The sequence below is a fragment of the Polyodon spathula genome, chromosome 6 (genome assembly GCF_017654505.1).
Source record: "Polyodon spathula isolate WHYD16114869_AA chromosome 6, ASM1765450v1, whole genome shotgun sequence".
In the NCBI taxonomy this organism is placed as follows: Eukaryota; Metazoa; Chordata; class Actinopteri; order Acipenseriformes; family Polyodontidae; genus Polyodon; species Polyodon spathula.
Genome location: NC_054539.1, coordinates 15,343,328 through 15,465,223, shown reverse-complemented (window position 1 = coordinate 15,465,223; position 121,896 = coordinate 15,343,328). Strand labels below are relative to the sequence as shown.

General features: G+C 35.7%; 2 protein-coding genes across 36 annotated transcripts in view; one reads left to right on the top strand and one right to left on the bottom strand.

The window, feature by feature from the left end:
• The first annotated feature begins 430 nt into the window (after nucleotides 1-430).
• Nucleotides 431-96,723, top strand: trdn (triadin). 35 transcript variants are annotated; one of them, XM_041252212.1, is made up of 48 exons: nucleotides 435-854; nucleotides 6,346-6,558; nucleotides 8,275-8,316; nucleotides 13,504-13,557; nucleotides 15,352-15,489; nucleotides 17,015-17,044; nucleotides 17,953-18,108; nucleotides 18,917-18,943; nucleotides 25,917-25,925; nucleotides 26,516-26,584; nucleotides 27,208-27,369; nucleotides 29,955-30,014; nucleotides 34,896-34,973; nucleotides 35,784-35,861; nucleotides 39,059-39,094; nucleotides 39,867-39,935; nucleotides 46,128-46,163; nucleotides 47,131-47,175; nucleotides 48,270-48,311; nucleotides 49,063-49,101; nucleotides 49,260-49,295; nucleotides 49,939-49,968; nucleotides 50,085-50,114; nucleotides 50,605-50,634; nucleotides 52,928-52,954; nucleotides 54,669-54,695; nucleotides 55,221-55,241; nucleotides 56,118-56,165; nucleotides 61,296-61,322; nucleotides 63,164-63,211; nucleotides 63,637-63,684; nucleotides 64,615-64,662; nucleotides 65,085-65,120; nucleotides 65,402-65,449; nucleotides 68,437-68,481; nucleotides 70,254-70,316; nucleotides 70,496-70,543; nucleotides 71,344-71,400; nucleotides 74,644-74,688; nucleotides 76,730-76,792; nucleotides 76,969-77,016; nucleotides 77,879-77,917; nucleotides 81,342-81,386; nucleotides 82,818-82,880; nucleotides 83,059-83,106; nucleotides 86,950-87,000; nucleotides 87,417-87,440; nucleotides 95,002-96,723. In XM_041252212.1, the coding sequence occupies exons 1-48, from the start codon at nucleotides 833-835 to the stop codon at nucleotides 95,124-95,126; spliced, it is 2,673 nt and encodes an 890-aa protein (XP_041108146.1). In that variant the 5' UTR covers nucleotides 435-832; the 3' UTR covers nucleotides 95,127-96,723. The 35 variants fall into 35 exon arrangements, with proteins under 35 accessions (XP_041108170.1, XP_041108177.1, XP_041108168.1 ...); XM_041252214.1 differs by having other exon boundaries at nucleotides 436-854; nucleotides 71,362-71,400; XM_041252228.1 differs by lacking the exon at nucleotides 65,402-65,449 and having other exon boundaries at nucleotides 433-854.
• An 11,713-nt stretch (nucleotides 96,724-108,436) lies between these two features.
• The window catches only part of LOC121316902 (clavesin-2), a 15,237-nt gene continuing 1,777 nt past the window's right edge, over nucleotides 108,437-121,896 (bottom strand). The window contains exons 3-6 of the mRNA XM_041252211.1: nucleotides 120,198-120,372; nucleotides 112,411-112,521; nucleotides 111,163-111,383; nucleotides 108,437-109,123 (exon numbers count right to left, since the gene is read on the bottom strand). Coding sequence (XP_041108145.1) covers nucleotides 109,030-109,123; nucleotides 111,163-111,383; nucleotides 112,411-112,521; nucleotides 120,198-120,372 — 601 coding nt within the window. The 3' untranslated portion in view covers nucleotides 108,437-109,029. The remainder of the gene's footprint in view (nucleotides 109,124-111,162; nucleotides 111,384-112,410; nucleotides 112,522-120,197; nucleotides 120,373-121,896) is intronic.

Below are 121,896 nucleotides of genomic sequence, written 5' to 3'. Positions count from 1 at the left end.
GAAAAGGATTTTTAACATGATTTCCACAGACTCCAGAAGTGAAAAGCCATTGTTAAAAGGCAAGGAGTTAATCAATCCACTGTCTTTCATTTACTGATTCTGAATTATGGTACATGACTCATAACAGTGTAGGAAAAAAAAACTGCATTAATTGCCTGCTAGTACAGAGTATGAGTATTCGTTTATTATTAGGATCCTTTTTGTTTTGTTTTTTTTTTTTTCAAATGAGTGTTCTGTGTAGTCAGCCAGTGCTGTCTGTATTCTGTTAGAGGAGATGGTTGTCAGTCAGAATGAAAACAGAGATAAGCAACTTCAATCCCCTCCACATCAGTGACAGCAGTGGCCTCTGTCTGGTCACACCCCTGGCCAAAAAAGGCAAGGCAGAATGCTCCTGGTATTAAGTGCTCTAAGAATAAACCAGAGCAGTAATGGATAAGGTTACATTGAGGCCCTGGTTTGATGCTTTCTGACCTATACCCCCGCCCCCGAGCCTGTGTACTGGGAGAAGTTTGCAGGCTTTAACTGCATTTTCCACTTCACAAGCTTTCTTTTCCTGCTTTGCTGCCCCACCCGGAGCTTCTTCCACTTTTGTGATGCAATAAGTGAAAGTGGCTAACCTGGTCTGGGACATTGCTATTTTAGAAAGAAGTTGAAACTCAAGACTTGGCAACAAGTGTCAAGGAAAGGCTTTGGGCTTTGCTAAAGGGGAAGGATTCTAGCAGGGGTCACAGAAGCAAAAAGGAATAGAAATCTAAGAAGGAGACAACTTTTACCCCCAGACGATATTTTACAAGCAAGGGAACTCGACTTGAATAAGAGACCTCACAGCACCATGACTGAGATCACTGCTGAAGGTATTGTCTGAATTTTCTATTCAATAATGTCTTACCCTTGTCACAATGATTTGTTTACCTGTCCTGTAGTGTTGGCTTGCATAATACTGAACTTAAACTTTGAAAGAGTGATATTTTGAAAGTTATTAAGCAGGCTTTTTCCTGGGTACATCATGGGAGGATTAGATTACCTATATGTTTCTATAAATACTGTAGATCATATAGCCTGACAAGTGATGTGTTAGACAGCCTGACGGTATAGGTGTGGGATAGATATTTATTTTAAATCAGATAACTTTTCACAGACTTCATAGTGAAATCATTACTGATTCTATATTTACTTATTCTATAGTTCAAATACAATAAATAGTGATTTACAGCTATGGCGAACAGATTTATCACCTAGAATTCTATTTGAGACATTTAAAAAACACAGCTATATGGACATAATTTAGATATTTTATTTAACATCACGTAATCAAAGAAACTACAAAATGATGTTGCAAAAGTCTACCAAAGCCATAATAGTAGTACAGTATTTCATGTTAGATTTCAAAATGTCACATTTTTCTGCCAGTAATTCAATATCTTAATGTAACCCTATTCCGCCAGGTTTTATTTGACTTTATGAAGCAGAATTAGTTCATTCTATAGGGTAATGTAAAACCTTTGGCCATAGCTGTATATGATAGTGTATCTCTGTAATTGTGATCAATTTTTAACTGGCCTCTACTCTGCAAAATGTTCGTTCACAGGTATTATCATACATGCATAGACCTGACTCCTATTTGCACCAGTCTCAGTCTATTGTAGAAATGCAAATACTTTTTATATGCCAACTGTGAACTTCCACTGTAGATGAATAATTAAGGTACTCTAAATACTGTGTGCTCTCTGTTGTCAAGACCAAGTCATGTTACTTAACTTGAACTGAATAGAAATGACTGCAAATGTTGCTTTTTAAACTAAAGTTTAATTTCTGTCACTTAACTATGCTGTATATAAAAGACTTACTAGTAACATGTGTGATGGTTTATCTGTACAAACACAGGTTTGAAGATTTAAAAGATATACTGCTTTGTACAGTTGACTGGATTGAGTGGAACTGGCATATGGTTTGTGCACAGAGGTTCTCTAGTCAGCAGTTGGAAGTGATCTATAATTTGTTGTCTGACAGCAGGGACTGCTGTAAAGTGCTAAAACAGGTGGTTGAAGCTGGCAAGCTTTCTAATGTAAAGGGGTGGACACTCATAATGTGGTGCTATGTCAGACTTCAGCACAAAATCAGTATTAATACTAATTGATACAATTCATCTTTGGCATATACATTTGACAGCTTGGTCAATATTTCCAAGAAATCCTCAGCATGATGGGTACAGTATACTGCTCTTTATTACCAAAAGAAATTAACTCTGATATGTTACCAATGGCAAAATAAACACATCACATTCTAACATTTTTGTAATTGTTGGCTTTGTCTTTAAACTGCCTGATTTTGATTGTGTGTATATATGATCATGGAAGAAAAATGTATACACCACAGGTTTTACATTAACAGTAAAAGGATGTGTGTGGAATGGGCCCATGCAACCCAGCAAAGGAGAGGGAAGCCATGATGACCTCATTCAAAAGACCTCTACAGTGTAGAGTGCATGCAGACACTATGGACAAACAACATTTTAGCCTCAGTACAAGAAAAGGTGTCATTTAGACATAGATTAAAACACTTTTCAGTTGGCTTCTATTTTTTTAAATTTGTGATAATTTCAAGAGCAGTTTATTGGCCGGTCAGATAAGACTGAGTAATATTCATTTTCCTACCATTTAAACAAAGTACCTCATAACTGCAATTTAAATGTTTCAAGGTGCAGGTGTTTTACCTTTTTTTTTTTTTTTTTTTTTTTTTTCCAAAAAGAGATGGTTGTTTGCAGTTGCATTAGAGCAAAGAACAATACAAATGCAGGTCCATCGTAAGTTTAACTTCAAAACTTTAAAGTTAAGATGGCTGGTTTATATTGTAATATTAATTCTATCTCAAACTATTACAGTAAGCGTGCATGTACTGTACCAGGGACAGTCATCCTGAATTTACCTTACAGTAATTTTATGTACTTGTGACAGTATGGTCTGCCCATGTGAGGATTTTGTGTTGTGTTGCATGTGATGTGAATGTTGGTGTATAGGTATTGGTGCACGGGATATAAATGGGTCTGTGTAGCAAGCGTGATTTAAAATATATAGTTGTATTTAGGCACGGGGATTACACTTCACTTCATGTGCATTTTAAAGTATTTAATAGTATGTGAGCACAGGTGTTGCAAAAATTAGTTCAGGTGCTGTTATTCAAGTGAATAATTAATTAGTAATTGAATGCCGGCAACAACAGTATATATAGATGCACATTTTACTCCTTCGGGGTTGTGTTCAGGACGAAAGAACAGGAGAGAGTGAGGAGGTAATAAGAACACGAATAAAAAGACGACGACGAAGCAATTGCTCTGTTGTGCTGGAGGTTTGGTGTTCATCCCTGATGGTTAGTGTCTGTTCGTTTTGTTTGTCTGTGTTTTGTCCAACGCACAGTTTTCTTTTAATAGTGTTTTTGTTGTCTGTTTTAAACTTTTTATTTTGCATTAAACACCGCAGCGTCTCAGTTTCACCTGCCAGTACTGTCTCTTTGTGTACTCCTTTCTGGCCTGACGTCACCGTACAGCCAGCCTGTTCACAATACGCCGTGCATTTTACTGGGGGGTGCATGACTGAGCAGTTGTACTTTCAACTGTGTTTTAATATATTATATTCAGGGAATAGTGGGGCCTGAGCATTGCTCCGGTACTTTTTGATTGTATGGAAGAAATAACTTCTGGATTTCTTATGAAAAAGTTAAGTGCAAAACAATGATATTTAATTAAATGTGAAGGGTTAGCTGTTTAGAACGTACCATTATTGATTTTAGGACATAATATCAATTAAACATAAACTGTACACGTGTTATTCAGACAATCCCAGTATAATTCTTTTGGTTTTACTTTTCTCAAACATAAATAAAGGCTTGACTGTAAAATCTACAATCCCTTTTTTAACATACAGCGGGAGAATTAATGAGAGGGAAAGTGCTTGTCAGCTATGACTACATTGCAGATAAATTGAAGTTTCATTATGCTCTTAAAACACAACCTGAGGATGCTGCCATCAAAATTGCTTTTGTTGTATCCAGTGGCCGACGCAGTAATGCAACCCCCAATAATATTAGTAAGAAATATTATTGATGCTCTTGCAGTGCCGGATTAAACTATTTTGGGTCCCAGTGCACTACCGTGTATAGTCTGACGTGATCAAACTAACCAAAACTCTTTTTAAGCGCTTATTTATCTTACCTTTTGTGCTTTTCATGTGAAAAGTATTTCACTTTCCTTAGAAATACGTCAGTTCTGTAGTTAATTGTGGGATTGTAGTCCTGGGCAAGATGTAATCTCTGATTAAACTCCACAATGAAATACATATCCCAGTTATCATGGCAGTGGTTCTTGAGTTAGGATTAAGGAAAGATCACATATGTGATGAATTGTTTGCATTTGCCAGTTTTGCATCATATTTTCATTGTCTGTTTATGGCATGGGTATGGCAGTACAGCAATAAAAATCCCAGCGCCCTGGATGACAGGATAATTTGCTCCCAATTGGCTCTTAAAACACTCAATGTGGAAGTTAATTGCCATTGATTGTTGCTCAACTTTAAAGTTTGTTTCAAAGCTATTTCCAAAATGGCCGCTCTAGTGCATTGGGGTTTGAGTGCACATCATGGATCGTTATTGCTGTTTTACCTGTTTGACAATGCAGGCAATAATCCTGTCTCTGTCAGTGCTCTAGAGTGGACATTTTGAAATGCTTTGAAAACAGAGTTTAAAGATAAGTGTGAAACATTTTCAGGATGTTAACAATGAAAAGACCAACTTACATGTATGTTATTTTAAACAGTTCTAGCAACAGGTGGGGACGTGTAACGTTATATTTTTTCGGAACCCGCTGCTTGCTCTTTAATACAATATGCAAATGGTTGTTGCCTTGTTGCTAGTTGATGTTAATCCACAACATTTTTTGTAGCATTGAGACATTTACTGTATTTATTTTGGCATTAGGAGCCTGGCTCTGATTTCCATGCATGTCATGGAAAAGTTTAAAGATATTAGTACACTGTAGGTATGTAGTTCTTTGTTGAATAGGATGAACACTGTTATACAAAGTTGTTCGCTTTTTATGAATTCAATTTAAAATTAATATACAATTAATCTGAGACAACTGCATGGAATGTCATGTTGACTAAAACTGGTAGTTCGTAAAACAGTGAGAAGTTATCCATTGTTCGTTCAGCACTTCAGCTGATCCTGCAAGTTGATTCTGGAAAATTTTAGAAAGTGACCATGCACCCATTCTAAGAGTAAGTTTACACAAGCCCTGCTGGCACAGTATATCTGTGATTATCCCAATGAAAGATAGGACAGAGACTAATACTGCAGTGGTAAGACAGAGTTCAACTTTAATTTATGTAACTGTAGCCACACAGGTTGATACTATATTTCGTCAAACGGCACTTGGCAGCACATGGTTGCTCCTCTCCATTATGTAAATCGAAACTTAAGTTAATTACAGGAATGACACCATTAAGACACTGTTAGCAAGGTCCTATTGTAAGTGACTGCAGTAGCAGTTATTGATGTATAGTTCAACCACTAGTCTCTGTAAGTTGCTTTGGATAAGAGTCTGCTAAATGACTGATTTAATTAATTAACATTGAAATGATGTGTCTCTGGAAAGTGATCTGTAATTTCAGTTTAAATTTACAGCTTGCAAACAGCTGAAGCATTTAATTTAGGGCCTTTTGTGATTGTCCTTCAGAAAAAGTGCTGCTTAAAATGTGGAGTTTTCATGTCCTATATTCTTTCAAAATTAAAACAATATATTTCATTATGAATTAGCTGACAATGTATAATTATTTAATGCCTTCTTACAGTAAAACATGGTACACCATGAAATAAATGATAGGAACATGGAATATGAACACGGTTATTATCACCAACTATTTTATAATGCCAGAGTAAAGATCTACTTTGAGACAAAGTAATACAGTATTATGAACCATATGTAGGCTATACTATACATCATTGTGATCACATTGGCTGCTTTAAATTGCTGAATTTTGTAATGCTTTACATAAGCAAACTTTAGCTTGACAGTGCAGTTGATTCATTGGGTCAGATTTTCTAAGTTGGAAGATATTACAGATATCAATGGTACCAATAAAAAGGAAACAGTTTTCTTAGTTTCCTTCTAAATATAAAACCTGTATTTTCAAAAAATGTAAATGCATTAGTGTGACATAGAAAGAGGATAAAATTGTATTCATTGGTTTGCTTATTGCTGCAAAGGACTGTTTCACATCAGTGACATAGTGTTGTAATGTAACATTTCATTGTCACTAAATGCAGTCTGATGTTCTCCTTTTTAACCCTGTGCAGGGCAGGTGTCTGCCACCACCGCATCTGTGATAGACAACAAGAATGGAACCGTCCCTAAACCTTCATCAGATGTGCCAAAGAAATCTGTGGCTGACGACTTAGCTTCCACATTCAGCTCCCCTACAGCATTGTTGCTTGTTGTTGCTTTAATTGTCACCTGGTCAGCTGTTGCCATTGTCATGTTTGATTTAATGGATTACAAGAGTTATGTTGGTAAGTAATACATTTTTATGATGTTTTAAAGCTGATGTTACCTCTTGTTAGCATCATCACAAGTAGGTCACTGTGTTGAAGATCTTTCTGGACTTGTATGTTTTCAAGCACCAAATTGTATGAAAAGAAGTTTTACACACACCACTCCTGGTATCATATTACTTCCTGTGGTCTAAAGGTCCTTTTCCATGTTCTAGCTAACTAGGTGATCATGTCGCAGGAATGAAATGTACAAAGATGTGCAGTCCAAGTTTAACAAAGCTGCAGTGAAACAGTCATGTTTTCATACTAAAATATACCTATAATGCCTTGTTGAATTTTTATTACATCCATCCATTATATCCTTCTTTGAATCAACATATTAAAAACTCTGGGGATGGACTCTTCTTTCCCTCTTGAAATGTACTAGCCATGCATTCTCCTATAAGCAAATGAATATGCTACTTACAACAGTACTATGTTATAATTTACATATTTAAGTGATAAAAGCTATAAGATGGCATTTTTAAAATAACTTGTTACAAACATTTAAGCTGTTTTGTTTTTTTCAGAATGGGGTTTCAAATATGTTGACTTCTGCTTTATGAGTGATTGATATTGATTTAATTTCCTATTTCTTACTTGCAGACCACAGCTTTCATTCATGTTGGTCATTCTTTCAACTGGATACTGCATATACAATCAATCTAATAATTTTCTCCTCCATACATTTTGGCATACCAAATTTGTTATGGCAAAATTGTTGGTCAAACTTAAATGTATACATGCCTATTTTCAATTAAATTTCATGTCAATTCTAACCCCTTTCTACTGTATTGTTGTTGTATTTAATGACTTTAATAGGGAAGCCAACAAATAACCCCTGGGTGGGTAACACCAGTATGTTTATTTTAAAGTTAGTTACAAGCTTGTGAGTCGTCAATGCTGAAGGCATATTCAGCAAACCATCTGGGTATAATGCATTCAGCTGCCTCTTTAATGTTTTGTTTTTTTTTTCTGTGTAAAGAATGTACTGTAATAGGCATCAAAAGGAGTTGCATTCACTTTGATTGTTTATAATTAACTCGAAAGGTTTAACTTGTCATTGGAACAGGATAAATGCCTTAAATCATCAGGTGTGAATTAAGGGCTTTTAATATCTTTAAACTGATATCTGACCAAATTGTTTATAGGAATGTATTGAATAACAGTAAATATTACCATGTTTGTAGTATCATGAGAATTATTTACTGTACATATAAACTTCCTAGTTTTGGTTTTCATTCATATTTTCTTTTTTTTTTCAAAATGTTTTTTGTTAATCTTTTACAGACATGGATTAATGTGGGCAGTCAAATTTTTTAATAAAACCCAATCAGCTTCACATTATCAATACCTGTTAAATTAGGATTGTATAAAATGACATTCCTTTCAATATTATTGACTAAAATATATAAAAATCAAAACATAGTAATGCAGCAAAGAAAATGCCAGATAGTGCAGAAGAATAGTCCATTAAAAATGTAGATAGCTGCTCAAGACGTTAAAGTGAGATGTGGATTAGAGGCTTGCATATCAGAATAATATTATTCATATAGATGTGCAAAATGTATTTGTGCACACTAAATTGCAGAATACAGACATCAATCACTTTTTCAATCTCTTCATGGCTAATAACTTTCCCTCCTTTTTTCACTGCCCGTTCCATGACTCATCCTCTTGTCATCCAATAAAAAGCACCCTATACACAATACTGTGATGACCCCTGTTTACCACCTGGTAAATACATTCTGCCTGCAGTGGAACTGTTTCTTAATGTGTGCCTGCAGACCTAACTGTTGTATTGGTGCATGAAATCAGGTGCAATAATCGCAAAGTGTTTTGATGCGATAGATGTAAGCATATTGGCATGCTGCTTGTTTGAAGTCTTTTTCAAATTGAGTGCATTTACCTAACAAAGTAATGGCTGGATAATATGTAAAAATACGTTAAGTTTAAACATTGGCTTGCAAAACATTATGGTGTTTTGGGGGCAGCTAAGGCACTTATTGAGATCTTGCTTCTTAAGCTCTTAAGATGTTGTAGGTGTCTTGTGTACAGCAGACAGTAGGCCCAAATTAGCAAGGAGTGCAAAGCCAAAGGCCCATTTTCTGAAAGGAATAACATAATACAAAATACACATTGCACAAAATACCTATTGCTAGCCAGAGCTAAATAATTGTTCCGAATAATTGCTTGCCAATTTTATATTGTTAATATGGTTTCATTATGCGTTTGGTCTCTTCTGAAAAATTAAATGATCTCATAACCTTTCATTGCCTATTTAAGCCAGTTGTATTTTAGCTATGCAATTATTTAGTTTATTCCAGAATGAATGCATTACATTCTGGATTCTTGACATTCCCAAACTGTTACACACTGCTAGTGTATGTTTAAAAATGCACTGTGTACTACATGAATTTAATATAACATTTATATTTCAAGACCGCCTCACTTTAACACAGTTGTTAAAGCAGGAGAAATAGACAAAATCAAGTAAATCCTATCGACTTAATTTTCGAAACTTAATAAATAATTATATACCGTTCGGTACATATGAAACATATATATTTAATAAAAAGGAAGCAATTCACCCAAACCTTAATTCTGGAGAAAAGTATAATACAATTTGAAGAAACAAACATGACTACTAATTACAAAATTGAATTCTATAGGCATTCCTACGTCCTTTTAAACCACGCTTTGTTCTTTTCACTCTTGTTAGTATTAGCATCAATGTGGGAGGGCACATGTCCAATGATTGGCGAAAGCAGGCAATAGATGAAGGGAGGAATGCCAACCTTGGTTATTTTTTAGACTGCTTTATTCAGTGTTCCATGCAAGCCAGCTGAAGAAATGGAAGAATATGATTGGCTAATAGACATGCCAATCATAACTAGAGAGGAGACAACAGTGCACCTGCCTCCTCTGAACATGCAGTGGTGACTGAGTGGAGAATTTGGATCGGACAGCTGACTCTGCATTAAAGCTATATATTGTTGCATTTTACATATAAAAAAGAGTGTTTATTTAAAAATGTTCAATTAGCAGTGCCTCTGACCATGCCTTGCTGTTCTTCGTGCCAAATTTCTCTGTACTCTTTTCTGACCTGCCCACCACACTCCAGTATGTATCCTTCTTAACCCCGCCCCCTTTGAGCAACATCACCTTCCAGCTGCCACTGGTTCTCTATTTGAAACCCAACCCATGTGTGCCCCGCACAAGATTGACACCCAAAGTAATCAAATAACATAAAGCAAACCACAGGGATTAACTTATTAATGATTAATTATGGATCCAATGAACTGATGCCTCACAATTCAGCTGGAAACTGAACCAGTGTGACCAATCTCCCCTAGAATTCACCACATGGTTCTTAGAGTCCATACAATACAACTAAAATCAGGTTCCAAAACCATTTTGCTACTAATTACTAAAATTTAAATAATTTAACAATAAAATAAATATTAACACTAAGCATGCATGTCATCTCATCCCAGTGGTTTACCTGTGTTAAAGCACACAAGCCCAAAGTTATAAAGGAGAAAAACCAACCGCAAAAGGCCACATAATGTGTGTGTTCAATACGGCTGCACTCAAGTAAAAATCTATTTTATAAGACTAATTAGGTAAAGTAGGTGATTCCATAATCAACCAATTTAAATACCCCTCACCACAATTAATGGCGGAGAATTACACACCTCTTACAATAAATACCGAGTCTGGGTCAACCCTGCATGTGTAGGCTACATGCTCGGAAGCGAAAAGTGAAATTAACCAATATGGAATTGGAGATCTTGTACAAACAGTATTTGTAACATACGAAGATGTGTTATAAGCTTGAAATACATCACAAGGACAAAGGAATAAAATACGGAATGTGTGGTGGCTTCTTAAACAAATGTACCACTTCAGAGTTTGTAGCAGGTTGCTTATACATTATGACGCATCAACCAGTTACTGTGCTTCGCATGTTAGTTCAACTTCTTATTTCGTATAGAATAAGTCCAGCCATGAAGACTTTTCAAACTTCAGAAACAATACGTTTTATTTACTTACATCCATGGCAGTCAAATGGATGGATAATCCTTCCATTTTTGTACAGCAATATGTTCAGCTTAGCTACGACTTATATCTTCTTAAAGTCTTATGCAGTTACAACTCTCTCTGTATTTCTTTGTATGATTTTAAGGCTGTTTTCTTTCCAACTCTAATTTTACAATACTGCCTGAACCAGTATTGCTAACTAGCAGAATGCCATATTACAAAAAAAAAAAATAATAATCTGTAGGCATTACTAAAATAATAATGCCTACACTCTCAGAAATAAAGGTTCTCGTTTGAACCTGGCTTTGCCACTGTGGGGAGACCTTTTTAGGTGCTTCTAAGAACATTTTTACATGGATTCTATGTTCTCTATTTTTTCTATTTTGTCATATAAGCTATGAAACATGTATTGAAAATTGGAGTTTGCAAAACAATACGGTACCGGTATTATAAACCGTAATTTACAAACTGACTTGATCAGAAGGGTTAAAGAGCTTTTTGCAAAATGTTATTAAATATTTCTTTGTCCTTGAAAACAATGTCTCCTCCTTGCTGCAGACAAGTCTCCCACATCACTTTGCCTTTTATATAGCCTACTCCCTGACTGCAGCAAAATAACGCCTGTTTTTCAGAGTTCTTAAAATAATCAAGCAAATACAAGGCCCGCAATTACCGGCAGCTTTAATAAATTAGACGGAATATTTAATAGACGTCTAGAAATGCTCCAGAATTACATATGCATCAAGGGCTTACATTACATATTACATATGCACATTGCCTGCAAATCATGTCTTAATTGTGTGTTTATGCCATTGCGTGTGTTTTATAAATCTCATCCAAGAATTCTGAACCCTCAGCGCCCGTTTTATGGTCGTAAAACATGCGCAATCCTTTTAGAAATCTGGGGCACAGAAGGCACTTTACATCTCCCTGTTCACCTGTCTGTCTTTCACACTTAATTAAGCATTCAGACATGTTTACAAACTTACCCTGGGGTAACATATAAAACAAAAACAAACAGTATGGATTAAAGGAATCCCTCAAAGGATTTCATATCAAAATGAAAGTGTTGTAATGAGCAGATCATTTATACAATCAAATAAAAGGTAAAGAAAACACACACACCCATATATATATATAGATATCTATATATATATATATATATATATATATATATATATATATATATATATATGTGTGTGTGTGTGTGTGTATATGTTACATTTTGAAATATTCTCAGTGAGACTCTTTTTGTCAACCACTAGTGAAATGCGTGAATGTTAAACAGCATTGAAATAGGCTAGGGTAGTAAATAAAAAACACAGTCATTACATTAGCTGTTAGTCTTATCCCCTTGGATTGAAGCTATTGCAATACAACATGCAATTCAATTGGTATCAAAGGCTGTCACCTGTTGGTATCTATGTTCCAGGTATGTTCATTTATGTGATTATTGCACACTGACTTCCTATAGAAATAAACTAACACTTATCTCTGTTTATTGTCAAAATTGTTGATTTGCATGGTGTGCACAGTAAGTATTATTTTATAAGAAAAGTTTTAAAAGTACATTAGGTAGATATATAAAACACCCCAGCCAATTATTCAAATGATTTCTGAAATTAATGGATGCTTTTGATCTTCAATCCCCCAATAATATTAGACTTCAACTATCAATGTATAAAGCAACTACCAGGTGTTAGTGTGCATATTAGTCATCTAATATCCTAATTTTCCAACTTTCAATGCATTTGATCATTATATTTGTGATACATAAATTTATGTAATACGTATGTGTGTATATGTTTATGGAAAATATATATTTAACCAAAATTAAACAGCTGAATTACGGGAATTACTTTCCAAGTTTAGCACGCAGCTGCTCTTTTTGTCTTCCGATTTGAATGAATGCAAGACAGATCGTAAAATGAAACCTGTTATTCACTCTGTAGCATTGAATGCAAAAAATGTACTCAACACAATATTTACAGTAGACTATACATACAGTATTAACTTGCTTTAATGATTTTTCTTGTGTGACTGATAGTATGTTTTATATTTTAAATTAACGACTGCTTACTGTGATGCAAATGAATCATTAAGAATTGAGTGGCCATTAAAGATAATATATTGCATTTGTGTGTTTTGCTCCTATAACATTTTGATGATATATGGATGTTACAGCAGCTACAAAAGCTGCCAACTTTAAAATGTGTCTTCTTCATTTTTCTAAACACTGTAATTTAATAATAGTCCATTCCATCTTTTTGACAAATGGCTTTACTCAGTAATATAAAATTTTAAAACTACTCAGCGCCGAAATATTGAAGTCTATGTCATAAAGTTTTGATCAAATACATTATTGTAGTTTTTACTCACTGACAAATGGAGTGTGGCAAAGCAGCAAGACAATATTACCTAACTTTTCAGTGAACTTTTGTATAGTCTTAAAGACTTAACCAACCTTATAAGATCTAAAAATACCAGGAATATTCATAAAAAGCATTATTAATAAATGGAAGAATCAATTCATCTAACAAGATGTTTCTTTTGTAATTTGCAGTAGTTTCTTTTTTTAGATTCACAGATCAAATGTGGGTGAAGTTAGGAATAATGTGTGATTACACAGAAAAGAAAAACCTTTACAGAACCCACTGTGCACATAGCACATATATCCTTTCAAATGCCATGCCTTTGAGGAGCTTTTGATAAGCTTGCAGCTTTTTTTGTATTCATTTTAATAAATGATAATTACGACACAAACAGCAAACTAATTTAGCGGGAGGTTTTGTTTTAATTGCGCATGCTATCGAACAAGTGGTCACTCTTCCTCTTCCATTTCCCCAGCCAGTTTCCATAAACATTTTTTTGTCCTAACAGGAGCACATCAGCCTGGTTTCAGCAAAGCACTAAAGGAAGCAGAGAGCCCTAGAGGCAAGGAACAATGTGGTGCATTACATTCTTTGCAGTGGTGGTTACTTTCTAACACTTTATGATATAGACCGTTTTGAAGATGCATAATAAACTAATGAACATATAAATTAAAAGGTAAACATGCAGAATTTGTAATCATGGCTGTACAATTTCTACCCCCACCCCACCCCGTTTTTTTTTTTTTTAACTATAAGTATTGTTTGAAAAGTCAAATTTACGGTATGCATTTTCCTTTACTACAGTGCTTAAAATGATCAAGATCTTGACTATTAAGATGACTTGTCAAATGTGAAAAATCACTTTGTTTTTGTTTATGAAAATATAGAACAATCAGTAGTACATGCTACTGTAAAAGTGTGGAATAATAAACTCATAGGAATGCACTCACCAGTTGTGTTTCTAGGGTTGTTGTACCATGGGGTTACAAACCCAATATCTACACCACCTCCTTTAATAATTTAGCACTTAATATCTAATAGTGAATGTAATGAATATTTACAAAATGCATTCCAAATACTTCAAAGATTGCCCACATTATTATGGGGTTCAGCATTTTACAGCCAGATCCAAAACTCCATTCTTAAAAGTTATGTACAAGTGTGAGTTTAATAGGTCATCTGACATTAACCTGCATCTAGAATTCTTTCTTGTCATATTGAGCTTCAACACAACAGAGAACGTTACAATACTGATTTATGTCAAATCCTACTTAAATACAATTAAGTTACAAAGCACAACTAGTACTTTTTGGTCTGTGCATGTCTTGTTTTGTTAAAGAGAATTGATACTAACAAATAACTGGATTTGTGGGTCATAATGAATGTGTTTTGTTTTGTTTTTTATGAGAGGAATGGGACTATCTGCATTATATATCCTGCATTGTATTTGTACTTGCATATATCTTTTGTTTATGGATCAGTTGTTTTGCTTTTGGCATGTGTCTGTAAAACACTGCAGCCAGAGTGGTTGGGAAGTTCTGTATCACGTCAAGATCACTGAAGCATTTCACACATTCTCACATACTCAACTATTCTCCATAATGCAGTTAACTGTCTTTTCACATTTCTTAGTTGTACCAGTTCCTTAGTACAGGGAGCAGAACATAGTAAGCTGTTTTCAGATAGTTGCCAAGATGAGCTTATGTTGATGTTTCCTGCTACTACACTCAATTACAGTACAGTCAAAACCAGCAACTTTTTCAGACAATACTCAATACACTAGTACAGTAGGCAAGCATACATTGCATATGATATTCTTACACTTCTTCCTGTTACTATTTATGAAGTATTTTAATCACATAAAATAATAGAAGTACATCCCCATCAATACTGAGCATTCCTGTTAAATATATCCAGCATATAATTAAACCTAAACCAATCCTTATGATTTGATTTTAAAACGATAAATTATTACTTGGTAAATACTACTAGTATTGAAATGTTTATATACATATTTTTTAATGTGAGGTGAGGTACAAATAATTAACAGATGTTAATTATTGCAGTTGCATTTGTTTAAAGCCTAATTAAAGTAGAACAAAAATATATAGAAAGTTAACTGACAAATGATTGGTACCTAAATTAAGAAATAAAATAATAAAAAATAATCTCTTGTGCTGACATTACTGTGGCTTCATTACAGTAAGATGCTCCTTATCACGGGATTACATTAACTTTTAAATGGTAACCTAATTGAGTTTTCCTCATTTCTGACTACAGTAGCTCTTGGAAGATGGTATATGTAAACACTATTCTTCACCCTTACTGTACTGCTCTCTTTTAATCCTGTACTCAGGAGGTATAAGTAAGCTCGGCTCTGACCCAATGAAAGTCATAGATGAAGTGGTGGAAGAGTCCACTGACTGGATACACGGTGTCATGTCGTTACTGTCTGACATGATAACGCCTGACGATGATGATGAGGACGACGAAGGTATTCAAAGATCGCACCATTGTTTAATAGCTAACAACTTCACTATCCCCGCCCTTGTGAAAATGCTGTAACACACTCAAACAGGGTTTTAATGCATTCACAGAGATTTGAGTGAAGCTTGGTTACAAATGTAAGCATTCAAAATACAAAAAAGTATGGCAAATCATCACAGTGCACTTTTACATAGACGGTGCACATTAGCGTTGTGGGTTCCTAGCTTATAGATACCTGCACATCAGAATTTGCTGCCTTTATTGCATACTGTGATCATTTTCAGTCCACTCTGATGATATTTTAACCTTGGAGTGGAGTTATTAATATAAACACTATTTTGAGATGGCAGTTATGACAGAATATTAACATTATGTTGAGAAACAGTCTGGAATACTCCAGAATGCCTATTTTTCAGGCATCTTTATTTTGTAGAATGTAATCACTGTCACTGTGCAAATCTCAATGGAACCGTGACACGAAGAAGGCTCCAGAATGCTTAATAACCAAAAGTTTGGATTTTGAGATCAAGATACTGAAATGTACGTGATGTAATTAATCACTTACACGTTTTTTTAATGGGGGGGTGGGAGTCTTAGATTATTGAAATTCAAAACGTTAGAAGAATAGTTATGGTACGCTGACAGAAGTTGTAAAATCGGGGGGGAAAAAGGAAAAAATATATAAAGGTATAATTTATATTTAAACTCACTGGTTTAGAGCCATTTCACATTAAACCCAGCACCCGAATAACAGACATAACAGTACTGATGTAAATGATAATGTGAACAAGTAGTTTTAATGGCTTCATTGTACTATAAAGCAGAATACAAGTTAGGACTGCTAGTTTTTGCTGTTTACCACTAAAATAATTTTACACACATAATGAAGACAATTAAACTGGACTAAATAAATGTTTTTCAAACATTAGAATGTAAACTGGATTCAGAATGAAATCAGGCATCCTATTTATTTTCACTCCTTTAGATAAAATACTGTATCCTTACAATGCACAGTGTAAGTTTTCATTCAAGCTCTTAATACAACCTTAACATCTAAAGATGTATAGACTATTACTGCTCTGCATGAGTGTACTGCCAGTGTAGTTACTAACCTGCTTTTCTAATGCAATCTTTTTATTTGTCTGCACACTCACTGATCAGCTTGAGGGATCCTTTTTGCATGCATGTTTTGGTATGCCACAGTATGGCACATTTTGATGTGCAAAAACAGAAATTCACTAACAAGACATGTTGATTAATTATAAAATTGCCGTTCAGACTGAGGTAAGTTAAACTCCAGTTTTTGAGGGTCACCCTCTACGACTTCCGATCTGCATGCTCTTGGAGATCAGGGCCTGCAGAATTAGGTTCAAGAGGTATTGGAAATGGGAAAGGACTTTCAAGGCACAAGCCCGTTTTTGTCTCCAATTCACGGAATCTATATTATTTATTCTGTTAATTCTTCTACATATTTAATAAATCTGTTTTGCATGGCACTTACTTACACTGACTTGTTGTTCCTTATATTTTAGGTGACACAGAGAAACCACTGAAGAGGAGAGGTGTGTTGTTATTTTTACTGTACCGAAGCAGAAATATAAATCCATTAAATCAAAGTTCAGATGAAGTTCCTAAGCATGGTCAATATTGCTTTTAAAAACTGTTTCTTATGAACCTTAAAACTTAAACAAAAACTTAACTTAAACATGAGGCTAAAAATGCAACTTAAGTATCTCGGTTATCCTTTAAAATCAGGATTAGGCTTGGTTGAAACTGTTTGTGTCATTGCTGAGCTATGCATAGACTGTGCCACAATATTTACTAACCAAGCTGTGCTGATGTCATTGTCCTTTGCGTTACTTGAAATTATACCTCCAGAGGGGAATAATCATTTCAATATTAAACCAGCCCAGATGCCAGCTAAGAGCTGTAAGAAAATCTCCTATACTGTTGATTTGTAGCATTAAAAATCACCTTTAATCACATCAGAAATGCACCAGTGGTTTCCTGTGAACCATTTTCTTTTCTTTTTTTGATTTGGTGCCTGTGTTGGAATGCTCACTGTGGTGCAAGATAGGAGCACTGGATAGCCTTGACATGAATGAGGCCCAGTTTAAGTTTAAAAATGCTGGAAGCATCCTTCATGGTAGCCAGTCTTCTTCATCCTAAGTTATCAGCTTTGTTATGCCATAATGTCTTATTCTCTGCCAACATTCATAGCTATGGAGCAGTATTGCTGCATTCTGTTCCAGGCTCGTGTATTTTAATCGCTGCTGCTCCTGTACAGTAGTTTCTCAATGTAACACAGCACCCTTTGCAGCATCTATATCTGTATTGGGTTTATCACAGTTTTATGCTCAGACATGCATACAAAAAGTTCAATATTTGTGAGGCCAGTATACATATATCTGCATTCTATAAAACACCAGCATTGTCAATGCTAATGATAATTCTAATGATGACTATGAAGGTGAAGATATCATGGCTGGTGACTATGATGGTAATGGTGACAACGATGACAGTCATGAAGACAGCGGTTTTATAACTGGGAAAGAGGAGGGTGAAGGCAATGATGGTGGTGAGGAGGAGGAAGAGGAAGAAGATGGCGATGAGGAGGAGGATGACGGTATTTTATTCATTGATGCATTAAAGATGAAATGAGTAGCAATATACATCCCCAGCCCCCCACCCCCCCAAAAAAACATATCTTCTACAGATATTTAGGGTCCATTTGTGTTAAACACGCTTCTTTAAGGCTTATTACATATTTGTCTAATCACTTGTGTGAATGGCTCTGTGCTGCTTCAATGTGCTGATTTGTTAAAGTATAACCGATACAACAAATATTTAGCTGGAATGATTTTTTTTTAAATGATGAGTGATAGAACAATATCACATTGAATTTGGATTAAACTAACTAATCACTGTAAGTTTTAGGTGTGATGTCCAATATGGTGGACAATAGGTGTTCATAGCATGCCAGAATACAGAATCTTGCCCTGAAACCTATAGCACTGTATATGTTAAATAACTATACATCTAAACTGTTAGAAATAAGGTGTAATTAATTGTAGTCAGGAATTAGTTAGTGGTTGATAAATATTCAGATAACCATTTGATATGGCAGTAAAGGGTATTTTAATGTATATGTCCCACAGTGAACTAATACAAATTTCGATAATGAAACCCCATACTAAGTAGCATATCTTTGACTACTATGGGTGGCTTCCAAATTAATATAATAGCAAACACATTTTGAATTACATCAATATTTGCGTTATACAATGTATAGTTGTATTTGGAACTTAATTCAGGGAATGGAAGCTACAGTAGGTCATTAATAGCCATAGCATATTATGTGCTTCATATATGCCCCAAATACCTGTATCCTATAGTAGGTATGGTAATACATTATTTTTTCTTTCAAATCATAGGTGAAGCTCATCCATCGAAGTGGAAAGGTTGGTCACTTTCTATATTCTATTTAGACAATAGGCTGAGTCATACCAACAGCATTTGTCAACATGTTAGCTAAGCATGTCTAAAATTTGAAACGTTTAAAGAGTTGAGATATTAGAAAAAAACAAAACAATGATGACATGCAGTATCATGTTGTGTGGTAATAACCATAACACAAAAGGTTTAATGCAACACAATACTAACTATGTGTCACTTCTTTGCCTAAAATGCAAGGCTTTGTGATTACAAAAGTAATAGCATCAGAAAGAAAGTATATTATAAAATTCATATTTATCATGCAATTGTAAATTGTTTATATCCATTTACTTAACTTTACATTTCAATCTTAATTACTTTGCTTTGACCATTTTTGCACATTCATTATAGTTTACAATAGAATGATATTTGCATGAAAACACTGATAAATTAAACAAATCTAGTGTAAAACTTGGTTGTGTTTTAAGTTGCAGGGCACACATTACCGTACATTTTAATTACTCAGTAACAAAGCATATTAGATTTACTGTATTGCTAAGGATAGTAGAGTTCATTGCATTGGGGAAAGGAACATGCAGCAGTTATTTGAAGATTGATAACATATTTCAACATTAAAAAGTATTAACTTTTTGCGTATTAAGTTATAAAACCATTAGAAATAAGTGAAGACTATGGAAATCTAGTAGTTTAGCTAGGGTTATTAAAATAAACTTGCTAAATGTGGTATGGGAAGCGCATGTATTTTGTTTATTGATTTTATAAATAGAGAGCAAAGTATTTTATTAGTTATTTGTTTAGCATCGGTGCCCACCATTCTCCTTCCATATTACAGAGACTGACTGGAATGTTTCAGCCCTTCACTGACAGTGCACTGGAAGGAGATCACACTGTAACCTATTTAGAATGATTCTTACTTTACATGGTTTTCATTTTGATGAAACTTCATCAGAGGCCACTCTCAAAGCTATTAATTGTGGCGTGACAAATTAAATTGTGTAATATGTGCAATTCGTTTGTAATATGTGCCCAATAATTTAAAGTCTTAACAAAAACAGTAACATCCACGTTGACTTCACCTACTGTACCAGTACTGTCTTATTCTAACAATCCTTGTTTCCTTATTGTTGTGTTTTTTTTTTTTTTTTTTTTTTTTTTGTGTACCATATGTCGTGTGAATTGTGGTCTGTGTTTCTAAATGAGAGTTTATGGACTGTATGTGTGTAGCATCTATAGTATCTTGTTGACTGGGTGGACCAAATAATGCTCATTTTATTGGTTTGTTTGTCTGGGTAGCAAGGTTATATTTATGTGGATCTCTCAATTTGAAATGTTATCTGGATTTATATGGTGGCTAAAAAAAACAGTTTCATCTTGATTTTGCCTTTAAATATGTTTAGATGCCTACTCAAAGTTGTTTTTAATTATTTTTTTTTTGTGTGTGTGTGTGTTTTTGTTTGTTTCTATTTGATTGACGGCTTAACCATGAGAAACCTACATGAAGACAGTGTATGTCAATGCAGTGTGTGAGGCAATAATTCCTGAGCCCTCTGCATTGATCCTTGGGGCTTGTGTGACACTGCAGGAGACACCTTTAGAAACCCAGTTTAAACCACATGTTCGTGTCAAGTTTGCGTTACTTTTTACTTAAATAAACTACAGTAATAAATTAATATACAAACGTATGTTTTTCCATTAGAAATAAAATTGAATATAAAAATAAACATCACATTCACATTAATACAAATCAATATAGCTTTAAAGGCCTTTGCCCACGGGATCCGTTCCGTCATTTATCATCCATCATCCGAAAAAGTAAATCCGTTGCACACTAGATGCATTGATATCGTACTTCAGAGCACGATGTGCAGTGGAGGCTTTGTAGTAAATGTACCTAGTTTCAGTATTTTAATACAAAATAAATACAACTCTGTTAATTCTTACATAACTGAACACATTTTTTTCTTATGTATTATAAATTTACTGATCAGCAAACGCTGACCATAAACCATTTTATTCTTTAGTGCACTAAGATGGAAGTTAAAACTTTTGCCAATTATTGAATTTCTACTAGATCTACAGTAATGTTGTTACACACTACATAAACAAAAACCTGCATACAGTTGTCATAGCATCAGAAACCATATGACCAATATTTTACTTCAAACACTCGCTTCTTTAATAAAATACATCTAAAAGTTGGGAAGCTAGCAATGAGCTACCAAAAATACTTTACTATAATGACCTTCTACTCTCTGTCTGTTGAGCCTAAAATTCCCTCACTTTCATGTACTGCCCCTCTTTTCTGACTGTTGAGCCCTGGCAACACTTGCCCTGTCATGCTTCTTTCTCTGATATGTGTCTCGCAGATTAAGCCATGGTTTCTTTACTTCCACGACTGGAATTTAAATAAAAATTCTACACTTGTGATAACCAATACTACACAAAATCCATGTGTTTATGTATGCTATCAGTTCATAATTTCATGTTTTATAATAGATATCATTCACACCCAAGTCCACGGCAATTTCTTTCCATATTTTTTCTTTTTTTTTCTAAAGTCTTTGTAATCTTTGTTGGATTTATCATAAAGTAATTTTTGTTTGGCGACACAAACAATTCGTTTTTCCATTTTGTTCAGGGAACTGCAAGAATCAACGTCTTCCCAGTCATTTTTCATTGATCAATGTCATTTTTAAGGCACGTCAAATCGGATCAAATCAAACTTGTTTCGATTCCAAAATTGATGCATCACCGTCGTACGACAATTACAGACTCCAGTGTGCAAACTGCAACAGGGAATGCACATGATCGTTGTTTTCTTAGACACACATTAAAATCGGATGCGTGATCAGATCCAGTGTGCAATGGCCTTAACTCTGAAGCTATTTCAAGTTTGTTTTGAGTAATTACATTAAGTTTGGTTTTCATGAAACCTAGAAATACATTTCCTGAAGATCAAATTTCATTTAAAGAACCAGTACTATTGTCTAACCTTCATAGTGTTGTACATGCATTATCTGAATAAATATTGCTTCACTTTTGCTCTGTTAATTGCAAGAAATGAATCAAATTTGGTCTCTTTATTCTTGTAATTATATGTATCAACAGAACATGTGGTATAAACAAGAGCACTACTACCATGCATTGTATCTCAGTTGAGAGTCTGAGGATTTAGGCTTGAGGAGCATGGGTTATATATACAGTACCAGTCAAAAGTTTGAGTACACTTGCTGGAAACTAGGTTTTTTCATAATTGACAATGTTTTACGTCGTATACGTTTCTGTAAATACTTGAAAATGAAAACACATGTCACAATATACGAAACACAAGGAGTATCAAAGCAATGTTCAAGAAAATTGAAAATTGTCTGCTTTGTTTCCCCTGGGTGACTGGACAGCGCTATGCCAGTAACCAGGTGAAGACCTATGTTCGTTGCTGCATCCCCCTGTTCCCCAGTCGTCGCCCCTGTCATCCCAGTGGGGTCCCTTGTCGCTGTTTCGTGGGGCCATCCTAGAGACACCAGATCAAGGACCAACCCACCCTCAAGCCCGCCTGTTTAAGAGGGCAAAGACTTGGGACTTGAGGGCGGGTGGTCCTTTAAAGGTGGAGGGAAATGGCCGTTACATGGCCGGTGTCTTAAAAAGACATGGGGGAGGATGTGTAACCAGGCAGGGAGGGAGTTAACATCCTCCCTGCCAAAGTGATGATGTGCATATGCACGTTTTGGGTTAATTGTTTAGTTTTATTTATTGTTAGTTATCGCCCACACCTGGGAAATTGTAAATTAGATGCGGGTGGGGGTCATTTAAAGAAGACAGTCGGTTCACTCTGAGCTACTGTGTGAAGAGCCCAACTATCTGTTGTAATAGTCAAAGGCACTGTGTAAAGCCTTTGTGATCTGTACGAAACTGTGTGTTTTGTTGTTTTAGCTGGTAAACAGCCTAGCTGTCCGGTAATAGATTAGTATTATGGTGTTTGTTTAGTTGGTGCTTATTTCTGTTTTTGATTCTTTGTTTATTAAAAATAGCATGTCAGTAGTTTGCAGTATTGTTTGCAGTCATCCCATGTTACTTTAACCATTTGAATTGGTCATCCTATTACTAGAAAGTGTGTATCAGCAGATTAATAAACAGAACACTAAATGGCTACTGACCTTTATTTAACCCTTACATCCCTGTGAATACGTATAACAGGATTTTAAAAGGACTCTTTTTCAATATTATTTTAGAGAACATAAATGTAAATAAATGTATAGGCTTTAGTTTACCAGTACACTTTTATGCAAATCATTCGTTTTAAAAAGATATAATTCCTTTAGCTATGTAATTTGTCAACAGAAGACTTTAGTTGATTAATCGGTCTGATTAATCTGTTAATCGGAACAGCCTTAACATATAATGTGGTCAACAATTAAATGTCAATTTTAAGAAAGCAAGCTTATGATGCAGATTTGGTCACAATTGATACTGATGATGATGATGATGATGATGATGATGATGGCAAAGTTGACAAGATAGAAAGTCATGATGGGCCAAGAAATTAAAAACCAAGCCTTCTGTTTCCGAAGAAGAAATATATGATGATGGCGATCATGATGAAGATGATGTAAATGATCATGAAGATGACAAAGACAATGAAGATGATGATCAAGAAATCAACAAAAGAAGACTCAAAGTTAATGATGAGGACAATGACATTGAAGACAGAGATGATGATGATGATAATGATGAAGACAATGATGAAGACCATAATGATGATGAAGTGGAGGACAATAAAAAAATCAACAAAGGACTTAAATATACTGATGATGATGATGATGATGATGGCGATGACTATGATAAAACTTTTGTAATCAAAAGTAAGAAAGATGCCTAAAAAAACAGGTATTAAAATATGGTTTTAATCCACTGCAGTGTACTGTACATCAGTGCTGAGTACATACTATAGTGTTGCTACATATATGAAATTTGTTTACAGTTTAATGCGCTCAAGAAAATATACATAGCACACATCTAAATAGTTTTTAAACAGTCAAGAAATTTTTTTTTTTTCAAACTTACGAATTGTAAGTACCAGTTACCTTACTAATATACTAGAAAAAGGAACTGTATGGCTGTGTATTTTAGGCATATTTTTTTTTGTATTAAAACCAACAGCTTTACTAAACTATGGAACTCTGTGTGTCGGTGGTGACTGAATATAACGATTTTAGTTACTGACTTCTGAGTGCCTAACATTCACAATGTAAAGTAAAAGTCTCATTACTAAAGCATGGGCTGATGAATATGTTGCTAGTGTGGAAAGCTGCTTATTAAGTTGCACCTCTTTTTAACATGAAATGATATACTAATGATCTCAAGATGCAGCAGATGCACCAGTCCATTCTTATGTAAGAATTGCTCACACAGATGTGACACAAGTTGCACTGAAAATGTTTGCATTTGATGCGCTCTGAAAGGTCATAGAAACCACTTTGGGCTAATCTACTGAAGGCTGTATCTTGGAAATCGCTTCAAATATAATGCTTCTCAAAGCCCTGAACAGACTATTGGAACTATATTTTTTAAGATACAACGATGGGATAGGACTTGGCAATAATTTTGTTGAATTCAGTATCAGTTCTTGTTATCTGTTTTGTGTGGCTGGACTACAGATCAAAATTCACTATGCCACCAACCTGGATTCAAACCAGGCATCAGAAGTGACCGAAGAATCCTAATTAATGACAATCCCTGTGCCACCCCTAAGCTCTGTATATGTACATATACGTTCTATTCCTGACTCATATTTTACAAGATGAATACATAATCTAAAGTTATATTTTACTGTCTGCTTTACATATTTTTAAGAAATGTTTTCTCAACAGAGCAGGTTTTTTCACAATTAATCTGAGCATATATGCATAATGCATATTAAAGACATAGGAAGATGCAGGTACTGTACTAATATGTGACAAGAAACCCCTCAGGATACAGTAAAGTGCTTCTTAATCCAATAATAATGTTTACATTTAGAGTTACACACAGAGTTGCCATGAGGAGAGGATTATCTTTCATTCTGTTGCCAAGGTTGTTTATTGAGCATTTATTTCTTAATATGTAAAACAAAATAACAATCTGTCATAATGATAAAGATAAATCATCATCTTTGAAGTGGTTTTGTCACTTTGGTCTTTCAATTAAATTACATTTGCTATCTCAGCCGGGCAAAAAGATAATGTGATTATTGAAAAATTAAAGCTATTTATCAGCCTGCAAATATTTATATTCATCTGAACAATGGGAATTACATTTAGTTGATATTAAATTGCACATCTAATATCTTAATATATTCAGTAACATTGGACAGCTGATAATTTAGAAATAGACTACATCCCTTTCATTTACTCACTGTAAATTCCTTTCCAGCTTTAAATTAGAAGAAAATGACCTAGTGACATAAATCTACCAGGTTTTCACAAAGGCAAATACATTATTGAATATTCCTTTATTTCAAGGAAGAAACAGTGCCATAAAATGATCATGTTATTCTAGTTAATACAGTGCTATTGGGGAGTTTTAAGTTTCTTAGTTGGCATTATCTTTGTATTCTTGAGCACACTCATAAAAACCTCAATTTCTGTAGCATTTTGCCAGATTGTACAATGTGCCCTCTGCCTGTAGATAGAATTGGTGATACACACTTTGTACTTACTGAAATAATACCTGGAGTTCATTTGCTACTGTTAATTTGTGTGGAATGAGTCATTTCATGGTATTCTTAATTACTATAAATGTATTTTAATTTATATATAAATATGAATATTATGTTTTCTTTGACCTTATTAAGATTAGAAATAATGCTAATATTAGAGGTGTAGTTTTAACAAGATATAGGAAATTAGATTTGTAATATAGTTTTCAAGGTGCTGTTTTAACTTGCAAAGTAATTTTTAATATTAAAGTCTAATAACCTTTTTTTTCTATTCCCATGTATAGCACAACCAGGTAAGAGACTTCTTCAATTATTATGTATTGCGGATTAAACATTATTAAAAGGGGTACTTAGAAATTAGGTGACACTGATACAGACACAGTTTTAATTAGATTTTAAGTATGAGTTATTAATTAAAAAATAATGGTGATCTTTTAATGGTTTTTTAAGTGAAACATGTACCGATTCATCCACGTGGTCAATACTCAAACTTTGTGTTCATTTAAATACATGTTTTTGTAGTGTAGAATTAAACAATATGAATTTTGGTCAGTTGTGAGTGGCAGTTGCTATGTGAGTATCGGCTTCTTGGTTTGGAAATTATTTCGTGGAAAACACGTATTTGGTGTTAGAAAGCATGGAAATATTTTTGAGGCATTGTTTTAACTTATATCTGATTCCTGTGTTGTGGAAATCCTTGGAGTTATACAATCAAGTTACTAATATAACCTAACAATTGCAAGAGAGTTTCAGAGGCTGCTGGGAAATCTCTTATTCAGAGACAAACATAAAGGTTGTGTAAAAAAAAACCCCAAAAAAACACTTAAGTAACCTTGCCTTTTCTGTTCTCAGATTGCTAATTGCAGCCATTTCTATTTTACAGTAATGAAAAAAAACACCAAAGAAACTACTGAAAGAAAATCAAGGGATGAAAAGAAAGCACCACCAAAAGGTATATCGATTTATAAAGTATACCAGATAATACACATACTTATACCACAAAATGTCCTCACAGCTCCTGAAATAATATAAGTAATGTCTTCATTGCACATACTACAACAGTAGTGTAGAGTGTAAACAATTTGCATTTTAAACTGAAAGTTTTTGGCCACAATCAATAAATAAATTAAATAAAACATTGATTCATACTCAACGTGACTCAGTGGAACTTCTTTCAGGGATTACATTTAATTTGCATTCATATATAAAGAATAAACATCAGGTCATGGCTTCATCTTGTGCCTTGAATTGCGTGTATTGTATGTGAAAGTGGAGCCTGAGGTTGGTCGGAGACATGGCTCCTTTCCTAAAGAGGCAAGATGAAAGGCTGAAAGGGGGTGAGGAGAGTGAACAAACTGTGAGTTATTTTTGGTAAAAAAAAAAAAGGGAGGATAGCATTGTGTGGTAGCCATGGTGACTGTATCTTTGGGGAGAGCTGTGAAATAAGTCTAAAGCATCAAACTCCCTCTCCATTACCTTTTTTTTTTTTTTTTTTTGCAATTGTGAGGCCTTTTCTTTATGAGCGTGATTTAAAGCAACTTTAGCTCGTTAACAAAAGCTTGCTTCCATTCCCAGAGGTGAGAAAGGTTAAAGTCACCAAGGCAGAGGAAAAGACAAAGATGGCAGCAAAACCAGAAAAGAAAGTAGAGAAAGCCAAGAAAGAAATAAAGGCAGTGGAAAAAGCAAAGCCCAAAGCCAAGCCGAAGCAGGAGAAACCGTTGAAGACAGAATCAAAAGGTAAAAATAGCAAGAAGGATGCAGAAGACGCTAAGTCCCAGAAAATAGTGGAAAAGAAACTAAGAGACAATGATAAAAGATGGGGGAAAGGGGACAAAGAACGTTTTTAATAAAACGAGTATGGAGAGTCCAAAAAAGAGGAAACAGGGAGCATAAATTAATCTTGAGACTGGGAATTGTGCTCAGATTGATTTATATCATTCAATGAACCTGTTCTTGGTACTCATAGTGCTATAATATCTGTGTACCTCATACATTTAAGGGTATAAAGTTAGTTGTTTGTAAAGTTAGTTGCTGTAAGTGATACAACAGACATACCAGACTTTTATGTACTGTAGGCAACAAAGGGTTAACACTGTTGCTATGGAGAGGCACATCTCTGCCAGATCTATTAAATGTGCTTTTATAGCATGTCACTGTGGAAAGTTTAATTAATGAGAATGATAAGCTTCTAAAACATCAGGATATGTGTTCAAATGCTTTATGTATACCAGGCACAACTCATTAAATTACCGGTAATTCACAATTCTCCATAGGGGCTAACTTAAAAAAAAAAAGACAAAAAAAAACAATCTTGACAACATACAGTAAGAAATAAAAGCTTTGCCTGAACTACAGTGGCTTGCGAAAGTATTGACCCCCCTTGGCATTTTTCCTATTTTGTTGCCTTACAACCTGGAATTAAAATGGATTTTTATTTGGATTTCATGTAATGGACATACACAAAATAGTCCAAATTGGTGACGTGAAATGAAAAAAATAACTTCTTTAAAAAAATTCCTAAAAATAAATAACGGAAAAGTGGTGCGTGCATATGTGTTCACCCCCTTTGCTATGAATCCTCTAAATAAGATCTGGTGCAACCAATTACCTTCAGAAGTCACATAATTAGTTAAATAAAGTCCACCTGTGTGCATTCTAAGTGTCACATGATCTGTCACATGATCTCAGTATATATACACCTGTTCTGAAAGGCCCCAGAGTCTGCAACACCACTAAGCAAGGGGCACCGCCAAGCAAGCGGCACCATGAAGACCAAGGAGCTCTCCAAACAGGTCAGGAACAAAGTTGTAGAGAGGTACAGATCAGGGTTGGGTTATAAAAAAATATCCGAAACTTTGAACATCCCACGGAGCACCATTAAAGCCATTATTAAAAAATGGAAAGAATATGGCACCACAACAAACCTGGCAAGAGAGGGCCACCCACCAAAATTCACGGACCAAGCAAGGAGGGCATTAATCAGAGAGGCAACAAAGAGACCAAAGATAACCCTGAAGGAGCTGCAAAGCTCCACAGCAGAGATTAGAGCATCTGTCCATAGGACCACTTTAAGCCGTACACTCCACAGAGCTGGGCTTTCGGAAGAGTGGCCAGAAAAAAGCCATTGTTTAAAGAAAAAAATAAGCAAACATGTTTGGTGTTCACCAAAAGGCATGTGGGAGACTCCCCAAACATATGGAAGAAGGTACTCTGGTCAGATGAGACTTTTTGGCCATCAAGGAAAACGTTATGTCTGGCGCAAACCCAACACCTCTCTTCACCCCGAGAACACCATCCCCACAGTGAAGCATGGTGGTGGCAGCATCATGCTGTGGGGATTCTTTTCATCGGCGGGGACTGGGAAACTGGTCAGAATTGAAGGAATGATGGATGGTGCTAAATACAGGGAAATTCTTGAGGGAAACCTGTTTCAGTCTTCCAGAGATTTGAGACTGGGACGGAGGTTCACCTTCCAGCAGGACAATGACCCTAAGCATACTGCTAAAGCAACACTCGAGTGGTTTAAGGGGAAACATTTAAATGTCTTGGAATGGCCTAGTCAAAGCCCAGACCTCAATCCAATTGAGAAATTGTGGTATGACTTAGATTGCTGTACACCACCAGAACCCATCCAACTTGAAGGAGCTGGAGCAGTTTTGCCTTGAAGAATGGGCAAAAATCCCAGCAGCTAGTTGTGCCAAGCTTATAGATACATACCCCAAGAGACTTGCAGCTGTAATTGCCGCAAAAGGTGCCTCTACAAAGTATTGACTTTGGGGGGGGGGGGGGGTGAATACTTATGCACGCTCAAGTTTTCTGTTTTTTTTGTCTTATTTCTTGTTTGTTTCACAATAAAAAATATTTTGCATCTTCAAAGTGTTAGACATGTTGTGTAAATCAAATGATACAAACCCCCAAAAAATCTATTTTAATTCCAGGTTGTAAGGCAACAAAATAGGAAAAATGCCAAGGGGGTCAATACTTTCGCAAGCCACTGTACATATTACATAAAAATGTAAGTGAACAAATTCCTACCACAATCAAAGTTGGAACTAATAAATTGCATTTTTTTTTTTTTGTGTGTTCATGTAAAAAAAAAAAAAATTAGATTCTATGTTTCTACACTTTGTGGCAACAACCATTTATTGTGCCTAGCACTTCCTTAGTACTGCAACTGGAACTACAACATGGATGACATCTGCATTACCACAGGAGTGAAATATATGCTGTGTCTGTGCACTCGTTCTCAGTTACAGTGAGGAAGGAGGTTTTGATCTCCCATTCATTTTCTTCATTGCTCTTTTTCCCTTCTACTCTGCTAGATCAGTTTGAGTTCTGTCGCTATGTGGTTGGCATGTATACACATGAGGATGTTTCTTCAGGTACTTTGAAAAGTCTTGTATTTCTGTCTAATAGTAGTTGTTTGAAGTTTTTCTCCTCATACTTAACAATGCTACAAGCTGATATAAACTTCGGAATATACTAGCTTAGAAATCGGATGGATTTGAATACATTTTTATTGCAGTTGCATGAACATACAGTAGCTGGATTCTTCAAGATGCAGTATCCTTTTACAAGACCATAAGTCTTCAAAAGTACAACATAAGTAAGAATACACAATGAACCGTTCAGTTTCTTTTATCTGCTGATTTAATAAAACCACAAGTCAAACACTACTGTCTTCTCTTGGATATTGTGATTTGATCACATCCAAGCCCAGCTAGAAACTTCAGTGATAAATATAATAAGCTCAGACCATTTATGATGTTTGACTGCTTTTAGAATAAAACATGATTATTCAGTGTGCACTAGATGAAATGTGTGTGCAACGGGGATAGTGCATCTTAAACAACTTACTTATTGTAAAACAGATTGTTTTTTATTTGGAAAATACACAATTAACAATTCATATTAGTAATATTAAACATTAATACTGTAGGTGTTGGCTTTTGGGTGAATGATTTATGTGAATAATACCTAAACAAATCTGAACAAATGGCGAAGCACTGAAGATGTAGTTTCTTACCTGGTTTTAGAAATTCCTTTTTGGATCTTGTTGCATAACACATTATTGCTGCTTTTTCCTGCAGTGTATTGTATTTGGGTGCATCTGCGATGAAACTTTTCATAATTGTTGCCATGGTTTCAAACTTACCAATTCCATTCACTCTGCAGCTCCCTCTATAAATAGTTTACAGCCCTGTGTTTTTTGCTTTTGTGACATAGGAATTACATTTCATTTTGTTCCATCCCTCCTCCTCCTAGCTTTTAAAGTCATAGCAGCTTTATATATTGTGGTTCTTTAGAAGTAACTGGGTTCATTCCTTATAGCACTACACTGTGTACCTAAATATCATTAAAACATTGGGCTGAGTTACGTTTAACAACATGCCTTAACTCGCTAAGCTTCTCAACCGAGTACCTTTCCTGTTAACAGAAGGTCATCAAATTATGAGATTGGGTAGTATCTTGCTGAGCTCAAACTTACTGTATATCTCCCCTGTAACTCCAGTACTTGGGGCCATTTACAGTCCAGCTTTTTGTTTTAACCTGGACTTAAATATTAAATTCAAACCTGTCTCTGGTACTTATTCAACATAACAAATATGTTAAGGTTGAAGCAGAAATGTGTACAGTTTACAGACAGTTTACCGGGTACTGGAGTGCAGAACCACTAGCTCCTTAAAGTACAGTCCAATTACTGACCCTGTTTCACTTAAATTTAGGATTGCAGATTGAAAACAGAAAAGTTAACAGCAGGGTTTGTGTAAGTGAATAAGAAAGAAAGAAAGATACTTTTCTAATTCAGTAATTCAGTGTTATGTTTTCATTACTACAAAGTGCACTTTAGAGATTTATTAAATAACACGGGTAAACATGATTATACATGCGATTGTTTACTTTATTTTGTGCTTCGTATCTCAGGTTATTAACACATTAGGCTGGTTATTGTTTGCCTATTTCTTTTTCTGTTTGGTTTGTTTCTGAATAGCTACACCTACCTTTTTATATTTGTTATGCTCCACACAAGTCCTTCTTTGGAACTTTGAGCTTAATACCTGGTTACCAATTGGGATGACATTCAGATTTGTTTTTAGAATAAAAGCTGGGCATCTTGGTAATACTTTTTAATGTCCTCCTCTTCTTCATTTAAATTATTTTCTGACTATGTTTTGTTGTTGATAACAAAATAATTTAAAGGAAGAGAGATGCTGTTGAAGATAATGAGTTATAATTTGGAAAGCTCAGTAGGAACACTTACACATAATTACAATATATTTACAATTACAATAAACCATAACTAATAACAATGAGCAAGTTGGTTCTACTGAAATCCAACATTTTCAAGGAAATTGAGAGCCTATTTAAAAAGCTTAACTCTAAGTATTTAGAGGCTGTTTTTAAAAGTCTATTTTGAATAATTCAATAAATTAAATTCATGAAATCCCTCTGGAGTGTTTATAAAGGAGTCAACAACAGCATGGGACTTTTTAATAGTATATAAAACCCTATGTAATTCATCAAAAGGTTCAAATATAATTGAATATGCTGAAAAGCATAATATATCATGATTAATGCCCTTAAAATAAAATTGAAACTCCCTGCCGATAAATCAGTTACATCTGATGCTACTAAAAAAGAAGTAAATGCAAATTGAACTGACGAAAATCCAGAAACCTAGAATGACTTGTGCCTAAATGTTCAGCTAATCTTGTAAATGTTGCTATGTACTCTTATAATCTTCTGCTATTTATATGTGTCCTGATTTGTTTTGTAATGTGGTCTGTTATCTGAAAACACTGTAGTTGCTTATTGCTTGACTTGTTATCAGCCAATAAAATTTTGACGTGAACATGATTTGATGCAGTTTGATTTTTACGCCCCCCACCCCGACTCTTTTTATTAACTTTATTGGTGTTAAATGTGCTTAACCGCATGACTGTGCTGTTCAAATCATGTTCATGCTGCATGCTGTATTGTTCCCAGATCCACATGTGAGTTCCGTATTGTTTTTGAATTGAGTTATTAACACTTGCAGCCATAATAAGTAGAGGTTGCACCTAAAAAGCTGAACAAATTGTGCATTTGCTGTGAAAAGTAAATACCTTTTTTTTTTTCAATTCTAACAAGGATGAGAACCCATTGGGATTTGCACCTCATTTGCAAGAGGGTCCCTGGACAGTTGCTCTAGTGTATTATTCCTGCAGCATAGTTGGAAATTAACTAGTTCCCTGAAGTTTTTGTTTTGTTTTTTTCATTTTTGTTTTTGTTTTTTTGTTTTTTGATTAGCATGTGCTGTATATTCAATGAAAGGCATTGACAAAGATTTCCTATCTAAACAATTGTCTAATACAGGGGGTTTCCAAAATTGTCACTTCCATTCCTGGTCTTTGTTCCAACTCTGTTTTAAATGGCTTAATTGAATTAAACCTCCATCCAGACTGTGAAGTAGTTAATTATGTCATTTTAACTGTTAAACCTGGAATGGAATTGCCCTTCAGGACCATGATTGGACACCCATGGTCCAAAACCACATTCTATTCTTGATGCTACTGTATATCTTTTTGGATAGTTTACATTTATGGATAATATACATACTGTATATAGAAGCCTTGTCTTCATTTCTGCAGTAGCTCTGTGAGACATACCTTAAATATTCAGCGTTTTGTAAAATTAGCATTCATAATATGATCTTAAAACATCATCCTCTTAAAACAAGACATGCTGTTTTAACGCTTACCAGTGCCAGAGACCAAGCACTATTGGTAAAATGAATTGTTTAAAATCCTATTGAGACATGTTGTGTTTCATTAATGCTTTCCTCATTTTCCTGACTCAAAACCAGTTTTGATTCCATCTGATTCTGCAGAGGACCATTTTGGCTTTCTCAAGGGTATACTTCATTTACAATATATATATATATATATATATATAATATATATATATATATATATATATATATATATATATATAACCTTGGGATAGTTTTCATAGTTATCTACTCCAATCATCATTAGCGTGTTGTGTTTTTTTTTTTTTGTTGTTTTTTTTTTTTTTTTCACAGATAGTAAAAACATGCAGAACAAACTTACCAAACCAGAAATAAACAACTTGAATTTAATGCATGGCTTGTGGGTAGACTAAAATTGTAAATTTAGCTTTTTTCCTTTCAGACAAAAATTGCATTCATGACGATTTGGAGGAAATAGCTTTGAGAACCTACAGTAGCCCTTTTGTGACAGAACCTAACAATTTACTCTCAAAACTGAAATAAATAACCACACCAATTATCAATTACATTAGAACTGTTCCAAATCGTAACTTAGCTAAGCAAAAATCAAACGATTACTCTCTGGTCTTTGTGAGTTTCTGCCTAGCAACACATTGCAGGCACTGCACAGGTCTATGAACCTGGATATAAGTCTATGACCCGCTATGTGTCACTGATCTGGGGAATAGATAAAACCGGATGACTTTCATTGCCATCAAGGCAGTCAAGTGGTTAACGTCTAAGTCAGTCCATAGTTTCGCACGCAAATTTGGTACCAAATGAATTAGTGATTTTTGTTAATGCATGTTTTGGGGAAATCCGGTTCTATGAGTTTGGTGCTTCTACGGATGGTTTGGAATGACAGCAATTCTATGATAGCATAAACTCTTACTATTAATAAGGGATTTCTGACCTCTCTATGAGCCCTGTGTTATTTAAAGAAGCTATGCAGGAGATATGCTGCAGTGTCAGAAGAATCTGTTCTTTAAATAGCTGCATGCATTGCTGGTTGGAACCAGCGACACTGATAAGGTTTTACACAGTCGGATGAGGGAGTGGAGGAGTTCTCTCAGATTTCCGGGATCATCATCATTTAACCCTTTTCGGGGCAAGTAATTTCAGATTGAAATGGTTTTATAACATGTAAGTATTGACTTTGCATTGTTAAAAATTAGACCTACACATCCAACAGTATTTATATACCAAAACTCCATTCATGAAGCACCAATTGAAACTTGATGTCACATTCATGGATTCTATTGTATTTAAATCTTCTTGCCTATATTATTATTAGCATTGAGATCAATCAATTGACATCATTAATTTCTGAAATAACAAATTCACATGCTGTATGCTATCAATTTAAACATTAGCTTTTCAACATCATGCTTTACAGGACAGGACATTGTTATACATATAGTACAGCAAAGCTCTGTTCCATTTCATATTTGGTCTGAGAATTCTGTATTTTAACCACATGCTCTGAATGCAGGGGTAAAAGCAGCATTAACTCCAGCCCTGCCTAAAGGAAGCTCCACAACAAAGAACCCAGCAGCACCTGCTGTGAAAGGCAAGCTGCTTACACTTTTCCCCCTACATTACTAAACGCAACATTATCAACACTTTAACAAAAATATAGAATGTGTCTGAACCAGTTTGAACAACACCCCGCTTCACAGCATGGGTGTCTAGACAAAATACACAGCAGTGGGGTCTATTCAGTTGAGCTACAATAAATGGTGTGGAATCTAAATACTACTTCTGTTTAAATCATTACAATATTTAGCAGTGTGTTTGAGTTGATTTAGTGTAATTTTGTCTTTAAAAGTAAGTACAATTCCTGGCTTGTTCTTTTAAGAAAAACAACACCATGTAACACAATTTTTGTTCCACGGTAGTAAGTGTTATTTCATACTTGCTTATGCATCAAAAGTATAGAAAATGGATACTGTATAAAAAACAGTATAATTGCAAATCTCGAAAAACTAGTCTAAATCTTTTGTAGTCATCTTTGTATTACTTTAGTATAAATACATGTTCATTTGGATTCATATGTTGTTTTTTTCTGACTTTATGTTAACGAAAAGACACGCATTTGCCCATTTTCCCACTGGAAATAGTGATATTTTGAAATATCACTGTCCTGGTCACAAAAGCAAAATTTGTGGGGAATAATAGCCATTTTCTATACTTTTGAGGCATAAGCAATTAGGAAATAACACTTACTACCCAGGAACCAAAAAAAAAATGTTTTTGTTACACAGTGAATTCATTCAGTGGCAGTATTAGGATCAACTGTTTAGATCTATTGAACATACCCCAAATCATTTCACATATACAGTATTACTTCTTGGCATTTAACCACATTCTCTGAATGCAGGGCTAAAGGAAGCAGTAACTGCAGCTCTGCCTAAAGAGAACCCCTCTACAAAGAAGCTTGCAGCACCTGCTGACAAAGGCAAGCTGTTTCTGATTGTTACTGACATCACTAAACACAATATTATTAACAGAACTACAGTTTAGGAATACCAGTCTGCTCTCCCTAATGATCAGAACCAGCCAGAGTGGTTAAAGCTAAGACTTCTCTGGTTCAATAGTTTCCAGGAGAGGGAATTCAATTAGGTCCTCGTTGATATACAGGGCTTTGCATTTAACTGTGATATCTGACTTTCCAAACACTTCCAAACACTCTATAATGCCCTAAGCTGTGATCATCACATCGTAGAACCCAACTTGTTTTTCACAATTCAAGTTAGTTTTGTGATTGAAAGAAGCATGCTGGCAACTTTTTAAGATTCTGAATGGGTCACAACATGAAATTCTCTGCTGAGATTATGTACCTATTGTATATTTCAGCGGTGACATTTTGACTGAGTTAAATATTTACTTTGACTAAACCCAGCTGGATTTGTGATTTTTCTGCCTTTATTTTCATTTTTTTACATTGTCTAAATAACTAATGTATGACTCATTCTGTGTTTTTACAATTTTTAGGTACAATTTACAAAAACTGGCAAAAGGATAATCAAACTGTGCTAGTACTATATCTCCCCAACCTGTACTTATCCAGCAGGGTATCAAAATCAGTACTTTTAGGGCACTGCATACTGTATATTGAATTGCTTTCTTGAGCACTGCATATGCTTTGATTGTTCTTATTTTTATTGATCTCGCAGTCATTAAACACCTTAAGTCATTATAAACCACCTTAAGTCATTAAACACACTTGACCTTTGTGAATTCAAAGCTCACCTTTTAATAACATTCATTTGAGGCCGTGCGTGTACCGGACTTGGAGGCACAGGTGATTCTAGTACCCATCGTGACATATACACAGCATATAAATAACCACAAATATCCAGGCTTTAGTTTGAGACAGAAATGTTCATTCAACTCTGCTGAGTTTCGGTGAGCTTGCGTTGGGACCTTTGCGATTATTTCAAGTGCATAGTGTACTAGAGCAGTGCTTCCTTATATAGTACAGGGTTGGTAAGCAGCAATATTTTTAGAATCAGTGACTAATGCAATTCAACCTCAGTTGCCAAGTTTCCCAACTATTCAGTGTGTGGTTATCTGGAAGGGTGTGAGAAGTTAATGCAGACTGTGAATGGGTCCTGTCCCATGAATAGGGTGCAGTGGACTGTTTTATCCCTTGTTATATGTGCGATGGCCTCTATTCAGATTTAAAACAAAAAACAAAAAAAAACTGTCATATATAACTCACAGTATAACTCCAACACAAAGAATACAATCCATTGCCACAACGATTCAAACAGCAAAGAGTTTTTTTTAACTTAATGTGCTATGCATGTATTCTCTGTGAAATTAATTATCCAGGCTTTTATATATATATATATATATATATATATATATATATATATATATATATATATATATATATATATATATATATAGTGCCTTGCAAAAGTATTCAGACCCCTGACCAATTCTCTCATATTACTGAATTACAAATGGTACATTGAAATTTCGTTGTTTGATATTTTAGTTTTAAACACTGAAACTCAGAATCAATTATTGTAAGGTGACGTTGGTTTTATGTTGGGAAATATTTTTAAGAAAAATAAAAAACTGAAATATCTTGCTTGCATAAGTATTCACCCCCTGTGCTGTGAAAGCTCCCAGTTTGCACCGATGAAAGAAATTGCCCTAACGAGGACACAATTACCTTATCATTGGCCTCCACTTGTGAACCATTAAAGTTGTTGTCACATTTTCTGGATAAAAACTCCACTGTTGAAGGATCATTGGTAAGGCTGTGAATCTGAAGGAAAATTAAGACCAAAGAGCATTCTACAGAAGTTAGATAAAGTAATACAAATGCATAGATTAGTGAAAGGGTTCATAATAATATCCAAGTGTTTGGATATCCCAGTGAGCACAGTTGGATCAATAATCAGGAAGTGGAAGCTGTATCACACATATATGTACAAAACAAAGACAATGGCATCTATTCAGGTAATCTAAAGGGTGACCGAGCAAAATACTGCTGTGGTTTATATCATTAAAAGAAGTGACTTTGTGAAAAAGAATACTTATAACGATGTGTGTGAGTCTCTGGTGTACATTTTATCTTTGTGTCAGGTTTGGTCCTGTTTGATTATTTGAACAGTGGGAGTATTTAAATATCAATGAATGGACCATACTTTTTTTTTTTTTTTTTAGGGTATGATAAAGACATTGATAAATATCTGTTAGCTACATATCTTAAGAGTTTAGTGTTTTACAGTTATGGATGAACTTCAGTACCTACAGCATCACAAGATCCATCACAGGAAGAAACAGGTTCTTACAACCTATACATACAATTTTCTCTTCTACTGTACCTCCAATGGGTACAATGCTACTATCGTCAAGCAGTCGTCAACCAATCCTCAAGCATTACGGTTTTCTCCATACAATACTTAATGAAAGCTACATTTACTGTAACTACAGTGTATATATTTTTTTTAAAATGCTTTTTTTAACAGTACCAAATTGATCTTTTTAGCAGGATAGAACAAACCTTCATTCAGAGAGTACTAATGCTGAAAAGTTCCCTTTCTAATATCAATGATTCTAACATCATTTTAAGCAACTTTTTTTTTTTTTTTTTAAAGCATGTCACAAAGGTGAAGTAATTTCCTCTGTAGCACGTTAAGTCCTTTTCATTTACATATATGTTGATTATGGTTAAAACTAATGTTTTCTTTTCTTCATTTTAACCTTCTCTTCATTGTTTCCTTAACTGTATTCTAAAAACAGCCCATCATAGTATGCTGCTTTTGTCTTTACCCTTTACAGTTCTAGAAGACACTAAATTACATTACCTTTTTTTCAGTACTGAATGGTGTAAACCAGGTTCATGCAGGTTATGCTGCAATAGTACCAATGCTAATCAACATTTTAGCAAGGGGTTCAATGAGCTACTTGGCCCTACTGGCACTACAGTGTTATTGTAGGCCTTATATACAGTATTGGCTACACTGCTGGAATTGCCACTTATTTCACTAGAACAGATACCATTAGACTAGTAAGTGATAATGAGCCCTGTTCCAACATAATGAACCAGACCCCATTAGTGAATATTATTAGCATCTACTGTGCATCTCTGTGCTGTTTTCATCTACTGTATCTTCTGTGTTTGTTGTCTTTCAGAGGAAAAGCCTGTTGTCAAGCCCATGCAAGTCAAAAGTATGTGATTTATGCAGAACAGACTGTAGGATTATAATTGCTCTCTGTAATCAAAGAATCTCGAGTAACAGACTCGAGTTTTAATTAAAATAGCAATGGTGTAGGTGGGTGCAGTTTATTTTGTCTTAATGTACTTTAATGATTGGCAGTTTGAAGTATTTTACACTTCCAATATAATTTTTTAGATATTAAATAGATTTAATATCATGTCCAGAAAGCTGTTTTTAAAAAGAATATAGTTAAAAAAAAAAAAAAAAACAGTTCAGATGTTGAAAAGAAGTTAACCAAAGTTATAAAATGTTCTTAGTCCTATTAGCGCGAGTGTTCCTGTTTCAAGTAATACAATTCTGTTGGTTCGTTAAGTTTCTTTTTAACTAGGGATAGGCAGATTTTTCAAGCACAACATTTTTGCTTTTTGGTTTCTAATCTGGATATAGAGCACAGGAAGTTAATATGTAGCCAAAAGATAATAATAATAATAATAATAATAATAATAATAATAATAATAATAATAATAATATAAGGAAAATCAAGTTTTATATTATTTTAGTTTTTTTGTTGTTGTTTTCTTTGTTTTCTTTTTGCATTCTGTGTAGGGTAAAATTTAAAAAAAAAACACACATTATTGTTATGTTTTTTTTTTACCAAAAGAAAAATACCCACTAATTTAAAATTCAATTTTAAAACAAAAAATTCAATACTCAAAACAAAACAAAAAAGTTTCATGAATGTCAAAATTTCATTAATCAATGATCATCATCTTTTCCATTAGAAGAAGAACCTAAAAAGAAGCCAACACAAGAACCTAAAAAGAAGCTGACCCCAGAAACTGAAAAATCAGGTAAGGAATCCATTGTTTTTTTGATTAGTTACATATGAAATTCTATTACGGTTGTGATTAAGTTTGCTACCTCTGAGATACAAAAAAAAAAAAAAAAAAAAAATGGGATATTGGAACAGAAACGGTTTTGATAAAAGTTTACATTCTCCTTAGAAATTATATATATATGTCATACTAATAATATTACTACTATGGTACTGTCAACAACCATTTAATATTTTTGGTTTATTGCAACAGTATTTAATCTTATTTTATATAATGTATGCTCAATTTACAGTACTGGCATTACAGTGTTGCTATAGTAATCTACATGGATGTGGAAGCATACAGTTAAAAACCAGGATCAGATTAAAATCCAGGTCTTTTAGAGTTTAAGGAAGACTGTGACAAAGTGGCTGAGTGGAAACAGGTGCAGGAATGATGCAGTGCGGTAATTAAACAGACAGACCCTTGTAATCCGGTTTGGAAAGTGGAATCCTTATTTTAATCCCAGGTCTGGTGACCTAAACAATAATTCCCCGGCAATACACAACAATTTGTGCTACACAGGGTAAACAATAACGGGATTGCAGTCCCAACTAATAAACACAGTATCTGACCCACAATAATACATACAGGGTCACCAGTCCTGGGTGCGTGCAGTAGTGTTCGTGGTGGGTGATACAGGTTAATTAGTGACAATTGGTGAAGTGCTGTTCTGGCTTAGTGCTGGCCCTTGGTGACAGCTCTGGAACTATGTTAGGTGTCTAGTAACGTACAAGACAAGACAAAACAAACATGGTACTTTTTACTACTCAACGTTGTCTCTCACAGTCCTTCTCAGTTTATAAACACAAACCAGTGCGAAGGAACAGATTGCGATTCTCCGTCCCTGTTTATGCTGTCACAGTATGATCCCTTGGTAAACGAGTGCAACCTCCTCTCCAATTTGCGGCTGCCACTTCGTTTCCCTTCCGGGTCAATGCGTTATTGTAGCAGAGTCTTGTCCCCTTCCCAGCTGGCCGACTTCCCTTGAACTCTGGGAAAGAACTGTTAGGCCAGCCCGTCCAGAGAACTCTGTTCTCACTGCTTAGCGCCCTCACAGGTCGGGAGAGGGATTTACCACCAAGAATCAATGTTGAAATCCCACTATACCCTTCTGTTACAATCCAGGGTAAACAGGGACAGGTGGCATCCCTACTTGTGCTATACAGTCAGAATCACAGTTAACTGTTTGCAGTTTTGTAGTTTACATTTCCTACCAAGTCTAAAATCATAGACCTGCTTAACAGTACAAATTAAGTACCATCCTATTGTTTTATAACTTTTTGGAAATGCCACTCATCAATTGACCAAATGAAGGAAACACAATTTACCACACAATTTACCACCCAATGCAGCGAATTGTTAAGAACATTATAGTGTACCCAGATCATGATCTGGATACACTGCATTGTGTATTAAAGAGATTCTCTTTCTCCTGGTGAACGCTTTCAAGTAAAAGTAAGATATTCCCAAGGTGATTTAAGACCCATGATAAGTGAATATATTTATACACATTACTGGTACAAATTATGGCAACAACACATGATTTACAGCAAGACTAGGTGTGGGGATTGTTTTGACCATTTTTCCTCATTCAGATGCTTTACTTATTAAATATATTGGTATCCCCAAATAGATAATCGCCTCCTCTTTAAAAAGGCACTAAATAGTTTAATGAGCAAGACATTGCCCCAAAATGTTCTCCCTTTTCTAGTTAAGCAGTACAACTGGGGAAGGGGAGTTGCCAGATAAGTTCACTCAGACTACTTGTTCACTAAATACCTTGGTATCCCTGATAGATCATTGTTTCCTCTTTGAAAATATGTTTAGGATTTTAATGAGCAATTCCTCTCAAGTTCAGTGGTACCCTAAACATGTTTAATTTACTAGCAACGCTGAATGACTGGGTGGAGCATTTGTTAATTTTCTGAGTTTTTAGCATATTTTTAAAGAGGAAATGATCTATTCAGAGAGATCAAGGTATTTAGGAAGGGGTTTGAGGGAGGAAAATGGGCAATACAATCCCAACCCTTAGTCTTTCTGTTAATCGTTTGTTGCTGCCATAATTTGAGCCTATACTGTATAATAACTATCTTTAAAATGTTTACAAATATAGCAATACAAGATACAGGAAGGGCATAGTAATGGGGTTCTTGTTAACAGTGAAGGGTGTTCTGTTGTACTCTAAACATCTTGATATTCATTCTTCTGTAATAAATAATAATACTAAAAATAAGAGGACAAGTCATGCAGAACAGACACTCTGTATATTAAATGCATTTGTGATTGTGAACAGGCCAGATAGTTTTCATTTATATTATCATAGCTTTCCTACAAGCCGTCCATCAAACTGACAGTGTTCCTGGAATAAATTATTTCATGAAACTGCAAAACCAATTTCTGTAGGAATATTACACTTTTATCATCTGGTTCTTTGGTAATAGTATTATCTCTGAATATAATTCTGTTCAGTCTTGACTCTGATGCACAGGAAATACTTAATTACAACCATCTTGGTACAACAACAAAAATGTCTGGCTCTAAAGGTCACAATATAAATACTTAATTAACAAAAAATAATTTATTTAAATGGGTGCTGAGCAGCACTCATGTATAACACAACATGTTTGATGAGTCGCATATAGAACCTGCAGTTTACTCAACAAAAGGAATGTAAGATTTCAACCTTTATGTATGGTTTTAAACTTCATGTCAAACATATTTTGCATACACTTTAAAATACAGGAGCATTACCTACATGTACGTTACAGTGGGCATGATTTTCAAAAGGTCATAAATGTTAAATCCAAAGATAATCAACACATCGGTACGTAGCATTGATTTTGGCATTTTCAAGTGGCCATTATGCCTATTCCATTATTAAATAATCTTGCTAATGTGATTTTCGATATTATATTGACTTACAAAATAATGTTAGTATCTTAACGAGCAGTGCTTCTTGTGACTGTGTTTCTTTTGTTTGCGTGGGAATTTAAAAGGAAACCTGTATTAATTGTCATAATTTATCACGAGTTAATTTGCACTTGGAAAAGGAGGGTTTTAATTAACAAAACTAGTAAATAACCCACCTTGAAACAGATATGTAACAGACCACAGCTGTGATGCCAATGATACAGATACAGAGATACCTAGATAATTCAATATTTGTAGTTTTGAAAATATTTAAGCCTTTTCTATACTTGTGGCTATATAGGAGATTTATTCACTTGTTTTGATCATTTGTAACCTTACGGAAAGTTGAATGTATTGATAAAATGAAAATGTTATTTGCACCTAGTGTATTATTACAGAAATTATCAATCAACTGTAGCTGTATCTGAACTCTGAATACGTGCATTATATTACAACTGGCCTGTACTGTAGATTTTATTTGAATTATACAAATAAAAGCCTAATAGTAAATATTGAAATCTTGGTATGGAAAACGGCATAATAGATATTACAGTAAAGTTTCCTTACAGGCAGCAGATCATTGACCTGGATTTTGCCTAAATGTATTTGTAATGTCAGACTCCCCCCCACAGTTTATGTACAATGTACACTTTCACCTTCACACGTCAGTTTGCATATAAAATGTTCTTATAATACTATAAGTGTTCGGTGGCTACTTCTAATCATGTTGTGTTTATTTATTTATCGTGGAGGAGTAGTCTACCACCAGAGGAAATGCATTCAACATGATCAGAGGAATTCACCAAACAATTATAAACAAATTGTGTATTGGGTTAGGGAGTTCTATCGTAATTTTAAAAGCTTAATAAATATATAATAAAGTGTTACATACATGGTATACATGTATAATAACTAACAACTACAAACACCAATGGCACTTCAAACATATTTATATCCTACAATCATACATACTAAAATACATACAAAAGTAAATCTCAACATAAGAAAATAAATTCCAACCAAGCCTACATAGGATGGCTTATCCCCCAATGCCCCCCCCCCCCCCCCCCCCCCCCCCCCCCCCCCCCCCCCCCCCATACCAAAAAGGTTTTTTTTTGCTTCTTCTTAACCAAAAAAGATTGCAAAATGCACAATCAAAAAAAAAACGAAGATTGCAAATTGGTTTTTTTTAACGTAGTTACGTTTGCACAATTAATGTAGTGGGGTTTAAGTTTTTTGGTTTTTTTAAATCTGTGCCATCCAATTTTTACCCACCCACCAGATAATGGTAAATCCGCATTGTATATGTGACATGTTCTAAATAGATGTACATTCTGGATGACAAAATGCACAATTTTAAATTAAGTTGCAAATTATACATAAAATAGATATTCCCATTATTTTTTATTTCCATTTGGCTGCTGCTCGCTGGTGGGAAAGCCGTCTCCCTGTATGTGAATTATGCTTCCATTCATTTTTCTCGATTTCCTTAACATGCATTTTGATTAACAAGTTCCCCGTATCTAGTTGTTGAGACAGGAATTGATGTACGTGATCTCCGACAATTAAACTTTAACAATAAATGCTTTCATTAACAACCTCATCGACTCAATTTCAAAGCATTAACAGATTGATTTTATTATCAAATTTAGTTTGAAAATCACTTGCTACTAAAGTTGTCGTTACTATACTTCAAGTTTGATACAATAACACTGGTGTTTGAACCCCCCTCCCCACCCACCTCCTAGTGTCTGTAACTACCGCACAGTATTATCATGTGTGGAGATCTATTAATTGAACTTTAAACACATTTCATTGTGTCAGTGCAGTGTAGTTTCAAAAGCTCCAAGCAAACTTTTTTTTTATTGTATTTTGTAATTAGAAATGTTGTTGCATTGTAACTACACAACAGTACATTTTTACTAATTACACTTTATATAGATTTTAAAAAATGCAGCTGAGTATAAGCTTATTTAAGACACATTGTTCTCTTTGATTCATTGACTGTAGATTCAGGCTGGGCCATTAAAGGCCATGGTAAAATGCTAAAATCAGATGAGATTAGTTTTTGCATTTTATGTTTAATTCCCAAGCGAGGTTTGTTTTGTTAAAAATTTTAACAGTGCGATGTTAGCGCTGCACAACTTTTAGTATATTGTTTGAGTCTGCAGGTGATAGACTAAAAGGACTGAATCTACAAAATAGCTGCACAAGTACTTTTAGGCATGGGGATTGTTGAAAAATATTCAAAATAGTTTTTTTTTATCCCTATAGTGAAAAAAAAAATACAATTTTCTAATTCTCTGACTCGAATTAAAAGAATGCATGGAATTAAAATGGAAGACATTGTGGAATGTGGTAATCTTTGATTTCACTTACTACCTGATGGAGGGTTGTAGTTTATTTAAACATTAAATCTGGACTTGGGGAATCAGTGGATAAGAAATTATAATAATAGGTTTAGAGTGTCCCCCTAGGAGCCATTCAACCTTCTAACCTATGCGAGTCTCCACTCATTCAACAAACACTCCAATGCCATATGCATATTTAAAGGGATTTAGCTGTTGACAGATAAATGCATCTTTACATACACCAATGTTGCATCAAATTGTTTGAAATATACATTACAGATCAATCTAAATGTTACTTGTTATTGTTAGTCCAGCAAGTAACCAGCTATGTTGCACAACATATACTGTTCCTGTCCTTCTTAGGTTAGGAAGCAATCACTTATTACCACATTGTTTCTTTTCATATATCTTGTTTTGCTTCTTGTCAATGTTTCTCACTTTCTCTTACAACTTTAATGGCACTATACCACTATTGTTCCCAGGAGCATAGATTAGATCAGCTGATTTCTTTTTTTCTCCCCTCTTTCGCCTTCCGTGTTGCAGCTCATTTCCATCAGAATAGAGGAAAATGTTTCATAATAGTGTTTGAATACGCTTTCTAGTCATACTCAGCAGTGCAGATTGTGTTGAAAAGAAAAAGATTGAGACTGAATCATGTTGCCTTAATAATGTATAAGATGGTCTTTGACAATCTGTCTGGGCTGGAAAGTAAAATACAGGAACATTATGACTACCAGTATACAAATGTTCTAAATACTGTACAATTGTGACTAAGAGTAAACAGTAATTGACTAAGAGTAATGTATTTATGTACAGGAATATCATGTATTTATGTACAGGAATATCACATTTTGTTGTTCCAAGGCCGCCTTGTTAAATCATTTTTAAACCTTTTTCTCAACAGCAAAAGATAAACCAAAAGTTAGAACTGCCACAACAAGTAAATAATACATGTAATTTTAATCTGTGTCCCTGTAGTTGATGGAGTATGCTGTGTTTTATTAATAGAGGCTGGCTTGTGTCAGTAGTGATGTGAATGGGTTTAAATACTGAAGATCAAGGGTTGGTTGTTTGTATGACACATGGAGTTGTACAAAAATATCTGTCATAACACTGTAAGTAGAGTGTATGGATGCCATGTCCCTAACAAGTTGCCATTTTTTCAGCTTACCATGCTTTTCCCATTGTTATGCTATGAATATACTAGTTGTCAATGCTTTACCTTACCTATCTGTAAAGTCACATACCAAACCATTTTCACCATCTCAGAACATTGTTATACATGGTCTATAAGAGCTATGGTCTTGCCCATTGTAACTGAAACAGATATGCAACAGGGAAGTGCATTTTTATATAACATAATATAGGGCATATTAGAGATACTACTTTCATAACAAATGAATCAGACATATAAACCTAATTCGCAAACAATATAATAGGCAGCATCTTCAAAGTGAAAACCATTCATTTCTGGCTATAAAGTTGAGATGTTGTGTTAATTATAAAATGTATAGATGTAGTGACCATGTGTATAAACATAATTCCACATTTTGGGTAAGATCTGATCTGAATCAGATCCAAACTGTATTGAAAAATGTGACTATATATATATATATATATATATATATATATATATATATATATATATATATATATATATATGATCTATTTAGTTTCATCAGAAGTGTAAAATGTGTTAATAAAAACACTGTATAGTTTGAGCAACTACCAACACTAATATATCATATAGTGCAGTAATTAATCTGCTATGCAATTGAGCTGGAAAAACATGGCTTTCTTAATTTGGCATCAATGCATTGTGCACAATAACCAAAGTTAACATGCTGGGTGCTGGCTGCTGTAAATGCAATTACAAGAGGGTTTTTAACTTTCATTTTATTTTTCAGAACCCAAAGCTCAGAAAGTCCCTCCTCCCTCAGCAACAGAACCAGGTATGAATTATAGCCACAGCACTGTAGCACATCATAGAAGGTTCAGCATGCTTTATTTTAAATATTTTTTGTAAAAGATCAACCAAATGTCAAAGTTGTTAGCACAGATATATTTTGAACTTCAATCACAAGAGTCAGTGAAGGTCAGAATTGATCCTAAAATGAATAAGCTTGGACAGAATAGAATCAGAGGTTTTAGAAGACAGCTGAACCAATATTTGCAGAAACAGTGTGGAAATGTCACATGTCTGGATAATACCCTACAATACATGGTCCAGGCATTTCAGGAACACCAGGCTTTACTCCAATTGCACAAAAACATCCATTTAAGTTTCAGGAAGAGGCACCCCTTGACTGTCGTTTGAGTGATGTATATCTGTAATTGTTTCACACCAAACATCTGTCATTGTGAAAAAAAAAAGACCAAAACACTACATGGATATTTATAGGTTACAGTCACTCAAAAAGGACCGTGATTACTTCCCCAATGGTCTAATTATGTAGCTGACACCTAAAATAGAATTGTTATTGACTTTTCAGTTATAAAGTGTATACAACATAAATACACTGGTATTTCTGGAAGGAGGCTATAGTTATTTTTCAGCCACAGAGATGAACACAGATGGCATGATCTAGGCTTGAATAGAAAATACCATTGGGCCAGGATATTGCAGCATTTAAAGAACCGTGACATTATTTTTAAAAAATCAATGTATTTCAGCAGTTAAGTCAATTTCTGCCATGATGCGTGAAGATAACATAATAAAATTAACTTCTAAATACTTTGGCTACTATCGCCAAAAGATGAATCATGTAAATGTGGAAATCAGACTCACTGTTAAATCCAAGAGACTAACCTTCAAATGAAAAGGCAAGCCATGAATCCTTGTCCAGTGTAATCACCCTACACTGTTAGCTCATTGAATCAGCAGCCATATGTCTGCAATTACTGTACCTATTATATGCAGAAGGAGCCAACAATAAGGGCTAGATATCGTACCACATTTGCAAACTATTTTGGCTAATCTACCTAATATGGGTGTTTTAATTTGTTTATCCTTAGTAAAATGTCTTTGTTACATATTTATATCTAGAAAAAAGAAAACAGCTTTCTAGTAGACCAAAGGAAACAAAAGGTAACAGAACTCACCTAAGCTGGTGCTGCATGCACGGCTATTCAGATAGCATGCATGTTACAGTAGGTTGACTTGGCTAGTGTGGTTGTTTTGAATGTTGTCGTTAACAATATTTTGCAAAGTAGATGGCTATATATGCATGTAAATGCATTTGGTCTATATGAGTAGCCTAGAGCTTAATGTAATGGTTTAATGTAAAATGACTGAATAGGGTTTCTTATTTCCCAAGCGAATGCAACCACTGGAAAAATGCACTGGATAATAGTATGATAAATGATAATATAAACACACCCTTTTTAGTTATTTGCTTGCCCAAAGAGCAAGTTGACAGCAAGGTATTTACAGTTACCTGGAAATGCATGTCATTCTTCTTCTTTTTTTTTTTGGTGTAGCAAAAATGATATTTTCTATGAATGTATTAAAAAAACATTTTGTATAACAACTGAAAGGTACACACACCTATAAAAAAAAAATCATGAATCATGAATACAGAAGCCCAACAATGTGATCTGCGATGCTACTTAGAAGATCTGCTAACAAAACCTGTCCGTCACATTATACTTCACACCGAGATTCCTATAGGTCAATTTGCCTTGCTATTTGTAATACTTAGTAATAAGATATAATGCATAATAAAGCATTTTAAAATGAAATATTAGTATAAAAGGTAAGTCGCTTTTCTTAAACTCAGATGTAATTCGATTTGCCGATATTTACTGATTCACATTTTCTAAATATTATTTTCCTTTAGTTGAAAAGAAACCTACCACAAAGCCAAAGGAAACTAAAAGTAAGTATCTTTTTTTTCTTCCCTCTTGTCAATCTCATAGAGCCACAAGCAGGAGAGGCATAGATTAACTGGACAGGGGGATAATACCAGCTATACTGTACATCCAAGAAACGGTATTAGATAAGACTGGAGCTTTTACCAAATTTATATTTTTGTAGAAACCGAGGAGGTTCTCGTTCCAAAAGTTGCTCAAGGTAATCTTCAAATTGATTGCTTTTGTATTGAAGTAATTTGTTTGGGTTTTTTTTTTTTTTTTTTTTTTTAACAAATAATTTGAAATGTGCACTACATTTTTTTTTCCAATTTAATGTACAAGAACACCACCTATTGATCACAGGAGTGCATTATTTTCATCTCTCGCATTCACAACTATTGCAGAGAAAGAAAAAAGACTCCCATTGCATAGCAGTTTGATCTATTCCAAGCTCATCAGTTTTTTTTTCCTGTCCAATATGCCTAACAAAGCTCAGGTGTCACTAAGCCTAATGTAAAACCTGGACCTACTCAATATGTTATGCAGTGCCTTGTTTAACTATTTAATACCAAAAGAAAACAACTTTAGTCACTAGCTAACATATACTGGAATCATTAACATTTAAGCATGATTCACGTCCTGCTACCCTTCTAATATGCACATCCAGATTGAAATTACACCCATAAGTAGTTGCACTGCTGCTCGACAGTATTTTCAGATTATCTGGGGGTTTGTTTGACTGTGCTTCCTGTGTTTTGGCTGAGAGCATTGCCATAGAATATGTGACTAATTACCCCCCCCCCCCCCCCCCCCCCCCCCCCCCAAAAGAAAATCTGATTAATGAAAATGTTTCTCCATTGTAGCTAAAGTGGAAAAGCTAGAAAAGAAAGAAGGTACAGATTTTCATGATTAACATGTTTACTAACAACAGCTTTTTATTTCTAAAACATGTTTTGTATTGTTGCTCCAAAATAACCAACCGTTTTATTTTTTTTTTTTTTTATTACAGCTAAAGCTGAAAAGGTGGTGAAGAAAGAAGGTACAGATGGTAGCAAAGCCTATACACTAGATAATAAGTATTTATATGGTTATAATTAAGCAATGCATTAACAATTAGATGTCTGGACCTATCCGAATGGTCTTCAACAGGTTGTTAATGAAAGGGGATCATTGTTGGCTGTGCTTCTAACGTGCTCATTTTGTGAAACACTGAGGTGGGTTTAGCAATGACCACGAGCACTGCTGTAATTAATTTTCCCCCTCTGAAACTATGATTGTGTATCAAAGTTTCTCATTACTAACCCTCAGCCACAGTTTCAGAGGGGGCATTTTAACACTGCAGTTTATCAATAGTAGAGAATGATAGAGAACCCACATAATGGAATATTACACATGATATAAAAAATGTCTGATACAGTATAGAGTATCCTTTTAAGTGTCCCACAATTACACAAACAGTGTAATGTGAAGTATTTGTACCAGTATTGCAATTAAACATGTTTGCTGTATTTCTGTTTATTTTATTACAGGTAAACCACAAAATGTTGTAAAGAAAGAAGGTACAGTATATACTATATGTGACTAATTACAAATGTACACCAATTACAATGTATGGTTACACTTAATAATAAGTGTCATTGAATCAAATATAAATATGTATGGACTAACATACCCCCTACTAAATTCAGATGAAGTACAGTAAGCATCAATTCAGGATATATTTAATAGATAATCATATTGGTAATATTTTTAAAAAGTGCTAAGTAAGAATTCATGTCTAGTTCATTTAAATTTAACAGTAAACCGTATGGTTGTTCACAAGCAATTACACTTGTTGTTCACAAGCAAAAAACACATTGTTATCCAATTTATTAACATATCACACAAATAAATCAATGCACATATATCCAGTTCTATGTTTTGCTGTAAACCTGAAACACAGATCAATGACAAAACAATTTCAGCTGCAGACATGCTATTTATTGTGACTGCTGTAGCTGGTACAGGACTATAACTGGGGCAGTTTAAATGATTCTGTATAATTCTCTTGTGATTTACCAACTACTGTATATAATGTGTTTGGGAAATCATGGTGCATGTTGGCAAGCTGAACATGTGAGTCACAAGTGAGCCTTATGTATCAGTATAGACAGTAACGGAGACTCCACACAGTCAACATCTGCCAGGAGAAATGATCTTCTGTGCCTGTGATGCTCATCCATTTAGAATACCCTCTCGTCCGAAGCAGAAGCCACTCACTAAGGTGGCAGTAGTAATTGCATTGCTAGCAGTACCATAGGTGAGTTTAGAACCCCAGAATAAACCAAACTCAGCAATCTAGCGATAATGTGCCAGTCCTGATTAATTAACCCCAAAATAGGAGTTCTCGGTCACACTACAGTTTACGGTTCCATTTATGAAACATATATAAATGTGTTATTGATAAATATTAACAAAGAATAAGAGTTTATTTGAATAGTGTTTTAATGCTGCATTAGTTTTCATCTTTAAGGTGTGTAATACATTATTAGTTATGTGTTATTACAACACTGTACTGCTATTTCATATAACTGCTGACTATTGTTTATAACATGTTCATAGCACATTGCTAAACTAAACTCTGTAGGCACCACCAACAAACGCTTCCCAACATGCCTTGACACTTTTATGTGACAAATTCATTAAGATGCAGAGCATCATGACCTAATAGAAGGTCCTCAAGGTCAAGATCTCAATTTAGTAGCGCTGCTGTTGCTGCGTATCTTAGTAAATGTAAGTCATTGTACTTATAAATCTAAGGAATTATTTGTGCCTCAGGGTTAAGTACTTGTCAGTTGTATGACATGTCACAGCACACAATTCATGGATATCCCCTTTACTGATATTGCCATCTTAAACCTCTGTGCAACCCTCTCATGCATTAAAGTGATGTTATAATTTAACACTGACACAATAATACATGTTTAGCCCTATATCACAGCTTCACAGCACAGCGCACACAGAATGGCAGTATTATCCAATTGTGTTCTTTCAGATGAAACAGGACACTTACCAGGGTTTACCTGCTGTTTAAATGTGTGCATCCTTTTGCAGTCTACCATGCCTTTTCCAAGCTTAAGCAAAGCTTCAATTTTGATTTACTGCTGTATGCAGCAAAACTGTCTATTCACTTCACTGTTTATTTATATCAAAATTATGTCCTTTATAAACAGACAAAGCCCAGTCATTATCTGATTAACAAATCATTTGCTTTAGCTCTTTACTCCACACATTTGTTTGCAGTTTTATCAACAAGGCTGCCACCTGCTGGCTGCAGATTTTTGTTTTAGTTTTTCGGTTTTAGAAGAATCTCATTAAAGGATTTGAATTCACTACAACTTCTATATTTAGAAAGATGCTCGAGAACAAGATAATGCTGGGCTTAATCAAGAACTCATGGTGCCCATATTGTCAGTGTTTTAAATATTGTGTTACTTTCCAAATACTGTATTTAGTCATATTAACCTATAACACACCTTTCACTGGCACAGGTGTCAAACATGAGACCTTATGGGATCCTGGTACTAACCAAGCGCACAATAACAGCAAAATCAGTATATTACTGTTTGGGCAATGCTCAGTATGCTTACACTATGACCTTCCATTCAATTGAGAAGGACAATTTGGAGTAAAGCGCTTTGAAGATGTTGCCATATCCGGATGCATCATTCCTGAATAATTTTACATGTATTTATTTGTTTAACTGGCACTTAACTATATGTGTTCAATAAGTCTGTAGCAAAGAGTATAACCTTTTTGTAATTCGAACCTGTCATAAATTTGCATTGATTTATCGTATTGGTTTTATTGCAGTTAAACCCCAGAAGGAGAAAGCTCCTGGTAAGTTAAAATCAGTTTCTGATTGTGTTAATTACACAAAGGAGCATTTCATAATTGGACTTTTTTTATACTTAACATGTATTATATATTTGCTGCTGGCTGAATGATTTTCCATGTTACATTAATCACAATTCAAAAGAATCAACCATGTCTGCTTACCTCCATCGATAAATGGATTACTATTACTTGATCAATGTAGGTCATAACCTATACATATTCTTTAATACAGTTTTTAAATGATGTAGTTCAGTATGGAACACTTTGGGGCCATTTTGAGGAAACATTAAAAAACTAAAGTTTTATTTTGGGGTTGGACTGCATTGTCCCCTTCACGTTATGACTTTCAAGGGAGTTTGAGCTGTCCACTGGAGGATTTCCATCAGTGCTGAACAATGCAGACAGAGTGAGAGTCTGAAGCTGCTAGCAAATCAGAAGCAACTGGCATTCCCTTTAAAAACATAGCCCTAGCAATTGCCTTCGCTGCGATTTTGGTGAACGAAAAGCTGCTCCTTACTGCAATAGTGTCACTTGAAAACGCAGTATTTAGAAATACCGTATATAATACCGTCAATATGGCACTGCCCTCAAATTAAAGATGCCCTCGTATTGACGCCACAGTCATATATCAGCATTATAATAGAGGCCGCCCTCAAATAAACAGCGCTATCAATAAAGAAGCATTAAGGGATTTTTTCTTCCCCTTACTAAAAAAAACACACACACGGTAAACAACTAAACGCGAAACACTTACTATGTACACGCCCTCGAAGAGACGGGAGGCTCAATCTGGCACGTAAATTACAAACTAATGTACACACACATAGTAAGCACTTTTATTTTATGGTAGTACAGTTGTGAAAGAAAATCCAGGATAAACTACTTACAGAACAGCAGTCCTTCTGAAGTTCTTATAGGTTGTTTTGTTGTTTTGTTTTTAGTTCGATTGTATTTCCCGTACTCAATCCCTTACAAATAAAAATAATGTGCTTCCTATCTATGAGAAGATTTTTTTTTTTCTGTTTCTCTTGCAGAGAAATTACAAACAAGCAAGTTACAGTGAGAAAAAAAAATAACCAAGTAGGATATATTGTAGTTTTTACAAAAATCTAATTGATATTCTGACGTGACTTTTAGTGCAGAAAAAGAACTCTGTCACACTCTTGGATTTAGCTGCCACACCAGCATTGTCCCGCCCCTTAACAACCAATACACACTCCTGATTCGCTGGTACAGTACTCCCTTGACCTTCCAATTCCCACCTAATTGGCTCTCGGTAACTGTCACCGATAAATGTACTGTAGTCAAAGTAGGTTAGCCACACACGCTGCTACATAGAGATAGACTACCATATTATAGAAAATAAGCAACCGCTCTACTTCTAATGTCATAAATCATGTAATAAAATATTGCAGTGTTTGAAAATCGTAGTATTATTAATAAAGGCCGCCCTCTAAGCGCTGCAGTGATTTTGTTTGAAAATCGTAGTATTGTTAATAAAGGCTACCCTCTTTTAAGCGTCGCAGTGATTTTGATCAATTTAAAATAAACGTCGCTGTACCAAATTGAATTAATAGGGTATTTATGTTCATTAACAAACATTAAATATTGTTTTTATTCTGGCCTTTACAATATAGTGCCTAATGCAGACAGAGAGGGACTTAAGATTTACAGGGCAAAGGCAGTTTGCTCCCATTTGTGCTGAAATATATTGCAGCCCATGTAGAAAAGGAAAAGTCAAAAGGTACAGTATTAAAAACCTTTTAATTTGTTATACGGAAAGAATACCTATTCCTATTCTTAAATCACAATGAAATAATCATTAATGTATCTTCCAAACATATAGTTATAATATTAACTACATACATAAATACACTCTCAACATGATTAGTAGCCCCTGAACCCTTATAAACACACTCTGCAGGTAAGTCATAAACATATTGTACGTAAGTCAACAGCCAAAAAGCTGATAGTAACATATGTAATCTGTTTTTACAGAGTGGGTTGTGCTTTAAATGTAAAATGTTTTGTCATTGGCATTCTGAGTGCGAGATCTACACTCAGCAAAATTACAGGTGTAGTTGCAGCTACTAATACATTCAAATGGAGACTTGACTTATAATTAACAATAAATTAGCAACTTGTAAATCAGTTGCACCTTTTGACAATGCAATGTAAACTGTTCTTATGTAAAACCTAAATAACGGCATTTAATACTGTCATGCATGTAAATTGTACTGATTTACTTTTATATTACTTTATTCTACAGATGAAGGAAAAAAAACAGCAAGTATGTTATGTGGTGAAAAAATACCTTTGCTATTTTTTCTGCAAGATAGAATTAGAAATTCTTAGCTCTTTGTGAGCCAAAACTGTTTTGCTATCCTGAGCTTTTATGGGGGACGGAAAATAAGAAATCAGTTCAGTTAACTACTTTACCCCTGATTTACTTCTGTTAAGTGCTGAAGGTAAAAACATTTAATTATCTTGCCTGTGAGTCAGGCTAAAATGCACCATGCATGTAAATAAACGTGACCTTTGCCTTCAATACTGTCCAATAAAACAGCCCCGGTTTAAGCTTTATTGAGACTGTTATCATGTACATACTTCTATCATATTGATTTGTTGTTTTTTTTGTTTTTTTTTTTAAAGCGAGATTATCAGCCTCTATTAAGCAACACTAGAATGGAAATAGAAATACATTCAAGCTATTTTTATACTGGAAAAAAAATGCAAATTACATTCCAAACTCATCGCTGGACCTCTTGCCTTAATGTGTGTTGTTTCGAGTGGGGCTGTTCTGAAACTTAACCTGCTGTTTGTTATCTGGGATTATCTACATCCCACGACACCCACTGTAAAATAGGGTGCTCTCCTAATGGTCACGATATAGATGTTCTCCTTCTACAGTGTTCCTATAGTGTAGTGTTCCTCAATACAGGTTTTAATATGTAATTAACTAGATGCCTACACTTCACTGGTTATGAACAATTAATGGATTTAGTAAACATGTTGGGCTTGGGTTGTACCTTATAACCTCCAAATGCAGTGTGTTCTGTGTTTTTGTTATAATACAACATATGTATGTATGTATGTATGTATGTATGTATGTATGTATGTATGTATGTGCTTCATAAATATTTAAATTACAACATGTATTTTACAGAACCTGAAGTGGCAGAAGAAAAAGCTAGTCCACCACCTGCAAAGAAAGGTAACATTTTTACAAAACTGGGTTTGACATTGAAGGTTCTCAGTGATGATTGTAACTAGTATTTGGCATACAGACAGTGATGTTATAGCAGCATAGCAGGTGGTCTAGTTTAAGCGGTTCGTGCATTTGTTAAGTAGATACATTTTATCATTCAGTCACCTGTCTCAATGCTCTGTTTGTGAATTTCTTTTCCGAGTCAGTATTTGAAAGGATGGGTTACATATCGTTTGGACGTACTTCAAGGGTAATATGTGTAAGGAAATAAGAATTCAGTAAAGCAGAGGATCATGGTGAAAAGCAAACAGATCTGGAACGCTGCTGCAGGCCCAGGGCCCCGATGTCAGAGGGGGTCCCACACACATACAGAAATTAAATTGCAAATGTAGTAAATGTACTCTTTCTGTACTAGCTATTATACTCAAGCAGCCTTTAGGGCTAGAAACGTTTCATTTTTACTAAACTGCATGGTGCAGTCTCCCCTTTTTTTTCCCCTATTCTTGCCTGCGTCCTGTTTCCTTAGTCCCACCTCTTCTCACTCCCTATTGGCTTCCGTCCTCCCCAGGTTTTCGTAAAGCCAAAAGCTATACGATACCTGCATCAAGTGACATCACATTCCAATATCTCAATTTCCGGCGAATGAGCGATTTATTTGAAATCTTGTTGTTTACATCTTTTCCTTTGCTGTATTGAATGGTTTTAAAATAGTTTTTTGTACTTGTTTGTTTAAGTTCTGAGACAAAAAGGATGAGATATAGATCAGGCACAACTACAATTAAAGCATTTAAATATCAACTACGAGAAGGAAACTGTAATGATCACTGCTGTGTCCCCTTATGATCAGCTTCATCATGGTATAATTTCTCGCGCAATAAGAAATGAGAAATTTGGCTGAAAAATATTCGAAGAGATAAATAAAGATAAAGGAGAGGATCCCTGATGCTGATTTCACCAGGGCATACTTTCAGTTCAGCAGTGGAGGAGATATTTCAACGCTCCCACTGAGAACATGAGGCACAAAGGCAGGTGGCTGCAATGCTCCCTTCACGCGCCCCGGCTTGGGGTAGGTTGTGCCGCTGGCAGTAGCAGGTGACACGTATGGTCCCAGTCCCCAGTGCTCCTGTGGGTTACCTGAGGCAAGGCCTACAGTGCACTATGACGGCAGGCAACCGAGCCTCCAAGCAGGGATGTGGGCATGCAGGACACGGAGCCCCAACGCAGCAGTGTTCCAAGCCTGCCGTAGGCCGCCTCAGCCTCAGCAGGGTCCCTGAAGGCTTGCAGCCTCAGGCCTTTTCCACTTCTTTCCACACCAGCTGCAATACTGGCGTACTTGCACCTCAGACATCTGGGTGCTTGCCAACGGGCAAACTGGTTACGCTCTACAGTTCCGCATGGAACCTCCTCCTTTTCGAGGGGCTACTTCATGAAGTAGCCACCTTGCTCAGAAAGCAGGCTATCCGTCTCGTAGACTCAATCTCTACTTGAGATACTTCCTACTGCCCAAGAAGGATGGCTGCTTCTGCCCCATCTTAGACCTGAGGCATCTCAATGGTTTTCTAAAGGAGAAGAGGTTCAAAATGCTGACCCACTGTCACATTCTCCAGTCGATCAGGCTGGGCCACTGGTTTACTACAGTGGACTTAAGGGACGCATACTTTCACGTTCTCGTTTGTCCAGCGCACATGAAATACCTCCGCTTTGCCTTCCAGGGAATCATTTACGTATTCAGTGCTGCCATTTGGCCTCTCCCTAGCCTCCCCACATCTTTTCAAAGTGAGTGGATGCCATCCTGGCACCCCTGCGGCTGCAAGGGACCAGGGTGTTGAACTACCTAGATGACTGGTTGATCTGTTCTCAGTCACAGGAGAGAGCAGTGGCCCATACAGCAATAGCGACAGATCATCTGGCGAGGCTGGGACTCACCCTCAACGATGCAAGGAACATACTGATACTGGTGAAGTGGTAACATTCATGTGTCTCCGGCTGGACTCCCTTGTAACCTGCGCTTACCTGTCACACGACAGAGTAGCAGCTATAGAGGCTTGTCTCTCCTTGTTTCATCAGGGATCGAGAGTGTGTTTCCAGAGGCTACTAGGTCTGATGGCTGCAGCTACATCAACCATGGAGCTCAGCCTACTCCGTATGCGTACACTGCAAGCGGCTACATCAGAAAATCGACAGATACTGTCGGCTGATGGTATCTCGTGCGTGTTCCGTAGCTCTGCGTTGGTGCATCTCCGCAAAGGTGTGCATCTAAGAGTAATGCTAAATCATCAGGTGGTGACAACAGATGTGTACATGTGTTAGTCCGGACAGACAACATGTCGGTAGTGGCATATGTCAACAACTAGGGTGGACTGAGGTCCCCTGGGTTGCATCTGGCTATTGATTTGGGCCCAGCAGAATCTGCTATCCCTCCGGGCAGTCCATCTCCCCAGAGTAGTGAATTGGGCAGCGGACCTCTCCAGGGAAGGTCCATGTCAGCGCATTTGGGAAAGGTTCTGGTAAACGCAGGTCGATCTCTTGACGGCACACTGCCCCCCATGGTACTCCCTCTACCACTCAGGCGGTCCACTCAGTGTAGACGCCCTAGCCCACAAGTTGCCCATAACGCTGCTTTATCTGTTACCACCGTTATTGCTGCTCCCAGTCTTCCTAAAGAAGGTCTGGTTCGAGAAAATGATGGTTCTCCTGGTGGCCCCTTGGTGGCCCAGGAGAATCTGGTTTGCAACCTTGTGCCAGCTCCTTCAAGGTCAGCCCTGCAAGATCCCGCTCCGCCTGGATCTCCTTAGTCAAGCGAAAGGCACTCTTTGGTACCCGGAGCCAGACAGGTTCCAGTTATGGGTTTGGCCCTTGAACGGGACCACTGGACAGCCCTAAGGCTTTCTGACACGGTTGTGGGCACCTTGTAGAATGCCAAGGCAGCCTCCATTAGGTCATTATACATCTATAAGTTGAGGTACTTCCAAAATGGGTGTCTGACCCTCGGTTATGACCCCATATCTTGCCCTAAGCCTGTTATCTTGCAGTTTCTGCAAGAGTTGCTAGATGCGGGTAAGACACCTTCTACATTGAAGGTGTACCTGGCAGCTATATCTACATGCAATGCTCCAGTGGACTGTTTCACCTGGTTTTTGGTGACCCGGTTTCTAAAGGGTGCCCGATGTTTACGCCCTCCCAGAAGGTATATTCTCCCAGAGTGGAGTCTTGACGTCATGTTGGAGGATCTCACAAAGGCTCCGTTTGAGCCCATATATATACTCCATAGAGTTGAAGTACCTGTCCATGAAGACAGCCTTCCTTTTAGCCATAACCTCAGCAAAGTGAGCTGCAGGCACTGTCATAGCTCCTGCATGTGTAATTGGGACAATTGGGAACAAGGTGTCTCTGCAGACAAACCCTGTATTCCTCCCCAAGGTGATATCTGCATTCTACATGAACCAGTCTGTGGAACTGGAGTCTTTCCATCCACCTCCCTTTGCTACAGAGGAGGATAGGTGTTTGAATTCTCTCTGCCTAGAGAGATGTTATGTAGACTAGACCAGATCTTTTTGTCTGTCATGGTACATGGACCCTGGGACACGCCCTCTCCAAGCAGCAACTGTCGTATTTGACTGCATATAATAATGCCAGCTTACCCCCACCTAGATGGGGTGCTGCACATTCTACCAGAGGGGTGGCCACTTCTTGGGCCCTCTTTAGAGGAGGCTCACTGTCCGAGATTTGAAATGTGGCTAGCTGGACTACGATGCATACATTTACCAGGTTCTACCGTATTAATGTTGTAGATCCCTCAGTACCTTCATTGGGCACAAGGGTCCTTAATGTCAGTGGTGGGAGTGTGCAACCTCATCGGTTGTGTGTGGTTGAGGTATCCCTCATTAGCTGTCCGCTCATCTCCCTCACAACGGCTTTGGTATACTTTCCCAAAAGTATTGCTGGTGGTCGTCTTTAAATTGAAAGGGAACATTAGGTTACGGATGTAACCCTGGTTCCCTGAAAGACAAGACGACCACCGACCAGCGAGGTCGCTTCGGTCACTTACGAGGCTTCGAGGCAAAAAGAGACAGATCGTTCTGCACAGTGACTATTTGATCCCTCAGGAGGTGGGACTGGGATGTCACTCCGGAGATGGGCCTATCAGCAGCTTTGATATAAAATGCTCAGAAATACCTACCAAAGGCAGGAAATATCCCAAAAGTATCGTCGGTGGTCGTCTTCTCTTTCAGGGAACCAGGATTACAACGTTTTTATTGATAGTGTGCGTGTATATTGTAACAAAAATCATGATTTTAGTAGAGAAGAACTTTACCAAAACTACTTGAAATTTAAAACAAAAAAATAACACTTTTTTTCATGGTTGTGCTAATGATGTTGAACTAACTCGGTTGCCTTACTTTGCAATGTAGCCGTTCACACTTTAAATCAATTGACAGTGCTGAAAACATTTAAACATGCATGCAGTTCAACTCTACTACACGATTTTGTCAATCTGCTGCTGTATTTTTCAATTCCTGTCGGTCTTTGACCTAAATCAAGCGAAGTACAGTATCTCAGCATAGCTGAGAAAGAAGTGTTTGAGGTAATTCCACTGTTTGAAGACAACTGCGTGAATATTGTGCTTACTATGACGTTGTCAGTTGATTGAAAGCAAACAACGTTTACAAGTTTTGGAAAAACATGGAAACAAGATTCCCAACTCTTGCTGTTATTATTGTCAGGTGCTTGACAGTACCAGTATATAGTGTTGATGCAGAAAGATCATTTTCTGCATGCAAAAATGTATTTTGGGATGATCTGTGCTCCATAAGGCAGAACCAACAGATGCACACAAAGAGACATTATTTTTGAACTTCAAATATTTTTTTTTTTTGTTTGTTTGTTTATAGTTGTGTATGCTGTGAAGCTTACTAATGTAAAGGATTAAAACTTGAACCTGATGTTGTGAAAATCATAATAAATTTAAAAAATGTATTTCGTTTAATTTCCATTTTTTAATACTTATATAGACGGGTTGGTGTTTGGCGCCGGCCCTATGCAGTTGTTTTTTGTACAATATTTGGTTTATTCACTGCATACTTCAAGTAAAATGAAATTGTAATAACACACTATTTGTATTACTTTATTCTACAGCTGAAAAGGAAAAAACCAAAACAGCAAGTATGATGTGTGAAAAGGTTTTTTTTATTTTTTTTCCCCGTTTAGATTAAGATAGTAGTAGCTGTTGCTGTTTGAGACAAAATAGCTATGCTTGGATATCCCCTTTCTGCATACATTTTGGGTTAAATTATGTTAAATATGAGAAGGTGTCAAAGTCCAATATATGATCTTGAAAATTACTTGAAATCAAAGCATTATTCTTTTGTTTAGATCTGTTACATGCTGCAGATACATGACAGTACTTTTCTTCTAAATCCTAATGTATACTTAATGGGCTTGTAATCAGCAGATGCCCGGTTCAAATCCCAGCTCAGCCACTCACTCACTGTGTGACCCTGAGCAAGTCACTTAACCTCCTTGTGCTCCGTCTTTCGGGTGAGGCGTTGTTGTAAGTGACTCTGCAGCTGATACATAGTTCACACACTCTAGTCTCGTATCTTATAAAACAATTTGTGATGGTGGTCCACTATGATAAGGCGCAATATATATATATATATATATATATATATATATATATATATATATATATATATATATATATATATATATATATATATATACACACAAAAACAAGCATATCAAAACTCTTTCAATGTGCCTCCGTTGGAGTATAAACATAATAGCATACTCACTTACTCTGGGTCACAGTGATTGGTTCCTCTCGGTTTATGATGACATTGTACCCCTAAGCCGAACTCTGAGATTAGTATCAAACTGTGCAAATGTTACATTTTACATATTTAACAAAAAAGTTGTTTTCTTCAGAAAGTGAGCTTCCAAATTAACCACCCCCAATAAAAACTTGAAGCAATTAAGGGCAATACTGCTGTGCTGGGCCGTTGTGTTCAGTTTGTTGCTTGGAGTGATGTTGTGAAATAAGCCTGCCATTTTATTACCTGGGATATTCAGTACTGGTTCTCTTCTCTTTCATATCAGTTGTCATTCAGTCCATTGTAGATCAGACTCAAAACAGGTCTCAGTTATTGAAAACCTTTCCATCATGGCTCACAATGCACCTGGGACATGCAATAAGAATGGTCTTACCACCATGGGTTATTGCTTACTTATAAAACAAAATGTTTGGATGCTGCATGCTGATTGGCTGCTGAGGGGTTTTAAACTGTGCTTAAATATAGCTTAATGCTAGCGGGATAACACACCCCAGGGCTTGTATGTTAAGTAAGGGATAGCACACGACAAGGCGTGGGTTGTGTTGGGTTAACATACAGCGAAGCTGAGTGCCTTCCTCCACAAGCTCTCAAGTGTATTATCCCCCTTATAAAACAGGCATAATAATACATACAAAAACCAAACTTAAACCAAACTTATATATAAAACAAATTATTTTATTGTATTTTCTTCCGCTTTGGAGAAAAAATAGTCCATCAGACTATTAAACTAGAGGTTTTCAACATTTCCAACAATAAATACAATAATAGAATACTATTTTATCCCAGCCAGGATCAAAATAATTAATTGTAACTGCCCAACTACTTGCCTCAAATGCCTGAAGATAGTTAAAACGAGACTACACACAGCCGAGAACGGGCTATACTCAGGCTCTCCGTTGCGAGTTTAATTCATTGTGTATTGATAATTTGTTAATCAAACTGTAATTGGACAAAAACAAGTTCCGCCATGCATTAAGCTATATTTACTAATGGTTTAAAACCCCTCAGCAGCCAATCAGTGTTCAGCATCCGAACATTCCATTTGATAATGCAACACAACCCATGCCCTGTCATGTGTTATCCCTGGGCTTTTTACTATTAGTATTGTGATACATGTTTAGACCACATTGATATCATCTTTATAGTAAAATCACAATATGTATTTTACAGAGCCTGAAGTTGCAAAGCAAAAAGTCAGTCCAGTACCAACAAAGAAAGGTAAGATTTTCAGAATCCACCATAATAAACCATTCAAAACAATCACTGTCCAGATTAAAGAGAATATATTACATTAATTTCTATCACTTGATGCCTTGCAGTCAATAGAAAATGAATGGCTGTTTTTTCTTTTGGGGTTTTCAGTCTGAAAACATTGATAAATGCTTAAATATTATGTGTGTCACGCTTGGTCACAGCACAAGGGTGGCAACATTATTTTTAGATAGTAAAAAAACTTTTTTTTCTGATGCTGGATAATGTTACCTACAGTATAGCAGGGTAAGTACTTTGTATTAATTAACCTTTGTAGACCGTTCTGAAAACCTTTAACTGATTAAGTTGATATGATCATTATTGGAGTATTGAAAAACATTGTGTTTTCAGCTAGTACTGTCAATATATATTATGATCTCATTGTTTTGCAGCACCACAGACAACAAAGGAAGTAAAGTCTTCAAAAGCTGCAGAACCAGGTATGACCAATATATAAAATAGTACATTCCAGAATTGCAGTTTAGAGGACATAACACATACACTGCAAGTTTAAGAGTTCCAGGAAGCAGAAAGCGAAAAATGCTATTTGCAAAAAAAGTTCATTCATACAAGTTCAGTTGACTGATGTTTATATGTGTGTGTGTGTGTGTGTGTGTGTGTGTGTGTGTATATGTAATATATATATATATATATATATATATATATATATATATATATATATATATATATAGGCATGGTTGTAAATTCTAAATGTGACATGAAAATAAAAATAATGTTTACTTAAACTGACCCTTTGAAACAAATTAAAAGGACAAAAAAAAACCAAAACTGGATGAATTATGCATTGGGGTGGAAAAGCTTCTTTAAAAGGAGAAACAGCATTGAACAGAAGAGTATGCTTTCATCACAGTTACATCACTTAATAGACGATTTCAAATCTATCTGCTTTTTTTTTTTAGTCCTAATTCAGGAAAATGGCCATGGGTGAGCACTATATAACTCAAAGAGTTTTCAGGGTCGGCCTTTTCAAAATGGACATACAATGTTGATCTAAATAACCCTATGGACACACCAAAGCATTAAAAGGTTTTTTTTTAAAAAAAAAAAAAGCTTTCCTGTGCTTATATGTGTGTACTGTTTGTGTGTTTTGTTTTCTACCATACCTCTCTGTGATTCACTGCACTTGCCTATTCAGTCCAACGCTTTCACTATGCTTACTATACTTTGTTATGTTTTTACCCTATTAAACTTCAATTGGCAACTATATTTAAATACCATACTGATGCTTTACAGATTACGCAAACATCTTCGTCATGTAGTTGATATGAGCATTATTGCAGCATTGACAAATATTGTGTTTTCAGTTTTTACTGGCAATATATAATGACACTGCAAGATGTGTTTTTCAGCATCACAGACAAAGAAGGAAGTAAAGTCTTTAAAAGCTGCAGAACCAGGTATGACTAATAGATAAAATAGTGCATTCCAGAATTGCAGTTTAGAGGACATAACACAAACATTTAAGAGTTACATGAAGCAGAAAGTGGAAAGCATAACATACTATCTAATGATAAAACACTGAATTAATTAATTATATATTCATTTAGGGATCACGTTATCTTTTTTTGTTTCTGTTATCCTGAGACCTGTAGAAATGGATACAATCTTAAATCCTGATCATGCACGTTATTTAGGAATATCCCCATAATCCTCAAAACATGCAGTTATCAGGTTTGCATGTTTTGCGGTTGATTGTACACATGGAAATCATGCCTTTAAACAAAGCCTTTATTTATTAATTTGTTACATTATTATTATACTTGTTTTTTGGGTTTTTTTGGTGTGACAGAATTATATGATCATATTTTTTATTATACAGCCAAAGCATTGAAAACCGAAGAGCACAAAGAATCAAGTAAGTCAGGTTGTTTATTCAATGAATCAATCAAAACACAGTCATTGAGTAGGACTCAGTATCTCACACTCAAATGTTATTGGCATGGTTGTAATACATGTGTATACTGTGTGTGTGCTTTCTGCCATACCACTGATTTACTGCGCTTGCCTATGCAGTACCACACTTTCACTATACTTACTACACTTTGCTATGTTTTTACCATCTTAAACTTCAAGCTGCTTTAGTGCTGTTTATTACGTTTATTAAGCTGTGAACGTACGCAACATTCGTTTTTACAGAACCTGAAAAGGAGAAAGCAAAACCTGCAGCTGTTCCTCAGGGAAAAGGTAAAAACTGATCTAATAATGCTTTTACCTCATACAGGCATAGATGAATAGACACTCAGAGCAAGAACACAGCCTGATAGTTGAGGTCAGAGATGGAGAGAGAATTCACAAATGACACAAAGTAAAGTAGACATTTGAAGATAAAAGTCGGATAAAATATACCGATATATATATATATATATATATATATATATATATGTGTGTGTGTGTGTGTGTGTATGTGTGTGTGTGTGTATATGTATATATATATATATATATATATATATATATATATAAATGGGTTGTAGGGAGATATGCAAATAAAGCATTACAAGAGCCAATCAAATCGCGTGAAAGTTGCCTAACGGCTTCTACAGTCACAGTGTTTTAAAAGTCAAAATACAGTAGTTGCAGACATGTTTTGCCCTTTTTGGGGCTCATCAGTACAGCGCAACTGTAGTTTGACTTCAGAAAGGCTCAGGAGAGAAAGTAAAAACAAGTAGATTTAGAGTTAAAGTGAATGAAAGCAATAAATTTAAAAAACAAATGGGTTGTAGGGAGATATGCAAAGAAAGCATTATAAGAGCCTGTGGAAGGGGTGTGGGTAATTCACTGATTAGGAGACAGACAGGTGTACTTGAAAACACCACACAGGTAATAATAATGATAAATAATGAAAATAGAAGGCGAAAAGAACAAGGGAAAATAAAACAGTAACAAAACTACAAATAAAAGGTGCTGCACTCGGCAGCGTTATCCCGGTCGCCGCTACCTGCACGACCCGGATCACCGTCCTACTCTATCGGCTATCTCGCCTGCTCTTTCATAATACGCCGGGGTCTGCCCAAGGGTTCCCCGCTCTCTCTCTCTCTGTGGTTCTTTATTTTTCTCCCGGCTGATTCCCGGTCCCGAATCAAAGCGTCCGCACCCTTAGCGCGTCTAAGTGGGCAGACCTGAGGAAACAACAGAGCGTTATTTTATAGGACCGACAATCACCCAAGACCCGCCTCTCGGCCATTCAGAGAGGGGGAAAGTCCACACTCACACTTTCCCACCTCCCCGTGTCACTGCCATGACTCACAGGCGGTTGTTGGGCGACTGCCGCCCTCTTCCTGCAGCCCGTGAACACGCCAGCAGAGTCAGCACAGATCTCTCCCTGTTACAGAGCCATTACAACAGTTTCATTGTATATATAAATATATATACAATGAAACTCTGATACAACGTACTGCTATGGGACCGTAAAAATTGTATGTTATAATCGAGGTATGTAATAACCAGATACATGTATATACCTGCCAAATTAGCACAAAAATCAAAACTTAGTACAGTACTAATTGACTAATGTACATATACAATGTTTGTCATATAAAGGTTTATTACAGAAAAGTAAGTCAAGTTGGATGGGGATCTTTGGTGGACAGCAATCTTCAAGTCTTGTCACAGATTCTCAATCGGATTCAAGTCCGGGTTTTGACTGGGCCACTCAAGGACATTCACTTTCTTGGTTTTAAGCCACTTCAGTGTCGCTTTGTCTGTGTGCTTGGCGTGATTGTCCTGCTGAAAGGTGAATCTCCATCCCAGTCTTAGGTATTTTGCAGACTGAAGCAAGTTTTCCTCAAGGATTTGTCTGTATTTAGCTCCATCCATTTTGCCCTCTACCCTGACAAGCTTTCACTCCCTGCCAGTGAAAAGCATCCCTATAGCATGATGCTGCCACCACCATGCATCACAGTAGGGATGGTGTTACCTGGGTGATGTGCTGTGTTGGGTTTGCAGCAGACATAACACTTTGCATTTAGGCCAAATAGTTCAATTTTTGTTTAATCGGACCACAGAATCTTTTGTCACATCTTTTTGGAGTCTTCCACATTCCTTTTTGCAAATTCCAAGCAGGATTTTACATGGGCTTTTTTCAGAAATTACATCTTTCTTGCCACTCTTCCATACAGGCCAGATTTGTGGAGTACCTCAGCTATTGTTGACACATGGACAGTTTCTCTCATCTCAGCCATGGAACGTTGAGTTGTCATTGGCCTCTTGGTGGCTTCACTGACCAATGCCCTTCTTACCTGGCTGCTCAGTTTGGGAGGACGGCCTGTTCTAAGCAGATTCTGGGTGGTGCCGTATACCTTCCATTTCTTAATGATCGGCTTGACTGTGCTCCAAGGGATATTCAGTGCCTTTGAAATCTTTTTATACCCCTCCCCTGATCTGTGCCTTTCCATAACTTTCTCCCTGAGTTGTTTTGAAAGCTCCTTGGTCTTCATGGTAGTATCTTTGGTTTGAATGCACTACCCAACTGTAGGGACCTTACAGAGACAGCTGTATTTAATGAACATGTGAATCACTTTTATTGCACACAGATGGACTCCATTTAACTTATTGTGTGCATTCTGAAGGCAATTGGTTGCACCTGAGTTTATTTAGGAGTGTCATAGCAAAGGGGGTGAATACTTATCTAATGAAGACTTTTCAGGTTTTTATTTTTAATTGATTTGTTTGTTTTTTTTACCCACCTCCCCCCACCCCCATTTTTTCACACATTGAAAGTGTTGAGTGGGTTGTGTAAATCAAAGGGAAAAAAATCCTATTGGTGAATACTTCCTATAAGCACTGCATATATATATATATATATATATATATATATATATATATATATATATATATATATATATATATGAAAGAAAAGGTTTTTAAAAAATGTACACAAAAAGTTTAAAAGATTAAAAAATCTGAAGTACTTGTAACTAAATTACAATTCATGAACAACAACAAGTTTACTGCACTGTGTTTACTTTTCTTTTAAAACAGCTGAAGAAGGGCTTTTGCCCGAAACGTCCTGAAAATAAAATATTTTTGAATCTTTTAAACTTTTTGTGTACATTTTTTAAAAACCTTTTCTTTCATATGCCTTCGATTTTTCAATTAAAAATATTCCATACCAAAATGCATAATGTCATCCCTTTGAATAATATCTGTTTTTTTTTTTTCATTTGTATTTGCAGAAGAAAAGGTGAAGGAAGTGAAACCTCTTTCTCGTGCTGCTGAAGGTATGGGCATCCTTTACTAATCTATTCAGGATCTCAGATACCCTTATAGGGGTGACTACATGATGTGTCTAGAGAGGCTAGATGGAGCTTTTGTTCTATATAGTATTGCATATATTTGAATCCATCTGAAAGATTATTCTATATTTATGTTCATTTATTAAAAATAATATCTAGATTGGGCATGTCTAATTTAACATACTTACTTTTGTTTTGGGCTGTGCCTGTTTTTAAAGCTAATGCTACAGTAGCTGCTAATTCTTAGGCTGGCTCTTCTTTCTTTAGATCCTTATTGAAATGTTATAATTTCAAATTGCAACGTAATGCTTGCATTCGTAATCCATGTTTCATACTGTTATCAAAAGCTTTGCTTTCTTTATCCAGTTAAGGTAAAGAGGAGCTCATTTTGACTGTCATAATACATACATGACATTTCTCTGATGTCTGTAGCCACCTGTTTACATTTCATTCGGGTAGGCTAATGAGCTTGCTGCAGAAAACAAAAGGAAGCTGACAGTGGGAGGGAAATCATTTTTATGTGATACAGTACAGTGTTGGAAATAGAAATGCCAGGTACTAAAAAAGCAATTAGTTATATAAATGAATATGTAGAAGCTGGGTAAGTTAAATAAGTCCAGTAAAACTGTAATTATGTACATTTTAATAACACTTTGGGGAAGTGTACTAAAGCTTAGCGACTGTCGCAATAGTCGCAAACCAGTTGCAAACTAATCAGAAGTCTTATGTACTAAAGAAGCGCAATGCTGTTTGCGACTTTTTAGCGAATGCTTTGCGGCAGCAGTTTTTGTAGATTAATCTGTAATTATGGGCGTCCCTACATAAATTCGCACAAAGTGGGCAGAGTTAGTGCAAACAAGGGTTCTCAAATATTATAATGAGATGTATGAAAGCAATTACGACACTTTTAATTGCATCTATTTTCTAGGAATTTTTGAAAGCATGTTTTAAACAGTTGCAATTGTTGCTGGCATTTCCCAGTCATCTTTTTCTCATGTGTTGCCAGTTGTGCTCGATGCATTTGAGACAAACAGCTAAGTACCTATTTTAACCCTAAAAGCAGGGTGCACTTACATGCCTTGAAAAAAACAATTCTGTGACATTTCTGGTTTCCCCAGCAATAGACTGTACACATGTGCCACTAATCCCTCCAGCTCATGTTGTTATCAACTCCCGCTATTTATTTGAACAATATCGCATAACTCTCGCAATAGAGATCTTGCTAAAAAGATGCAAGGTCAGCCAGGGTGTCCTCGGCTCAGCATGCACCAGCAACCCCTGTGGTCTGGCCGGGCGCCTGAGGGCTTGCCTGTAAGCTGCCCAGAGCTGCGTTGTCCTTCGATGCTGTAGCTCTGAGATGGCTGCATGGTGAGTCTGCAGTGTGAAAAAAAAGTGGTCGGCTGAAGGCACACACTTTGTAGGCCAACGTGTGTTTGTCTTCGCCATTCCTGAGTCAGCGCGGGGGTATTAGAAGTGAGCTGAGACTAAAAATAATTGGATATACCAAATTGGGAGAAAAAAAAAAAAAAAAAAAAAAAAAAGGATTTGGGAAAAAGTACTGGGAAATCTTATCTAGGAAATACAGCACACAATACTTTAACCAAATGTTTGAAAATACCTAGTACATTACACACATTTTAAATGTTTTCATCAACCATAAATACAGTACTGGGAGCATGCACATCTGTGTAATTCTGTCATCTGACATTATCAATGAACCTGTATTCTGTTGAAAATAAATGTAATTATTTTTACAGCCAAGCCAACAAGAAGCCATCCACCAACAAAGACACCACCACTAACAAAAGCACCCCCTCCAAGTAAGTATATGGAAAACAGTAAACCCTTTACAATGTACAGAAGCTCTTTGAAGAATACATGCATTGAGATGAAGTGCTAATTGTACGAAGTTGATCTAAATTTAAAGGATTAAGGCGTACTTTAATTAAAAGACATCTAAATTAAATTTAATTAAAAGATATCTCTGAATTTTGTATAGAGCATGAAGCTGTAAAACAGGAAAAAGCTGTGCCTCCTGCCAAACCAGGTAAAATATCTGTTTACATACAGTATTCAATTGTACTAAACTCCCTTTAACTAATGAATACTTATAGGACGAAGACCTACTGTACTGTAACCGTAGCCCTACCTAATTAAAAAATAAAAAGTTGTACACATCAATGATACTGCTACCAGAACACCGGTTCAGTATACAGCAGTATACATTTAAAACACAGCCCATCTAAGTTAGTATTCATCTCAAGTATGCACCTACAGTATGACATCACTCTCCAGATAAGTATGTGTGTAGTTAATTTTTAGGGGCAAGGGGTGTTACGATAAAAAGTAGATAGCGGATGCACACATATTTGCTAAGTAGGGCCCCTAGTATTAAAACGCATTATGCACTTGGGTAAAACAAGGCTCAGATTCACGTGACTGAGGTTTACAGTCATGTTATTGCTTAACTTGTAATATATTCCTTCAATAAGCTGCACCCGTGTGTACAAATAAATCTTCATTGTAGAGATGTCAGACTGTAAGCGGTTAGTTCATAGCGTGCACAAATTCATAATTTTATGAGGTTCTTAATTGCAAACGAAGAATTTACGTACATATGTTGAAATTAATTATGAACTACACTGAAAACATAAAACTGCACATGTGATTAGAGTGTAATTAAATAATATTACATTTTATTTCATTCTTGGTTTATTCCATAGCCATTGTCCGAGCTGTAGTATTGGTACTAATGCAATTGTTATGAAGGACTGTCATGGTTTATTTTTAGTGTTTTCTACAGGTAAGTCTTGTTCAGAGACTTAAAGCTAAACGTCATTTCCTCAATGTATGTTTCCCAAACAGAGCCTGAAGCTACAAAAGATGAGAAGTCTGCTAGGACAGGTAAGGTAGCTTGTATGTTATACCAGACTGATTTATTGTATTACTTTGTAGGTGAAAAGTCATGCTTGTGCCACAGATTTTTACATTTTCGTCGCTCATTATATTTAAGGGTTTCTTAGAAATATAAAAATAAAAAGGAAAAACTTGTACCTGCAATGTACAGCAGTGAAACGACATGTTTGTACTATAGCTTTACATGTTATAATGATACCTTTTATAATTTATTAATGACACTTTCAAATATAAATTCTTAATTTATAATTATAAATTATAAGTATGCACTACTGTATGTACTGTTGTGCAAGTGTTGCTTAGTGCACATATGTCATCAGTTATTAAACAAAACATTTACATTTCCCCAAAATTGTTTTATTTTTAACAGAATTATAGTTATATATGTATTCTAATGTATTCTTCTGAGCTTGAAGGTTTTTCTTTCTTTTCTTGATTTTTTGGTAACACTTTACATTAAGTGTCTCTAATTACTGTGCATATAAAACACACAGTAAATACATGTGTTCTTACACATAATTACAATATTATGCATAGTTACAATGTACTTAATGTGTACATCATTTTGCACAATGTATGAAAGTCTGCAATTGTTAAATTAAAAAATGCAAGCAAAGAACCAAAGTTCTTCAAAAGAAGAAAATAGGATTATTGCTAGTGCTAATAAAAACCTTGGTTAGGATTAATATAAGGAAATTAAAGGAGAAAAACACTGCACCAGTTAAACAAAAAGATACTCAGAAAAATGTTGAAGCATTCTCAAAGTGATTGTGCTAATTTCTTTAACAACTTTCCAAAAATAAATTAGAACAGAGGCATGCTTTGTCCTGGTGAATTTGCTTCTATTTTGAAAATTTATAAAAATAAATAACTTTACAAAAATAAATGTATTCTGTGTTGCGGAATAATGGAGGAATCGGGTTATATAAAAAGGGAATTTTTTATAAAACACACATTTGGGGAAAGTATAATTGTAAAGACCCAGTCTCAAGGTTGTTTGTAGGCGCTGTTTTGTTGCTAAGTGGCCCAAACTCTCATGGGTTCTAGTTGCTGGCTTTTACCGCAGGCAGAATCACACAAATAAACAACTCTGACAAGGAGTGTATGAAAACATAAACATTGCAGTATAAAAAGGGAAACAATGTCTTTGGGCAGACGTTCATTTGAGCTTGTTGATGATGACACAACCAAACGCTTCAGACATCTTTCCAAGAGAGGAGCACGCCCTGTTCCCAAAAGAAAAGCATACTATTAATTGTATTACCGGTAATTGACTTAAATTTTATCATTACGGTTAACGACAGGTAATGACTGTAGTTCCCGACTACGTCACACTCTTGTCTAATGTCTAAATGATTCATTTAATTATCCCCAACTATAAAGGCAAACCAGAATAAAGTAGTTCCACCCACACAGGCACTTTTTTTTTTTTTGAAAAAGCAGACCAAAAAAACACCACACACTCAGAAAGGAGTTTACCACACCCCGAAGGTTTGTTTAAAATGAAACAGTATTTATTGTTATCACAGTACCATCATATTTAAAAAGAAAGCCAGTTCTAACAGCCAGTGTTTCTCACCAAGTATCCACAGAAAGGCTGACATGTGAACAGCTCCTTATTAGCAGCACTGAATAATATTACAGCAGGTATCAACAATTACAGATAGTATTTGAATACATATAAATACATAATTAAATCACATTTTAATAGATATCAATCACAATTAAATCACATTTCAAGAGGTATCAATAATGATTAATTAAACCACACAGTATTTCAAACAGGTAGCACCAATCACTTCCCACCCCATTGGCTAGGCTCTGGATATCCTGAGGGGTTACACAAGCACTTATAGCCGGAATGGCCCGAGGCAGCCTAGCACAGCACCACCAGTTCCTAGTTCACCCTAACAGTGATTACCTTACCAACCATCTTACAAACTTATCACTGGTAAAATGAAATACCAAAAGGACTACCAATAAAACATATTGCACTCTCAAAAATAGTATATTTAGTTTAGCTTCATTATTATTCTAGTTTTCAAGTAGATTATACAATTAATTCAAGTACCTCCAGTTTTGTTTTAACACATTCTAAATTCCTGTACACTGTTAAATAGATAACATGCAAACCCCAGTTTCACCGTACACATTAGAATAATCATACTCACTTTGAAACATATTTCGTGCAGCATTACAATTCCAATCAATTTATTTTAAACCAAGACCTTTAGAGCTCACAACTTATATTCTAAGAGTTTCAGGCAATATATCTTTGCTCACATAACAAGGTCCAGTAGTATAATAATGAATGTGTTTCTCTTTCTCGCCAATGGCAACACAGGAAGTCGCAACCTGTTAGATTTACAAAAACAAAACCAGAAATAAAGACAAATATCTTACATAAAATACACAAACAATGGTAATGGCAAGGAATTAAAAAATGAAAAAAATAAATCAAATGCGTTGTCAACTTTATGTACTATTATTTTGCGAATAAACAACACAACATTTTTTGGCATCCTTTGTTTTGTAGTTAATTGACTGGGAATAAAGTAAGTCCTACACAACTTATTCTTTACTCCTGGGATATTTTTCTATTTTAACATGTTACATATTGTAAGGTCTTGCTGTATAATAAAGGCATACACACAGAGGCCACGGGCACGCCCCCTGCCCCTGCTGCTATGCTCTCTGCCTGCGTTCAGAGCAATATAATGGCTTTTATTACTTTTTTGAAAAACTAACAAATATTTAAATTATGAGCGAATATCCGAACATAAAAACCCTGTGTTCGTCCCAGCACTAATTAAAATCATGTCTTTTCGAATGGCTTTTTATACATTCTTAATCAACTAATTTTGGCAATTTTAATTCAGCTCAAACACCAACACTGAGCACATGGAATTTTTATGAAATCACATGACTTGAGCTCAGTATTTTGTTATTCCAAGGAACAGTACTGCTCAAAACAATCAGCAAACATATCTGCTCACTATTTGAAATGTAAATTAACATTATGTATGTGCCCAATGAGCTATTGATGTAAAACTTAAGACTGTTGTGTTTTCATTGTGCATCAGTATATATATATATATATATAGGCTGCACCTCTATCACCATTATCGAGTTGCTTCAGATGTGTCATTTCTTTAAAAATGTTCCATACCAAAATGCATAATGTCATCCCTTTGAATAATATCTGTTTTTTATTTTCATTTGTGTTTACAGAAGAAAAGGTGAAGGAAGTGAAACCTCTTCCTCGTGCTGCTGAAGGTATGGGCATCCTTTACTAATCCATTCAGGATCTCAGATACCCTTATAGGGGTGACTACATGATGTGTCTAGAGAGGCTAGATGGAGCTTTCGTTCTATATAGTATTGCATAAATTTGAATCCATCTGAAAGATTATTCTATATTTATGTTCATTTATTAAAAATAATATCTAGATTGGGCATGTCTAATTTAACATACTTACTTTTGTTTTGGGCTGTGCCTGTTTTTAAAGCTAATGCTACAGTAGCTGCTAATTCTTAGGCTGGCTCTTCTTTCTTTAGATCCTTATTGAAATGTTATAATTTCAAATTGCAACGTAATGCTTGCATTCCTAATCCATGTTTCATACTATTTTCAAAAGCTTTGCTTTCTTTATCCAGTTAAGGTAAAGAGGAGCTCATTTTGACTGTCATAATACATACATGACATTTCTCTGATGTCTGTAGCCACCTGTTTACATTTCGTTCGGGTAGGCTAATGAGCTTGCTGCAGAAAACAAAAGGAAGCTGACAGCGGGAGGGAAATCATTTTTATGTGATACAGTACAGTGTTGAAAATAGAAATGTTAGGTACTAAAAAAAAAAAGCAATTAGTCATATAAATGAATATGTAGAAGCTGGGTAAGTTAAATAAGTCCAGTAAAACTGTAATTCTGTACATTTTAATAACACTTTGGGGACGTGTACTAAAGCTTAGCGACTGTCGCAATAGTCGCAAACCAGTTGTCTCAGCAGTTTTTGTAGATGAATCTGTAATTATGGGCGTCCCTACATAAATTCGCACAAAGGGGGCAGAGATAGTGCAATGAGATGTATGAAGATAATGAGATGTATGAAGATAATAAGATATATGAAAGCTGCAGGCAACTACGACACTTATAATTGCATCTATTTGTTAAGAATTTTTGAAAGCATGTTTTAAACAGTCGCAATTATTATCAACTCCCGGTATTTATTTGAACAACGCCGCATAACTCTCGCAATAGAGATCTTGCTAAGAAGACGAAACAAATATATAAATGAGTATATTGCAGTTCTTTTCATTAAAATATTTTCTCACATCGGTGTACAATGCGAATAAAAGAGTATTTTAAATTGAAACTAAATGAGTTTAGCTTTTTAAATTATTATTATTATTAGTATTATTATTAACCTGTTAGTCTAGACAGTTAACACAAAATAGATCCTGGTGCCACATTGACAAGTTATGATACTTACAGGAGGACAATCAATTCCTGTTAATCTGAACTTCAGAGGACCAGCAACAAAATTTGCATTCTACCAATAATTCATATTATCATTAGCAGTTTATAAGCCAAATGTATACTGACAGATTTTCTTTAAGTTAGTCAGGGGTGCAGTGCTAAATTGTGCACAATTACAAACCACCTGCACATTAACAGAATAGGTGTGTTTCCTATTCCTATACAGATGTTTAGAAAGAGCTACAGGGGTTTGTGGCACGTGTACAGTCTAGTGTCCTCGGCTCACCATGCACCAGCAAACCCTGTAGTCTGGCCGGGCGCCTGCGGGCTTGCCTGTAAACTGCCCAGAGCTGCGTTGTGCTTCGATGCTGTAGCTCTGAGGTGGCTGCATGGTGAGTCTGCAGTGTGACAAAAAAGCTTTCGCCTGAATGCACACGCTTCTGAGGACAGCGTTTGTTTGTCTTTGCAACTACCGAGTTATCGCATGGGTGGTAAAAGTGTGTTGAACCTAAAAATAATTGGGAAGGAATAATAAAATAATTGGCGATTACTAAGTTAAAAAAAAAAAAAAAAAAAAAAGGATTAGGGACAAAAAGTATTGGGAAATCTTATCTAGGAAATGCAACGCACAATACTTTAACCAAATTTTTGGAAAATCGAGAAAACATTTGGCCAGCTGATTATGATACGTGAATACCTTGTACATTACACACATTTTAAATGTTTTCATCAACCATAAATACAGTACTGGGAGCATGCACATCTGTGTAATTGTGTCATCTGACATTATCAATGAACCTGTATTCTGTTGAAAATAAATGTAATTATTTTTACAGCCAAGCCAACAAGAAGCCATCCACCAACAAAGACACCACCACTAACAAAAGCACCCCCTCCAAGTAAGTATATGGAAAACAGTAAACCCTTTACAATGTACAGAAGCTCTTTGAAGAATACATGCATTGAGAGGAATTGCTAATTGTATGAATTGATCTAAAGTTAAAGGATTAAGGTGTTCTTTAATTAAGATATCTACATTTAATTTAATTAAAAGACATCTCTGAATTTTGTATAGAACATGAAGCTGTAAAACACGAAAAAGCTGTGCCTCCTGCCAAACCAGGTAAAATATGTGTTTACATACAGTATTCAATTGTACTAAACTCCCTTTAACTAATGAATACTCATAGGACGAAGACCTACTGTACTGTAACCGTAGCCCTACCTAATTAAAAAAAAAAAAAAAAGTTGTACACATCAATGATACTGCTACCAGAACACTGGTTCAGTATACAGCAGTATACATTTAAAACACAGCCCATCTAAGTTAGTATTCATCTCAAGTATGCACCTACAGTATGACATCACTCTCCAGATAAGTATGTGTGTAGTGGCTCAATAAGTAATTAATTTTTAGGGGCATGGGGGGGTTACGATAAAAAGCAGAGAGTGGATGCACACATATTTGCTAAGTAGGGCCCCTAGTATTAAAATGCATTATGTCTCTTGGGTAAAACAAGGCTCAGGTTTATGTGACTGAGGTTTACAGTCATGTTATTGCTTAACTTGTAATATATTCCTTCAATAAGCTGCACCCGTGTGTACAAATAAGTCTTCATTGTAGAGATGTCAGAATTTGCAACTGTAAGCGGTTAGTTCATAACGTGCACAAATTCATAATTTTCTGAGGTTCTTAATTGCAAACGAAGAATTGACGTACATATGTTGAAATTAATTATGAACTACACAGAAAACATAAAACTGCACATGTGATTAGGGTGTAATTAAATAATATTACATTTCATTTCATTCTTGGTTTATTCCATAGCCATTGTCCGAGCTGTAGTATTGGTACTACAGCTCGGACAATTGGTACAATTGTTATGAAGGACTGTCATGGTTTATTTTTAGTGTTTTCTACAGGTAAGTCTTGTTCAGAGACTAAAAGCTAAACGTCATTTCCTCAATGTATATTTCCCAAACAGAGCCTGAAGCTACAAAAGATGAGAAGTCTGCTAGGACAGGTAAGGTAGCTTGTATGTTATACCAGACTGATTTATTGTATTACTTTGTAGATGAAAAGTCATGTTTGTGCCACAGATTTTTACATTTTTGTTGCTCATTATATTTAAGGGTTTCTTAGAAATACAAAAATAAAAAGGAAAAACTTGTACCTGCAATGTACAGCAGTGAAACGACATGTTTGTACTATAGCTTTACATGTTATAATGATACCTTTTATAATTTATTAATGACACTTTCAAATATAAATTCTTAATTTATAATTATAAATTATAAGTATGCACTACTGTATGTACTGTTGTGCAAGTGTTGCTTAGTGCACATATGTCATCAGTTATTAAACAAAACATTTACATTTCCCCAAAATTGTGTTTTATTTTTAACAGAATTATAGTTATATATGTATTCTAATGTATTCTTCTGAGCTTGAAGGTTTTTCTTTCTTTTCTTGATTTTTTGGTAACGCTTTACATTAAGTGTCTCTAATTACTGTGCATATAAAACACACAGTAAATACATGTGTTCTTACACATAATTACAATATTATGCATAGTTACAATGTACTTAATGTGTACATCTTTTTGCACAATGTATGAAAGTCTGCAATTGTTAAATTAAAAAATGCAAGCAAAGAACTAAAGTTCTTCAAAAGAAGAAAATAGGATTATTGCTAGTGCTAATAAAAATCTTGGTTAGCATTAATATAAGGAAATTAAAGGAGAAAAACACTGCACCAATTAAACAAAAAGATACTCAGAAAAATGTTGAAGCATTCTCAAAGTGAGTGTGCTAATTTCTTTAACAACTTTCCAAAAATAAATTAGAACAGAGGCATGCTTTGTCCTGGTGAATTTGCTTCTGTATGGCAGAATAATGGAACATGCTGATGAATCGGGTTATATAAAAAGGGAATTCGTTATAAAACACACATTTGGGAAAGTACAATTCTAAAGACGCAGTCTCAAGGTTGTTTGTAGGCGCTGTTTGATCCAAACTCTCATGGGTTCTAGTTGCTGGCTTTTACCGCAGGCTGAATCACACAAATAAACAACTCTGACAAGGATTGTATGAAAACATAAACATTGCAGTATAAAAAGGGAAACAATGTCTTTGGGCAGATGCTCATTTGAGCTTGTTGATGATGACACAGCCAAAGACATCTTTCCAAGAGCGGAGCAAGCCCTGTTCCCAAAACAAAAACATACTATTAATTGTAATACCGGTAATTGACTTAAATTTCATCATTACTATTAAGGTTAATGGCAGGTAATAATTATAGTTCCCAACTACGTCACACTCTAGTCTAATGTCTAAATGCTTAATTTAATTACCCCCAACTATAAACCAGAATAAAGTAGTTCCACCCACACAGGTTCTTTTTTTTGGAAAGGCAGATGGACACTCATCACACACGCTGAAAGGAGTTTACCACACCCCAAAGTTTTGTTTAAAATGAAACAGTATTTATTGTTATCACAGTACCATCATATTTAAAAGGTAAGCCAGTTTTAACAGCCAGTGTTTCTCAGTATCCACAGAAAGGCTGACATGTGAACAGCTCCTTATTAGCTGCATTGAATAATAATTCAGCAGGTATCAGCAATTACAGATAGTATTTCAGTAGATATAAATATGTCATTAAATCACATTTCAATAGATACCAATAATAATTAAATCATATTTCAACAGGTATCAATCATTAATTACATCACATAGTATTTCAAACAGGTAGCACCAATCACTTCCCACCCCAGTGGCTAGGCTCCAGATATCCTGAAGGGACACATACGCACTTCTAGCCGGAATGGCTCTAGGCAGCCAAGCACAGCACCACCAGTTTCCCCTTACCTGAATGGTGCCATTTCTTTGACTAAGCTTTTTGCCTACATGACCAGACAATCACCGCCAAACCCTCTATTGTACAGAGGATGGTACATTGAAAAGCTCCTGCTCCCCTACAGGCAGCAGCACTCAATACACACCACAGGACACCAGGAATACAATTGAGTCCAAATAACCTCCCTCCTGAATCAATTAAACAGTGCACAACCAGGCCAGGACAGTGATTACCTTTCCATTTACATACAACATTAATTTAAAAATCACAAACTTAGGCCTGGTAAAATAAAATAGAAATATGATTACCAATAAAACACATTGCACTCTCAAAAATAGTATATTTAGTTCAGCTTCATTCTTATTCTAGTTTTCAAGTTGATTATACCATTAATTCAAGTACCTCCAGTTTTGTTTTAACACATTTTACATTCCTATACATTGTTAATTAGATAGCATACGAACCTCAGTTTCACCGCACAAAGCAGAATAATCATACTCGCTTTGAAACATATATTTTGTGTAGTATTACAATTCCAACCAATTTATTTTAACCCAAGACCTTTAGAGCTTATATTCAACAAGTTTCAGTCAATATCTCTCTGCTCACACAACAAGGTCCAGTAGTATAATAATGAATGTGTTTCTCTTTCTCGCCATCGGCAACACATGAAGTCGCAAACCTGTTAGATTTACAAAAACAAAACCAGAATTAAAGACAAATATCTTACATAAAACACACAAACAATGGAAATGGCAAGGAATGAAAAAAAAAGAAAAAATAAAATAAAATGCATTGTCAACTTTATGTACTATTTATTTTGGGAATAAACAAAACAACAATTAACTTGAACTGCTATTTGGCATCCTTTGTTTTGTAGTAAATTCACTAGGTTAAGTAAATCCTACACAACTTATCCTTTACTCCTGGGATGTGTTTTTATTTTAAGGTGTTACACATTGTAAGGTCTTGTAAAATAAAGGCACACACACAGGGGCCACACCCCCTGCCCCTACTGCTATGCTCTCTCTGCCTGCATTCAGAGCAATATAATTGCTTTTATTACTTTTTTGAAAAATGAACAAATATTTAAACTATGAGTGAATATCCGAACATGAAAACCCTGTGTTCGTCCCAGCACTAATTAAAATAACGTCTTTTCAAATGGCTATTTATACAGATTCATAATCAACTCGTTTTGGCAATTTTAACTCAATTCAAATACCAACACTGAGCACCTGACATTTTTATGAAATCCCATGACTTAAGCTCAGTATTTTAGGTACTGCCTCGAGTCTGAACGCTTGCGTTTTTATTGTGCGCAGAGTATATATATATATATATATATATATATATATATATAGGAATATATATATATATATATATGATATATATATATATTAATGAATTCAAACACAGGCTACTTGAGAAAGATATGTACAACATATCGAAACATTGGGAAGCTGACTTTTTGACCTTATATATATATATATATCAGATGTGTCATTCCTTTAAAAATGTTCCATACCAAAATGCATAATGTCATCCCTTTGAATGATATCTGGGTTTTTTTTTTTTTGTATTTGCAGAAGAAAAGGTGAAGGAAATGAAACCTCTTCCTCGTGCTGCTGAAGGTATGGGCATCCTTTACTAATCTATTCAGGATCTCAGATACCCTTATAGGGGTGACTACAGTCTGTGGTCAGGAACGCCTCCGGGTCATCTTTTGCTGCCGGATTTTGGGCGTCGGTGGTGCTGGTCCAGCTGCTGTGGCTGGGAGCTGGGCTTGGGCTTGGGCTTGGGCCACTACCAGGTTCTGAATAGCCAGACACCTGGCCGCCATCTTGTCGGCTATCACAGTCGGGTGGGCTAAACGCTCGGTGTCAGCGTAACGTTCTTCCTGACACCGCTCTTCCCAACACCGCTCTGCACCGCCACGATGTCTCTCCTGATCCTCCAGGACGGCTTGCAGGGTGTGCCAATAGTATCTGGGCAGGATTTTCTTTTACTTTACACAACGAAAATAAACAGTGCAGTATTGCAAAAAACAAACAAGAAAACTACCTGGAATACCAGCAATGGTAAACTCAGGTTTCATATAAAAAGGTTAAACAAAATTATTGCTGTTACAAAAAAACAGCAATAAAGGAAGCACATTAACAAATTAATGCAGTTGTAAGTGTCACAATTGCCTGCAGCTTTCATACATCTCATTATAATATTTGAAAACCCTCATTTGCAGTATCTCTGCCCCCTTTTTGTGAATTTATGCAGGAATGGCCATAATTACAAATGTATCCACACTTGAGCATGTGTATTGTTATTGTATTTAGTATTATTAAAATTTTAATGTAAATAGGGTCTGTTTAGAATATTAAAATAGACCTTAAGATTGTTCCTGGGGGGCTCCCGAGTGGTGCATCTGGTTAAGGCACTCCGAGGGGAGTGCAGGATGCGCCCTAGCTAGTTCGAGTCCAGGCTATTCTGTTACCGACTGTAGACGGGAACTCCCAGGGACTGCAAACAATTGGCCAAGTGCTGCCCGGGAGGTGGGGGTGCTTAGGTCACTAGAGGGAGTCCACGGCTCACCGCGTACCAGTGACCCCTGTAGTCTGGCCTCGCCCAGAGCTGCGTTGTCCTGAAGGCACACGCTTCAGAGGAAAGCATGTGTTCATCTTCGCCGCTCCTGAGTCAGCGCAGGGTTGGTAGCGGTGAGCTGAGCCTAAAAATAATTGTATATGCCAAATTGGAAGAAAATAATAACATAATTGCCGATTTACTAAATTAAAAAAAAAAAAAAAAAAAAAAGGATTAGGGACAAAAAGTATTGAGAAATCTTATCTAGGAAATACAGCACACAATACTTTAACCAAACTTTTGGAAAGCCAAGAAAACATTTGGCCAGCTGATTACGATACATGAATATTTAATACATTACACACATTTTAAATGTTTTCATCAACCATAAATACAGTACTGGGAGCATGCACATCTGTGTAATTCTGTCATCTGACATTATCAATGAACCTGTATTCTGTTGAAAATAAATGTAATTATTTTTACAGCCAAGCCAACAAGAAGCCATCCACCAACAAAGACACCACCACTAACAAAAGCACCCCCTCCAAGTAAGTATATGGAAAACAGTAAACCCTTTACAATGTACAGAAGCTCTTTGAAGAATACATGCATTGAGAGGAAGTGCTAATTATACGAATTGATCTAAGTTTTAAGGATTAAGGCATTCTTTAATTAAAATATATCTATATTTAATTTAATTAAAAGACATCTCTGAATTTTGTATAGAGCATGAAGCTGTAAAACAGGAAAAAGCTGTGCCTCCTGCCAAACCAGGTAAAATATCTGTTTACATACAGTATTCAATTGTACTAAACTCCCTTTAACTAATGAATACTTATAGGAGGAAGACCTACTGTACTGTAACCGTAGCCCTACCTAATAAAAAAAAAAAAAAAGTTGTACACATCAATCAGTGCATTTTACATCAGCGTAAGAATTCCGATATTTTTCAGAAAATTAAGTTTTTGGAAAACTAATTCCATATCAAAAGTCATGTAAACACAGTTTTTGGAAAATATCCCGAAAGTCAGTTTTCAGAAAACAGCACAGAGAAATTTCCAATTAAATTCCAAAAACTAACAAAATGTATATTGTGTGCACACACTTTTCAGAAAACTTATTCCGATAGCATACTGCACATGTGCAAACTCTGACCTTCATTCCTGCACGTGGTTTTAGAAAACAGAAAATAATAATAATCTGCAGTCTACATGCATTCATTTGTCTAGTTAGGGATAAACTAATACATTTGTTAGTCTGTATGTATTTGTTAATACTAATAGCCCATACTGAAGCAGCAAATGTTTTCCAGCTTTAAATGACATGATAATTTAAAATAATGTCTGCAAAGGAAACTGGTAATATAGAACAGGATGAGCTGTGGGAAAGTCTGAGTGCATAGTGTGGGGATTCTGAAAACTGACACTTCGATAAAGCACTATAGTGGATTGATCTCCGTTCTATCGCAGAAATGTCCGTTCTTCAAAATGTACTTAGGCTACTACAGTACTTTGCGTCCGAAAATATCCTGCGTTTTCTGAAAACTTCAGTCCATGTATACAGTTAAATTCTAATTAGATTTTCAATTGCTAATCATGTAAACACAGAAAAATTACATTTTAAGAAAATCATTTTTCTGATTCAGTTTTCGGAAAACGCTTTGTCATGTAAATGTACTAATCTATACTGCTATCAGAACACTAGTTAATTATACAGCAGTATGTATTTAAAACACAGCCCACCTAAACTAGTATTCTCAAGTATGCACCTACAGTATGATATCACTCTCCAGATAAGTATGTGTGTAGTGGCTCAAGAAGTAATTAATTTTCAGGGGCATGGGGGGTGTCGATAAAAAGCATGCCTGAATGGAGTGGTAGTGTTTCAATACAGTCGATGCAGTTTGATTGTAGAGATGACTGGACTGCCACACAGTTGCCTTGTTAAGCCCAAAGGATCCAATAAATATTGCAAATAATTAAAGCCATCTGTAGGAATGCTGTGATGCAAATATATGTGGATAAGCATGCTGTTACTATGACATTTTAGATAAACAAATAAGGTTCAGCCTACATACAGTACATACTTATATGTTTGTCTGTGCATTGTGCCAATGTTTGTGCATAAAACTGCATACTTAAAGATGTGTCACAGGTTTAAAGCAATTTCATTGCTAAGGATGTCTGAGTTGCTCTATGTTAGTTTGTTTGAAATCTTTTAACAACATATGATGGATATAAACACATAAAATGAATAACCTGTTAACCTTGAACATCAGCTAAAATGTTCTTAATATAATTTTCCATTACTTTATTACGTGATATATATATATATACACACACACACACTTTTTGTTTTGTTTTCATTGTTATAACCACAATGGTCGCATTTTCTTTTAGGGATCCATTTAAAATTATTAAACATACCAAATATATTTTTATAAAATTCAAAAGAATGATCTATTTTGTAATCAGATCCAACATAAAGGCAGTTTGGAGTTAAACAATTTATACGTAACAGAAACTTCCAGTCCGATTGTAGATGGAACGTAAACGGTTTCAATAACACATTTCTTATCGGATTCTGCCGAGGCAGCAACGCCCATGTTTGAACTATCGGCAAACCCCCACTTTTAGCTGAATGTCAATTTTTCACCATTTCTAATAACCATGCACAAAAAAACAACAAAAAAAGTGCAAATAATGCCTGAGATTTAAAATGTCGCCCTTCAAGTTAGTACGAGCCGTACAGTAGTTGCTCTGTGCGTTGACTGAATAAATTGTAAGCACTTTTTGTTTGAGATCCGACAGTGCAGACAATGAGTCTGATTGATAACACTTTCCTGTTAAGTTGCAATCCATTTTTTTATACAATAGACATCTGCTTTAAAGTTTAAATGTGTGTTTTATGAAGATTTAAGATAGCATTACAGTGGACTTACACAGCACCCTTTTTTCAGGCAAACCATTTATATTGTATTTCACCATTTAATAAATCTTAACTGCATTTCTAGATTCTTTAATGTAACTGTGTGTGGTGCCTTTTGAACTTTAAACATGTCTAATTCTAAATGTAGAATGACTTTACAGTGGACTTATGCAGCACCCTTATTTCAGGCAAACCGTTTTTCTGCAAGACTGAATGTTACTACAGCTGTAGCTGTTGTTTATTTATTTATTATGTAATAACTTTTTTTCCCTGTTTATGAATCCCTTTGAAAGAACCTTTAGTTGAAGCACCAGAAACAGGTCATTTCTTCTCATTTGTTAGATGTAAAGTGATTTTGTAAACTAAAAAAAAAGCGTACACAGGTCAGTATTTATATGAAACAGCATAGCTTTATAAATTCAGTAAATGTAAGGGATGTACTGAAAGACATTTTTAAATGGATGTTAACAATGCACAGTCATGTTCTGCTACCTGATCATTTACAAAATATATCAAGAAAACATTTGATTTTGGATATTCTGTTTGGTTTTTTATATATTACTAAATGAAATGCTGGCCCATTTGTTTTATCTTGTTTAAAATTAAATGAAAGGCTGAGGTTCTCTGTGTTCAGAGAGGGCATAATAAAAGAGTAAACATCTGCTTAAATAATATCCTTTCATATGTGCAGACCTGTGTCCCTTGCATTTTTCAAGAAAACACAAACTTACACACACCTACACAAACATTAGATGTAATTCCCAAGACATTCACCTTCGATTCAAATCATGAGCAAACAGACATCTCCATTTGTTTATTCAGTAATCTCACAGCTTTTAAATCCCTCAAGGTCAGTGCTATAGTGCAGTGCTCTTAAAAGAGACTGTGTAGACTCTGTTTTTCTTAAACTGCCTCCAGTAGTGTTGCTTTGTCATTATATTAACAGATACAGTTATTCTGTAATTGCTTCCCAGTGTAACTCTAAAGACATTTTCAATAAATCTTGGAAATGGCAAATTGTATACAAAATGTAATTAAAAGACAAATAACACATCATATGTTGTTATGCACTATTGTTTTGTATGTTTTTGTTCTATGTTTTCTGTTACAATGTGAAACAAGGCAATCATTCCCATGTATAATTGTATATATTGATTTGCCTGTTAGTTCACAAAAACAATTCCTTGTCAAGTTAATTTGTACATGTTTACATTTTTGTTTCCCAACGAACATGCTTTAAATGTATTGTTTAAAAATTACTAGATTTTTAGATACATTATTGCTACTTGATGAAAACAAATATTTTCCATTTTAAATGTTTAAGAGCTTATTGAGAGGGCTCATTAAAATCTTTTTAAATTTGATAGAAATTGTAAGAGGCATACTGGTAGGCATATATTAAAATTAACTGCATTTTTTATTTCGTGTGACTATTTTTACCATTGTAACAGTATTTGAAAACTCTAATATAATAAACATGGCCCCTTCACTATTCCATTCTCCATGAAAAATGTGCACTGTATGGTGGTTATACAGCTTTAACTTTACTGCGCTGAGCTGTGATTTTATAAATGTCACGATGCAGTATGCAGTACATACAAACTATGGCTTTCTTGATCATTGATGGTAGAATGAAATACCTGACCCTTTGAACCATATTTAGTAATATCATATTTTGTCTACAATCAGAGAAACTAGCGGAGGCAGAGAAGAAACCTGCTAAAGATGAAAAACCAAAAGGTAGGACACATGCAGTTGAGTTGTAGCTGTCTGTGTGAAATAGATCTTTTACACTACTTATGAAAAACAATCATTATTATTATTATTATTATTATTATTATTATTATTATTATTATTATTTATTTTTTTTTTGGAAAAATGGTAAAGAAGTGAAACTTTCCTTGAATACAATGTTACAAATTATCATTAGCAAGTTTTGTGAATAGGGCCCTGTTGATCAAAACAGGCTGGAGACCTTACATGTTAAATAAACTACAGTGTTGTCATTCATCTCTTGATTATTTTTATGCAACGTTATTTGTTCAGTTTGAAGCTTTTGAGAGAGTGATTCTTGTTATTTTAATTTGTAGATTTAAAAAAAAAAAGTCAAATCTGTGTTAAAATACATTATTATGTTGTTTCTTAATTTTTCACAGATCCGAAATCTACAAAACCAAGAAGTAAGTGGCTTCAAGTCGAATGTATGGAGTAGATATATTTCCAGTTCCAGATACAGTATGTTTTGACATGGTACCTTAATTCCATCTCTAATATTTGTTTAACAATTATATCCTGTATAGGAGAATACAGTGTTTTATACTGCATGCCAAGATCAGAGGTTCAGATGGTTGTGGAGCACAGAGAGTATAGATAAGTTGGTACTACAAGGAGTCAGGGAAAACAAACAGATAATGTGTCCAAACAACTGAAAAAACTAAAGCACCTGACCAACCTATTCTACATGCAGATACAGATAAAAACAACATGTTGGTTCAATAGCAGACTTGTCAACTCTCCCTTATTTCCCTTTTTTAATGCAAATTTAGATTTTCTTAGACCACAACATATTCTCACAATCCTAAGCAATGTTGTAAAAATACATACTTTCTTTTTAACGGTGGGACACAGGAGCCAGAATGATGTTTGCGGTAAACACGAGAGATCAGAAAAACACCAAAAAGCCAGCGACGCTCAGAAAACCAGCACTTCAGTAACATCCTCCGTTGCCAACAGAAAAACGGAGCTCAAGAAAGTTACATAGATCTTTACGTGTTGTGACTATTTCAGCAAATCTATAGTAGACAGAAAAGTCTAAAAACACCCAGAAAATCTGAAAGGCGTTTCTATTACAATTTCAGTATCAACATTGCTTTAGAAATTCAGATTGATTGATAAAATATGTTTATATACAGATCAGTGTGTTCATTTAAAACAGGAGATAGTTGACAATGAAATGTTACTGACCGTGGTATTATTGACTGCCACATATATGCAGTATAACGAATAACGTTGCAATATCATGTTGTTTATTTTGGCTTTTTTAATTTTATGATGATGTGGCAAAGTGGTTTGCAGTGCAAAGTGCAGAGGTGATGCAGTGCTTAATAACAGTGGTGAAAACGAATCTTTATTGTTTTTAACTAATCAGACTGACTATATACAACTATGTATACAACCAGTGAAAACCACGGGGCTCAGTCCCAAAACAATAACAACAAACACACACTTTAAAACACCTACACAGTGATCAGTCCAATAATGAGTGCTCCGGGTGCAAGTGGTATTGTCAATACACATTAACAGTGATTACAGAGGTGCGGTGCAGTACGGGTTTCATGCTTGCTTAACAGCGACAGCTCCCAGATTTTTAACCGTCTACAATGACAAATAACAACAGTTAGTGAGACAGACAATACAACACTAAACACTCATTGTTTCTTTTACTCCTCTCAGTCAATCCATAACCATAACAAAGGAACAGATCGCTCGACCACATCCCCTGGTATACCTTCAGCCACGCACCTTTGGTAACGAGTGCAATTACGTCTCCTCCAATCCATGACTGACACATCACCTACTTTTAGGCGGAGGCTTTTAGTGTATGACTTCAGCCCTTTTTAGGGTGGTTGACTTCCAGATGACTCTGGAATGAGCCATACAGTCCAGGGCACACTGCTCCTGTTATACCATGCCCTGACAGGTCGGGAGGGAGGTTGTTGTCTCTGATTCATTCGCTCTCTGTCAAAGATGGACTTAATGAATTTAGAGTTTACTTATTATAAAGTAGGTGCCATATCTTGTCCATGTGAACTACCAAACTCAGCATTTAGGTTTGATGTGTGATAAAAATATCAACTGTGCTGTCGAGCAAATAAACTACAGTGGACCTGTTTACAATTGCTGCTGTCACCTACAACTACAGTACAAAGAACCTCATGGGGCAAGCTGGCTTGTTGATGACGTCAAAGACCCAGAAGATATAGACACGAGAGACAGTACTGGGGTATGATAAGCGCTGCTTGCGCAGCTATTTAATAAATTAAATAATAAGTAAATAAGTTTAAGCAAAACAAAAACACTCTTATAAAACAAAAGGGTATGTTGGCCAAACAAACCAGCCAAATAATAATGCCACTAGAAAAACAGGTATCATGCTGGTTTTGTGCAAGCATGTATATCATTTGTTTTATTTCTACTCTTAGCTATAACTATATAACCTCATTTTTGGATGGGGAAGCAACCCCATCCTTGCCAAAATAATAACAATAATGCTGGCTTTTTGCCGACCACATAATAATAATTAATAATGACAGATGGTTTTTCATCCGACTGCACACATATACAATATATTTGAAGATAATAATTTAAGTTATTAAGAAGAAGAAGAAGAAGAAGAAGAAGAAGAAGAAGAAGAAGAAGAAGAAGAAGAAGAATTTTGCATAAATAAGTATACACAAGGGGTGGGCACCCCATCACAGACCAAGAGTGAATTTGATTGTGAAGCATCTCATGGTTGTTTTTCTGTTTGATATTTTTCCTTTTTAAAGACAATTAGAAGGAGCACCATATCACAGTCTATCATTCTGCCAAGTAATGAAGTGGGATCGCAAAACCTCTCAATATTTTGCACCAGGATTTTAAAAGTAAACAGAATAATGTATTTTTGGTACCATTGTATATTTCCTGAAAAAGTTAACATATCTAAAATAGGGCTGTCAAGCGATTAAAAAAAATAATCATGATTAATCTTGCATATTAAATTGATACAATTACTACATCCATCTAATTTAAATTTGTTTTATTACTGATGCTATTATTATTATCCTATCACAGGGGGAGGGGACCCAGGGCTGCGAGAGGGAGGGAATGTTTTTACAATTTAAGCTTGGCAGATCAGTCTCTAGAGCAGGGAAAAAGAGAAAAGGGCGGGCCGGACTCCAACAGAGAGAGCCTTCCCTATGGAGTCGAGACTAGCCTTATCAGCCTCCTGGACCCTGAAAATATAGAGTCCTCTGACTTCTCAGAGTTATTATAGGTGGAGCCTTGTGACTGGGTCCCAGTTGCCAAGAGTTGAGAGGTCGGAACGCAAATGCAAGAGAACGAGCAGGGCTGTGACTGGGTTTAAATAGGGAGTCTGTGATGATAGGCAGGTGAAATTAGGAAGGGGCGAAACCCTGGCTCAGGCCCCCCCAAACCCCACAGGTTAATATTAACTGTAAATGAAATAGTTTAAAATGTATTTATTTATGTATTTGTTTAACCTGATAATTTACCCATTGAGACTGTCACCAAAATTTACTTGGGGCAATAATTTAGAAATTTCAAATACAACCAATACAGTGAAACGTGCGGTTCAAGCTTGATCACCAACATACAGAGAACAGAAAACACAATACATTTTTAACTGTGGTTGTGGACTGAAATAAATTAGTTTTGTTTTTTGTTTGTTTTTTTTAAGTAAAATTATAAATATTTAACTACAGTAAGCCCTTCTAGGAAATGAACTGTTAATTGTGAAGAGAACATAAAAAAACAGTCAACATATCTAGAAACAAGAAAAATTGGTAGGCTTTACATACTATCTGAAAAAAAGCAGCCTACTCCTTTAAAAAAAAAGTCTTATTATCATACTTAGCTTGATTCAAGGGTTTGTAGAGATTCTGAATTTCTTTCAAAACTGGTGGGTTCAATTTGTTGTTGTGATGTTGTCTGTAGCAGAAGAGCTGCTAGTGTATTTTGAGAAGATGCAGCCGACTAGATGTATTCGTGTGTGATACTGGAACTCACTCTTCTAAGCATGCTTCAACATGCACTTCTGCTCAAGCCCCTAAAAGAGGAAGAGAAAAGGCAAAAATACCCTTGTAACAGTCTCCACAGAGGTACCTGAAGACCTCATTCCAGCTCCAATAAATCACAGTCCAGGGAGAGAATTTGGAAGAAAGTTGATATCCCGACATTCCAGGTTCCTGACCCAGTCTTTGATGCCCCCGACTCAGTCAAGTCCCCATATCAGTATTTCAAGATGCTATTTAATGCTCAGATGATTGAGCATATCAGTGAGCAAACCAACCTGTATGCTAAGCAGCTGGGATCCCCAATCAACACAACGCCCAACGAGATTCAAGATTTTTTATCAGTGCTGCTTTTTATGGGTGTCTTGTAACTGATGTTATGCCAGTGAAGAGGTTCTGTTTCTTACAAAGGTATATTCATTTCAATGATAATATGCGTGTAACGACAGTCCTGACTGTTTCTACAAGGTCCGACCCATTTTTGATATGTTGCGCCAGCAGTGTCTCCTCATTCCGCCAAACAACAAACAGAGCATTGATGAGGTCCTGATGGCGTACAAAGGAACCAGAGCTGGCAATCTCCAGCAATAGATAGCCAACAAGCCAAACAAGCAGGGGTACAAGCTGTTCTATCGAGCCAGTTCCTCTGGTATCATTCATGACTTTTTGCTGTACCAAGGGAGTTCCACATTTTTCAATGTGTCATTGACGGTGACAGAGGAGGACCTGCTGGTGGGACCCAAGGTAGTGACCACCCTTGGCAAGACAGTTGCAAAGCCAGCATCCACTGTTGTCTTTTGTGACAATTGTTTTACTAGCTTCAACCTGATCCAAACGCTGCATGCTAACTTGGGTATAAAATGCCTTGGCACCGTGAGGTCAAACTGTACTGGTGGAGTCACCCTGATGAATGACAAGGATTTGTCACGACAAATGCGTGGAGCATATGATTACCGCTCTTCCGATGGGGTGATTGCAGTGAAGTGGCTTGACAACAAGTGTTTCAGTTTGCTCAGCAATGCCTATGGTGTTGAGCCTCTTGGTTCTTTGAAGCAATTTAGCAAAGAGGCTAAAGGGAAGATTGATGTCCAATGCCCATCAGTCATTTTGGCGTACAATCAGCACATGGAGGGCATTGATCTTTCCGATATGTTAGTTCAACTGTACACCCATGAAGTCTCGATGCTGGTACCTGCCCCTGTTTGGCTACATTTTAGACCTGTCCATCACCAGTGCTTGGCTGATGTACAAGAGGGACTGTGGTCTTCTAAAGGAAAAGCCACAACCACTCAAAAGGTTCCAACTGTCAGTTGCCCAGACACTGAAAGCAGTCAACAAAGCTCCAGCCAGGGTCGGTCGACAGTCAACTTTACCAAACCTAAGAAAGCCAGAAAAGAAGTGCGGCCAAAACCCTACAGTCCCAGAGCCAACACCTGATGTGCGATATGATAATCGTGAGCACTGGCCAGTCTTCGGTGACCAGCGCGGCCATTGCAACAAAGGGTGCCCAAAGGGTGTGTCCTGCTGGAGGTGCTCAAAGTGTGGAAATGGAAAGCTTTTCCTGTGTCTGAACAATAAGCAACAATGCTTTGTTGAGTACCACCAGAAAAATTAAATGTGATCCTTAATCCTACTTATTCTTGTATCCTATTTAATCATTTTATGTTTCCTTTTATTGCCTAAGGTTCCATTAAAGTTATATGCAATCGAACAAACTTGTTTTTTGCACATTTGTCACATTTTATGGTTAATTGAAAACAAAGGTTGTTATAATCATACTTTTACCATTAAATGGCAGCTCAACCGACTGGTTGATGTTTACAATTCCTAAATTAAAGGTCCAGTTAAAAAGTCAAATGTTGTCATTTTTGAGGCCAGCAATCAGAATCAGTAGTGAATAAAAAATTCTGATATCTATTTCTATGAGTGACAATTAAAGGGTTAACAGTAGCAAGTAAGCGTATTTCTGTCCAGTGAGCAGTCAGGACATAAAAAAAAACAAAAAATGAGATTGAAGACGCGCGTCCCACGAAATGTGCTCTTGCCAATCCGTCATTTTTCGCATTGCAGATTCACAATGAGGTACAAAACAGATCTGGTGTCTCCACTGCAGAATCACAGGCGCCCTATCAGCCACAGGGGTTGCTGATGCGCAGTGAGCCGTGGATTCCCCTGCTGACCTAAGCCCTCCCTACCTGGGCAGCGCTCGGCCAATTGTGCACCGCTCCCTAGGAAACCCCAGTCACGGTCGGCAAATGTATTGCCTTCTCATCATAATAATACTTTTCTTGTATTAGAATAATAACCTTTAGAGGCTTCAAATGATTGGTCACACATATTGCTGCCATGTGCATTGTGTAATGATTATCATACTCCACTGCACAATGATTTGACAGGTATTTTGCTATTCACAGTCCTCCTTCCATACTGAGATAATTGGCAAGCTGCTAAGAAATAAATAATAATTGGTGCTTGAATGCATTTATCTCATTAGAAAAGATAGTCTCTGAAAATATACAATGAGATCCATCCCAATTAGCACTCTTTTTTTTTTTTTTTTTTTTTTTTTTTTTCAATTTTTTATCATTTGTAATACTCACCACATTTTCTTTCTCCACCTCACTGCAGGTTTTGTCTCAAGGAGGGCAAGGGGGTAGTGCTTATGAGGAGCACCCACTTTAGTTCAAATAACCAAATTAACTAAACTGACAAAAGCACACTTAATAACACTGTTAGCTTTATAGACTCACACATAAAATTCACACATAAAAGACTCCAAGACTCACACATAAAATTATTGTACTGGGTTGTCCTTTATTTTAAAAAGAATTTAAAAAACCCAACTAAACATTCGATTTCCCATGTGCCTTTTATTAAAGATGCAGCAGGCTTGCTCTCTTAAAGATAACTTTCAAACAACAGATACAATACAGGGTCAAATAAGCAGATCTTTTCTTGTTTTGATGTGCACTCTGTAAACTGGGGGCTGGGGCTATTACAGTAAATAAGATGCACTACTACCCCAATGGGTGTAAAAAATTGTTCTTAATATGAGTTTTTTTCTTTAAATGATTGGACTTAGGATTCATTGAAAGTATATATTTTACCAATGGATGTCTGTAACAAGCTGCTACAGTATATCAATAAGATCTCCAGGGCCTGTCAGTATTTCACTTGTTAGTTGAATAATTTCCCTTGTGACTCGGAAGTACCCAAGAGATTTTCGCCTGCAATTGAATTGTAAAATCTTACCTTAATTTTACAGCCATCTCAAGACAGCACTATGATTAATTTCTTCTTTCTGTCTAAATTGTGAGCAGGATATGTGATATGGCAGTCATGAAGATAGGATAGATATATTGTACTATATTATATGTACAGTAGGGCTGGTTAGGGCCATAGCCTCTTGTAAAACCTTTAACTAAATGAATCCATGACAATACAGCTTTATGGACAATTAGCCAAAAATATGTTACACTCACTCCTCACTGGTGCGGTCAAACTGGCCCATTAATTACTGCTGAGGAGTGCAGGTCATGCTTGCAACTGGCAGACAATCTGAGTGTATTGAATTGATTGATCTGCTATTTTATCCTCTTCAAAGAGCTAGCAGTACAACATTCAGTGAAGATAGACAAAAGTAAGTAACCATAATGTATGGACCTTACCTAGTGTAAGACCTAAGCCTAATCAATGATTTTTTTTAAGGTTATAAGCATTCTAAAGGAAAATATGTAACGTTACTTAAGATTATTACGTTTGTGTAACAATAATAAAAAAATTTAAACTCTGCAACACAGCTCCCACTTTACAGTAACTGCCATTCCATTTATTTTCGTTCTACCGGGGTGAATGTTCGGAAGTTTGTTCACTAGGGAAGAGAAAAGAGAAAACCCAATAAGAAAGCATTTACAGTATTAATGTTTCCTTGCTTTTTGGTTTTTTACAGGTAGCATGCCATACTTCCAATGTGTTTTTGTTGATGGAAACAATGGCTACCCCTTCACACCCAGCCAGAGTCTACCTGTGATGCCCAAATCATCAGAAAAGAAGACACGGTCCCCAGGGCATTAGGACATAAGAGACTGAGGGATTGTGGAAAGTGTGCACTGCAAGCCTTGTCCTGAGGTTTGTGTAACTGCAGCAGTGTGATCCAGGTGGATCATGTTTTTACTGTATGAGGATACAGGAGGCTGGCTGGATGAACAGTTTGTTTTTTTTTGTTTTTTTTCTAGAAAAGATATATAGGCTTTTTTGAGGGCTGGAGTATTTTAAATACTCTTTTCCAATTTAAACGGTTGTGGTGCTAATTTTGTATTGCATTTTTTTTTTCTGTGTTTAGCTGTCAATGTGTATTGTTTAATTCTAAAAGGAGTTACATTTGACTAAGATTGTAAGTGCAGCCTCTTGCTTGCACAGCTCTAATACTACTGTATAATTCTATAGAAATAAATGAATCAAACATACCATTATAACAGCTGGTATATGGCAGTTGCAGCTGGTGTTGCTATTCTGACCAGGGACTTGAAAACATCCTTTTAATTTCAATAGCTATTTAATTAGCAGACAACACAGAAAAGAAATAGGTGCAGATAATGTGTAGTTGATGAGTCTGCCTCTAGAGGTGACTTCTGCTTTTAAAACATCCCTATCTTAATTTCAACATTGGAGTGACAGTAAAAAATCCTAAAACTTTTTTTAAATATTTTTGTAATTCAACATGACAAGTTTGGTGGTTGGATTTTAATTCGATTTTCTATATTCTAAATTACTTCTCTTACTGCTATGCAACAATGAACTGATCGGTGTTGTTGATTGAACAGAAAGTTTTACTTAATGTATGTATTTTACAACAATACTGATACATAAAAAATATGATTTATTTTGTATAACCTATAGTTAGGGACCAGCCAACCAATAGAGATACTGTGAATAGGTATTTTAAACATCTACAATTCTCATAGTTTACAGACAGGTGTCCGAGAGAGGTTTTAGTTACATCACACAAAGACAGTGCTCTGGTGCCAATGCAAATACTATGTTAGCTCCAAATTAAATTAACTGTTGGTTCAGTTTAGCACATTGCAAACTGTGAAACCTTAAAATAGGTGATGTTCTTGCTGTCTATTCCTGTCATTGTTAGGAGTTGTAAATATATTTCAAAGTGCTGTCTTTTTATTTTTTGTGCCTTTTCAATGTGGTGAAATTTTAGTTTTTGTGTAAAAATGTATTTGCAGTTTCTTACTTGATGGGTTGCAGACAAATAGCTGTATCAATGACTGTAGATACTTTTTTTGCACACAAAAAATACTGGACAGACAGTGCTGAACTTGCAAACTCCTGGAAGCAACACTGTTATAGATTAAAGGTGTATCATCATAGTTGTGGAGCTGTTTATCCAGGCAGTTTTATATACCCTAACCACCTGAGTCTATGTCTTACAACATAGCTGCTGTATTACGATCACATGGTTATTTTGAGCTACAATATAGACATTGCAATATTTCACAATAGTTTCTGAACATTATAAGAACTTGTGTTCATTGCATGTAACCCAGCCAATGGGGAAAATGTTACCATTGATTTCAAACCTAATGTATCTAAAATCCTATCCATGTGCATGGCTTGTCTAGAGGGAAAGCTGTTTCCATTAAAATGTTATATAAAGATGCCTGCTTGTTGCTCGGTGTGTCTGTTTCAAAAGGAATGTAGTTAATGGAGGTTGTTCATCCACATAGGTAGGAAAACAAGTACGATTTAAATAAAACCTCTTAAAGTAGAAGGATTATTAAGTGTCCATAAAACCTGTGGGCATGGATGAACCTGTAACTGCAGTTTGACAAGAGCAGTTCATTGTCATCATGCTGTCACTATTTTATCTAAGTGCGTGACATGTTAATGAATTAGATGTGGCTGCAATTATTCTTATTCTTATTCTTATTCTTATTCTTATTCTTATTATTAGTAGTCGTAGTCGTAGTAGTATTATTCTATAAGGACGCTATTCATAAAGCATATGCAAATAGGCATGTGGTAGACTCTGAAAATGAGAATTTGCTAATAAAATGTTGATGTGACTGATGATCAAAAATCTTAAGACTCATCTGCCAGAAATGTCTCAAATGAGATTTAAACTAGTAGCAGACAAGTGTACCATAGGTGGATATGAAGCTGTCTGTGCCAAATTAACAGTACTGTCATTTGGAAAAAGTTTTCAGTGAGATTTACGGTGCAACTGGAGATAAACCTTATGAAAAGTATTTTAGGGCAATGTTTAGCTTTTGAATTTGTAAGAAATAAATGTCCAATTGTGATTATTTACTTATTTATTTAATTATTGTTCTTCGTGTATGTATGTATGTATTTATTTATTTATTTTTAAAACAGCTAATTGAGGTACACTAGCGACTGGGTTTTTTTTTTTTTTTTTTTTTTTTTACAAGACTAACCCTTTATTTTTCAGTTTTTATTTTATAGTGGTCTGTTTTATTTTGAATATGCTGAAATTAGCACATACAGACAGATTGTCATGACGTGCGCCATTTGGTATAGCTGCTGTGTTCCCTGCAACATGTGTAGTATTTATAATATTTATGAAATGACAGTATCTATAAATGCACATAAATAAATTCACTCACTTGGTTCTGTTTTGATTATCGAAGCAGCTCCTCTAAATACCAACGCTATTTAACTTTATTCATGCAGGGTTAATATATACTTACTGGTACATACATGCAAATGTAACTTACTGATTACTTTTTATGTCATACACCATATTGCTAGTTTAGCTGTAGAAGAAACTAATTGTTGTTTAAATTTAGCTGATGGATTTTGCTAAATCTGGTGTATAATTTTTAAAGCCGTGCAAGTACAGAAATATCATTAATTTCTCCAAAGAAAAAAAATCAAACATCTACTCCTCTTCCAGTGCGTTTCCTGGAAACTAATTGAAAACCTGCAAAATTATGTTATTTTCTTTAGGACATATTTCATTTATTTGCTTGATAAACACCAAACTGATCACTCAAACCTAGGGAAAAATAACAATGGTTTACTTTGGATTTTTTATTAATTTTAATAATTTACAAGTTATTGTAAATATTTTTTATATATTTTTAATGAACATTTAAAATTATCTGATAAGTGCAGAAGTTGCCTTAAAATCCCTATGGAAGAGTTAATCAATTTTGCAAAAAGGGGATTTTTATTTTACCCAGCACTGTCAGATTGCAATGGAAGCATATATGATATGTCCTCAGTGTACCTCTCTTCCTCATCTATAGATATACTTGCACTTGTTTGTTTTTTTTCTATTTCTCAATGATGCAGCGTAAAAAGTGTTATCTACTGGAAATGAGAAAACATGGAAAATGTCTGTGGTGAAATATGGATTTAAGAATTCTCCTAATTAGATTTGCATGTTTGGATTTGGAATGCATGACAGTTTTGTAAATAGTTACAGTAGAGACAGTAATAATATAACATAATTACCTTCAAATGTCTGGACTTTGCATGTGCTTTCTCAGGTGCTAATGCCATGATGAAATAAAAAATGTTCTAAATAATAAAAGCATCAGACCTTGTGTGTGAGAGCATGTGTCTGATCTCAAGTTTTGTGTATCTGCTTGACAGTACAGTATATGTTTTTCTATTGGTATTTATTTAGAGTGCCCAATTATTGAGAAATGACACTGTAAACTGCCCTCTAAAATCTAGATAAAATTATAGTTCTTCATCACAGTAATCTCAACAACAGCTCAGAAGAACCAGTCAGTTCTTTGGTCCCACAGCTAAGTCAATTGCAAATTTACACTCAAGAGCTCTACAGCAGATGTCAGCAAACTACTGACCTCTAGAAGACAAGGCCCAGCCTTCCAAGTGTTTGTTTTTCACTGGGTGTCTAACTAGTGGGGCCCATTGTAGTGCAGTAAAGAGAAACAGTCCTTGTCACCTTTCCTCCCTAACCTGCCAGAGAGCCAATGCTCCCTGTGTAATCCTGAGCAGAGATAGAAAACCAAGATGCAGACCTGGCTGCATGACCTCTTGCACATCACACGGGCATGCCTTTACCAGGTGAAGAAGAGCTACCCTTTACAGCAACTAAACCATAAAGATGTATGCTAACTAAAACATCTGTGTGGGCTCAAATTTGAACAGGCCATTTGTCCTTATGGACAGCAATACATATACTTACAAGGTACAAATCCAGAAGCAATGACTAACAAGTGTCTGTATCACTGAATTGTCATCTCTATAATACAAATGAAAGCACTCCTCAGAAACCACTCCACTGTCTTACTTACACTGTCTCTATGAAGAAAGTCAGCAGCCAGTAAAACTGTTTTAGTAAAGAGGAATCACCTTTGACAAACAATGTTAAAATACTAAAGCACAGGTTATCAGAACGCTTTCTAAATATGGTTCATTAGTAAGCAACCACTGAAGGGCAGCAACAGAATATACTGTATGTGCTGGAATGTGGCTTTTTAAATGTATTTGTATTTATTTATCTTTTATTTGGTGTTTGTTTGTCACCCAAAAAATGGATGGACTTCACATCCATGTTTCTTTAACTCTACCATTCATCTGCAGCATGAGCTTAAACTGTACTTTAAAAAGCAAACCTTTTGAGTTTGAATCATGTATAATGCTGGTAACAGAATACTACTAACCTTAGGAAGGAAGTTGTGCAAATGCCTTATCTGTAAACATTACAAAACACAAGGATTATGTTTAAGTGGTTTTGGGGGGTTGTGTATGTGTGTGCATGGCTGTCTGTGTAAGTTTGCAAATACACAATGGAAGAGGAGAGGCTCTGTCATAAGTATCATGGATATAGTCCTAGTCCTACATCAGGGGCTAAAACTCTCTTCTGTGCAAGATCCCTGAATGTTTATTTTAAGGTAAAAGTGCATGTTGACAAACAACAGATGTCTAAGGAAAAACTGCATCAGCCATAGACTAATTAAATATACTCCTCCTAGCCCTTTCAAGCAGACCTCAATTGATTTTGACAGTTTATTTGTATCTGTTTCACAAGCCTTGAAGCCATGGTCATTTTTTTATTACTAATATAACTGAATATGTTGTCTTTTTAAAATATTGTTCTACTTATTTACTCCTCTTCCAATGCATTTCCTTTGATAAATGGGTATGGAAATTAATTAAAAACCTGCAGAATGATGTCATTTTCTTTAGGATATATTTCATTTAATTGCTTGATATACACCAAACTGGTCACTCACAACATAGTGAAAAATAACTAAGCTGATTAATTTAGAATATCTAAAAAACATCCACAGGGGAATTTATAAAATCAATTACTGGTACTGAATGCTTCTGGGTGCTTCTGTCAGGGCAAAATACTGTCAGAAGTGACCAAAGTGGGTACTGCGCTTTATCACTGATTGATTGATTTGCACTGTTTGTTGTCATTTTGCTGTTATTATTTGGTTGTTTTTATTTTAGATTAATTACTTTGTCCAGTTTTGCTTTGTGTGTTGATTATTTTGTTGTATTTATTATTAGTACACTGGTGACCAAAATGGTAGAACTGATTGATATTCTGAGGAGCCTAATTACATCACCTGTTTATCCCATTAAATTACTAACGGTCCTATAAAAGGTGTGTTGTCAGCACAGTGCAGGCAGACTGCATTGCTGGAGGATTCAGAACAGGAAGTGGAGGAGAGAAATTGCTGGAGGAGCAGACTGCAGGAAGAACCTGGAAAAGTTGGACAAAGAGATAAAGGGAAGTTACAACCAAGTAGTAGTATCTTTGTTTAAGTGGTGAACCCTGTCTAGCTTGTGGATAAATGCACAGGGCTAGAATAATCCTGTTTAGTGTGTGATAGGAAACCATTTTTATTATGGTACAACACAGAGTATTGTGGCTATTCTTTGCAATGAAGATTGAAGCTTCCTTATCTGTTGTCCTTGGAAGATCAACTGGGGAGTTGGGATTGGTGTCACAGAATCCCAAAATAATTTGTAGAGACAGTTAACGTGAGGGTTAACTTTTGTACACATTGGGGCCTTTCACACCAAGTTTGTTTGGAGAGAATAATTTGCACTGGAGTTAAATTAACACCAAAATTTGGTTAGTTTGTGCAGGTGTGGAACGTCAAATGAGTTGTAATGCATAACTCACTGTATCTATAATTTTATGTTGCATACAAATACCTTCATTACTCACATAATTGGTTTTTCTGCCTTGACACACTTCCTGCATTTTGTCATTACAATACAATCATACTGAGATGAGAGGCTGATAAACAGGGATTGATGGGAACTGCTTACAACTCTGTCGATAATTCTGCTGGGGGGGCGGTGGAAGCATTCCACTTACCTACACACCATATTCCACTCTAAGGGGAAAGTTTTTTATTGAGAAATATATTAATACTAAACTGAAAGATCATTACTGGATAAGTCTCCACCCACTGAGTTAATACTTGGTGGAAGCACCTTTGGCAGCAATTACACCCGTCTACAATTTAACACAGATGGTGGCCACGCCTAAGCTAATTTAGGATCAAGGGGGGTGGACACTTATTCAACCAAGCTATTTCAGTTTTTATTTAATTTTCTACAAATTTGAAAAAATGTTGAAAGGGTGTGTAGTCTTTATAGGCACTGTACATAGTACTAATATCGCAAGCCTTGCACAGGCAGAACCCTCCCTGTTTAGTAATTAACATCTGTCTGGGCAAGAATAGAAGATATAATTTTGGTCAAGTGCACAAATCCAGACAATCAGATTCACTTTGCAGAGTGGGAGGGGGGAGGGGGGGGGGAGCATTCTGGTGCAATTACAGTCGAAGGTGAACTTGAACTCGCTTGGGGGAAAAATGCAATTCGTTTGATCTGCTGGTGTGAACCCAATCAAATCAAAATTGCAACATTTTAGTTGGTTTGCAAGTGAATTCTAAATCGGATCTTCATAAACAAACTAGGTATGAAAGGGCCCATAGTTAACAATGTTTGGTTTATTGTCACCTGGTCAGCAGTCTACCAGTTTGGTGCGTTAAAGCATGTGACAATATCGCCATGCATATTTACATTTTATAATTAGAAAATCAGTACTAATAATGTAAGGAGTCCAGACATAATACTATGTTGTGTAAAATGTTTAAGAACATAAATACAACAGACTTTAAATGGATCTCAATTGATGTGTTGATTGCTTGACACTACAGTATGCATTAGAAACACAAACATTTGTGTTAATTATATATGTTAAATCTGTTGCATAAGATTTTAGTGCAACATTAAACATCTAGTTTACAGTACAGGAAATTGGAAAATAATTTATTTGCATCTGCATTTTAGAGTGTGGATGAAAGTAAAGACTTTCTAAATTCCTTCAGTGAACCATTTTACAGGACTATTTATCATTTAAGAAATATTGCAATACCTGTATCTTAATCGTGCTTAGATACATCTAGAAAGGCAAGAAGAATAAACAGTGTGAGTTATGACATGATGATGTGAATTTACTGTCAATCTGATTTGGCAGTACTGTGGCAGGATTCTAAGTCCAATTTGACACGGTGTGATGAATTACATATAGGCAAATTGCACAGCAAAGAACCCAATATACATGACCTTATTCTGTTTTATTTTTTAATTTAAACTAGCCATGGAATAGTTCAGCACACATGCAACATGACGGTTTAATATATGCAATAATTGTGAACAGTTCTGAGTGTAATAGAACGTAGTGATTGGAAGGCACATGTTCGCAAAATGACTCCTGCTTCTAAAGTGCAGTACCTGCTCAAGGGGGCATGTGGATTGGCATTACACACACCTCAATATACTGGTAATTTGCTGTTTTGTGTAAATGTATAGAACTGATCAAATGTTCTTCTTTGCTTTTTTGCTCAACGTGGTCCAGTTTGTGAGGCTCATTGCTGTTCAACAGGAAATCCACATTGACAGTTAACTTTTGATGGACATTTGATTATGAGCTGCTAATTTGTATTACCCAGCTGCTTTGATTACTTCACTTTTTTCCCTTTCTATAGCTTGTATCCTGGGGTGTCTTTCCTGGGTGAACCATTCCTTTACTTGGATTTATTTGCTTGTTTGTTTCTTTGCCGTAAGACCTTGAAGGATTGATGTCTATGTTGTATAGAGCTTTATGGTGTGAGAATGAAGCCAAGCACCCTCAACCCCCTTGTTTGGGAAACCCCCTTCTACTTTAGTTATTGTTGTGGTAATGCTCATGTGGTCATTTTGCATGATAAAAAGCAGGTGTAATTTAATTGTATAATATATTAATAGTAACAGGGAATGTCCCGTTTAAAGACACATATTTTGTATTTGTAGTTTGTAAACATATTACTTTGTCTATACTTGGACAGTGTACCAATTGAAGCCATGACAGCTGCTCTACAAGGCCAACTGAGGCTGTAGGCAAAAAGTAGTAATTTAGAGGAAACTTGCTATGAACATTGGCGTAAGTACAGTACACCCCTCTGAGGGTTGGATAGCTATGGTTATAATAGATAAAATGATAGAGCAACTAGGGTTGTTCATTAACATATAATGGTGTCTTGTGGAGGTGGTGGGGAATAGGATACCATTACAGAATGAAACCTTAAGTTCAGTATCAAAAAATGATATTTCATTTTTGGTTTTAGGATGTACAGGAAAAATGGATGATAGAAGGTTGGTAATGGTAACCACTGGAGGCAGGGTCTGTGAAATATTGTTTTTCTAACAACAGTAGGGCTTTGCATATTGCTTTGAATATTGCTAATAAGTTGCTGAGAAATAAATCTAGTCAATGTGTACATCATGTTCAAATACACATTGAATAACTCAAAACGGACAACTGCAATGTTTGTAGCCTGTTCACGTACATTGATTGGACACAGCTTCCTTGCAAATGGCAGAATATTTTCCCTGGAGGGTGACGACTGATAACTGGCTGATTTATTCATATTTTTGTGACTTTACACTTAGCTGAGTAGATAAGACACTTGTACATACACAGGTTTTAGAACACTTTTTTTGTTTTTATATTAAACATTTTATATTCTGGGCATGATCTGTACGTTGCATTTAGGTTTGAAACGTGTTCAGAGTAGGGCTATTAACTTTTATAAAATCATAAACAGAAAAAAATGTCTCATCTTCCTTATTTTGTTCTATTGTGGTTCTTCCTTGTTTCAATTGAAGGTAGTATTAGATGTATTAGTGTCTCAGGGTTGTTTTTCTCATTCCACACCTTTAATTATATATTATAATGTTGGAATTTTCTCACATTGTGCTTGGTTAATTAACCCAGCTCAATTATGAAGATCAAGAATTTCCAATTAAGTTTCAAAACAAATGCAGTATGGTTTTGTTTGACTTATATTTCTTGCATGTTAACTACTGCTGAAATAATTGTATAATGACCTGCTCCACTGCGTTACCACCAGGTAATTACATCAGGTAACATTTCTATGGAATTCCTTAGTAGTGACCAAGTAAGAGCAGGGATCATTGGTAATGACCCTTTTATCACAATGTAATTGCATGGTAAACTAAAAGAGCCACTAAAAAGCACCAGCTGACAGTTAATGAAACCTAACACTATGTGAAAATTGGGCTAAATGAAATAATGATCAAGGGATGTGTGCATTAAGGCAGTTGTAACCCTGACAGAGGTCTGCATACCTACGAGGAAGCCACTGTTTTCTGCGTTGCCAATCTCTAGCTGAACCTACAGTTACTTCACTTCATGTATCACCTGCACGTCCAAATGAGCATTTGACCAACATTGATTTGGGATACAGTATGCTTGAGGGTCATAATAATGAAATTAAGAAATATAATCATATCAAAAGTGTGAACTTTTATTTATTTTTTTAATCCAGTCATGTAAAGTGGCAAAATCCTCTAATTACCCCGATAGTTTGGCAAGCTTTAAATTTAAAACTGCGTCTAAAATAATAAGGGAGTATATTCTAGTTTCATGCAAAGTCCTGACTAAACATTTCAGTTCTAATGTGAAGTAGTTTCAGTGGTTTGACTTTACAATGTATTTCACTTGCTCAACCTTTCCAATGTGTGTTACTTTTGCTCTGTACAGTGTTTTTTTTTTTTTTTTTTTTGTGGATACCATGCAGATATTTTAAGTGATTAAAACTTAGGGTAAGCACTATATAAAATCTTGAAAAAAATGCACAATTTGAAGTAATATTTGTGACCTATATAGACTTACGGAATTATTCATTAACTACTTTAACTATTGTACCCAGGGCAGAACAATTAATGGCCTTCTCATTGTTTTGGGGTTTTTTTTTATGCACCCAACTTAAGCAACAATAATATCTTTGCAGTTGTAGCAAGATATTGTTCACAAGACACTATCACTGCTAAAATAAAATAATTTAAACAATTAATACTGTGAAATGTACAGGAAACACTACAAGGAGTATCCTTTACCTCTAAGGCCATTGCAAACAGCAACCCACTGGCTGCTAGTGAGCATTTATGAAACTGCAAAGCATTGTGGGAGTTACTATATGGATGGAATAGACAGGTGTGCAATCAATAAATATGTCTTTTAATCATAAAGCCTCTGGAAGACTTGTCTCGTCACCATTCTTAATAGACCCAAAGATCGATGTTATTGTCTAAAGGTAGCAAATTGCATCCTAACATTGAATAATTTAAAACACCCTCATTTCATGTTTCATCAGTCATTACAGCATGTTTTAATAATACAATAATACTGTCAAAATACTGTGCAACACTGATAATACAACATAGCACCATTTGCAGCCGAAAGCATTGAGAGTTAGAGCTGACAGTACTGTTCAGTAGAACTAATAACCACCAGTTCTCCGCAGTTATTCGTTATTGGAACCAGTGTTTATAACATTGAATAGGCATCTAAGAGTCAAGGCTTGCAGGCTAGTCACACAATGAATTGTATCAGAAGCTGCACTAAAACCATTGAAAAGCAGTGCTGTGGTTTGCTGCTCACAGAACGACACTGCAGTATAACCATATTAGAAAATAACATGTTGTTCTTTTGAGTTAACATTCTGCCCACAAACCACATAACATTCCACCTGACTGCAGTGCACAGTTCATTGCTGCTGTTTTGCTAATAAGAGTTATTTGTCACTTTGACGGTCCAGTAAGATTTGGATCTCTCAATTACCTTAACCTTACTGAGACGCATGTACTGAACCAAGAGAAATAATTTTCGAATTATCTAAATTCTATAACTGATCTGTTTTAAATAGTGATAAGCAATCAGTTTTATTTTGTAAGACGGCTAAATTATACATTCAGTGTACTTTCATTTTTAGCACATACAGTGGTAAAGGTTACATTTTGGGATTCTGTAACGGAGTTGCTAAAGGTAAGCTTTATTTTTTACATCGGTAATTATGAACAGTAATGCAAGATGGCAGATAAATGGAAATATATATGGATTGTGTTTCTGAAAACATGTCTATAAAAATGGTTTCTTAAACTCCCATTATTACCTATAAATTATATTATCCTTTAGGATATGAACAATGATAAAGGCAAGGAAACATTGTTTGCTTTGTGTGAGAACAAAATACAAATTATAAAACTAAATTGCTAGGGGCAGTTCCTTATATAAGAATATAGTCCTAATGGCTTACATGAAAATAGGAATTAAGGTACTGTACAATAATTCCTGCAAAGTAAAATATAATTTTGCTGTTGCCTTTTAAATATCAGAAGCAAACACTTAAATGTTATTAGGTAATTGCCAAAAATAGATCGAAATCTACCCCTCAAACTGTTGTAACAGAAACAGAGCTGTAACTACTCCCTCAGTAGCAAATATATGCCAGAAATATTAGGACACCAGGTCTAGATACAGTATGGAATTTGCAGCTTTAAGATAATATTACTCATAGATTTAAGTGGAGAATATGGGTATGCAGGTACACTCCCTTCAAGAGGCTATAAACTGGTAATTACATGGGGGGGGGGGGGGGGGTATTTTATTAACAAAAGCATTCCCTTGGTTTACCCTTGTTTACACCATTACAAAATGCTAAGCAATAACATGACAGATTTAATATATAACCTGTTGTGATCAAAATATCTAAAAGTATACTGCAATTTATTTGTCTGTCTTCTGTTGACAAAATAATTGATGTCACTTTGCTTGTTTCCTGGAAATGTGTCATCTCTGCAACAAATTGCTGGATTGGGCAAAATACTGGGAAAGAAAATATCACAATCCATTGATACACCTCTATAGATTAAAATGAACAAATTCATATCCCAGTATACACTTGGTACTTGGTACTAAATTCAGATTAAGGAAAGGTCATGTATATGTATTTTCAGTTTAGTGTCATTTTCATTGCCAGTCTAGGGTCTCTGTACAGCAGTATGAATGTAAGAATGTCAGCACCTGGTGCGAGAGGGGAATTTGCTTTCGAGATGCTTTTAAATCTCAGAATGCGGAAGTTAATTACTATTGATTGGTACTGAATTGTAAAGTTGCTAAAGTCAGCTTTTCTTGTTGTGAAATTAACACATTTAATTGGCTTGTTTAATTTGGTAACTATTTTTGTTTATAAGCAATCTTAAAGGTAATTACTCTGAACTATTTCCACAGTCCTAGTAGAGAATATCATATACGGTATCCTCACGCAAGAATGATGCAGTTGCAAGTGTGATTCACTGAATAATGTATTGACTGTATTTTTCAAGTTGGTAATACTTTCTTAAATGATATGCTTTTTTACTTTTCCAAAGCATTACCTGTATTAAAAATCAAGTGCTAAAGACCTCCAAGATTACGTCAGATGGGCATAGGGGAGTGGTTTACACTATTTTAAATGGTTTAATGTTGTATGTAATTAGTGTGGTTTGGAAGCAGAAAATTATTTTGGGAAGAAGAATATTTATGAGGGTAGCAGTATAGAACTGGCATAAATTATAACTGCAGGTTTTTAAAAGATGCCATTGTGGTATGGGTTAAGTATAAATGTTCACCCAACACATTATTGAATATAGTATGACTTTCAACTAAGGTCTGCTTGAAGACATGGAAACTTGGATTTACAGAAGTTTTAAATTACACAGACTTCAGTGAAAGAGTAGTACAGCATTCATAATGATGTGAATGAAAGGCTAATAAACACCTTTACATACATAGCCAAACATTCTGCATCACTCTACACAATTTTATTAATTTTGCTTCATAGTCTAATGAAACCTGCTGAATAATGTTACGTTAACATACCAAATTACATACCGCTTTGTAGTTTTCCATATACCTAACGAAAAACTGAAATGGAAAACTGACATTTTGAAATCAAACATGAAATGCTGTACTACTATTATGGCTTCAGGTAGACTTTTTGCGATATTATTTTGCAGTTTCTTGATGAATAAAATATCTAAATTATATTCAAATGTTTTTTTGTTTTTTTTTGTTTTAAATTGTCTCTATCCTAGAATTCTAATGCAAAACATCAATATCACGTTTTGCAATATTCTACCAGCAGATATTTCACTGAAGCCCTAAATGTGATAATGGTAAACAATACACATGGTTTTGACAATGCCACCACTGCAAGTGCAACTTGAAACTTGTACAAGCTTTCTGATGATTTAAATCCTGAGTTGCACCTGTCATTAAAGAGCTGGAAACCGCACAATGACAGTTTGTCACAAAATTTCACAACAAGTACACATTTCCAAATTCAGTCTGGACAGTGTTACAACAATTCAGAAATCCAAAGTGTCAAACTCAAGTGTATTTACAATTTTATATTGGCACTTAACAATAAAATGTTGATTCCTTTGTTCATTTGCACCACCTAGATGTTTAGAATAATCGCTGTCTAATTTTATTTTTGCAGCATTTGTACCAAAAACTGCTGTCAGTTTGTTCCTTATCTTTCCTCCTTAACTTCCATGTTATCACCCATTTGTGGGACAATCGTTGCTGGACTGTTCAATATGCACGTGATTAGTCAAGTGAAAGTAAGGGCTGCATGTTCTCCTCTTCACGTTTTTCCTTATCCGGACGCTTTAAGACTCCAGGTTCCACCACTGACTGCGATCTATAAGGACATTAAAAAGGATTGACTACTTCAAAAATACATTTCGACATCCTGTACAACAAAGCATCACCAAACTGCAGAGTCAGGTTTTATCTCAAAAGCTTCTTGGTCTCTCACTTTTAAGTATCTTATGCTATGCAGCTATTCCAAAGAGTGTAACCTCCTGGTGCTTGTCAATAATTTTACGAACAATTATTGGAGGATGCTCAACTGGTCTTAAACACAGTAGGATATCTCCTTTAGGTCACCAGCACAATTTCTGAATAGGTTTTTCGAGCTCGAGAGAACCTACGTATTGAGTCTTGCCTGCTTTGATAGGCTGGTTGGGTGGAATTATAATGAGCCTCTAATCTCAATGATTGCACCATCAAAAGGCTCCTATTAGTGTGCCCCTACAAGGCTCTACTCCCTCCTGACTCAGAAGTCTGGGGACAGCAGTCTGGTCCATGGTTTATAGAAATGGGGGACATTTTTGTTGGGCGACATTTTCGATTTGTATTGTGGTATCCAACGGAATGAAGCACAAGCAATTTCCTACCAGACAAGGTAGAAAAGTGGTTGTTTCAGTGACATGATAGGAAAATGACGAGGCCCCAAACACAAAAGGCATCATGTTAACTGAAAAAAATGGCATCATGTTGACTTTAAGAAAAGTCTCAATTGAATGATTGGTAACATTGTACTTCCAGAAAATACTCCACCAAATGGCTTCGCCACTAACCCTGGAAGTAATCAATATAACGTGTAAAAAACCCTTATTTGTGTACAATTGCTTTTTTCTAATTTCACTATATGTGACCACACAATAGATAGGAGGCTGTGTGGTCCAGTGGTTAAACGGGCATGTAACGAGGAGGTACCTGGTTCAAATCCCAGCTCAGCCACTGACTCGTTGTGTGACCCTGAGAGTCCCTTAACCTACTTGTGCTCCGTCTTTCAGGTGAGACTCTGCAGCTGATGCATACTTCACACACCCTAGTCTTGTATCTTGTAAAGTGCTTTGTGATGGTGTTCCACTATGAAAGGTGCTACATAAAGATTATTATATACTATGCCAGGTGTGCACAATGGACCTGAAATCCTCCAGATTTAAATAATGTATTGATTAGTGTAAAACTGGTTGAATTAAATAGTTCAGGAGTGCCCAGGACATTGAGGAACAGAATTGTGCATCCTACAGTTTTCCTTTACAGGGTTTCATTTCTTAAATCGCTGTGGATATAAATGGGTTTACATAATTTCACAATTTTTTCATTTCAACTTTAATAAAAAGGAAAATTAAGTTTCAATATACTTGCATGTCTGATCTACTATTTCAGTTTCTTTGGTCATATTTTATTTTAACTGGTGTGAGGTTTTCTAGAAGGCTTAAAGCCCAAATATAATCAAAGAATACTCATAGAAATAGTAATATTTGTTTTACATATAATATAATGTAAAACAAAATATAAGTATCGCACTAGCCCTAGTTTTATGAAAGTTGTACCAGGTCTTGAAATTGACTTCCCCAGTTGACTTCATGTATGTTTGTCTAACCTGTATTACTTGTAAGAAAACTTTAAAAAAAGGAATATAGCAAATGAACTTGAATATAATGGCACGCCATAACTCAGTAGTTCAAATGACAAGTCAAACATGCACTTCATGCCAAGTATACTGCATATAGATTTAACTTCAAAAGGCTGCATTAACCCTAGAGGCTTGATACGATGCACCCGTGCAAGTCTGCAGAAACGGATAGACAAGTCTAGAAAATTAAGACCCTGTATGTCAAGTATGCTTTCGTTTTAGGAGTGTTGCATTTTTTATATGACAAACCTTAAATATATCAATTGCATTTGTTTTTAACATTTGCAAATGGTACAGTAACCTTTCATGACACAAATGGATGTTTTATAAATAAACAAACAAGTTTTATAACAGACCATTAAGTGCATTCTCTTTAATCTAAAGAGCCCTTATATTATGACCTTACTCCTCTGCAAGAAGTTATTTGACATACTATTTATTAACTACAAACACATGAGAAAAAGAACTACCTCTTCATGGTTTTTGGAGATAAATCTTTCTCCAGCTCTTCCACTGCCAGACTGTACGATTCTGGGTTGTATTCACTATCGTCGTCATACTCGTGGTCTAGAAGTGTTCGCGCCCAGGTGCCCATGTCATATGGTGGCAGCATCCCTCCAAATTCAGAAGGCAGGATCTCAGGGTGAATAAGCTGATGCAAGCTGTTCAGATTGTTGCCATGCATAAATATCTGCCAAGTCAGTATAAAAAAAAAAAAAACAGGGTATGAACAATAACGATCAGTAGCAGTGAAGATTCCAGTACATTCCATTTGCAGGTTGCACTGCGGATTGCCTTAGTCCTGTTACAGAACACAGACATTATAAAAATGCACATAATGAATTTAGTCAAAGGGATTTTCATTTGTCAAATCATTTCCCAAGGTTTTTTTTTTGCATTGCCTCCATGTGTTTATACTACAACAGTAGACATCAATAAAAAAATAGCAAAAATCTAGCGAAATATAATTATAGTGAAAATGTCACTCGCACCTATGCTGAATCGCTGCATTCAAAGTAATCTTGCAATTAAAAAAAAAAAAAGCAAACCATACTGTGTAGATTTTTGTACATAAGGTGTTACAATATTCATCAGTTATTCATGTCGATCAGTAATTGTCAGAAATCTAAACAAATGGGTACTTTTCCACAAATATATCAACAACCGCTGACAACCGCATTGGCCATTTTAAAAGTAAAAAGCTAAACCTTACAATTTCTACTACCTTTTTTTTTTTTTTTTTTTTTAATTAATGCAACCGAGAGCTGCTTTTTCTCAAATGGGAAGGGGGGGGGGGGGGGGGGGGGGGGGGGATGTTGTACACTGGCTCACCTTACTATTGGAAAGACCAAAATATCTCCCAGTGGGTGAAGGTTTCTGTGATTTGGGCTACTGTAGTATATCTGATTGTCACGATATGTTGCACACTTGTGTAACCCGTATGTCCATTTTCCAGTGGTAGTTTTCCACAAACGCCATCATTCCAGGGACACCCAGAAAGCTTTATGGATACTTGATGGGCAGGTTAGTCAATGCAGCTTTTCTGCATTGAGGGAATATATTTTTTTCTTTACAGATTTAAATGTGCATGTGCCAATATCCTGGATGGTTTCTTTAAAAAAATTCAGTCAGCTGTGCACCTGTGTGGATTTGAATGCAGGACATCCCTCTCTTGCATAAAATGAGACTTGCTGTAATGCTTTTTTTTATTTTCTTACCCTTTTCCTTGTCTTTTCCTTTAGAAAAGGCCGTATGACTGTGTAGAGAGCGTGGATGTACCATGGCTGATTAACAAAATGAATTCCCCCGAATCGAGCAGGAAAGCTATCCTGTAAATGAAAAAGAAATGAAATTACTTCATTGGCTACAGAGTGTAAATAAATGATTAACCTAAGAAATAAATCCTATTTTATTCACATCCTGGTCTCTTTTGTGTGTTCCATTCACTGCATATCCAGTATCACCAAAAGCCTTTACCTGCTGGGTTACTTTGACTTTTATAATGAAAGGCTACTTAGATGATGTTTTCCTATCATAAAAGCTTCACCCAGGCCCTAACTGTTACTGATTTTATATATATATATATATATATATAATTATTGGTAAAATAAAATAGTGGAGATATGTGAGTTTAAGCCAACAACACAATGTCATACCTGGCAGTAAATATCTAAAAATGGCAGAAAACTGATTCATCTGGCCACTGTGCCTCTTCTGCCCTACTGTGAAAATCACATGCGTCTCTCTTCCTAAAGGGGAGGTAATTAAGAGACATGACTGGGCTTTAGCTCATTTGTTATTCAGTAGTTCACTTGCGGTACTGTACGTCTAGGTCAGTTTCATGAATTTTAAATATTCATTTAGAAAAACAGGCTTACTCTTTGAAATATTTCAACATGATTAGTAAAACAGGCTCTACAATTCAAATCCAACTATTAGATATGTTTAATTTACACATTTATTTATTATATTGTTTTATGTTTCCATTTCACTGCATGTTTGAATAAGCAAATGCTCATGTTGCAAAGGGATGTGAAGGAGGGTAAAATGTTCTGAAGGCTCCTCTCTCTTGGTAGCATTAAGGGGCTGCTTTTATTAAATACAAAAGTCCCCCAGGCAAATGCGTCCTTAATCAAATCTTTCATTGAAATTTAACATTCTGGTATTGCATTTTTTCATTCACAAATTTCATCACTATTGTATCAGCAGTTTCTCCAGATGTGTAAAAAATGTAAATGTGACATAGGGCGCCTCTATATACTCCCTGATTTTGATACATTCAAATGGGATATATGGTTCTCTCTATATACTCTAAAAACCTTTAAGTCAATTTTCTGGGTATTTTTAGGGGGTCCTAAAAGGGGGGGGAGGGGGGGACACTTATACACCGGTGTGACCTATAGGCTTTTTCCTGAAATTATTGTCTCAAAAAGGGGGTGAGGGGTGAGTTATACACCGATACGACTTATACACCGTTTTTTATGGTATATGTACATCATACTATCTCCTCTCTATCCCTGTAGCCAGGCGTATGAATCCTCAGCACGGGATAATAAGTGATATAGACCCCACCAGCCAGTAAGTAAATTACTAATTGGAAAGGAAAGCTTCTGATTTCTCTAGATAACATATACAAGAATGTGGCATAGTAAACCCAAAATGGGTTGATCAAAGCATGCATCTGGCAGACGCTGGACACATCTGGACCTGCAGCTATTACAAGCTATGTTGTCACAGTTCAGGAAACCCCCCCTGACATCCCTATTGTTTGGTTAGTATGGTATACAAAGGTTGAACAGAAAGTGGAAAAAATGTAGACATACTTTTGAGTATAAAGGCTGTTTTTTGTGTGACAGGTTAATTTCATATGCTAATGTTATAACTAAAATGTATTCAGTTATCTATAAAAGCTGCATGTTGGTGTTACGTTCAGTAACAACGGGCAAGGCAGCAGATCCAACAAAGGGGTGATAGTATGTGGTCAGGTGGTAGGTGCTTCCCTATCCAAGACTGCACACATTACTTGTTTCATGAGGAAGAGTCTATTAAGCGATTACTGGATTCTATGGTCTATTGTGGAGTGACAGATTACCTCACCAATTTCCATGTTAGAGACATATTCCTCTAAACAATGTTGAATGCCCAATAGCAGATTAGTACCATCCTGGCAGACTGTTGTGGCCCCACATCCAAGTGTATTTCAGTCTAATCATATAATGAAACAACACTTAAACATAACCTTAAAGCAAAAGAAGAATGAGCTTGAAGGGATATCTTTCAGGATGAAAGCTAAAGAACATGCAGGATGCAACACAAGCTGGGGGGTAAAAAGAAAAAATGGTCGACCTCCCACTGACTCTCATTGTTCTATAGTGCTACAGAAGTGTTTTATTGTTGTTTTATTTTAAAGGATGAAAGCAACATTGATGGTCTGAATCGTTTTATGTGCTCGCCGACTATCTCTAATAAATGGAAGAGTTGTTTCTTGCACATTATTTGCTATGGCACATGGTTCGTCATCACACAAAAGGCAGATAGGTGGATAGAGAGTACTAAGGCCATTGCAATATAGGTCATTTAATTATGTCATGATTTAAATGGTAGTTAATTACTGATAGTCATGTATCAGTTAATTTTTAATTAATTTAATCCTTGAAATGCTTTAATGTTTATGAATTTGGTTAGCAATGAAGTGTAAAGCTTTTTTTTTAAATAAAAAATGTAGTCCAATTATTTTTTTCCCCCCCAGATTTTCTCCGTTTATTTCCCAGTACATGCTGTAGCAGTATGTAAAATTCCCCATTAACAACACAACCGCAAAATGAAATCTAAATGTTACCTATGCAGAAATTCTTAATTTTAACTGTTGTTAAAAATAACAACAGTTTCATGAATTAAAACAGTATCCAGTCAGTCTTCAAAATTGGAGAATATAGTGCTCGATAAGGCCCTAATGTCACAGTTCACTTGCAAATGTAAATGCGCAAAAGCAACTAAAGAGTACAGATTTTTTTTTTTTAAATGCATCACTATATCTAAAACTGTTTAATGATTAACTTTTACATTACTGTACCTTGTCTCATTTGCTTTGTTTTTGGAGGAAGCGCTGTGTAACTGCAGTGCACAATAAAGACAGACTAATTTGCCATGACAGAAAAAAACAAAAAAAAAAAAAAAAAAAAAACACAGGCTGTGATAGTTAAACAAGTCGTTTGTAACATCGAAGAGATGGGCTTTTTATCTTTGTGTCGGAAATCACGTGTGACGGGTAAGTGCATATTGATCTTATTCTTAATACAAGGATGGTAAAACGTGACTGATGTGTATCTGAGTGTTGTATATATGAGTGCTGACTGTATTGTAGAAGGATCAATGAATGCTGCAAAATATCAAGACATTTTGCATTCTCATTTGTTACTCAGTGCTAGGCGACTTATTGGATGGAAGTTTGCATTCCAGCAGGATAATGACCCTAAGCATTCTGCAAAGTCTACAAAGGAATTTCTGAAGAAAAGGAAGATTACAGTTATGGCTTGGCCATCTCGGTCCCCAGACTTGAATCTCATCGAGATGTTGTGGATTGAGCTGTATTTGTTGAAGAATGGGCAAAAATATCTCTGGAAAGATGTCAAGAACTGGTTTCAAAATACAAAAAAGACTGCAAGCTGTAAAGGAAGCAAAGGGTGGGCACACAAAATACTAATGTAAGGGTGCACAAATACTTTAGTTTAAAAGTATGAAATTAGTTTTTGCATGTTTTTCATTTTAAGCATGTTATGTGTTTCATTATAAAGCTGAATCTCTATTTTATATCGATCAATAAAATAATTTGAAATTATAGAAATTATTTTCTTTGTGGTTTTTCTCATTTTTTTTAACTGCCCAAATACTTTTGTCTGCGACTGTATGTAAATGAACACATCTGCAGGGAATAACAGAGAAAATTAGTTATTGGTTATATACCTCTAACCACTAACGCATTCTTTCTGTTATTCCCTGAAGATTTGTTTTCTACTTTCCACCCCAATGCAATGCATTATTTTGCTCAATATGATGCACCAGCTGCACCATCAATTGAAAACTGCAGGATAGCATGAAATGAAAACACTCCGGTTGCCCACAAGCAAGACCCACATAGTTCAGATATGGTTTCTTTTCAGTTAAAAAGACAACGGCTAAAGGTCACATGATTTGCATAAGCGTCCAAGGTGACATTTTATATTCTCTTGCCAAATTCAGCTCAGTATCTTCCGTGGGACTGCCTATCAACAATGCATTAGAGGCACCACTTGCTTTTTGCCACACCAGCTCACACAGTGGACAAATTGGATTATACCATAGTAAAGAGACACAGACAGGCTAGCCATGGGAACCAAAGATGTACATCAAGATAATTTAAGTGTCAGACTCACTTATTGGACACAATCAAAAAATTGTACAATACAAAATTCTAGAGGACCCAGATACCTTCTAGTAACCTCAAGTAAATTGTAATTCCTACTTAGCTTCAATCTTGATTGTCCCTATAGAATTTTGTATTTTAACTTTACATTTCTAATGCATTTTCTTAATCTTGGCACATCACTGAAGGCACATATATATGCTTCACCATATCTCTCTGGGCTTTACAATGTTAACTTATGCTTTCACTGAGCTTTATTACTTTGCTCTGCTTTTACTATGGGAGACTTTTATAAGGGTCTCCTCCATGTTTTGGTCTTCTCGACTGTATTACTCAGATCCCCAACTCAAAGATAGTATCATTCTTATCAGTGGCAAGTAATTAATGAAGTGGCACCTAATATGAAAGAGACACATTAATGATAACTCCAGATTAAATGAGAAATGTAAATTACAGCAAAATTATTTATTTACTATCAAATCCATTAAGATGAAGCAGTTTTTTGACAGATAAATCCTGCCTGTTAATGGCTCCAAAGATGTTATGAGGGAATGTTTACTTGCATGCAAAGGGTAACATCATCCATAGTAGTTCCTCTCAATAAATGTGCTATTTGTTTGTGCCATTTTAATAACTTATTGTTAATTTAGGCCTCAGCATACTAAATTAATGTTGTTTATACAGTAGTTGAGATTTATTATATCTAGAACTACTACACTGATAAAGTTATGGGCAGTTATACAATGTTTTAATCGCCATCACGTTTGTATTCAAAAGACAAAAAATAAATAATGAATACACTAGCCATGTCTTCATATTTAGCTCTGTGTTTTGCTGTTTCATCATCCTCCTGTTCTGTTTGCATTTGGTACAGCCTTCTCTCTACACTGAGACAGTTGTATGGATGGGTTTACATTCTCAGCAGTCTCAGTTTGACTGCTCAGTTTGCACACCTTCCTTCTGTGTAACTCTTCCACACCAGATTTACTGTAATCTCATTTCCTTTGAAGGTGGTTGAAAGGCTGTTAAGTGTTATAAAATTTATTGAGGAGTTAAGAGGGTTTTATACTATAATTTGAATGAATTCCTTTCAGAGATCTGCAGTCATATGAATAAAATCTGCATGTGTAAGTCAAATTAGAGCTGAGTGATAGCAATAAGCTTTTGTGCTGGTACTCATATTGTGGTGGCACTGGATTCTGGTGACAGTATTTGTATCTATGTAGCTCCGCCGAATACAACCAGTCTTCCGTCCTCCCCTTTGTAAAATGCCTTAGTTCAATGTTTGTGTTTTGGAGTGCCCAGTCTTCATTTGAGTACTCCAAGCTAGGCTAAGCAAAAAAATTTGCACAGATGTAATTTTTGTAATTGCTCTCAGTCGTATGTGTCAGACCTGTATCTAGAAAGAGGATCTATCACCAGCAGTGCACCTGGATGCAGCTGTGTAGAAGCAAAGGAACTGAAATCAGAGAGGAGGCACTCTTTTACTTTGACCCAGAAAGCAAGCTATAGACTAGAACAGTGTACTTATTAGCCAGAAGAAAAATAAATGTTCACAAAAGCTCTTAAAAACATCTCCTCTGTTGTGTGATTCCCGCCAGACTCCATAAAAGATAATCAATCTTGACTATAGCTCTGCTCAGTTGCATTGTATTTCTGTAACACAGTTTGACAAACTGGCTTTAACATTGGTTCTATGAAAAACGGATTAGAGTTATCAGTAAAATGAAGTATGATGAACAGACAGACAATCACAATATGTGACCACTCAATATCAGAAAAGTACAGGTCCCTTGGCTGTGTGACCTCAATTAATATGGAAATGTATTCTCCTCCCACAAAATGGAGAAATAATACTGCATCTGCAGTCCCAAAGAAGGTTGTTACATTCAATACATTGGGGTCCTTTCAATTCATCTAAAGGGTGGCGGTATTTAGATGTAATAATTAACAAAGACACTAAGAGCCATATTTTCAAAGTATTTACTCCAGCCTTTAATTAACTCCTAGAGAAAAACACCTAATGACTTTACAAAACCAGTGTCAAACATGAAAGTAACGAAATTGAAGATCTCTTAAGCACTCTCAAGTTGTTTGTTTCTCAGTTTTGTACCTTACTGTTGAATTAAAAAAATACAATTGTTAATTAAAGACTAGAACATAAGAAAGTTTACAAACGAGAGGAGGCTATTCGGCCCATCTTGTTCGTTTGGTTGTTAGTAGCTTATTGATCCTAAAATCTCATCAAGCAGCTTCTTGAAGGATCCCAGGGTGTCAGCTTCAACAACATTACTGGGGAGTTGATTTCAAACCCTCACAATTCTCTGTGTAAAAAAGTGCCTCCTATTTTCTGTTCTGAAAGCCCCTTTGTCTAATCTCCATTTGTGACCCCTGGTCCTTGTTTCTTTTTTCAGGCTGAAAAAGTCCCTTGGGTCGACACTGTCAATACCTTTTAGAATTTTGAATGCTTGAATTAGGTCGCCACGTAGTCTTCTTTGTTCAAGACTGAACAGATTCAATTATTTTAGCCTGTCTGCATATGACATGCCTTTTAAGCCCGGAATAATTCTGGTCGCTCTTCTTTGCACTCTTTCTAGAGCAGCAATATCTTTTTTATAGCGAGGTGACCAGAACTGCACACAATATTCAAGATGAGGTCTTACTAGTGCATTGTACAGTTGTAACATTACTTCCCTTGATTTAAATTCAACACTTTTCACAATGTATCCGAGCATCTTGTTAGCCTTTTTTATAGCTTCCCCACATTGTCTAGATGAAGACATTTCTGAGTCAACAAAAACTCCTAGGTCTTTTTCATAGATTCTTTCTCCAATTTCAGTATCTCCCATATGATATTTATAATGTACATTTTTATTTCCTGCGTGCAGTACCTTACACTTTTCTCTATTAAATGTCATTTGCCATGTGTCTGCCCAGTTCTGAATTTTGTCTAGCTCATTTTGAATAACCTTTGCTGCTGCAACAGTGTTTGCCACTCCTCCTACTTTTGTGTTGTCTGCAAATTTAACAAGTTTGCTTACTATACCAGAATCTAAATCATTAATGTAGATTAGGAATAGCAGAGGACCTAATACTGATCCCTGTGGTACACCGCTGGTTACCACACTCCATTCTGAGGTTTTTCCTCTAATAAGTACTTTCTGTTTTCTACATGTTAACCACTCCCTAATCCATGTACATGTGTTTCCTTGAATCCCAACTGCGTTCAGTTTGAGAATTAATCTTTTGTGCAGGACTTTGTCAAAAGCTTTCTGGAAATCTAAATAAACCATGTTATATGCTTTGCAATTATCCATTATCAATGTTGCATCCTCAAAAAAATCAAGCAAGTTAGTTAGACACGATCTCCCTTTCCTAAAACCATGTTGACTGTCTCCCAGGACCCTGTTACCATATAGGTCATTTTCCATTTTAGAGTAAGTGCTTTGAAAATATGGTCCTATGGTTCTAAAAATCAAACATCCAACCTTTCATATTTGTATCTCTAGTTTATTTCTGAGTTAAAAAAACAAAGTGCATTTTGTCAACTGAACAGACCCAGGTATTGCAAATATACAGTATCTGTATAACAAAACATTGTACCTGAAGGCCTTCTATGGCTAGGCGCAGCATGCTTGGCGTTAGTTTTGAGGCTTGCTTGAAGGTGAAGTTGCTCCAGTCTATGATCAAAACAAATCCGTTCACCTGCAGCTCTGGATCTTCAATCATGGCTTCCAGGGATAAAAGGATTGCCCGCAAAATATCTACAAATGTATACCTGTGCGCAGGTAAAACATAAAAAAAAAAAAAGTGATTGCATTACAGTAGCATAACATTCAGCAATATAGGCAGTGTGTTAAACCACAGGGCACACATAACCAAGTAATAATATGGCATTAACAATGTATCTGCCAACTACTTGAGGAATAAGTGTGTAATGGAAACGGTATGTAAGAAAATGTTGTTCTGAAGACAATCACCATGGAGGCTAATTACATAATACAGTAACCTTGTAAGAGCAGGAACCATTGGCAATTACAGTACAATGACACAGCTTTTAATGCCCTGTAATCTGAAGTGGTACTGGAGTGTACTGATGCAAAATAAATATCAATGGACCTTCCAATGATTTGCTTTTGATTATTACCTTTTAAGTACTGGTAAATTTATTTATTTATTTTTTTCAAACTGCACATCCCCAAGGCGGGATCTCAAGTTTAGGACAAAAAAGTGACAATGCGGCAGGCTATAGCCAATCAAAGCAAAGTAGTCATTGTGATGCAATGTTTGGGTGGGATCTTCCCCTCTCACAACAAATCATGTGCAAGTCGCGTTTGACTGACAGCTTGTGAGGCAGTTGGCGGATTTATTTGAAATGTGAAGTGTTTTAAGCAAACTTGCAGACTAATTATTAGTAGTAGTGTGGCAGTCAAAATGAGGAAACAAATCAGTGTTTTGTTTTTTGAAAGACAACTGACAGATAATGTAGCCGCAAAACCAACTCACATATCACCCTCTTCCTCCAAATCGGCAAATTATTCATTTGCATCTATTTCAGCAGTGAATATTGCTAATACAACAGCCGCTTTCAAATTAACACATAAGATATTGCCTCAAGAAAGCCGCGTCTGCATGCTTGCCAACGTCCAACACATTCAGCAGCAGAGAAAGTCTACTATTGTCATGTACTTGTATGTTGTACAACATTAATATGGATGAAGCTGCTTTTTTTTTTTTTTTTGTCTTCGTTCAAATACAGCGGAAATTGACTGTGGGGAAAAATGATCCCACACTAATTTAAGTTTGAGATGATTGCCTTTCCAAATATGCAAGCACTTTTAAGACACTTCTCCGTGAACAGGATGGCAGCTGAGAGAGTCTCAATGCTTTGAAGTCAATGAACATACGGGCTCTCCTGTAGTTTGAAAGAGACCTGTGATTCTGCGGACTATCTATAATTGCAATATTCAGCAACAGCAACCCCAACACCTTACGGGTTGGAGCATTCTAGCTAGGCAACGGTAAGTCATTTATTAGCAGTCGTTATATTTAATAATTGCTTACACTGTGTTCCCGCTGGTTTGGTGACGCTACATGTTTGGCTTTTTAAAGCGCATTCAAATGTTTTTTTTTTTGTTTTTTTTTTCTACTTCAAACATTTTAAATGGATTTACAGGGGACATATTTGACGTATTCAGGGTTTTAATGGATTTAAATCATGTTTGTAATGTCAACTATTTCCTGTTATGTCAGACCTTTCGTACTTGCCCGTCCAATCTAAATTGCCCCCCGTCCCCGTCCC

Excerpts from the sequence above, each read along its gene's own strand:
- trdn (XM_041252212.1), top strand. The coding sequence starts at position 833 with ATGACTGAGATCACTGCTGAAG. Across the intron at positions 35,862-39,058 it reads TGCAGCACCTGCTGACAAAG|AGGAAAAGCCTGTTGTCAAG; the intron begins GCAAGCTGTTTC and ends GTTGTCTTTCAG. Across the intron at positions 74,689-76,729 it reads TCTTCCTCGTGCTGCTGAAG|CCAAGCCAACAAGAAGCCAT; the intron begins GTATGGGCATCC and ends TTATTTTTACAG.